At 44.5% G+C, this 144,179-nt stretch overlaps 1 protein-coding gene and 2 non-coding genes across 9 annotated transcripts; 1 reads left to right on the top strand and 2 right to left on the bottom strand.

Annotated features, from left to right (window-relative positions):
* Positions 1–4,481: 4,481 nt before the first annotated feature.
* On the bottom strand, positions 4,482–4,594 carry LOC133257915 (U5 spliceosomal RNA). The gene has a single exon (XR_009739763.1). It is a non-coding gene; the product is annotated as a U5 spliceosomal RNA (small nuclear RNA).
* Positions 4,595–25,734: 21,140 nt separating this feature from the next.
* Positions 25,735–25,838, top strand: LOC133257856 (U6 spliceosomal RNA). Its single transcript, XR_009739718.1, has one exon. It is a non-coding gene; the product is annotated as a U6 spliceosomal RNA (small nuclear RNA).
* A 30,410-nt stretch (positions 25,839–56,248) lies between these two features.
* GAPVD1 (GTPase activating protein and VPS9 domains 1) lies at positions 56,249–131,380 on the bottom strand. Of its 7 annotated transcripts, none has more exons than XM_061433501.1 (26): positions 131,203–131,380; positions 99,718–99,935; positions 97,618–98,461; positions 95,802–95,888; positions 94,716–94,850; positions 94,377–94,566; positions 91,724–91,884; positions 91,135–91,264; positions 89,909–90,034; positions 87,992–88,165; positions 85,878–86,018; positions 84,406–84,540; positions 83,807–83,926; positions 79,859–79,936; positions 79,357–79,730; positions 77,622–77,709; positions 76,551–76,631; positions 73,089–73,211; positions 71,683–71,812; positions 69,565–69,674; positions 67,635–67,794; positions 65,848–66,050; positions 65,128–65,341; positions 63,101–63,173; positions 61,723–61,920; positions 56,249–60,447 (listed from the first exon to the last, which is right to left on the bottom strand). In XM_061433501.1, exons 2-26 carry the CDS (start codon positions 99,900–99,902, stop codon positions 60,307–60,309), a joined length of 4,401 nt encoding a protein of 1,466 aa, XP_061289485.1. In that variant the 5' UTR covers positions 99,903–99,935; positions 131,203–131,380; the 3' UTR covers positions 56,249–60,306. The 7 variants fall into 7 exon arrangements, with proteins under 7 accessions (XP_061289485.1, XP_061289488.1, XP_061289486.1 ...); XM_061433504.1 differs by having other exon boundaries at positions 91,198–91,264; positions 131,203–131,379; XM_061433502.1 differs by having other exon boundaries at positions 65,848–66,035; positions 131,203–131,378.
* Positions 131,381–144,179: the final 12,799 nt, after the last annotated feature.

Raw genomic sequence — 144,179 nt, 5'->3', positions numbered from 1 at the left:
GAGGCCCAAGGGATCCCTCTCCAAGCAGCCACCAATGAGTTGGCTTCCTGGTGCGGAGTGAGTTCCCCGACTCTGAGGAAGGTAAGTGCTCAACCTTCAGTCAGGAAGTGTCCGCTAGTGCCTACCTGTGCCAAGCCCAGCTCCGGCCAGAAGGTACAGAAATGAGCTGACCCAGAGCCTCCCTTTGGGAACTTGTGGACAGCAGGGCCAAGAGAGTCCCTGGAGCGTGGGTGACCAGAAGTGGAACAAGAGTGGAGGCAGACACCTCCTTCCCCTCATAGAGCCCTTTGCAGCTGGGGGCTGGGAACACTCCTGGATCCGGTGGATCCAACTGGAAGATGGCAAGCTGGTGGATGCCGGGGGAGGTCAGATTCTGAGGTAAGAAACCCCAAGAGGAAGAAATCAAGCAAGTGGAAGGAGAGCAGCCAGAGAGTCCAACCCCATCCATGTGGATCAGCGTGATTGAGAAAGGGCTCCTCGGCTCCCTGTGGGCTTAGGAGTCCTCGCTGCTGGGGCACCTTGAGGCCCGGGGACTCAGTGTGCACAAAGACCTCTGCCAAATGGCCGTGTTGATCATTACCCAATAAATCCTCCCTGTACTGTGGAAGGTAGGGCTCCTGAGGGCTTCTGCCCAGATCACTGTTCTCTCCCATCCGTGTTAGGAAAGGAAGCCTTTGTCTCTGGGGAGGGTCTAATCTGTGCCCCTCCCTAGGATGCTGTGAGGGGCTCTTGGGAACAGGACCGACGTCCTAGGCTCTCACAGAGCAGTGCTAAGATGACACTCGCCTCCCATAAGACCAGCCTTTCATCAGCGTGCGTGTCAGCAGCAGACAGACCTTCGGCCAATGCCTGCGTCACCCTGATCACCCGCAACTCCGCTGTCCCATGTCTGGACCTCACTCTCTGCCCCAAGAAGGGCATCCTCCAGGTCAACTCCAGACTGTTCCAGGCTTTGGAACCTCAGAAGGAGGGACTTCTTATCCCCATGTATATACACAGGACAGGACAGGGGTCTGGTTGGCCTGACGGCAGCCACATATTTATCCTTTGGCCAATCCCTGTGGCCGGGGGCGGGCCGCTGTGAATGGCAGCGCTCCCAGGACACGGGGATCGGGGCTGGACCCCAGTCACCAGAGCAGAGGAAGTGGGGCAGGTAGAGTCCATGGATCTCTTCAGCAGTTGCCGTGTACCAACCACTGTGCTAAATACCTACTCAAACAGTATTCTCAAAATTCCCCTGAAGCAGAAGCTCATGGCATCCTTCCACAGTAACAAGACCTAAAGGCTAAAGAGGCTTTGCCCCGTGAGGAGGACCCACTTCTGACTCCAACCCCAGTGCTCCCCCTCGTGGGCCACCTCCTTCACATGGGCACGAGGGAGGCGAGGCTTCCCTCCAACCACAGCGTCTCTGGGGAATGGTGGGCTGTGTGAGGGTGTGTGTGTGTGGTGTGAGTGTGTGTGCAGTGCACATGGTGTGTAAGGCGTGTGTGTGTGGTGCAAGTGAGTGTGGTGTGTGTAACACATGGTGTATGGTGTGTGTGGTGTGAGTGTCTGATGTGAGTGTGTGGGGTGAGTGTGGTGTGAGTGTGTGTGGTGTGTATAACAGGCAGTGAATCATGTGAGTGTGTGTGTGGTGTGGTATGACTGTGTGGTGTGTGTGGTGTTTGTGTATGGCGTGTGTGGCACGAGTTTCTGGTATGTGTGTGTGATATGAGTGTGTGTGGTGTACAAGGTGTGTGTGGTATGTGTGGTGTGTACGTGTGTGAGGGAGCGTTTACTCCATGAGCCGCCTGCCCCTGCCCATCCCTGCTCCCCCCGGGTAGAGCACGCGTCCTCACACACCTGTGCTCGGGGCACAGCGAGCCTGGCGGCGTCTGCTCTCGAAGGAGGCCGTGAGGGTCTCTAAGCAGCCCCTTCCCTACCGCCGAACAGCTGGCCACCATCTTGGCACACATTCGCCTGTCACATCTGATTTGCAAAGTCGTGTCTGTAACAGACCCACAGGAGCGTCCAGTTGGGGCTTTTTCAGGTCAAGGAATATTTTACAGAGTCTCTAGTTCTTCAGAGGAAAAAAAAAAGTGTGAACAGCCCTCCTTCTCCATTGCCAGATTGACACTCTTAGCGGTGGAATGGTCCTCCCAGCCACCCTGGGCTAAAGCCTTGAGAATCACCTGAGGTTCTGGCATGATCCCATTTTACAGATGAGGAAATCGAGGCTCAGAGGAGTCCTGTCATTTCCCCAAGGTCACATAGTGACTAAGAGCAGAGCCAGGATTTGAACAGGGCCCCTTTGGCCCCTCAAGCCACAGCTCATCGCCATCATGTCCACAGCCTCCCTGCAGATTCCTGAGCTGAGCTGTCCTTGCTGGTGTGACTCCAGGACCTCCTCCTCCAGGAAGCTTGCCTGAGCTGTCATGGTCCTCCTCGGCCCTTCGAGCTTTTACCACTGACTACAGTCTCTGTTTTCCAGAGCATTCTGGGAGGGGCCCACCAGAGCTGAGCACTTTGATCCCTTGAAGGCATCAACTTGGCCAAGGTGCTTCCACTGCCTGGAGCAGAAGCCCAGGAGGATGCAGGCTAAGCAGGTTCTTTTCCTGCAGGAACCCCCAGAGCCCTCAATGGGTACCATGTACCATGCGCCAGGAAGGACTGACATATGCAGTGTTTCCTAAACACCATTTTTTTTTTTTTTTGCCAGAGCCACATATGGGTCACTCAGAACTTAGAGTGACCATGCTGTTTCAGGCAGCTCAAGGTAAGCAGGGTCAGGTGCAGCCTGAGAGCAGACCAACTCTGCCACCTCTTAGCTGTGTGGCCTTAGGCAAGTTGCTTTACCTCTCTGAGCCTGTTACTCTCTACACTTCCACGTGGCTCATCAGGGCCACTCCATCTTCATCCAGGCAGCCATCATCACCATCATCCAGCAAAAGCCTCTTCCCAGGCCTCTCTCGCTCCCGTCTGTCTCTCATTCCCAGGTGTGATCTCTGGGCCTGGAGGACTGAGTTTGCCTTGCTCTGCACTCACAGTAACTCCAGCACCAGAGCAAGCCTGGCACAAAATAATGTTTGTTTAATGGATGGAAGAATGAGTATTCCTACATGAGTGCTTTGAATTTAATACGAGGCAGGCATGGCCCGGCACAGCAGCCCACAGCCACGCCCCTCTCTGACCCCCATCCCTATCCTTCTACAGTTCAGTCTGCTCTGAACCTTAAAGGAAGTCCAAGTCTCATTCAGCAAACATTTATTCAATTTGAATAATTATATCCTGTTGGGAGTTGGCAGATGGCAAAAGATGACTGGGAGAAACTCTTTGTCTTCTCGTATAAAAAACAGCCTCTCTCTCTCTAGAGGAGACGAGAAGCTCCAAGCCTGGGCTCTGCGCCCCCAGGCTTCATGGGCTCCTTGCCTCTACACTACACCACCGTGGCAGGATCATAGCACCTGTGCCCATTGCACTGATGAGGAGAGTAAGACTCAGAGTTCTCAGTAAGTCGCCAAGGTCATACAGCTAGGGGGAAGTGGGGCAAAAAATTTGACCAGGTTTCATCTGATCCCAATCCTGCAATCTCAACCCTTCATAGTTCTTGACTGAGAGGCATGTGACACTGTAAATAATGCCATTCTGTCCTAGGTTGCCTAGCTCTGCTTCACTCCCTATTTTTGTGTGACACTAAGCCAGTCATTTCACCTTGATGAGCCTCAGTTTCCCCATCTGTAAAATGGGGCTAATAATCCCTCCTCTACAGAGTCATGACAATTACATGAGCTAGTAGATGGGAGCAAGATGTCAGAGGTAGAGCCAACTTTGTGACTGTGTATGGTCAGAGGGGCAGAAACAGCTGGGAAGTGTTTGCCTCAAAGATGAAGCTCTTGGCTGAGCCTGAGGAATCAGTGCCAGTGCAGTGGCCAGCATATAACAGGTGATCGATAAACTTTGATGGAATGAATGACTACCTTCTGCTGGTGCTGCCAACTGTCCTGGAACATGGACAGAGGCACAGAGCTTGAACAAGGGTTCCCTTGGCTAGACACTTAGAATACAGGGGATGCAATGGAGCAGGACAGCCAAGACCCATTCTCCAGCCTAGGCCAGGACAGCCTAGACCCATCTTCCAGCTTCATGGGCTCTGCGTGGGCACATGAGCCTCGGTACACATGGCCAAGACAAGTGCCACACAATCAAGATGGCTGCCTCAACACTCAAGATGGCCACCACACCTGAAAAGATGGCTGCCACACAGCTGCCACAGCTGCCCCAAAAACCAGTGTCCACGGGGTACCAAGAGCCCCACTGTGACTGGATTCAAAACAAAAAAAGCATTAAGTGTTAAATTGTGACCAGACTCCAAATAGAGTGAGTCAAAACTCAGGCAGGGCAGCCTAAACTCTCTCAGGAATAAGAATCCAGTCAGCGCATCCCTGTGCCCCTGAGAATGCTGGGTAATTACTTTTTCCCTTTTGTCTGTTTTCTTTTCGCAGAACCACCAAGAAGCAGCCTCAAAAATCAGTTAAAGCTTCCAAAGTGCTTCTTTCCCCAGAAATCTTTTATAAAAGGTGAAAGATTTACAAGACCTGAAGAGCAAACCAAGCAGGATAATTGTTTTTGGAATGACCCCAATATTTTCACCCTGGCGACCCCGGCTGGGCATCTTGCCCCGTATTTATGGTTCCTGGTCCTCTGCGCACCACCGAGTGACCTTTCTGAGCCCCCTCTGTGAGCCCCCAGTCCCTTATCGGGCCTGTAACTCACCCTGACGCTATCTCTCGGGAGGGCCTTCTGCACTTTAATTTAACTCCCCTCATCGTTATTTCCCGGACTTCAAGGTTTTCTCTTTCGAATTGCCCTTCCTGGGACAAGCATAATCTGTTTGCCATCAAGCCCAATAAATATGTTTGTGCGGGAGATGGAACCGTTTGGGGAGAGTGCTCAGGCCCGGGAAGCCGCCTCCGGCTCTCAGCCCCTTCTGGGCAGCGATGGCTGGCATGTGTGTCCTTGAGCCTTGGTCCTGGCGGGAGCCACTGCCTCAATTCTGAGGCCGAGTGGCTGGCTGTAACAAATAAAGATATAAGACACCTGGTTAAATTGGAATTTCAGATAAACAATGAATTTTTTTAGTATAAGTATGCCCCCATTCAATATATGTTTTAAAAAAATTGTTCATTGTGTATCTGAAATTCCAATTTAACTGGGCATCTGGGTTTTATCTGGTATCAGCTTCTGGGGGCCATCTCTCTCACTCCCCCGAATGTAGATGAATACACTGGAGACTTTTATTTACCAGTGTTGCCATAACAAAGTACCAGAGACTGGGTGGCTTAAACAAAAGAAATTGTTTTTCTCATACTTCTGGGGGCTGGAAGTGCAAGATCCAGGTAGCCAAGCAGGGCTGGTTTCTTACAGTCTCTCTCCTTGGCTTGCAGATGGCCCCCTTCTCCCTGAGTTCTTACACGGTCCTCCCTCTGTGAGTGTCCTAATATCCCCTGCTGAAACAGTCCTGTTGGGTCAGAGCCCACCCTAGTGACCTCACTGTAACTTAATTACCTCTTCGAAGACCCTGCCTGCAAATACAGTCACATTCTAAGGTACAAGGGTTGGGCCTTCAACACATGAATTTTGTGGGGACACATTTCAGTCCACCACGAAGGGCGTTTAACTCCCTCCCACCAGAAAGCTCCGGAGTCTGGGCTTACTTCAGGGCAGCCCTGGAAGCCAAGAACCTTGCCTGTCCATCCACCGTAGGTTCTGCAGAGCCTGCAGGGCCCTGGCTCAGAGCAGGCCCAGCACGAAATCTGTCAGGGTCCTGTCAGATTCACCCCCACTCTCTCCCGACCTCACCATCCTGGCAATACTGAGGGGTGCCCCCACGACCCTGCAAGCAGGCACCGTCAGTCAAGGAGTGCGGAGCAGGGATGAGGCACAGGAGCACAAAGGCAACTTGAAATTATTGAAATTATCCAGCCCTAAAGTGTTCTTGCCTGGAGAATCCCAGGGACAGGGGAGCCTGGTGGGCTGCCATCTATGGGGTCGCACAGAGTCGGACACGACTGAAGCGACTTAGCAGCAGCAGCAGCAAAGTTGTTCAAACCTGCCTACCCTGGTGTTTTGATACTGTATCACAGCCATGAAAGATATTACCTTTGGGGATAGCTTTGGGGGAACGGTATCCCAGACTCTTCATACTATTTCCCAATTTCCTGTAAGTCTATGAACAGTGAATAGTGCGACCCCATAGCCCAAGAATTGAACCAGGGTCTCCTGCGTTGCAGGCAGATTCTTTACCAGCTGAGCTATCAGGGAAGCCCCTGTAAGTCTACAATTAATGTCAAAAATTTTTTTTTCATTTAGAAAAATTTTAAATGAGAAATGTGTTGAAGAAATCAGAGCCAAATCTATGTTTGCCTGTGTGCGAGCCAAGTCACTTTGGTCGTGTACAATTCTTTGTGACCCTTTGGACAATAACCCTCCAGGCTTCTCTGTCCATAGGATTCTTCAGGCAAGAATACTGGAGCGGCTTGCCATGTCTTCCTCCAAGGGATCTTCCTAACCTAGCGATCGAACCCGCTTCTCTGATGTCTGCTGCACTGAGGCAGGTTCTTTACCACCAGCATCACCTGGAAAGCCAATTCTATGTTTACATGAAGTTTATTAAACCCCAGTGAGAACAGAAAACATTCTAATGATCCAGGTTGAACTATGAAAATATGATAGATACAATTTATAAACTCAAAGAACTTGAGTGGGAAAGTTAATACATAATAAGTGGGCCGTCTCTGGGGTCACACAGAGTTGGACATGACTGAAGTGACTTCGCAGCAGCAGCAGCAGCAGCAGTGTAAAAGAGGCAACACCAAAACAAAATAGGAAAAATGCATAAATATTGGCTAATTAATGGATACATAATAAAAAATAATTTAGTAAATAAGAAATAGATAATTGGATAAAGCAATCACCTCGTATCTTAATGCTGGCTGATTTTCTCTCCTAACCCCAAGACTGACAGATTTTCTTTGCCTTTATCCAGTCATGTCTCTCTTTGATGTGAAGGTTTATTTTTACTTATTTTTAGAATAGCCCATTAGCTTCTAATATTTCTAAATATTATTAAATTAGTGTCGGCTTCTGTACTAGATAATCCACATGAAATAAAAAAACAAGTGGAAAAAAGAATGGAACTACGCCTTAGAGAAAATGATACAAGAGCAGGAAAGTTTAATCAGGCAGTGTGATGAGACAAAGGCTTACCCCAGGAGGAGCGGCTGCCACACAGGAGGGCCTGTCTGTCTGTCTCTTCACCTTCTTATTCTCAGAGCCTGGCACAGAGAAGGCATGCAGTAAATATTTGTGGAGTGACTGACTGACTGAGTGACGTCTTGGTTGGTCGTCTGCTCTTGGCTTCCCTGGCTGATGAGCCCCCACAAGCTGGGCCCCTGAGGCCTGGTCTCCAGAAGCAAAGTACAGCCGTTCCACTCCCACCAAGGCCCTGCCTGTGTCCTGTAGCCAGGGGCAGCCACCCCAGTCCCTTCCCCAGTGCCCTGGCACCTGAGCAACCACCTCTCTGGGTCCCTGGCTGCAGCAAAGGGAGGTTGCCCAGGGCAGAGAGCCAGCCCGTGCCTGCCCAGGAGGCCCGGCCCAGCTGTTTAGGGAGGCCACGGGCCTGTAAAGACACAGTGCTTCCGCGAGGTTCTCCTGATACAATAAAAGATTATCAGCTAAATAAAACAAGGAGTGACTGGGGCCACTATGCCCTGTTGGATTGAAATCGTGTGAGCAAAGTGGTTTTCTCTGAGAGATTTATTTCCTGCACTGGCTTCAGGCAGCCAGCCCAGCCGGAAAGAACAGGGTTGGTCTCCCTCCATTGGGGTTGGTGGGGAGGACACGCGTTTTTATTTAATCTTCCAATGAGCTGGAACAGTGAAGACAGCGTGAATGGACATTAATTCTGAAACAAATTATTAAAGTGCGATCTGGGATTCCGGGAAAGCCATCTACCCCCTGCCTGTCTGCCACTTCCCCTCACCCAGGCCATAAAATCCCTCCCCTCCACTCAAACCCCAACACAGGGTTTCCCATCCAGAGAAGACAGGCCTGGAAGTGACCTGAGCCCAGGGCCAGTGGAGTATCGGCCTGGCGGGATGGCCTCTGCCCTCCAGCTGACACCATCTTCCTGCTGGGCCTTGGCCCCCCAGAGGGACTCCCTACATTTTGTTCCCTCATTACCTGTATCTGTGATCAAGGATGCCCCAGGCAGAGATAGCCACCACCTCCTTCTCATGGGCTCAACCTTCATCGGCCTCCACCAGCTCTGGCCCCCTTCCTCCCACCCAGCCCAGCCCCGGCCAGCAAGGACCTCACTACCATCCTAAACTGTCTGGCATTCCACACTCCACTGCTGGGCACTGCCCAGGCCCTGCTCATCTGAGAGGAAAGTGATCTGGAATTCAAGGAGGGAGCCAGAAAGCATGAGCTGGGCGATCCAAGGCCTCTGGGTGGGTCATGGACACAGAAAATGTCAAGCCCAGCATCCCCTGGTGGCCAGTCTGGGAGAAGGGAGGCAGCCAGTACTGAGTAACCTCTGTGGAGAGGGTACACCAGGCACAGGGTGGTAGACCAAGGGGCATCTCAAGTCAGTTGAGTGCTGGAGGAGTTCAGAGGGGCTTCCAGAGACAAGACCCCTGACCTGGGCATGGAAGGAGGAGGAGGGGTATAGCACCCAGACCCAGAGGAAGCAAAACTTCAGAAGGTCTGGAGGTAGAAAGAACATCTACTGCTGCATTCAAGACCTATTACAGTAATGATAATCACGATGGTTAAAATGCACGGAGCACTTCCTGTCTGCTGTGTCACATGCTTTACACGTGTTCTCAGATTCTAATCTTTCCAACAACCCTACAAGGATGCTATTGTTGTTTAGTCACTAAGTCTTCCCTGGTGGCTCAGTGGTAAAGAATCTGCCTGCCAAGCAGGAGAGGCAGGTTTCACCTGTGGGTCAGGAAGATCCCCGGGAGAAGGAAATGGCAACCAGTATTCTTGCCTGGGAAATCCCATGGACAGAGAAGCCTGGTGGGCTACAGTCCATGGGGTTGCAAAAGAGTCAGATATGACTTACCGACAAACAACAGGGAGGTAGGAACTACCAATATTCCCATTTTACAGATGAGGAGACTGAGGCTCAGAGAGGCCAGCTGCCCAAAATAGTATGTGGGAGAATTTGAACCTAGGTCTCTCTGACTCCAGAGACAAGGCCCTACCACACCCTGCCTCCCCTGGACCCCATGCAGGCTCCCCCCACTGGTCTATGTTGGGGTGGGCAGGGCAGCATGCAGATCAGCAGGCTTTGAAGCCATGCCTGCACCAGCAAGTCAGAGCATGGTCAAACCCACTTGGCCTGGTCTTCCCTCTTTCCTTCATCCCTTCCTGACTCTAACAACAGAGCCTGTGTCCGTGGGTGACAGGGGTTGGGTGGGAGTGAGAGATCCCGGCCAGGTAAGTTCTCCTGCCTGAACCCATCAGAGCCATGTGCATAGACATACCTGCCCAAGACTCACCTTTTTTAATGATCACAAACACATTTTATCATTATTACTATTTTAGTTTTAATATATTTTTCAATTTTTTGGCCACAAGCAGCATACAGGATCTTAGTGCCCCAATCAAGGCTCAAACCCATGCCCCCTGCAGTGGAAGCTGCAGTGGAAGCCTCCAAGGAAGTCCCAGTAATCAGAAATCTCTTGAGGCCCACATAGCCACGTATCATACCCTACCTATCCAAGGTAGACAGGCCGCTCTGGGCCCCTGATTCCCAGAGCCTTGCATGGATCAGGGCCGAAGGTTCAGAGGGCTCCTTCAGGCCAGGCTGGGGGCCCCACCTTCTGTTCCTCCCAGCAGCAACGCCTCCATCCACTCAGCTGTACAAAGCTGGAAGGGCCTTCCCGCCTCCCGTCCATCACCCCATAACCAATCCATCAGCAAGTGTCTGCGTTATGCTGTGCTTATTTGCTTGGTCGTGTCCGACTCTTTGCGACCCCGTGGACTGTAGCCTGCCAGGCTCCTCTGTCCGTGGGATTCTCCAGGCAAGAATACTGGAGTGGATTGCCATGCCCTACTCCAGGGGATCTTCAACACCCCAACACAAAGCACACCCCCAGTCGGTCCACTTCTCCCTGCTCCACCACCTCCTCCCTGGGCCCAGCACCCCATCTCCCACCCTTCCATGACTCCCAACCACACCCTCCTCAGCAACATCTGATGGGTGTCAGCGATGGGATCGCAGACAGAAACGTTATGTGTGTGGAAAATAGATCATTCTCTTGTTCTCTGATGATGGGAAAAGGAGTACATTTTCTATCAGCCTAGACAACAAAAACGATGGAAACCAAGCATTCAGTAAGGATTTAGTTAACAATGACCCTTTAATCATGTCACCTCTCTCCAGCTAATGTCCTGCACACCCCTCTGCCCAAGCTGGTTTGCTCAGGTCAAATTTGCTCACTCAAGACTTAAATGTCTTCCTCCCTTTATCCAGGATGGGATGGGGAGTCTTTCTTGATCACTGCAATTATTTTGAAAATGCTGTCTCTTTATCCTCTGGGTCCCTCTCCGGGATCTCAGCCCCCAGGGACCAGGTGCTCCATCCTCCCTTCCGCATCGGGTCAGAGCTTCTGGGAGGGGTAGCTGGACCCACAAGCAGCCCCCATGGGTGATGACAGCCCCGCCCCAAAGATTCCGGTCCTTCCACACTTATGGGAACAAAGCCTTGAGGGATGAGGGAAGAGGGGCAGCTAGTCTGGAGGGGAGACTTGGCAAGCCAGAGATTCCTGGAGGGCTGGGTTAAGAGGCTGGGATGACTTCCTTGCACAGACACTGATAATAATAATAATAGAAGCCTGCCATACACGGGTCTGGTCCTTTCCGGTGCTGGGCCCTGTGCTAACACTGCGTGCCCACACCTCCCCGCTGAGGTGGATAATTGTGTTATTTTCCTGTAGAGTGGGAAGCTGAGATGCAGAGAGAGTGGGCACACAGCTAGCAGAGTCCTGATTCAAATCCCAAAGCCTGGCCCCTCACCACTGTGCTCCAGGCCTGGCGCTCAGCAGTTGGGAGAAGCCAGCACATAAGGATGGGGAGGAGGCCAGTGAGAGGGAAGTGGAGGGGCAGGCTGGGCCCTGAAGGTGGGCCCGGGACCAAGTCAGGACTCGGTCCAAGAGCACCAGGAATTCACGTTTGGGCTTTAAACCGGAGAGGTTCATGGTCCTGTTTGGGTTTGGGTTTAAAGGCTGCTTGACTGTCCTGTGTCAAGTGGATAAGAGAGAAAGAGACTGAGGCTGTGGGGGCAGGAAGGGGAGGGGAGAGAGAGGAGTGAGAGAGAGAAGGCGGAGGAGGGAGAAATGAACAGATCTCACGGATGCCACCACTGTAGTCACTGGAGGAGCTGGTGACCCGAGCTGGCAGGGGCTCTGGGTGTCTAAGGCTCAGAGCCCCCCTGCAGCTACTGCAGCACCCCACTTTACCCCCACCCCCCCACCACCAGTGTCCCCAGTCCAGCCCAGCAACTATTCAGCCTCCTCCTTCTTTCCTGCTGGATCCTCCAAGGGTCCTTGTCCCCCCTGACTCCAGGGAAACTGTCCAGAGTCCCTCAGGGAGAAGCTGCAGAGATGGGGACCCTGAGGTCTGTCTGATTCCCGACCTCAGCTCTTGCACCTGCTCCGTGTGGCTGCTGCCAAGAATGAACCAACCTGCACACAAAGCAGCCCCTCTTGTATTTCTGAACTGCTCAGGACTTGCCCAATAGCAGAAATAGTGAAAATGCAAGCCTTCTAAAGTCAGTAACAGGTTCAAAAGCCAAGGCAAGGATAAGTGGTGACAATTCCTACAGCCTGTCCTGCGGGAAAGCCTCCGGCCAGGAGTGGGGTCCTGCGCCCGTATATGAACCAGTCACAGTGCCAGGACGGGGAACGTGATGTGCTGGGCCTGGAGGGCACCTTCTTCCTTGTACTCAGTGGTGGGTGCTGGGTTTGCCACCACTGGGAAGGGGGAAATAGTGTGGGACCTCAAAATCAAGTTACTACAAAGCCTGTTTCACGAACATCTCAGAGAGGTTAAGCAACCCGTCAAATCAACCAGCTTCCCCTTCCATTGCTCTGAACCTGTGTTCTGAATCCCCACCTGCAGGGGTGGGGCAGGTTTTGGAGTAGGGACAGGGTACATTGGTGGCCCCTGTGAGAGAAAATCCAGATTTCCTTTTTTCTGGCTCTAAGGTCCTGCGAGGCGACCCCACTTCCCGTTTCCCCCTCTGACCACATCCCTCCTACATGCGCTGCCAACCTTTAAGTCCTACCAGCTCTTCTGGACTGCAATGACCTGGCGGGGGCGGGGCCTCAGTCCTCTCTAAATCTCCTCTCCAAATCTCCTCTCCCTTCCCTCACCTTTCCCAGGGCAGAGCCTGGCTCAGGACAAGTGCTTCTGAAAGGTTCTGTGTGGATTCTCAAACGTTCTGTGTGAATGAGCTGGAAAGGACCTATAGATAGTCCCTGGGCTCAAAACCTCCAGACACACAGCTCACCACCTCCAAGGCCCCCTGCTGTTGCTGGTTTCAATTCCAGTTCCTCCCAAATCAAGTCTCCCTGTCAAGTCTCCAAGTCAAGACTCCCTGGCAAGTCAATTCCACTCCCTCCCAAGGCTCAGGTCCCCACCAGGGCATGCCTGGGGTGAGCCTTCTCCCTGGGACCTGGAGTGATCGAATCCCTAGAGATCAAGAGCTTTCTCCACCCAAGATTCATGGGTCAAGAGGATACCGGAACACACACACATACACAGCTCCATTTCTTCCAGGAGGAGAGGAAACTCCCATTCAGGTCTTCTCTTTGGGGAAGGAGGCCAGGGAACCTGGAGATGGGAAGGGGAAAGGGAGGAAGAGATCTCCTCCTTCATCTGCCTGCCCTTGAGACCGTCTCCCAGGCCTGCAGATTCCGGCCTGGGACCCCCACCCCTGCTCACCCCCTCCCGGCCTGTGGGGAGGAGGGGCGCCAACAAAGGAAGGGTCCCCAGCCCGCCAGGACCCGGCGCACCCGGCCCGCCACAGCAGGTCTCCCCAAGGACACACACGCTGGACGCGTTCCCGCCCGCGGCCGCTGTCACACGCGGTGGATCCGCAAGGGCTCACACACACACACACCCCGGACCCCGCGCACACCCGCTGCCACGCGGAGCCGGACACACGCGGCGGGAAGGCCTTGCGGGGGCCACGGTGCACCGGGTGGGTCGACGATCGGATGCCCGCGCGTCCGTCTGGGCCTGGGCCTCGTTCGGCGGGGGCGCGACCCCAAGCGCCCCAAACACCCGCGGGGGTCCCGGCTGCCCGACGGCAGCGAGGCGGGACGCTCGGCCTCGGGAGCTGCCGAGACTTCCGCCCCGGCCCCGCGCCGCCCCTCTCCGCCGGGCTGCGGCAGCCGCCAGGGAGGCCCAACCGCGGCCTCGTGGCGCCCCCTGCGGTCGGCACTACGCGGGCTCGGGCCGGGCGCCCGGGGGCGTCGGGGTGGGTGGTGGCTTCTCCTCTCCCCGGCTCCCCTGTGGCCGCAGACACTCTGTCGGAGCGGCCGCGTGGAAGGGCCGGCGGCTGCCGCCGGGCCAGAGCCCCGCGGCGGCTGCCTGCCCGGCCCGTCCGGCTCGCACCCCAACCCGGCCACGCGCGGGGGCTGCCTCCTCCTTTGACAGAGCGGGTGACCGAGGCGGTGCGCACAGCCGGGACGCGGGGAGACCTGGCTGGGACCTTGACTCTGGGGCATGTGAATGGGGGTCTCCGAACCCGGCCGGCCACCTCTGGGTCGTATTGGTCTCATCCTGGCACTGCCTGCCTCTGCCCGCCCCAGCTCTCCTCTGAGCCCACCCACCCACACCCTGCCCATCTGTCCAGGAACTGCCGGCACCCACTTAACACTCTCCTGGAGTCTTAAAATTAAAAAAAATCACATGCGTGTGCGTGCCATGTCGCTTCAGTTGTGTCCGATTCTTTGCAACGCCATGGACTGGAGTGTGTTGCCTTGCTCTCCTCCAGGGGATCTTCCCCACCCAGGGATCAAACCTGCATCCCATGTCTCCTGCATTGGCAGGTGGGTTCTTTACTACTAGCTTTCTGGAGTCTTAAAACAAAAATCACACCAGGAAAAAACACCTTAGGAGCCCCAACCTCAGGGTCCACCTTGGGGCCAGGAAAGCCATGAGAGCCCCTTAGCTTTGGCCTGGTCTCTGTGAGTCAGTCTGGTTGTCTAACTACACTGAGATCCTTTAGGACCCCCTCTGCCCCCTTCTGTGCCAGCAGGGAGGTGGCACCCAGATTTTTGCACTCATGACACATGTTCTGGGCCAGGCCCTGTGCACCTGTCCTGCGATCCTCACTGCAAATCGACCCTCTGGGGTGGTATTATTGTTACTGCATCCTACAGATGAGATCGAGGCCCATGGGGTGGGAGGCTTGCCTGAGCTCACACATAGCAGATGAGTGGCAGAGCTGAGATTGCAGCCCTGATTCAAGACTCACTTCAGAGCTCTACAAGCCCCGTCTCCCGTTACCATGTGGAACCCATGCCAGGCACCACCAGTGGCTCTTTGATGTGACCCACCCTGACATGGAGAGTGGCCACCCCATCACACCCACCACAAGAGTCACAATCACACTGGTAAGGCTCCAGACCAAGCCTGGCCCTCAGAGTCCCTAAGAGTCAGATGCCTCCAGACTGGCCCTCCCATTTTACACATGGGCACACTGAGTCCACAGAGACACAGGGTCTTGCTCAGGATCACACAGAGCAGCTGTGGTCTAGGCTGCTCAATACCCCAGGCAAGAAAAGAGCTCAGGTCCCAGGCTCTGACCCATCTGTGCTTCAGGGCCGCAGTCCTCATTGTAAGATCAACAGTTTAGCTGGAGTTCTGTCTGGAGGGAGGGATGAAGAGCAGGAGACAGACACTAACACAAAACAAGGACAAACCCAGAGATCAGAGCTGAGATGAGGGCTTGGCTGGGGTTTGGGGAAGCTCAAAGGAGAGACTGGACATGGGAGGGGTCAGTCAGGAAAGGATTCCCAAAAAAAGTGACGTCAAGTGGGCTTTAAAAGGATGCATAAGGGTTTGCCAATGGAAAAATGCAGGCAGGGATATTTCAGGAGAAGACGTGGGGCTCAGGGGCCTGTTCCATCTGGGCCTTGGTAGTGAAGAGTAGGGGACTGGGTACTAGACAGTCCTGGGTTGGAGTCCCAGCCCCGCTGTGTGACTTAACCTTTCTGAGCCTCCATTTCCTAGGCTATAAAATGAGAGTGGGGATGATCTTCTCAGTAACGAGGCAGTTGCCGGGTGATCAAGGGGCACGGCACACAGGAAGACAGGGACTAGAGACGATTGTAGGGAGCAGTTGGGGACTGGAGGAAAGAAAGACATGGCTGAGGCGGTCATCTGTCTTCTGAGGACAGACATGTGAGGGACCTTGAATGTCAAGCTAAGGAGCTTGGCTTCGTTCCAAAGGCAGTGGGGAGACATGGAAGGGCTTTGAGTCAAGGAGTTACAACAGTGATTTGTGTTTCAGAGGATGCCCACCCGGAGGTGCTAGGGTGTCCTTGAAGCAGGACAGGGATGAGGCTCCTGATCGCTAAGCCCACCCATGTCCTGGCACCTGGGATCCCTCCAGCCCGCCGCCTTCTCCCTCCCTCAGCTCTACAAGGCTAAGAAGTTGCCCTGCCCCAATTCCAAGGCTGGTCCAGGGCCGAGGAGGCAGGCGGCCTGCAGCCCCTACCCTCACTGCCCTGTGGTCCCAGACACCCCTCCCCAGGAACCCACAGCCTCTGTGACCAGTTCTCTGCTTTCCTCGAGCTGCCCTCCCCTCTACACACACACACACAGAGACACACTCCACAGTCCCCATTACAGAGAAAGGACGGGCAGCACCGCCATAATTTCTATTTCCTTCTAAATAGATGCTCCCGGACCTGCTCCCACAAAACCAATTAAAGCACCTGCCGAGGACGGGGCTTTGTCAGCAAATTATTTCCAGGCTTCGAGACTCGGGAATAAATCTCAGAAGGATGAAGTGAATGGAATGAGTAGGGGAGCTAGAGATAGGGGGGCTGAGCAGGCGGGGGGAGGAGGGTCACTTTGGGTCCAAGCAACTGCAGGTGGAGTCTTCATTTCTGCCACCAGACCCTCAGCCCAGGTCCCAGTACTGGCTCCCTTTACAGTCCTACCAAAGAAGCGGCCTCTAAAGAGTCGGACATCCTGGCTCCAAGTCAGGAATTCCCCTGGAAAATTGCCTGGAAACAACTTCCAGAACCACGGGGTGGGTGGCATGGCTATCTTTATGTCCTTGTCCCCTCACTGCACCCCTTGGCTGTTTCCCCACCATAAAGGAAATGGTACCATAGCCTCGGTGGGGAAACAGTATGTCTGGGCTCCTAACTTGTCTGTGGGGACCTCAGACAAGTCCTTCTCTGATCTGAGCCTTTGTGTTTCTATCTGCAAAGTAGGGGTGGATGGAAGTTCAGCCAGCCCTCCAGCTTCAACTCTTCAGGTGCCCATGAAGCTTCAGAAGGCCTCCTGGTTCAGGCCCAGCTGGCCTTCTGGGATGCCTGTGGACTCTCTCTTTGGGCAGGCAAAGGCCAGGGAGCAAGTAGAGTTCCATCCAATGCAGTCATCATGGCCCCCATCAGCTCTCAGACTGGCAGCGGGGAGCGAGGGGCTGAGTGAGCCCCTGGTGGGCCCACATCCAGCGCTTAGCAGTACACCCTGCCCATAGTGTGGCCTCAATAAATGTGGCCATTCTTACTGTTACTATAGCAACACTTGCCTCTCTAGACTACCAGGTCCTTCAGCTCCAGGTCACATTCCCATCACTCCACCAACACCGACCTTGGTCCAATCAACAGTAAGGACTTGCAGGACTGAGACCTCGAGGTGGGTATCATCAGAACTACCATCTTACCAGAGGAGACAAAGCCTCAGAGAGGTTAAGCCACATGCTCAGAGTTACACAGCTTGCCCAGCAGGACATGATGCCAAAATGGGGCCCAAGCTAATTCCCCAGATAAATCTGAGTTGGGAATCTGAGTTGAATGCACAAAAGGGATCAGACCTGAGAGGTGGAGATGCCAGGCACCAGAGCTACAAGCTTACCAGGAGCCTCCCAACCATCCCAGATTAGAGGCCATTCATAAGGGCTACAAATTAATTAATTAATTCAGAAAAGAATGCCCTGGAGGTCCTGTGGTCAGGACTCTATGCTTCCACTGCAGGGCACCCGGGTTCCATCCCTGGTTGCCGAATTAAAAAATAATAATTAAGGGCTGCAGACTACCTGCCTTCACAGAAGTTAGCTCCACAGAAGTTAGGGTGCCCACCCGTCATCCCAGCACCTGGCCTGGGGCACCTGAGGAGCCCTGGAATCTGGCCTTATACTTCCATAGGCCACAAGGGACCCACTCAGGCCACAGATTGCTGGCAATAATAACAAAACATTAACAAAACAATAATTATAGGTGGTACCCGTCCTCTGGACCTTTGAATTAGTTGAAGGAACCCTGACAATACCCCCGGCATAGGGACTGAGATTACAGGTAAGAAAACTGAGGCCTGTGAGAAGTCACATGTCTGGGGTCACTCTGCTAACAGCAGGAGCACAGTTTTCCTGGCCCCTATCATCAATGCCTGAGTGGGCAGCGGCCCATGGGCTCCCAGGAGCATTTTTCCTCTAATAGTTACACGTTTCACTTCATATGTGTCAGGAAAAAAATAGAACCAGCCCTTCAAGCCCAAATAGTTTATGGATATGAAAAATGGACATATTTTTTGAAACAAGAAAAATCCCAAGTCAATGAGAACAGGTGGTACTTGTCCTGGGCAAAGGTGGATCAGTAACTGAAACACAGCATCCACATCCCTCCTCTGCATCCGCACAGCTCGCTGAGGCCCCAGAGGAGGAGGAGATGCAGAGCTGAATAGGCTTATCCGGGTGACTGCGCTCCAGGCTACGGGCAGCACTTTGACCACTGTGCAGTCACGCCACCGTTGCTGCCTGAGGTGTGTTCGTGCTGCCTCTTCGGGGATCTGACCTTTAAACTTGACTTCTCTCCCGTAATGAGGAGAGATCTGGGCTCAGAGAGGCTCATGCCCAGGGGCTCTGAGCTCCTAAGTTGAGGCCTGAGATTCCAGGACCAGTCTCTGTGCCGTCCAGGGGCTGAGAGAGGATGGATTTGCCTGAGGGAGTTTTCCAGGCCTGAAGGGCCAATCCAGATCCTCAGGATCTTGCCCAGGATTTGTTTCTTGTTGCTTGTCTTTAATGACTTTTCTTTCTAACTATACGTGCATTCTAAGTTGCTTCAGTCGTGCCCAACTCTTTGTGACCCTATGGACTGTAGCCCACCAGGCTCCTCTGTCCATGGGGTTTTCCTGGCAAGAATACTGGAATGGCTTGCCATTTCCTCCTGCAGGGGATCTTCCCAACCTAGGGATCGAACCCACATCTCTTGTGTCTCCTGCACTGACAGGCAGGTTGTTTACCATTAGCGCCGTCTGGGAAGCCTTCATTGTAACTAACGAGGTGACTGAACACAGCAGCTCAATAGTAAGAGCTCAAAGAGCTTCTGAGCATTGTGACAAGCTGTATGACTTTGGGGTGTGTTACTTAACTTCTCTGAGCATCAGCTTCCTCATTTGCAAAGTGAGGATCCTAATATCTCCCTCAGAGGGGCATTTTGAGAGTAAAATGAGGTCATGTGCTTCCGTCAGCATTCAACCATGAAAACAGTACTTCAACAGGTGGAATTTGATACAGGCAATTAACTGCACAGGTAACCGAAATACTGAGACGCCAATAGAAATGGGACAGAGACCCAGAGATCACTGAAGCAGACAGCCACCTTGCCACTGTGTGGGCAGCACAAAAGGAGGAGATGGGGTTCACAAGGGGCCATGGGGGTGGAGCTGCAGAGACAGCATGGTCCCTATCAGAGGCTGCCAGGGCAGGACGACAGGGTGAGAAATACCCTGGCTTCTCCCTTCTCCTGCTCTCCTGTCTCCCCCAGGGCCTCCCACTGGCCATTTGAGGGGCCTGGGAAGCTCAGTTGCAGGGCAGGGCAGAGCTTTGCAACACCAGGCAGGGCGGGAATAACCAGGCATGGGTCTGAAACATTTGCACAGGCCCGGGGCCGCACAGTATGCAGTGTCCTGCCCAGTCAGTAAATGACTGTGATCTCTAAGGTGTTCACTATATTAGGACTATTTTGGTTCCAACAGAAATCCATTCAAGCCAGATTCAACAGGACAAAAACGGAATTTAACAGAACACTACAGTGAAATCTCCTAAAACCCAAGGGCAGGACCAGGAGAAGGCCTGGCAGGATTGTCAGGTGTCCCCAGAGCATCCCTGCTGTCTCCTGCTTCTCTTTGCGAGGGCTGCTCCGTACTCCTCGTGGCACACAGGTTCCTTAGTCCACTGGGCAGAGGATGGCCAGAAACAGTTACCAGATTCAGACAGCCCTGGGATTCCTTAGTCTCTTTTCCAAATTCCTGGGGCAGCCATTCTGATTGGCCCAGCTTGAGTACCTGTGTTCTCCTGATCCAATCAGCTGTGGCCAAAGGGGTGGAGTCACAGGTCGGGAGCACAGACCCTCCTACCAAACTGTGTAGGAATTACAGAGAGCCTTAAAATGCAATGTATTGTTTTATTTTCGGATTCTTCTATTTCGGTGTCCCTACTCTTATGTTTAGGGCTTCTCTTGTGGCTCAGCTGGTAAAGAATCCGCCTGCAATGCGGGAGACCTGGGTTCGATCCCTGGCTTGGAAAGATCCCCTGGAGAAGGGAAAGGCTACCCGCTCCAGTATTCTGGCCTGGAGAATTCCGTATAGTCCATGGGGTCGCAAAAAGTCGGACATGACCGAGTGACTTTCACTTTACTTTTATGTTTAACATAAATAATGCTGCAGCCCCACCCCCACATTTCCTGCGGATGAATTCTTAAGGGTGACTCAGCTAATACCGAGAAGGCCCTTTACTGCCCCCTTCGCATAAATGCGCAGCAGCTGGTGGGACGTCTTTAAATGATTGTTCTTTAGGGTTTCAGAAGCAAAAGACAACCAGGCCCCACTGCAGGCCATCCCCTCCGAGGTTTTATTTGGCTTTCTTACATATTTGTTTAATTAATTATTATTTGATTATCGGATTAATTATTATTCCAGACTCCAGTAATCCATAATGCAAAATCATACAGATGCTGGACTTAATTAAATGGACTTTTTACCTCATTTGGGAGAAAAAGAGTTTATTTAACAAGAAAAGAAGGTAAAGCGGTTCAAGGCAGCCAGTTGGGACGATGTTTTTTCTTTCCAGTTTTTATTATGAGCTTTCAAAACAGGAAAGCTGAAAGGACTGCACACTGAACTCTTGCATGCCCTCCAGCAAGATTCAACAACGATTCATACTTTTCCCACTTATCTCTGTTTCTCTCTCTGGGTCTCTGTCTCTATCTCCCTCATTCTCACTCTCTATATATATATATATGTACACACATATATATTATATATATATCATATATTATAAATTATACATATTAAAATATATAGCATTTATATATAAATATATTTATATGTGCTGAATTGCTTCAGTTGTGTACAACTCTTTGCGACCCTGTGGATTGTAGCCCTCTTTGACTGTGTGGATCACAATAAACTGTGAAAAATTCTGAAAGAGATGGAGACCACCTGACCTGCCTCTTGAGAAATTTGTATGCAGGTCAGGAAGCAACAGTTAGAACTGGACACGGAACAACAGACTGGTTCCAAATAGGAAAAGAAGTACGTCAAGGCTGTATATTGTCACCCTGCTTATTTAACTTATATGCAGAGTACATCATGAGAAATGATGGGCTGGAAGAAGCACAAGCTGGAATCAAGATTGCTGGGAGAAATATCAATAACCTCAGCTATGCAGATGACACCACCCTTATGGCAGAAAGTGAAAAGAAACTAAAAAGCCCCTTGATGAAGGTGAAAGAGGAGAGTGAAAAAGTTGACTTAAAGCTCAACATTCAGAAAACTAAGATCATGGCATCCAGTCCCATCACTTCATGGGATATAGATGGGGAAACAGTGTCAGACTTTATTTTGGGGGGCTCCAAAATCACTGCAGATGGTGACTGCAGCCATGAAATTAAAAGACGCTTACTTCTTGTAAGGAAAGTTATGACCAACCTAGATAGCATATTGAAAAGCAGAGACATTACTTTGCCAACAAAGGTCTGTCTAGTCAAGGCTATGGTTTTTCCTGTGGTCATGTATGGATGTGAGAGTTGGACTGTGAAGAAGGCTGAGCGCTGAAGAATTGATGCTTTTGAACTGTGGTGTTGGAGAAGACTCTTGAGAGTCCCTTGGACTGCAAGGAGATCCAACCAGTCCATTATGAAGGAGATCAGACCTGGGATTTCTTTGGAAGGAATGATGCTAAAGCTGTAACTCCAGTACTTTGGCCACCTCATGCGAAGAGTTGACTCATTGGAAAAGACTCTGATGCTGGGAGGGATTGGGGGCAGGAGGAGAAGGGGACGACAGAGGATGAGATGGCTGGATGGCATCACTGACTTGATGGACGTGAGTCTGAGTGAACTCCGGGAGATGGTGATGGACAGGGAGGCCTGGTGTGCTGCGATTCATGGGGTCGCAAAGAGTCCGACACAACTGAGCGACTGAGCTGACTGAACTGAACTGAGGCTCCTCTGTCCATGGGATTCTCCAGACAAGACTGGGGTGGGTTGCCATTTCCTCCAGCAGGGGATCTTCCTGACCCAAGGATTGAACCCAAGTCTCTTATGTCTCCTGCACTGGCATGGCAAGTGGGTTCTTTACCACTAGCACCACCTGAGAGAAAAAAAGAGTGTATATATAATATATGTAAATTACTTTCCTGGGCCATTTGCGAGCGAGGGACAGATATCATGACGTTTCACCCACAAATTTCTTTTCATCTCCTAAGAATAAGGACATTCTTCTACGTAACTACAATGCTATTATTATGCCAAGAAAATTAACAATGATTCCATAGTTCCATTAAACATTTCAGAAGGACTAATTCAAATTTCAGGGAGACTAATTGCCATTGATAAGCAATTTCAAGAAATAAAAGTACCCGACATAATGTCTGGCACACATAGGAACTTAGTAAATGTCAGCATCCCCTGCCCCCACCCTCTGCCCCCCACACACACGAATTTCCATCACCACCATTTTTAAAACCACTGAGTAACTACAAGCAGCATGGTTCAATGTGATGCGACATCAGAAGAGCATGATCAGACCACCGGAGCCCCAGATGGGGCTCCCCCAACTCTTCCCCGCAGACACTGAAAGCAAGAGGAAAATTGCTGGAGACAAAAGACAGAGTCACAGGGTGCTGAACTTGGCCTCACCAGCCTCGTAGTAATGGCGCCAGGGAGGGGATCGGTGCCAGCCAGTGCTGCTCAGCCACGACGTGGCAGACAGAGCTGGGCTCCTGGCCGGGGTCCCTCCACTTACCAAGGCAAGAGCGGGGTTTTTTTTTTTAATTGTTTTCAAAACAGATTTCATGTGGTCCCAAAATGAGACCATGATTGTAAATTAAAGTGTAATTAGCCTTTACGCTTTTATATTCATTAACTCTTCTCTGTTAATGATGCTAGGCTGGAGCAGAAGCCCTGCATTACGAAACCACATCCAGGAAATAAAATAGTGATTTAGATAATGGCCACAATGCATTGCTACTTACACATAATTAAACAAATGCTCCATTTAAACTTGGAAACATGACTGAATGTTGATTAACCCTCGCCCAGCAATTCTGCTCGGAACTGGGGAAGGGGAGGCACCGTGAGCTCGTCCGTAACAAAGTGTCTGGACCAGTCACGTGTGCCCACTACACTGCCAGCCATGCCCACCAGCCCCACCTGTGCCGGCTGGGTGGCTACAGGTCTCATGCCAAGGACTGTGGCCGTGGATGGAGGTGACCGTGAAAGTTATCCCGGGACCACTTAAGAAACCACAACACTAAGTGAAACAAGCCAGACACAAAAAGACAAATATTGTATGATTCCAAATTTATAGAAACAGAAAGGAGAAAGGTGACCACCCAGGGGCAGAGGCTAGTGCTTAATGGATACAGCATTTCAGCTTGGGGTGGTGAAAGATGTTGAAAGATTCTGGAGATGGATGGTGGTGATGGTTACATAACAATGTGCACACACTTAATGCCACTTAACTGTATCCTTTAGAATGGTTAAATAGTAAATTTCATGTATAATCTACCACAATTTTTTAAAGCTTATTTAAAGCATTAGGAAAAAAGGGAAAAGTCACCACACCCCAACTCTACTGCCCACAAATATGAAAAGTCTGAATCTCACCTTCTCAGAGATCAATTCACATGGTTCATCACGACTCTGATAAGACCTGACTCAAAGTTAGGAAAATGGAAATATTTTTAGGTTTTAAAAATTATAATGAAGTATTGCTTAACATATAAGCAATAATTCAGACATATAATTCAATAACATATAATTCAGACATGTATTGACTAAAAAGTAAAGTTTCTGATTCTCAAACCCACTCCCAAAAAAGAAGCACCCAATAATTTTTATGTTTGTCCTTTTTCTACATGTAGCTTTTCCACATAATGTGTTGCTCTGCTGGGTCCCCCAGAAGCAGACCCTGGGACAAGAAAGGGAGGGCAGGTGGGGGATGTGGGGGGTGATCCCAGGAGAAATAAGTAGGCAATAAGACAAGGAAAGAGAAGACTAAAAAGTGCATGACCCTATCTATTATTTATTGCTGCTAACAAGTTACTCCAAAATCTAGTCACTTCAAACAATCACCATTACTTGACTGTTGATTCCTGTGGGTCGGGAATGCAGACAGTAGGGAAGAATTGCCCCTACGCCACCAGGGTCTGAGGCCTCAAATGGAAAAGTTCAAGGCTGGGGCTGGAGTCATCATGAAGGACGCCTGCTCACACATCTGATCATTGATGCCGGTTCTCTTTGGGGGACCTAGCTGGGTGGGGAGCTGGAACACCCCAGGTAGCCTCTCCAGGTGGCCTGGGTTCCTGAAACATAGTGGCCAGGTTCTAAGAGCAACCACCATGCAAGTGAGAGAGAGAAAAGGGTGGGGGGCAGCGAGAGACAGAGAGAATGAAAGGCAGAAACCAGACTGTTAGGACCAGTCTTAGGAGTCACACTGTATCACCTCCACCACCTGTGATGAAGGTCTGCCCAGGCTCAAGCAGGCAGGAACGTCAATGACGCATTATAACAAGAACATGCTGTTGTTTATTCTCTAAGTCGTGTCTGACTATGTTCAACCCCATGGACTGTAGCTCCTCTGTCCGTGCGATTCTCCAGGCAAGAATACTGCAATGGATTGCCATGCCCTCTTCCAGGGGATCCTTCCAACCAAGGGATCGAACCCACATTTTTATGTCTCCTGCATTGGGAAGCAGGGGTTCTTTACCACTAGTGCCACCTGGGAAGCCCAACGAGAGCATGTGGGAAATACGATCTGCCATGGCCAGGCTAAGTACATTTGCAGGCAACTGGTGCTTGATTCCAGTAGGGACCTCTGGGAGGTAGCCTGTCACTCTAATACTTATGGGGTGGTCACTATGGGTCAGGCTTCCCAGGTGGCTCAGTGGTAAAGAATCTGCCTATCAATCCCTGGGTGGGGAAGATCCCCTGGAGAAGGAACTGGCAACCCGCTCCAGTATTCTTACCTGGGAAATGCCATGGACAGAGGAACCTGGCATGCTACACTCCATGGGGTCGCAGAGAGTCAGACACAACTTAGCAACTAAGCCACACCACCATGGGTCAGGACTGTGCTGAATGCACACACATTCTGTCATTTGCTGTGCAGTGGCTGCTGCCACTGCCCCATAATAAAGATAAGGCAACTGAGGCTTAGAGAACGCCAGGCAGAGACAGCCCATCCATCCACCAACTCCCATCTCTCCTGCTTCCCATACACACGGCTAGAGCACGTCTCCCGGTGTCCTCACGGTTTGGTGTGACCGTATGACTAAGCCGTCTGCAATGAAATATGGGCCAAAGTAAGGGGTACCCCGTCCTGGCCAGGGCCGTAGGTTGTCCCCCATGCGCCTGTGCGCTCTTTCTCCCATCTGGCCAGAATCAACATGCAGCCTTGGAAAAGCACCTGTTGAAGATGTCAGACTTTTTCTCAGTGTGGTTCCCTGAACCGCCTCCTGGAAGAGACCCCCCCCCCCGCCCCATCATTTATCTCATCCCCCTTCAGCCTGTGTTAAGCAACAAACAAACCTCTGTTGTGTTTGCCCATTACATGCTCGGGTCTGTTTGTCACCACAGCGCAATCTAGTCTAACACAGGTGTGTAGTATGAGATGGAATCCTCTAAAACTGCCATGACAACTTTGTAAATCAACAATGGTCAAATGTTAGTAATTCCAGATAATCAACCTCACACACGCAGTTCTTTTCACTTGTTCACTCCTGCATAGTGTTCCACTTATTATTTAACCACTTATTTAACCACTCCCCCTTTGATGAACAGCTGTGTTTTTTCCAGGTATTGTCTTTACAAACAACACTGCAAGGACCATTCTTAAATATTTATCATTATGAGTTTTATGAAGCTGTCCATCAGACAGATTCCACAAAGTAGGACTGCTGAGCAGGTGCTGCACATTAAAAACTTTTATTTGTGTGTGCCCACTTTGGTAGCATAGATACTAAAACTGGAACAATACAGAGATTAGCATGGTCCCTGCGCGAGGAGGACACAAAAATTTGAGAAGCATTGCATATTTTTATCCTGTAATAAACCATGATAAAAGAATATGAAAAAGAATATATATGTATAATATATATTGTATAACTGAATACCTTTACTGTACATCAGAAACTAATACAGCATTGTAAATCCACTATGTTCAATAAAAAAATAAATCTTGGGACTTCCCTGGTAGTTTAATGGTTAAGACTCCAAGCTTCCGCTTTGGGGGCACAGGTTTGATCCCTGGTTTGGGAACTAAGATCCCACATGCCACACAGAGCAGTCAAAAAATAAATAAATAAAATATCTTTAAAAAATAAAATAATAGTCATGTGGCAGTTTAAATAAATAAATCTTAATGGATAACAAGGACCTACTGTATAGCACAGGGAACTCTGCTCGGTATTATGCAACAACCTAAATGGGAAAAGGATTTGAAAAAGGAAAGATACATGTATATGTATAACTCAATCACTTTGCTGTGGGCCTGAAACTATCGCAACATTGTTAACCAACTGTACTCCAATATAAAATAAAAAGTTTAAAACATAATAATATAGGACTTACTATGTGCTAGGCAGTGTTCTATGGTCTTGACAAATAGTACTTAATCCTTACCACAACCCTGTGAGGTAGATACTATTATTATCCCACTTTATGGATGGAGAAACAGGCCAAGAAAGCTAACTTGCTCAAGGTCATGCCCCTGGTACGCGGTGGAGCTGGGATTGGAGCCCAGGCACTGGGCTCTGAGCGGCTATTCAGAAGCACTAAGTCGTCTGCATGTGAGAGTGAGGCCCGCCCTGGAGAGGCCCCTCGGACTACAATGTGGCACCTGGGCCCGCCCAGAAGCCTGCACTCGTCCCTCTAAGGAAACGTGAGCAAACAGCAGCAGGGTCGCTGCCGCCGTGAGCACTGGGCCTGCCCTGGGGAAAGGGCTGCACAGAAGTTTTTTTTTTTAATTGCTTAATCATGTCTGACTCTTTCTTTGCAACCCCACGGACTGTAGCCCACTCTCTGTCCATGGGATTCTCCAGGCAAGAATACTGGAGTGGGTTGCCATTCACTTCTCCAGGGGATCGTCCAATTGAACCTGGGTCTCCTGCACTGTAGACAGACTCTTGACCATCTGAGTCACCAGAGAAGCCCCGCATGTGCTTAATAGAAGACAGCTAATAACCTCAGATATGCGGATGACACCACCCTTATGGCAGAAAGCGAAGAAGAATAAAGAGCCTCTTGATAAAAGTGAAAGAGGAGAGTGAAAAAACTGGCTTAAAACTCAACATTCAGAAAACTAAGATCATGGCATCTGGTCCCATCACTTCATGGCAAATAGATGGGGAAACAGTGGAAACAGTGGCTGACTTTATTTTGGGGGGCTCCAAAATCACTGCAGATGGTGACTGCAGCCATGAAATTAAAAGATGCTTACTCCTTGGAAGAAAAGTTATGACCAAACTAGACAGCAAAAAAAATGTGAGGTTTGGACTATAAAGAAAGCTGGGCACTGAGGAATTGATGTTTTTGAACTGTGGTGTTGGAGAAGACTCTTGAGAGTCCCTTGGACTGCAAGGAGATCAAACCAGTCCATCCTAAAGGAAATCAGTCCTGAATATTCATTGGAAGGACTGATGCTGAAGCTGAAGTTCCAATATTTTGGCCTCCTGATGCAAAGAACTGACTCTTTAGAAAAAACCCTGATGCTGGGTAAGATTGAAGGCGGGAGGAGAAGGGGATGACAGAGGATGAGATGGTTGGATGGCATCACCGACTCTATGGACAGGAGTTTGAGTAAACTCCGAGAGCTGATCATAGACAGGGAGGCCTGGCGTGCTGCAGCCCATGGGGTCACAAAGAGTTGGACACGACTGAGCGACTGCACTGAACTGAATTGAAATCTGAGTAACTCGCAGGAGTCCTCTCCCTGATTTTCTTTATTCTCACTCAGACTCCTGGCTTTATTTGTTTATCGGTCCCTGGAATTAGACCAAGCTGAGCATAGTCAGTAGCTTTGTGCCCTTCTCTGAGCCTTTGTTCTTTTGTCTAAAAAGTGGAGATAAAAAAAGTGGGGATAATAACAGAACTTACCTTAAAGTTTTCAAAAGTAACACAAGAACAAACTAAGTGAAACACCACAATTTCAGCCACTCACTCAAGGATTTCTAGAGCCCCTACTGTGTGCCCTGCAGAGCTGTGGGTCCCTCTACCCCACAGAGAAAAGCTCCCCACACCCCCACCGAGTCCAGCCAAGATAACAAGTTGCCCCAGGAGTCCAGCTCAGGCTGCTGAGCAGGGTTCCGTGGTGAACAGTGATGATCAGGGAGGCCTCTAATGTAACAAACATGATGACTAGTAAGTTGGGGAGTTCGAGGGGATCCCTGGTCCAGGCTGGGACAGGAGAGGCTGCTCTGAGGAGGCAGTATCTAAGGGGTGAGGAGTGTTCTGGGTGGGGGGCAGGGCAGCCTGTGGGAAGATCCAGAGGTGAGAGGATGACTTTGGACTTATCTTAAGGAGGCTGCATCATATCCCAAGGGCAATGGGAAGCCATGGAGGGATTTAGAGGTTTCCCTCTGGCCCCCTTGTAGAGCGTGGACCAGAGAGGCTGAGCTCGGAGACAGGAGTGAACTCAGGAACTAGGTTTCTGTTTGTGTCTCCTGTTTATACCATGAAGATTAATCTTAACATGAACAAGACCATCCTCTTTAACAGCAGAAGTCATCCGAGTGGCTTCACTGGTGGTCTGTGTGAATAAGACTCTGTGCTTGTGATGCAGGGGGTGCTGGTTTGATCCCTGGTCAGGAAACTAAGACCCCACATGCCACATGGCCAAGAGAAAAATGTTAATAAATAATTTTTAATAACTCAAAAAAAATTATCAGGAATCATTCTAGAAATCAAAACCTAGAAACAGCCTGAAGTGAGGGCAAAATAAAAACCTCACTCTCTCAGATGTGTGCCCTGGGTTCGCGTCTGCACAAGCCTTTTCCTCCCTCTGGAAGGCACACCTAACTCCACCTGTTTCAGTCCTCCCTGCTCAGCACCCCCTACAGGAAGTCCTCCAGGATTCACTGGCTGGCGGGGCCTCACTGCCTCTGAGCTCCCTGCTGGGTCTCTTCCTGGGTTCGTTCAAGGGTACTGGACACATTCACCCATGTGTGTTCTGGTCACTCACAGGTTAGCTCATCTCCACCTCCCTCCACCTCCAGCCTCTCCCCAGAGTCATGCAGAGTATAAGCGCTCAGTACCGACGGCCGCAGCTAGCCTCCTCCCTGTCTGATTTTTTCTCCCAGCTTTCCTAGAACCCAGCAACTATCATTCATTCATTCGTTTATTCACTCACCCATTTGCGAACGTATATTGAGCGCCGCTCTGTTCCAAGCTTGTGCCAAGTGCTGGTCTGACCGTGATGAGTCGGGAGACTCAGCCCAGCATCTCAGAGCTCACAGTCTGCTGGGGGAGGCGGGGCAGGCATCGGGCAGGTGTGGGAGGTGCTGGGACTGGGAAGCCTGGCCTGGGAGAAGGAGACAGGGGAGATGCAGGGATGGAGTGCGCTGATGGTGCTAACGGACGTTTCTCAGGATGCCTTCCTGTATGGTGTCTGTACATGAGGCCAGAAAGCAGAGGTGAAGCAGTGATCTTTACTCTCTCAAGGTCACAGTCGTCAGATGTGGAGACGGGCAGACCCAGAGTCCCGAGGGGTCCCGCTTGTCCTCACTCCCCTCATCTCTGTGTCTAGTTCCGTGTCCTGCCTGCTGGCCCTGCTGACCATCAGCAGCCCCCTGCCCACCTCCAGAGGCTCAGCCAGGAACCCCCAGAGGCCACAACTCCCAACAGGCTCTGGACGTGCCCAGCTTCTCAGATTGCCTGTGGAGGCTCTTTCTCTGACCCTCCAGTTCCCGCTCTGAACCTTCATCTGCCTAGCTCCTCCCACTGTCATGTCAAACCTAATCCCCATGATAAATCCATATCCCATAATACTCACAGAGCTCAGCCTCCGGACCTAGTGCTGCCTGATACAGTGATTAGCGATGGTGATACTTCCAGTGGAGCAGAACTGTAAGGAGGGGAGGCTGGCATCAATGCTCTAATCTGTCAATTTAGGGGCATTTTAAGGACCTGGCTTCTGGGGTAAAGGGGTCATTGGTGGTCCATGGCATGCAATGTGAAGTCGACACTTAAGTGATCACCTTTTGACCGTTGGGGTGATGACCTACAGAAGGCTCTGGGTGACCAAGCAGCTGCTGGCATAGAGCGTACCTGGAAATAAAGAGCATCAGGACCACGGGGCTGCTCCTCTGCTTCTAAGTGCACCAGAAAACTTAGAGGGAAAAGATGAGCTCAAGGGCTTCAATTCCCAAAGTCTGCGTAAAGAGCCAGAGGTTCTCTTTGTGCCTAGAGAAGCTCTAGTGGCCAAGGGATAATGCTTCTCAGACTTAAGACCCAGCAAGTTTCAGGGTATCAGGAACACAGTGTGACCCATGAGGAGGCGTGTGTGTGTGTGTGTGTGTGTGTGTGTGCTCACTGGCTCAGTTGTGTCTGACTCTTTGTGAGCTCATAACTGGAGCCTGTCAGGCTCCTCTCTGTCCATGGGATTTCCCAGGCAAAAATACCGGAGTGGGTTGCCATTTCCTCCTTCAGGGGATCTTCCTGACCTAGGGATCAAACTTGCCTCTTCTGTGACTCCTGCACTGGCAGACGGATTCTTTACCACTGCGCCACCTGGGCAGCCCGGAGAAGGCATAGTACACACCAAAGAGCTGCAAGATGTCTCCAATGTATATGAGCAGGGAAATGTGTCTGGGAATGGACACTAAGTAGCGCATTATAATGAAAGGAGTATCACGTGTTGAAGTGGGTGGATGCATTAATCATAGATCCTGCATTCCTCCTGTTAGCTCAAACAGCTGGGGATGGCTCTAAAACAGTGGTCCTCAACATTTTTGGACCAGGGACGGGTTTCATGGAAGACCATTTTTCCATGGACTGGGGGTGGGGATGGTTTCAGGATGATTCCAGGGCATGACATTTATTGTGCACTTCGTTTCTATTATTATTATGTTGTGATATATAGTGAAACAATGATATAACTCACCATAATGCAGAATCAGTGGAAGCCCTGAGCTTGTTTTCTGTAACCAGACGATCCCATCTGGGGGTGCTGAGGGACCAATGGGGAGTGGCTGTAACATGGCCTGGGGCTTGCTCTAAAGGGTTGCTCGGTTGATTCATCGAAGGCTGGTCCCAAGGCAGCCTACACTGAGTGAAGCTGAGAGGCCAGGATTCCTTTAGTAGAGTGTAGAAGGAAGGGTCCAGAAGATTCCAGAGATTGCTCAAATGCTGAGTGGACTTTTTTTTTTTTTACTGTGCCATTTGACTTACAGGATTCCCCACCAGGGATTGAACCCAGACCCTCGGCAGTAACAGTGCACCACCAGGGAATTCTCGGCACTAATCACTGCACCACCAGGGAATTCTCTGAATGAATTTATTTAATTTCTGCTCACCCACCTCACCACCTCACCATTGTTCTCCAGTTGTGGAGGGTGGAATGCAGGGGAATGGAATTATTAGTGATCGACTGATTGATCAACCAATTATGGTGCTCCCAAGACCAAAGTAAGTGGGCAGCCTAATAAAATCTTGATTTGCTGAAGCAGGAAAGTTCTAGGTCTGCTGAACAGAAGTCTGAACTAAAACAGTATAACAGAGAATGTGAGTCAGTGCCCACCCACGCTAGGACCAGGCATTTCATGGACACAGAGCCCCTTGAATGAAAGAGGAGGCTGGAGTCACTTGAGGAAGGACCCTACACAGCCAAGACTATTTACTATACATTCTCCTCCCAGTGTTCCCCTATGGGACCTGAGGCCTGAGTGACTGAGTGGGCTGGAGAAGGCGAAGTGCCAGCTATTTTAGAGATTACTGGATGCTGGTTCTGAGTTGACACTAGTTCCAGGAGACCCACCATGGTCCCGTCAGAGTAAGGGCTTCTGGAGGTATTGTGGACATCTTTTCTGAGTAACAAACCACAGACATTGTCTTATGCCCTATTATCTCATGGGTGAGGAGTTCAGGCAGGCCTCAGTGGGCATTCTCCTCCTTTGGGTGTCAGCTGAGATCACTCAGCGGCACTCAGCTGGCAATGGGATCTTCTGGAGAGTCTGAGATAATATCTCACATACTCAGTGCTTTGGCTGCCATGGCTGGTGGGCAGGACTCAGCTGGGACTGTTGATGAGGCTTGGCGTGGTGGTCTCAGAGCGGTCGTGATTCTTACTCAGGGACTCTGGGTTCCATGAGCAACAGAACAAAGTCAGCAAACAAAGTGAGAGGTCCATGGCTCAGAGGCCTAGCCTTCAAGGTCCCATAGCAGCATTCCTTTATACTTTATTGGTCAAAGGAGCCACGAGCCCCCCCAGGTTCAAGAGGAAGGGACACAGTCTGCACGTCTTGATGGGAGTAATGTTAAGAATGTATGACCGTGTTTTTGTATTGAGTTTGCATTTCTTGTTTCTTTATTTTTTAACAATTTTTATTGGAGTATAGTTGTACAATGTGTTAGTTTCAGGTGTACAGCAAAGTGAATCAGTTACACACACACATATACCCACCCTTTTTCAGATTCTCTTCCCACGTAGGTCATTACAGAGTATTAAGCAGAGGCCCCTGTGCTTTACAGCACTTCCTTATTAGTTACCCATTTGATATACAGTAGCGTGCATACGTCGACCCCAATCTCCCAATTCATCCCTCCCACCGTTCCCACTTGGTAACCCTGTTTATTTTCTACATCTGTGAATCTATTTCTGTTTTGTAAACAAGTTTGTTTGTACCATTCTTTTGGATTCCATACATAAGTGATATCACATGCTATATCTCTGGGTATGGTCATAATTTTAAAATACTCTTGGGTAACCAGGAGAGTTGGGTAACTAGGAGAGTCTTGTTCACATCCAGCTCATTTGGACCCAGTGGATCCCTGCACACAGCTCAGGGATCCTTCCCAGTTCTGAAAGCAGCTGGGAGGAAAGGTGCATTATGGGAGAAAGGCCAGATGGAAGCCCCTCCCAATCGGGTAAACCAGGAGCAGAGCACATTCCTGTTGGTGCCTCCATCGAGGACACCACATCGCAAGGGGCTGTCTGTTCCTGTCACGTCCCCTTTCAGCTCACCTCCTGGGTCCGCACAGAAGACCTTGGAGAATGGCAGTGGACGATCATCAGCTCCATCACGTGGTGATTCCCACTGCAGCTATTGTTCTGACACCATTTCTTGGCTGGAGCTCACCATCAGTACATCTTGTACCTCTTCTTTTTCAAAAAATGTTTTTTATTTATTTGGCTGGGCCAGGTCTTAGCTGCAGCACCTGGGATCATCAGTCTTCAATGAGACATGCAGGATCTTTAGTTGCAGCGTATGAACTCTTAGTTGCAGCATGTGGGATCTAGTTCTCTGACCAGGGATCGAACCTGGGGCCACCTGCATTGGGAGCTCAGAGTCTTAGCCACTGGACCACCAGGGAAGTCCCTCTTAGCAGCAGTTGTTCACGTCCAGTGGGTGGGGCCAGTAATATACCTTCAGCTCTCCAGCCCTCTTCCATAGTCCAGACCACAGGAACCTTGACTGGCGTTTCTTCCCTCAACCATCACAATAGAGCTCATGCTATGACACCACTCCACAAGGAGACCAGAGCACCCTGGTCGCAGACAGATTACAGAGCACACACTACCGTCATAGAAGGAGCAGCACTTCGTGCTTCTTGGCATAAACTTCTCCTGAGTATAGATTTGCTTTCCCAGCCCCAAATGCTCTGCTAAAACCACCACCCATGGACTTACAGAATGCCTCATCCACCAACATGGTATTCCACAAAGCTTTGCTTCAACCAGGACATTCACTTTGTAGCAAATCAAGCCTAGCAATTGGCCCATGGGATTCCCTGATCCATGTGGAATTCCCTATCCTGCTAAAGCAGCTGGCTTTGGAGAAGGGTGGGATGGGGCCTTCCCTGATGGTCCAGAGGCTAGGACTCCGAGCTCCCAATGCCAGGTGGGTTGGAAGGATGGCATTCAGTCCCTGGTCAGGGAACCAGATCCCATAAGCCACAACTAAAGGTCCTGAATGCTGCAACTAAAGACCCCACATGCCACAACTAAAACCCAGCACAGCCAAATAAATAAATATTAAAAAAAAAAAAGTGGGATGATCTTCTGGAGACACTGTTTTTGACACTGGGCATGCGTGCTAAGTCACTTCAGTCATGTCTGACTCTTTGCGACCCCATGGACTATAGCCTGCCAGGCTTCTCTATGGAGTGTTCCAGGCAAGAATACTGGAGTGGGTTGCCATTTCCTCCTCCAGGGGATCTTCCCAACCCAGAGGTTGAACCCGTATCTCTTATGTCTCCTGCACTGGCAGGTGAGTTCTTTCCTGCTAGTGCCACCTGAGAAGCCTGAAAAATAAATTTTCACTTTTTGGCCTCATGGCATGTGGGCTCTGAGTTCCCCAACCGGAAATTGAACCCATGCCCCCTGCATTGAAAGCACTGAGTCTTAGCCACTGGGCCACTGGGGAAGGCACCAGTGTGGGGCAACACCTCACAGGCTGGGTCAGGATCCTCCAGGGTGCAGGCTGTGATCTGAGTCAGCATTCAGCACACGGGCCGTCTCTCTCACAGTCAGGATTCACGAGTGTAGGAGTCAACGCTGGATAGAAGAGGGAGTAGCTCTTCTCACCATTTCCTCTCGTGGCCCACTAGCAAAGTGTTTGTTTCCCATCCCTGCAATTTTGAATTCCCAAAGGAGAAACATTCACACTGGCGGACATAACAATAGTTCCACTAAATCGATGCTCCCTTCTGGCTATTTTGGGCTCGTTATGCTGCCAAATCAACAGCCAAAAGAGGGTGATTGGCCCTATCTGGGGAAATAGGGCTGCTAGATACATAATGGGGGACTTCCCTGGTGGTTCAATTGTTAAGACTCTGTGCTTCCATAGCAGGGGGTGCGGGTTGGATCCCCGGTCGGGGAACTAAGATTCTGCATGCCGCATGGTACAGCCAGATACACGCATATACATATATACATATTAATACGATGGGAGTGAGGAGGGATATACCCACTCCAGTATTCTTGCCTGGAGAATCCCCACGGACAGAGGTGCCTGACAGGTTGCAGTCCATGGGTCGAAAGAGAGTCGGACAGGACCGAGTGACTAAGCACACAGCGCAAGGAGGGATGTAGCTGGAATGGAAATTACAGCTCAGTATGGGCAGGAACACTGACACATCTTCAGGAGGAAAGGCCTGGCTCCCCCCACCAGTTAGGAACCGCAACCAGCTGGGTGCCTGATGCAGGCAGAGAGAATGTGGAACGGGTGACGGAAGAGGAATTAATGCCAACTGCAGCCCTGAGGCTTCTTGCAGAAACAAGGGCTGCAGGAGCCACTGGTACGTTCCCCTTGTCCACCTATGAGCGTGTTGTTTTTGTTGTTCAGTAGCTCAGTTTCATCTGACTCTTTTGCAACCCTATGTCTGTAGCCTGCCAGGTTCCTCTTGTCCATAGGATTTCCCAGGCAAGAATACTGGAGTAGGTTGTCATTTCCTTCTCCAGGGCATCTTCCTGACCTGGGGATTGAACCTGAGCCTCCTGCATTAGCAGGCAGGTTCTTTACTGCTGAGCCACCAAGGAAAACCACCCGTGAGTGTACTGCGTAGGTAATCGATTCTTTTCCTTTTCCCTTTTCTTCCTCTCTCATTGCCCCTCAAGTAACAGAGTGCACTAATAGCAGTTACACTTTCGTCAGTGCTCAAGTTCTAGGGTATCAAAGGGCAAGTGTGACACAGCTGGGAGAGGAGTTAACAGCCCCTGAGATGGATGGAAGGGACTTTGTGTGCCTTGTGGGTACACGGCTGCAGAGCCAGAGAGGTGGGAGCTACATGCAGACTTCTGGGCACCTCCTTCACAGTCAGAGGCTGGATGGCCGGCCTGACCTTCCTCCCCAGGTTGGCTGGTTGTGATTCTTGCTCTGATCCCCCAGTTCCTCCCTCAATCATTACTGTCCCAGCTCCTTCCACGACCCCATCAGACCTCATCCTAAACTACCCACCACCATCCCACAGGACCTGGTGGCTCCAGATGGACACTGATTGGCACAGGGGGTACCTGTGCAAGGGCTTGGAGGTGACTGTGCAGGGGGAGTTCTATGGGTCCTGGAGTGGGGGGGGCGGGCAGCAGGGAGTCACTCTGGGAGGGGCTGCAGACAGGAGGGTCTTGGTTCCCCCAGGCCTTGAAACCCACGCCAGTCAGCACATGCTACCAGAGGGAACGGACGAGACATGGCCTCTCACTGGCACAAAGCCCCCCAGCCCTACGGACCCAGGCCTGTCGTTCCTCTCTGTGTGGCCTTGGGACGGGCCTTGCCTGTCTCTGTGTCTGTTTCCCCAATTATACACATGGTGGGAGACTCATCTACGAAAGCTTTGCCAGCTTCCAGACTTGCTGAGTCTCTTACAGGAAGTACTGGTTTGGGAGAACAGTGCTGTTTTTAGTCGCTCAGTCGTGTCCAACTCTTTTGAGACCCCGTGGACTGCAGTCCACCAGGCTTCTCTGTCCATGGGGCTTCTCCAGGCAAGAATACTGGAGTGGGTTGCCATTTCCTTCTCCAATTCATGAAAGTGAAAAGTGAGAGTGAAGTCGCTCAGTCGTGTCCAACTCTTCTCGACCCCATGGACTGCAGCCTACCAGGCTCCTCCGTCCATGGGATTTTCCAGGCAAGAGTACTGGAGTGGGGTGCCATCACCTTCTCCAATACCATACGCTAGGTGGCTTAAAATCTAAATATACTGTCTCATAGTTTCAGGGGCCAAAAGCTTGAGGTCAAGGTGTCAGCAGGGTTGGTTCCTTTCCAGGGTTGTAAGGGAGAATCCATTCCTCACTTACAGTGGTTTGGGGACAACCTTTGTGTCCCTTGGCTCGTGAAAGCACCACCGCAATCTCTGTCTCCATCTTCACAGGCCATTTCCCTGTACACTCTCTGAGTCCAAATTTCTCCTTTTAATTGGATTCTAGGACTTACCGGGTGGCTCAGATGGTAAAGAATCCGCCTACAATTCAGAAGACCTGAGTTCCATCCCTGGGTTGGAAAGATCCCCTGGAAGAGGGCATGGCAACCCACGCCAGTATTCTTGCCTGGAGAATCCCCATGGACAGAGGAGTCTGGAGGACTACAGTCCATGGAGTTACAAAGAGTGGGACAACTGAGCGACTAAGGATACCACACAGCATTAGATACTAGTCCCCACCAGGTGGCGCTAGTGGTAATAACTCACCTGCCAATGCAGGAGATAGAAAAGACATGGGTTGGATCCCTGCCTGAGTCAGGAACATTCCCTGGAGAGGAGAATGGCAACCCACTCCAGTGTTCTTGCCTGGAGAATCCCAGGGACCGGGGAGCCTGGTGGGCTGCCGTCTATGGGGTCGCACAGAGTCGGACACGACTGAAGCGACTTAACAGCAGCAACAGCCACAGGAAGGACTTCCTTATTTGAAGACAGGCTCTTTAGAGAGAGAATCAGGTTTTTAACTTTACAGAGACAAGGTTTTTGTTTGGTTGGCTTTTGGGGTTTTTCTTTTGCTGCACGAAGCATGTGGGATCCTAGTTCCCCTATCAGGAACAGAACCCAGGGCCCTGCACTGGAAGTGCAGGGTCCCAACCTCTGGACCTCCAGGGAAGCCCCCAAGGCAATAAAATATTTGAACTTGGGGTGATGTCCCATCACTCTGTGACTCTGGGGTGAGGCATAGATGAGGGTTGGGGTTTGCGTTGATGGGTAATGTGAGCCAGACTCCTTATTGATGAGTCAGGGATAAGGGGTCTCCAGCACTGGGGCACCCAGGTGTTGCTCATCCCTGACTCCCCTGCTCTGGCCCCTTAGATCATCCAAAATCCCGCAAGACCAGGCTTCCTTGGGGAAGAGTGGTCACAGCCGCAGGGCCTCAGGCCTGGTCCCGCCCTTCTTGAAGCTGCCCCAGGGGCTCAACCTGTCCCAGCCCAGCATCTCCCAACCCCTACCCACCCCACACTTACTTCTCCCTCCCACACACAAAAAGTGTTTTAACTTAATTACTACTGAAAGATCTTGTCTCCCGATGAAGTCACGTTCTGAGGTCCCAGGGGTTAGCACTTCCACATGTGGATTTGGTAAGGGGACAGGATTCAACTTTAACAGTGACTGAGGTTCGGATTTGCTAACCTGACCCTGCTCTGCTCCAAATCTCCCCAGGATGGTTCTCTTACTAAACTCATAGGACGCTGGTCTAACTTCCTTCAGGAGGCAGAGGGCCAGGTTGCCCTGCCTGGATGGAGTACAGTGAGCAGCCACGGGCACCCCCAGGGGGCCTGACAGACCAGCACAGCAACTTCTAGGCAAAGCGGACTCCTCTTCACCCAGCTCTGCCCTTGCCAGTGGCCTGGCCCTGTGGGCACCTCACATATCCCCCCATTTGCCCCTCACAACCACCTGCAAGTTAGGGATAAACTATTCCCATTTTACAGATGAGAAAACTGAGGAGGGAATTCACCTCCCTATGGTGTCCCAGCTGATAAATGTCAACACCAGCCAACCTGGCCTCTGAGCCTGAACTCTCACACTCAGCCACACAAGTGGCTCCGTCCCCCTCCTGTGGATCTGCTGGCATGGAGTTGATCTCGGGTGGCCTCGGTCTGCAGTGACTTACAGCAGGATTTCAGTTCCTGACCAGAGATGGAAGTCAGGCCGTGGCAGTGAGAGCGCTGAGTCATTGCCCCCGGACCACCAGGGACTGGTGTCCAGCGACAAGTCCCTGGCCCATCAGCTTTGCAGAAATAAGTTCCACAGAGAGACAGAAATTAGTGAAACAAGTATAGTGTTTATTTAGAGGAAAAGGAGTACGTGTGAATAGGCACACACGAGCAGACTCAGCCAGCCAGGCCCCACAGTAGTTTGAATCACTCATATGGGCCATTTCTTCTGGGTTTCCTTTGGCCAATCGTCCTGTTTCTCCTGGTTCTGAGTCCGTATTAGATTTTTCTCAGGGTCCTCCCTGTGTGTGTACATGCATCTCTTAGTCAAGATGGATTCCAGGAAAGAATCCAGGAGGTTGACATCACTCCATTTTTGACCCCCAGGGAGCTTTTCTGCCCATGTACGGTGGGAAAGGTCTCCACCTCGAGAACAGGAAATATGTGGTCTCCATCTTTTCTCTGGGCAGGGCTCAGCTTCTCCTATTATCCTCCTGCTATTATCTTCATCTTGGAGTATCTGTCCACAGGGACAAACTGCAGCTGTTTAGCCGGGGGTCCATCTATCTCCTGCCTCAGGGTGGTGAGCAAGGTGGAGGGAAGCGGAGGCCCAGTGACTACAGCCCTGGCCACCACCTCCAGGCAGGGCCCAGCTGCCAGAGGTACCTGGCAAGGAGCTGGACCCGGGCCGGAACTGCCTCTCCAGCCCTAGTGGGCTGGTCTTCCCATCCAAGCTCAGGCTTGCTACTATACAGTGGAGACCGCAGTTCCCAATGGCTCAGGGGAGTCTCCAGCGAGAGCCACCAGGACAGCCCTATGTCCCAACAGGGCACGTGCTCCGTGTTGTCCCCTTCTGGGCCCAGGGGAGCCTGGCACACTGAAGGCACCGACAAACACACAACACCAGACTTGTGGTTTCCAGAAAGGTGAATAATTAGTCAAAACCCTCAAACTCTGGGTGTGGGATAGAAACACATCCTGGGCGCAGACCCTTAGACCTCACCTGCCATCAGGTGAGCGGCAGGGTCACCAAGATCCAGCTCCTGCCTGTAAAACAACAATGAATGCTCCTCCCCCAGCCAGGCTAACGAGGCGCAGCTAGAGGAGGGGCAAGGCCATGGAAGTTGCAGAGCCAAGTACAGTGGGCAGACCGGAAGCTGAGAGTGGAACAGACACGGAGAAAACTCCTGTGGCAAATCAAGCCCAACCCTTAAAACACAGAAACGCTGAAGGAATGTTAAGCAACCCAATTAAAAAATGGGCGAAAGATTTGAATAGACACTTCATCAAAGAAGATATGCATGCAATAAGAACATGAAATTGATGCTCAGTATTATTAGTGCAGAGGAACTCAAAAGCCTCTTGATGAAAGTGAAAGTGGAGAGTGAAAAAGTTGGCTTAAAGCTCAACATTCAGAAAATGAAGATCATGGCATCTGGTCCCATCACTTCATGGGAAATAGATAGGGAAACAGTGGAAACAGTGTCAGACTTTATTTTTCTGGGCTCCAAAATCACTGTAGATGGTGACTGCAGCCATGAAATTAAAAGACGCTTACTCCTTGGAAGGAAAGTTATGACTGACCTAGATAGCATATTTAAAAGCAGAGACATTACTTTGCCAACAAAGGTTCGTCTGGTCAAGGCTATGGTTTTTCCAGTGGTCATGTATGGATGTGAGAGTTGGACTGTGAGGAAAGCTGAGCACCGAAGAATTGATGCTTTTGAACTGCGGTGTTGGAGAAGACTCTTGAGAGTCCCTTGGACTGCAAGGAGATCCAACCAGTCCATTCCGAAGGAGATCAGCCCTGGGATTTCTTTGGAAGGAATGATGCTAAAGCTGAAACTCGAGTACTTTGGCCACCTCATGCGAAGAGTTGACTCTCTGATGCTGGGAGGGATTGGGGGCAGGAGGAGAAGGGGATGACAGCATGAGATGGCTGATGGCATCACTGACTCGATGGACGTGAGTCTGAGTGAACTCCGGGAGTTGGTGATGGACAGGGAGGCCTGGTGTGCTGTGATTCATGGGGTTGCAAAGAGTCGGACACGACTGAGTGATTGAACTGAACTGAACTATTAGTGGAGCCAGTAATGCTAGAGGGATGTGAGGGTGGCCATAACAACATGACCCAAACTCAACTCAACTCCCAGTCAGAATGACTGAAATCCCAGAAGAAAGGCCTTGCAAAAGAGGAAATGTGTCTGTTTCCAGATTAAATACCATTTACCAGATCAACAGCAATGGTGGAAAGCAGGAGACAATGGAATAAACTCTCAAAATTATCTGGGGATGTGACTTCCTACCTAGAATATCACACCCAGCCAAACCATCAATCACACAAGTGCATGGTGTAAAGCCATTTTCAGAATCACAAGATCTCTATTATACTGCATGGAAAACATACTCCAGAGGCGTTAAAGAGTTGGGGAAGAATTAACAATTGGGACATTAAAAAAACTAATCAAACGAAAACATGAGGATCCAAAAAGCTACCAGAGAAAGGAAATGTGATCAAAATTTCTTACAAGGCCCAGATGTGAACAAGACTTACATAGATGCTGAGTCCTGATTTAATATTTTTATATACCTACACTGTGAGCAAGGAAAAGAGAAAGGTGAGGGCAGATGAGTAAGAGAATTAAATTTTCATGTTCCATTGCAGGAAACGAGTAGAAAATGTCTGAAGCTGTTGGAATGAGAAATAGTGGTACAAACGAATTATTGACAAATATTAATTAAGTGCCTGTAAATTATTTAAGATCTTCCCTTGTAGCTCATTTGGAGCAATTGCCTTTGGGAAAAGGGACTCGGGAAGGAGGCAGGAAGGGGTCAAGGGACAGCTGGCTTTTGTTAGGAGCTGTTAGTACTATTTGACTTTTTTTTTTTAACTATGTGCTTATATACTTTGGGAGAAGGGGGATTGAAATAATTAAAATACAATGAAGAAAATGATGAGGTTGCACTGATTGGTCTCAGAAAGACTTTCCAGTTCTGCCAATCTGTGGTTCTACAACTGCCATGGAAAACGAGACCGTGAGGGCCATCAGATCTGGGCCAGCCCTTGACCTCAACATCTGAGAATCCACTCACAAATTCTGCCAATTGTACTAGTATTTGACTAATATTATCATTAATATTTTAATTACATGGATATATTTCAGAAGGTGTTATGGGTTAAAGTGTGTCCCCTAAGAAGGTATATAAATAAGGCTGAGCACCAAAGAACTGATGCTTTCAAACTGTGGTGTTAGAGAAGACTCTTGCGAGTCCCTTGAACAGCAAGAAGATCAAAGCAATCAATCCAGAAGGATATCAACCCTGAATATTCATTGGAAGAACTGATGCTGAAGATGAAGCTTCAATACTTTGGCCACCTAATGTGAAGAGCTGACTCTTTGGGAAAGACCCTGATGCTGGGAAAGATTGAGGGCAGGAGGAGAAGGGGACGACAGAGAATGAGATGGTTGGATGGCATCACTGACTCAATGGACATGAGTTTGAGCAAAATCCAGAAGACACTGGAGGACAGAGAAAGCTGGCATGCTGCAATCCATGGGGTCGCAAAGAGTTGGACACAACTTAGCAACTGAACAACAGCAAGATACCCTGAAATCCTCTCAGCACTTGTGAATGTGGCATTTTTGGAAACAGTCTTTGCAGATGCAATCAAGTTAAGATGAGGTCATTAGTGTGGAACCTAATCCAATACGACTGATGTCCTTATAAGAAAAAGAGACACACAGAGAGAAGAAAGCCATGTGACAAGTGAGGCAGAGGCCAGAGTGATGAAGTTACAAGCACCACCAGAAGCTGAGAGGCCAGGAAGCATTGACCCAGAGTCTCAGAGGGAGTATGGCCCTGCTAACACCTTGATTTCAGACTTGCGTACTCCAGAACAATGGAACATGCTGAAGCTGAAACTCCGATACTTTGGCCACCTGATGCAAAGAGCCCACTCATTGGGAAAGAGCCTGATGCTTTGGGAAAGGAAAGATTGAAGGCAAGAGGAGCAGGGGGTGGCAGAGGATGAGTCACCAACTCAATGGACATGAATTTGAGCAAACTCCGGCAGATAGTGGAGGACAGAGGAACCCAGCATGCCGTAGCCCGTGGAATTGCAAAAAGTCGGACACGACTTAGCAACTGAACAACGACAATCTTCCAGAACTGTGAGAGGATACCCTTCTGTTGTTTTAAGCCCCCCAGTTTGTGGTACTTACTGATGGGAGCCTTAGGGAACTAATGCAGAAGAAACCAGAATATTAGCAGGAATTTGCCATTAAATCTAAGATCACTGTAGAAAGACTGCATTTTTACTGCAGTGCTTATAATGTCTGGCACCACAGATCTTGTTCCTGGAAGTGGCTCAGTTTCCTGCCTTCTAGGCCATGCCTGGCTTTGGGATACCTAGGAACTGGGCTCACAAATGTGCCATTTCTCCAGACACTGTGCCACTGACAGGCTTGAATGTGCTCATTCTTTTCTTTTAAAAAAAATATATATACGTGCATATATATTTTTTATGTATTTCTTTCTCTTTGGCTGTGCTGGGTCTTTGCTGAGTTTCAGCAAAGACCCTGCTTTCTCTAGTTTGGGCAAGCAGGGGCTATCCTGCAGTCACGGGCTTCTCATTAGGGTGGCTTCTCTCATGGATCAAGGGCTCTAGGGCACACAATCTTCAGGAGTTGCAGCTCATGGGCTCAGTAGTTGCAGTTCGAGCGTTCTAGTAGTGCACAGGCTCAAGAGTTGTGCTTCACGGGCTCAATTGCTCTGCAGCATGTTGGACCCTCCCAGACCAGGGATGGAACCCATGGAACCCATGTCTCCTGCACTGGCAGGTGGATTCTTTACCACTGAGCCACTAGGGAAGCCCTCTTTTTTTTTTAAATTAATTTATTTGCAGCCTGTGGGATCAAACACAGGTTCCCTGCATTGGGAGCACAGAATTTTAGCCACTGGACCATAAGGGAAGTCCCCAAAGAGTTCTTTCTGCTCAAGAACTCCTGCAGCTCAAGAGCTCTGCTCAAAGTGGGGCTCCCGCAGCTCTCAGCCCTGCTCTCTAAGTAGAAGGGCAAGATAAAGGTCAAGAGGGAGGCACTTTTGCAGCCCAAGCAACTGCACACGACCATAGGTTCAGTTCAGTTCAGTCACTCAGTCGTGTCTGACTCTTTGTGACCCCATGGACTGCAGCACACCAGGCCTCCCTGTCCATCACCAGCTCCCAGAGTTTACTCAAACTCATATCCATTGAGTCAGTGATGCCATCCAACCATCTCATCCTCTGTCATCCCCTTCTCCTCCCACCTTCAATCTTTCCCAGCATCAGGGTCTTTTCCAAAGAGTCAGTTCTTCACATCAGATGGCCGAAGGATTGGAGTTTCAGCTTCAGCATTAGTCCTTCCAATGAACATTCAGGACTGATTTCCTTTAGGATGAAGTGTTGGATCTCCTTGCAGTCCAAGGGACTCTCAAGAGTCTTCTCCAACACCATAGTTCAAAAGCACCAATTCTTCAGTGCTCAACTTTCTTTATGGTCCAGCTCTCACATCCATACATGACTACTGGTAGACTCTCCCTTTATAAAATATATATATATATATTATTTTTTGGCTGTGCCATGTGGCATGTGGGGTCTCAGCTCCCCAACCAGAGATCAAACCCATGCCCCTCACAGTAACAGCACAGAATCTTAACCACTGGACCACCAGAGAAATCCCATAGGTAGGCTGTCCCTTGAAGAGGTTCTCTTCTCTGTCCCTCCCCCGCCTCCCCCCAGTGTCTTCTGGCCCCTATGCCTCTGATTCAGTGAAATGAGCTCATCTGTCTGGAAGGCAGGCTTACAGAGAGTTCCAGAGCAAGGGATGGTCTGGAAGGGGGTGCAGGCCAATAGGAAAATGGAGCCTGAGGTCATGAGTAGACTCTCTGGAACTTGGCCTGTGTGTGCGTGTGTGTGCATTTGCGTGTGTGTCCTATGTGCACGTATGTGAGTGGTTATGTACGTGAGCGTGCATGCACATGTGATTAAGCACATGTCTGTGTGCATGTGCATCCATGCGCCTTGTCTGAGTGTGTATCAGGCTGGAGCAGAGAAGCTCTGTAAATCAACCTAGGCCCACCCCAGATGGCTTTCCACTGCCAAACTTTTGGCCCAGGAAGTTCATTTAAACATTCTTCCACCTCCTTTCTTTCCCTCCATCACTATTGATCATGAAGATCCCACCCTCCAGGTCCTCCTTTTGGAAAGTCTTTTTCTGCCTGGTGCTCACCAGCTCGTGACCAACTTCCAGGTAGAGTAAAGGATTAAATGGAAGGCACAATAAGAAGTGAAACAATTAGAATTTCTGCCTCATTATCATGGTAATCTTATCAGTCGGATAATGAGGTATTAATGGAGATTTAATGTGCATCTCATAACAGAATCCCTTGGAGAAAACACACAGGGAAATTGCTGTAAATCCACTTAATGATGGAGAAGTCCCAAAACACCATATTCCAAAGGATGAAAAATGCAGGATGCAAATGAGAAAGAATCAAGGTCAATAACACCACGGGGACAGGCCTAATGGCAGATTTGGAGATATATGTAATAAAAATTGCATGTTGCTTTTAAACCTCACCCTCTGTTGTTTTCAAATGTGCATTCCTCGTAATGAAACACAGACGTGCAGCCAGAATGATTTGTATGTTTTAGAAACCATAGGGGGGATGGAAACGCGTCTTGCAACCCATCAGTTCCCCTGTGGGGAGCCACGGGAGAAACGGGGTGCTTCACCAAGAGGCCTCGAGAGGAGGGCAGAGGGAGAGCCCCTTGCTTAGCGGAGGGGAAGCAGCCTGCCTGAGTTCAAGGTCATTTGGGAAACACTAACGGAGAGAGCCACATTTATTCATACTTCCACTCCTTCATTCAATCAGCATTTGTCGGGCGCCTGCTGCGTGGCTGACCACAAGCAGCTCAGAAAGCTGAAGGACACAACAGATACAGGCTGAAAATAAAAGCTCTAGTTTGAAGAGCACCTACTAAGAGCCAGGTATTACTGAAATGCCTGATACAAGGATGATCTCATTAATCCCAACAGCAACACCGGAACGGAGGAACTTAATTAAGAGCCCCATTTTCCTGATGAGACACTGAAGTTCAGAGATATTAAGTAAGTTGTCTCCAGTTGCTCATGGCCTGAACTTCACCGCTACTATCTGAGGTTGAACCCTAGGAAAATGATGATACTGGACTGTTGGGGATCCACAGAAAGACTATTTTCATATGGTTCAGGCTAACAGTTTACTTTCTGCCTAGGGACCCTTTCTGGATGTGGATGCCTCTAACAGAGGCAGGAGGGAGGGACAGAAACGTGACCTGAGTTGAGAGTGACAGAATTCAAGGAGCCTCACAAGGGACCGGTGCCCTCCTTTCTTAGCCCCTGATAGCCTGTGTTCCCATACCAGCCCTAGGGGCTCAAGCCGTGGATGCTGAGTAAGTGGAAAGGAAGCCCTGAAACACTCATCCTGCAAATTAAAAGCAGTTTGTGGATTAAAAAACACTAAGCAAATGTTGGCTATTTGGTTCTTATAATTTATTGATGATAATAAATAACTCTTGGGCTTTCCACACGTTTGCAAGCATTGAAGGTAAAGTTAGCTCAATTTTTCATTTTAGGGAACTTGGAAAAGCAGAGTTTCATGGGACTTTGAGGGCAAACTGACGGTCCCTGTTTTAGTCCTAAAAAGCCCACATCCTGGGAACATCCTGGGCAAACTGAGACTGTCAGCCGCATCATCCCAGAGGGACACTGGGATGCCCGGGGTCGTGGACAGGAAACACCAGGCCAGTTCCACCCAGCGCTGGGCAAGCAGTCCCTATGTGCCAGGCTCTGTGCTGGGTCCCCATGGTAGCAGCAGATGCAGATTTGCCTTGTTCAGGGCTGTCTGGGGGACCCTGGGGCCTGCGTCTTAATGGCAGCCCAGAATGTAGGGGGTACAGAAGGAATCTTCACCATCCAGTTTCTGACTGGGGCCTAGAAGAGCCGCTGAACACCCATCCCAACAGCCAGAGGATCACAAACCCATTATACAGATGAAGAAACTGAGTCCTTGGTGCTGGTGCTGGCACTTGCTCAGAGTCACAAGCAGTCTGTGAGTGCATAATAGCTGAAGGAGGATGACAAGACCCCACTTGAGGGTAGAAATGGCCTCCAGAGAACAGGTCCGTCTGAGCTAGGACATAAAGGCGGATGGATATTAGGCAACATTTCTGGAGTCTTGCAGCTGTGTTTCGTTTAATCACAGACTGCAAATTGAATGAAGTGAAGACAGTGTTGCCTCTTTGAATTTCCCCCAGGCCCTGTTTAATGAATAAATAGGCATGATTTGTAATTAGCTGATCCGTTGTGCCAACGCTGCGAGAACACCTGAAGCGCGTTAAACATGCCCCCTGCAATCTGGCCGACAGTATTAATACGCCCGGCAAACCTTCCCTCCTGGTCCACGGTGCATGTCACCCAATGATCACACGCATTGCTTTGAAGTGGACGTACTGAGGGAAAAAAAGGGGATTTTTTCAGCCTGGAAAGATGAAGACACAGGGTCCTCATGAGCCCTGCCTCCCCATGTGGAATTTTGGAAGCTACAAGTTCAATTTGTTGCCACCCGCAAGTGCTAGACAACCCACAAAGTCATCTCACCTCCGCACTCTCAGCCAGCCTTTCAGAACCCCACGGCTACTCTTAGGAAACCCTTCTGGGCAGGACCCCCTGGTCGAGGGGTCCACGGCTGGGCCGGGATCCTCAGCCGTGCGGGCTGCGTTTCTTTGTGCAAGCTGGCATCTGTTTGCAGGGGCCGTCTGATACCCACCCGCAGCCGCTGAGTCCACAGATTCCTGCCAAACTAACGGGCATCCTGTATCATTTATCCTCTAATTGGGGCTGCTTATCACGAGTTTTGCCTGCTTTCCGTGCTAACCATGTGGCTGGTGCTGAAATTCCGAATCCTAACATTTCCCTGCACGGAGCTGGTAGGAGGGCCCCCGGCCCAGGTAGCGTCTTGATTGCCGCCACATTTTCCAGCAAAGGGGTTTCCATTCATCTTCATCATGGGCTCAATCTGTGCGCCGAAAGGAGGCGGCTGCCCCTGTGGGTCCTCTCCACCCAGTCACCTGGAGGCTCGCTCTCATCTGTTCCTCCGCGTTCACAGGCGCATTTATATTCCGCCCGCCCTGCTGCTTTCTCAGGGCCTGCGAGGGATCTCCCGCCACGAAGCCCTCTCCCTCTGGGCCCTGCGTGGGAGTCCAGGTGCCAGCCTATTGCAACCAAGGAGGAAGAGAAGGTCACCCCTTCCTCTGAAAGAAGTGAATCAGGAGGCAGAGACTGACTATCCTTGCCTCGACCATGAACACTAGGAAGTGGACCTGGGCCTCATGGGGATGGGTGCGGAAGTGGGCATTTCCCTGCTCCCCAGACTGCCCACTGGGTACCAGGCTCCGTGCTGGGCCCTGAGGATGCCATGAGCATCCAGCCCTGCCCTCAAAGGGCTCACACGCACAAAGGGAAGTGCACACCAGGAGCAGGATAATAATGCACTGTCAGGGGCCCCGTCCTCTACAGTTCGCAAAGCTCTCTCCACGCCTGCTTGATATGATTCTCCCATAATCCTATGGGGCTGATATGTTGCAGAGAAGCAGACAGGGTCCCCTAGTAGCTAAAAATAAGGACTCAGGGGATTTCCCTGATGGTCCAGTGGCTAAGACTCCACACTCCCAATGCAGGGGACCCAGGTTCCATCCCTAGTCAGGGAACTAAATCCTACATGAGCGTGCATATTAAGTCGTTTCCAAGTTTGCCACCCCACAGACTGTTGCCCACCAGGCTCCCCTATCCATGTCCATGGGATTTTCAGGCAAGAATACTGGAGTGGGTTGCCATTTTCTCCTCCAGGGAATCTTCCCAACCCAGAATCAAACCCACATCTCCTACATTGGTATGGGTGCTAGTCGGAGGGATTCTTTACCTCTGAGCCACCTGGGAATCCCAGATCTCACCTGTGGCAACTGGAAAAGATCCCTCATGCCTCAACTAAAGATGCCCATGCCACAACGAAGATAGAAGATCTCACATGCCCCAACTAAGAACCAGCACAGCCAAATAAATAAAAATAAATATATATTTTTAAAGATTAATATATTAAAAAAAATAAGGATTTGTGAATCCTCCAGACCTGGATCAGATCCTGGCTCTGCCATTGATTTTCTGGGTGGCTTTAGATGAGCCACTTCACCTCTCTGAGCCTCAAATTCCTCACCTGTAACATGGGGCTCATAATGCTGCCCGGCTCACAGGTGAGGGTTCTGTGAGATACTGTAAAGCACACAGCTCTGTGCTCAGCACCAAAAAATGAACTCAAGGCATTCCTGTGGCCAATAATACTTCCACCCTTGGCAGCACCTCGCTGGACAGTGGGGCACACGACACCTGCGGCTCTCAGCCCTATGTCCGGCAGCATGCTGCAGCCTGACAAAGCTGGGCTCCAGTTCTGCTGTGGTTACTCAGGGCTGCTGCCTCATCTGCAAAATGGGAATAATAACCTGGTCATTGTGTGCTAGTCACTCAGTTGGGTCCAACTCTTTGCGACCCCATGAGGCTCTTTTGTCCATGGAATTCTCCAGGCAAGCATTCTGGAGTGGGTTGCCATTCCCTTCTCCAGGGAATCTTCCTGAGCCAAGGATCACCTGCATTGCAGGCAGATTCTTTACTGTCTAAGCCACCAGGTCACTAGCTTGCTATATAATGCTAATTTGCCCCAATAAGGGGTGGGCCAAGAGGAACCCAGTATATTCGTGTGTCTAGCTCAGGGGACACAAGTGAGTTTGGGGGTCTGCCTGGAGCTGTCCTAGAAAAGAGTTCAGTGAAAGGGTGGGTGCAAGGGGGCTGGTTGCGGCTTCTGAGTCCGAGAGCCTCTGGCCTCCTCCAGAGGAGCCTGAGGGGGGCCTTCGTTCCGCAGCCTTTGCCGCCGCGGGTCTGTACCCGTCCTTGGCCACAAGATGTCGCCCAAGCAACAGCAAAGCAGGGGCCTGGGCTAAACCGGCCAGTTCAGAGTCGACTCGGCGAACAGCGAGGTCCAGCCGCAGCCCTCTCCCACCGCCCCGCAGCTCTGGGACGCCTCAGGGGAGGAACTCCTGCTGCCTTGGGTTCAAATCCCAGGATTTCCTACCCAACACGATACTGCTGCCCCCAGAGAACACCGGTTTGTAGACCCCACCTAAAGTAATAAATAAATAGAGATAATAATTACTCCTACTCCTTCACGGTGTAGGATTAACCCGTGCCTGAGGAACAAGCAGGACCTGGAGGCGGTGCAAACAGACGACCACGTGGCCCGATTCGGGGCTGCAGCCGGGCGGCACTCCGCAGGGCACCGGAGACCCTCCATCCCCGCCCCGTGCCTCACGGGGGTGCGGAGCAGACACCGGACAGGCAACAGTGTGGCACGTCCTCGGACCCCGGGGCGGCCCCAGACGGCCCAGCAGGGCCCACACTTCTGCGTGGCGGCCACCTGGCACCGGGATCTGGGCCGCCAAGCGAGGGAGGCAGGGTGAGACCCCCGGGCTCGGCTCCCCGGAAGCAGCTTGGGCCCCGAGCGCAGCCCCGGGCGCTGGAAGAGCCGTCGAGGGCCGGCTGGAGCTGGAGAACCGCGTGCGTCCTGGACGGCCAGCCTGACCTCCCAAACTCTCCGCCGGCCGTCCGCCCGCCCGCCCTGGACTTGGCGCGGCTGTGCCGGCGCTTCGCTGGGTGGGGGGGGGCTCCTTATCCGACCCTCCATCAGCTCGAAGGACCACCTCGGTGAACCGGCCTCTCCCGCTGGGGATGCGCGGTCCCAGCAGGGTGAACCGGGGGCGGGCCTAGACACAGGCGCGCGCAGCGGGACGGGGCCGCCGGGAGCCTGTGCTCACCTCCGTCTCCCAGGTAGAGGTCCGGGGCTTGGGGCGCAGTGTCTTCCCCGAGAACAAGGAAAGCTTTCGGCCCCGGACCACGTGAAGGTGGGGGAGAGAGAGCCCCTGTCCCTGCACAGACTGAATCTGGGAGGAAAAAAGTGGAATCCCCGCACCCAGGGGCTACTGTCTGACTACCTACCCTCCTCCCCGGCCCCCGACACTTGGGGACACCTGCCAGCTGGTGATCGGACAGTCCCTAAGGAGAGCTCAGGTTCCAGAGAGATCACTACTTCGTAGAGAAGTGTAGGGGGATGAGCCTCCTAGGAGAGGGAGGGAAGGATGGGGACATCTGGGGAGTTGCCCGCCCAGAAGAGCTGCAGAGCCTGCTTAGGGAGAGCACTGAAACCAGAGGGCCCTGCAAAGGCGGAGGCTTGGGGGCAGGTGTTGACTGGAAAAAAGTGCACAATCTGAGGGTTGTGAGTTGTTTTATTTGGGGTCAAATGAGGACTATAGCTTGAGAGATAGCATTTCAGATGGCTCTGAGAAACTGCTTCAAAGAGGGTGGGGTGGGGGGAGGGCAGTATGTGATTTTATGCAGGGCAAGTACATGCAATCAGGCACATAATTTTTGCAGAACGTTTCTGCTAGCCACAAGGAGCAGAGGTCACCGTGAAGGAGAGGAGATGCAAGAATTGGGCTCATAAAATCATCTCCTGAAATTATCTGTCTGAAGACTCGTTCCGCCAGTTTTTCACAGAGCTCAGAGGGCCTCATTCCTCCTGATCTCCACCCTGAACTCCCTTCAGGGGGGTGTTGAAGGTCAGCAGCTGCAGTGGTTCATAATCTGATCCTTGCAGAGGTAGAGGGCCAGTGCCAATTTGTGGGTACTGCAGGTAAAGCATGATTTACTTTGAGGGGCAGGAGTGGAGCTAGACGGAAAAAAGGGACAGAGGCATGAGGATGAAAATGCGGGTTGGAAGCAAAATAGAAAATGTTCTGGAGAGAAGAGAAATTTGATCAGACTTGACTGACTCTAGGAGAAAGGGGGGAAGGGAGGCATGGAAATCCACCAGTTGTGATCATGAAGATGAAAAAAAAAGCACATTAGAGCTGTTTCCTAAGGAGACTCTTCAGGGGGTGTGAGTGATCCAGGGATTGGGGCAGTGAGGAATAGGAGAGGTGGGTGGACTAGAGCACTAAAGATTGAAATAGCCAAATGCAGAGAAGAACTGACAACTAAAAAGTCACTCGCCATCTGCTTTTAGGAGGGTTAGGTCATAGCCACTGCAGCTGCTGACCTTCAACACCCCCTGAAAGGAGTTCAGGGTGGAGATCAGGAATGAGGCACTCTTTCGTCTGGAAAAACTGGCAGAGAGATATTTTCAGGAGAAAATGTCTTGAACCCAATATCTTGCATCTTCTCACATCTAGAAAAATCACTAAAATCATTCATGGAGACACCTTCTCATGACTAGCAGAAACCTTTTAGTGAGATGTATGCTTCACTGCATGCACCACCTTCACCAAAATCACGTATGTATCAGCCTTCCCCTTCCTCCAGAGCAGGTCCTCAAAGCTGCTTGAGAACCATTTCCTCAGTAAGTCCCCAAATAAACTTGGACTCACAGCTCTTACGCTGCACTTTTTTTCCAGTCAACAGTATAAAGGGAAGTTTCAGAAGTTGTGTCAGTATTATTCATGACCACAGCAGCACAAGCTTAAGTGCACAAGGGAAGCTTTTAGTTAAAAACAGGTGGAGTGGTTTTTGTGTTCATAGGTCGTTCCGGTGTTCCTGGGATGTCATGATGCAGAACCAATGCTGCCCCTCGGCTCTGCTGGCTGATGTCAGAGAAAAGTGCTTCTCTAGGATTACCCAGCCTGTACCTGGTCACCCACAATACATCAGTCCTGGTTCAAGTTCATTAAACCAGATTAGAAAGAAGCTGGATGCCTAAACTGGTGTTCACTGGCTGGAGCCTCAAGTCCCTCCTTGAATCAGCTCAGTGGGCAGCCTCTTCCATCAGGGCTTCCAAACACCCATGGTCCATGCTGGCAACCTCCGCAGTGTCACTGCACTCTACTACATCCCTCGGTTAAATGCTGGCACAGGAGAACTATTTCAAGACCATATAAATACACACACACACGTATACACATACACATGTATATACACACACATACTTATATACACCCACATATGTATATACACACATGCCTGCCTGCCTGCTAAGTTGCTTCAGTCACATCCGACTTTGCAACCCCCTGTAGTCCACCGGGCTCCTCCTCTGTCCATGGGATTCTCCAGGCAAGAATACTGGAGTGGGTTGCTGTACCCTCCTCCAGGGGATCTTCCTGACCCAAGGATCAAACCCTCATCTTCTGCGGCTCCTGCACTGCAGGAGCGGGTCCTTTACCACTGAGCCGCTGGGGAAGCCCCATATACACATACATATATGCATATATATACATATTTGTATATCCATGTATAAGTCTGGGTATACATATATATTCACCAAGACTGGATGTCCAGGACCACTGAGGTAGTAGAGCCCAACTCAGGAAAAACCCTTCTAAGAGGTTTTCATTGGCCTTAGAATTGATTAGTGGCAGGTCTAAAACAAGAACCATTTTCAGGCTCCTGGACCTGACATTACAACCACATACCACTTGAAACCAGTGGCTTTCCAGGAAGTAGCAAGAATGATCTGGATGATCCCACTGGTGTGGCCCAGCTTTGCTGTGGAGGAGGTGTTTCGGGGCATCACTGTGACACTGTGCTGTGGGATGATGGCCTTAGCACCTCCCCTGCCTGTCATTTGTGACTTTCTTATGCACCTGCCTCTCTCTGTCTCCCCCCACCCCACCAGGCTGGCTCACTCCCAGACTGCTACCCCTAAGCTGCTGCAGAAAGAAAGTAAAAGTCGCTCAGTCACGTCCAACTCTGTGACCCCATGGGCTATACAGTCCATAGAATTCTCCAGGCCAGAATACTGAAGTAGGTAGCCTTTCCCTTCTCCAGGGGATCTTTCCAACCCAGGGATCGAACTTGGGTCTCCTGCATTGCAGGCAGATTCTTTACCAACTGAGCTATCAGGTAAGCCCAAGCTACAGCAGACACAGCCTCAACTGTCACCATCACAGCCACAAGAGAAGGAAAAGAATGTTGTTACTGATCAAAAAGTGAGAGAGAGAGAGGAAGGGGCTGGAACTCACGTATCGACTGAGAGGATCAGAAATAGGAGGGGAAGTGACTGCTTACAGGTTCTCTCACTTTCAGCAGAGGGCAGGCCGGGAAAAAAATCCAGTTGGGGGAAAAAATCCAGTTGGAAGCTGGGGCTGCTAGAAACAATGCTGTTACTTAACACGGGACAGCAAAGGCAACAGAAACCAAACAGCCATTTTAAAAGCTAAAACAATGAGGAAGGAAGATTAGATGATACGTTTTCACTTAGAAATTCGAACACCGTGATTATCAAATGTTTAGCAATTTGAGGTTTGAGAAAGAAACCTTTTATATAACCAGAAAATTATCAGAAAACATTTGGATTTAAGCAAAATTTTAAAAAAAGAAAAAACTATCCTTAAAGGATATCAGCTTGGCTACTAGGTCCTTTATCCCTTTTTTTTTTTTTTTTGGCCATGCTGTGCAGCATGAAGGATCTTAGTTCCTTCATCAGGGACTGGACCTATGCCCCCAGCAGTGGAAGCGCAGAATCTTAACCACTGGACCACCAGGGAAGTCCCTGCCAGGCCCCGTATCCTTTAAAAGGGGCTCTACCCACCTTGGGGATGTGGAGCCAAAACTTGAGGAATTGAACACCTTTAACAGATCACACATTTTTTAGCATCAGAGAAGGGGAGTTTGCTAGGCATGCAGATTTTTTCTCTGTTCTTCCCCCAAAATTGATTCAACGTGCCCTGTGAGGAATAATGAATCAGCAGTTTATCGTCCCAGGTGGACAGTGCACGTGGTCCTCCAGCTCATTCTCTGTGAAATGCTGACTCATGGTGCTGCTCTAAGTCCCACAAAAATAAGTCACCTGGAGTTCTTGTTTAAAGATTCCTGTCCCATCCCCTATGCACGCTGATTTATCAGCAAGAGCACCAGGTGATTCTTAACAGTGAGGTTTGAAAACAATGTTTTACAGAACTGCCTAGGGCACTTAAAAATGGACCTGTTTTGAGTACCACCCCCAGATTGTGGGCTCCCCTGGTGGTTCAGATGGTAAAGAATCTGCCTCCAATGCAGAAGACCTGGGTTTGCTCCTTGGGTCAGGCAGATCCCCTGGAGAAGGACATGGCTACCCACTCCAGTATTCTTGCCTAGAGAATTCCATGGACAGAGGAGCCTAGTGGGTTACAGTCCACGGGGTCACAAAGTGTCAGACACAACTGAGCAACTAACATTTTCATTTTCCCAAAGATTGGTTTATTTGGTCAGTGAGTCAGATCAGACAGATATCTTGACTACATTCACTAGGAATTACTGATAAGAAACATCAGCAGTTATGTATATTAACCAACAGTCTTGGTGACAAAAGTTTTGTCAAAACTGCAAATTAGTAGGGCTAAGGAGAGTTGAAGTAAAATGGTCCATGTTTAAAAATCACACTGGATACTCTTTTTTACAGGAGCATAAAATTTAATGATTTGGGCCAGCAATATGCTGAAATCCTAGTTAACAGAAATGAGATTACCATGGTTTTCATGTTCACTGTCCACAACAGGTTCAATGACAGAATTGAGAGCTTTTTCCATTTTAGCACAAAATGTGGAAGATGCTTCCTGGATCCTCATAACCAGATTTTCCTGCCTCTCTGATCAATGTTTTTCCCCCCTCAAGATGCTTCCTGGATCCTCATAACCAGATTTTCCTGCCTCTCTGATCAATGTTTTTCCCCCCTCAAGTCTTTGTACTGTATTTTGGTAGCCTAAGAAGATGGAATAGGGTTCTTCTGGAATGAAATGACTGACTCGAAAGCTCTTCAATGAATACTTAAATCTCTAGGTAGAGACGCATTTACAGCTAAGAGGAGCTTCTGACCTGATTTCACTTTCCAGGATCGTGACATATTTTACAGGCAGCACTGCAGGGAGGCCTAGCTAAACATCACTAGCTCTGCATCCTCAGGGAAAAGCCACAGAGCCGCTTACTTAGAGAGGGCTGAGCAGGCACAAATATAACAAGAGTCCAGGTGACATAGGGAATTCCAAATTGGCAAGAAAAGTTGAATTCTATTTTCAGTTCTAGGAAAGTCATAGCATTAATTTTAATAATGAACAGACTGAGTGAAAACTGAATCCTAATCCAGTTTTTAAATGTTTCCTACCAAGTTAAGTGCAATCAATATGAACAAAGTGCTTTTCCATCAGCAAGTAGAATGAGCTGGCCTCTGCAACAAGGGCTCCTTGGCTAATAGAAACTTCCCTCAACTGAGAGGACTAATCAAGGCTCCCGTGAATACCATGATTAGGACTTCTGCGCTCATAACTAAGGCTGATGAATAGCTAACCAAATACAGGGTTCAGACAGGAACCGTGTTAAAGGAGTGAATGTGCACCATCTCATTAGCAACTGCTGGATGATTCCAATTCCTTCCTGTACTGTAGTTAACAAGTAGATGTTCAGATGAAAAGGACGAGTGTGAATTCATGGAGAACCTTAGTTACATCTGAGAAGTCAGAGAAGTTTTCAGAAATGCTTCCAAATACAAAAGAGATGATGGAAACATAAAACCCAATGAATTCAACTGCTCTCCCTTTTTAATCAATTTTACACAATGATATTGTACATGAGTAATCACATTAGGAGACAGGATGGGTTTCCTGTACATATACAAGATGGTGCAAGCTCATTCACTGAGGCTTATAGGTTTTTATCAGTTTCAAGAGGAGAGGCAGTACAAAGCTTTTTCACACAGGTGAAACACAAGACGACGGAAGACAAGACAGAACATTAACTCAGCAGAGGTGAATTCTTAAGGCGTGTGGCTCCTGCCCAGAGTCTGCCACGAACCAGGTGTAGAGGACTTTCTCTCCCGGGGATTTTACCTTTGATGAGCACAGGCCTGTGGGACATGCAGCTTTGTGGTGATGCCACAGCTCAACCACACCAACCTTGACACTGAAGCAAAGCGTATCTTCCTTTCTCCAAGTATTCTCAAGGGTAATAAAGCAATTCCTGGTCACCCTACTCCTTGGGTAACCCACATTCTAAAATATATGATTATTAATCTGGCAACATTCTCAAGTGTTTTGGCAAAGTACCTCAAACATCTCATCACTGTGCATCTACTCAACTAAAAATTCTTTGAGCTTCAAGATCTTTTCTGACTTCCCCCCTAAAGTTGGCAATTACATATAGAATAAACTTACTAGTTAAAAGAACTAAACAGAGGGCAGACTTTTCCTTACGAAATAAAGCAGGAATGGGAAGGGAGGAGAAAGTCTAGGACACACATCAACGGAGGAAGCTAAGTCCACTAACGACTCTATCACTTCGACACAACCCACTAACAATTCTGAGCAAGTGTGTTCCTACTTTCCTTTTTCACACCCAATCTCATCAGACACAGGAACTGTTAAATCTTCACGATGTTGATCTTCACTTGGCCACGGAATTCCCACGGCAGGCAATGGGGAACAGTGCCGACCGGCATGCACAGTCAGGTACAGCTCTTGTGGCCAAAATTAGACCTTGTCACTGACTGGGACGGGTTTTAGTTCTCTCGCTTACGTACCTCAGGAACATGTACGTTGAAAGTCTACATTAAACAAAGGCTTCCAGGACACAACAGGGAGAGAAAAACCCATGCATCTCATCCACATCTATTTTCCATCCTTCACAAAGCCCAACCCTCTTACAGTGATTTCATATCTGTATAAAATGGCTTTTATAAACAGGTTTTTAAAAAGAAAAAGGAGAAATCAGTTAACTGTGGCTGAGATTTGACCTAGAGAAAGAAAACAAAATGTTTACTCGATTTAAAAAGTAACACTTTTACAAATAAAAGATAATCTTCAATCTGTAATTCTATTACTTAACCATCTCTGGAAGCAGAGTATTAATACAAAATAGGAACTGATTTTTTTCGTGAGATAATTCCACAGAATTTCAGTGAACATTTAACATTTTCTTTGTAAATTCCATGTAATAATCAGTGGCTACTGAAGGTTTCCTATGTGTGATTTTGTATTTTTGCACACTCCTTCATATGACCTATGTCCTGGGAGGATCTGTGGTACGAAACAGCTGAAGGACAACTATTCCTTTCCTGAAAGAGTACAATCGGATTACTCCCTATCTCACGCCCACCGCTGCCACACACACAGGTGTTGTGTAGTCACTGAATTGTGTCTGACTCTACGTGACCCAATGGACTGTAGTCGGTCAGCCTCCTCTGTCCATGGGATTTCCCCGGCAAGAATACAGGGGCGGGTTGCCATGACCTTCTCCTGACCCAGAGATCGAACCTGAGTTTCCTGTATTGGCACGCAGAGGCTTTACTGCTGACCCACCTGAGAAGCCCATGCAGACAGCTACCAATTCCTAAACTCAGAACTCAACACTACTAAACCCTGTTATGACAAAACTACCGGTGACAGTTAACACTGAAATAGTCCTTACTCCTGACCGGCTTCCCGAAGAAAACAGCTTAACCTTAAACAGCTGGGCTGTGCGCTTCTCTGCTGGCACCTGAGTCAAGACACAAGCACCCACCTCCATCTTGGACGTAACTGTGATGCCAAGTCTCTGAGGTCCTCCTCTCACAACTGCCTCAAGCCCTGCAGAGCCCTACCTCCTGCCTCTAGGAGATACAAACTCACCACCTTCTCCACAGAAAAGAGCCCCATGCAGTGTCCACATCTTCATATTTATTTCCATAGTAACAACATGGAAGTGAGTTAGGAACCACCACGGGGGTGAAAAACTGCATTGACTTCTGAGTTAAATCCCCAAACAATAAATTTCAACTATTTCAAGACTTCTGTTGACTTAACATTTATTGAATCAAATGCTGAACTGCCCCCCTCTGCCTTAGAAATCATGTTAAGACAGTTTGTCTTGTAAAGTATCTACGGTGGGATCTGACTTCTAAGACCTAAATGAGCTTGACCGTTACAGTCCATGAAGCATGACTGTACATAGATTTCTTGATCTAACGTTCAAGAGGACATTTTTCAGTACTACTTTAATTTTGATCTGCCCCTAAAAGGCAGAAACCTCATCTCAGAATCCTCTGCAACTTATCTCAGTATTTTAGAGTAAAGGAATGAGAAGAGGTCAAGGCATAAAGAAAACCCAGCTTCTTTAGGCACAGTGGAGCACAGAGCTCCTGGAGAGACAGCCTCTGTCCTTATCTGCTCAAGGCTGTTGGTCACAGTTCCCTTAAACATGCCTGGAAATGCTGCCAGCAACAAGAGACTCAAAGGAGGGGACCAGTTTTCATAAAAGAAGTTAACACGTTTAGGAAACACACAGAGCGAAACCAGTCGGCGACGGCCTACGGGTAAGACTTGTGCTCGGAGCTTTGGTGGGCCGCCTTGGCCTGTTTCTCAGACACCAAAACCCATTCCTGATGAATCAGCAACACACGATCAAACCGAAATACAGAAAAACATACTTTTGTTCAGAAGAGGGAAACAAAGGCACAGAAACCCGCCAAAACAGATTTTTCCCCCCCGTAAGAATAGTATGGTTGATTAAAATAGTTTATCACTAGTAAAACTTGTATCACTAAAGCAGACAATACAAATTAGTTTTTTAAAAAAATGACATTCACTGAATTCCTGGTCTGTGCATTCAATGTGAATCATCATTTCAAAAATATATTACAGTTAAAGGTTTGTAAGGAGTTCTGGCTGGGGTTTCTACACTATATTTAGCATTTCAGATGAGAAGTACCACAAGGGTGGGTTAGGTATCTACTGTCCCTTTGTATGCCTCGTATGGTGATTAAACAAACAGTCTATCTCCTACTGCAGGCTCAAAGACGTCCAGGGTGAGAAGGTCTAAGTGATATATTCAATAAGTTCTATACCCCTCATCAAAGGCAGCCCTGTGCATCAAATTCCATACCTAGAAAGTTCAATAAACTGTTACACTTTAATAAATACTTCTGCGTATTTGTTCGCCTTCTGCTTTTAAGCTCAGCTTAAATGTTGTCAAGGAAACCATTTCACAAGAGGGTACATGACAACCTACCATCAGCAATATTCCTTGTTTATTAGAATCTGAAGATGTCCATATTACATCAAATATAAATATATATCATATTTACATTTCCTTCTTAGCTTTTCAATTTAGGTGAGTGTATTTATAGATAATGCCACTAATGTCACCACTATTTTAATCCTCAGTGCAACTGGTATTTTCCTTCTGTTAGATGCTTCCAAGATTAGACAGCATCTTAAAAGAAGTGTACTGTTCTTTTTTTTTTTTTAATGAAAAGAAAGAATGAGTATCCATAAACAGAGATCTAGGAATTTTCTAGATTTGGGTTTTTTTTTTTTTGTATTTCAAAATACCTGAAAAATGTGGTCCCTTTTTGCAGTACTATTCTCTATGTGGGGACAAGAAATTAATGAAATATGCAACTCAGAAAGGAAAAGAACCCAAAGAAAAGAGAACCTGCTTGTTAGCTCATTAATCTGTTTAGTAAAGATCTGTTTTAAAAGGTCTGAACACTGTACAATATTATACAAAAACAATCTTCAGCCTTCAAAGCAGCTGGTACGTCTTCTGAGAGATCTGTGTGCCCTGCCCACAGTCCGCTGCCTTGCTGGGCCTTTGTCTCGGTCACTTTCGGTCATCGATAGTCTTAATGAATTCCACGGCCGCCGTGAACTGCATCCACCAATAGGACTCCTCTCCAGACAGACAGCTGGCATAAAAGCTACTGATGTACTGAACAGTGGACAGCAAACAGGGTGGATTTGCCTAGAGAAGTGAAAAACAAAGTCAACTACTCAGCCGGAAAAATCATTTATGGTAACATCTTTCAAATGTTTTCCTGTGAAAAAGAGATACCAGTCCTTTTCAAAATAATCCCCCAAATCCTTTTTGGAACTAATTTGTAAACCCAAGTTACTGTGAGGAGCAACAGTGTATTGGAAAGAAGACTCAGGTTCTAATCCTAGCTCGACTATCTAGAGCTTTCTAGCGTAACAAAGCACTTGACCTCACGGGTCCTTAGAGGGGCTGCACTAATCCCAGTGGCTTTACTCAACATCCCAGGATTCCAGATAAGGAAGGAAATGCTGCAGACAAATTGAGTTATATCTGTTTAGTAAGTAAGGATAGAGCAGAGAAAGAAAAAAAACTAAAAAAAAAGAGTAGGCCCTCTGCTGCAGGAGGCAGCACAGAAACTCCTGCTTTTCACCTCCAGGCTCAGGTGTGTTAAATCAGGAGGGCAAGCTAAGGCCTGCTCCTTAAAAGGGGCTTAGACTGGCTTTGCATAGAGACTAAACACATCACCTGCGGAAGGGAGCTGAGCTACGGGCAATAGGAGGAGTGAAGCAGGCTCATCGCACACTGATTCAGAGTCAGGGTTCTGACTCTGAGCTAAGAGTTCAGGCTGCAGAAATACCGCAACATTAAGAATTAGTAAGCTATATGTCAAATACACTTTAGACATCACCAGAGGGCTGAGCTGACTGGAACACATACTGGCTGGCTGTTGTGCACCCAAACTGCAGGGTCCCCACCTCCAAACCAAAATGTTCAAAATAAACCATTTGAATGGTGACACTTTAAAGTCAAAAAAGGACAAGAGGTGTCAGTGCTTTTAAAAACAATATGGTACAATTAATAAAATGTGAGGTCAAAAGAGGAGAAAGATGACAGGAAAATGTAGTAGTTTATGTGATAACCACTATGAAGAATTCAACATGAAAGAAGATGGTAAAAACATGACCAGAGAACCTGCCCTCATTCATTCATTCAGTAATTACCTACTGAGCTCCAAGCAAGACCTTCAGGCACTGCTTTAAAAAGCTGAAAATGTTCATCTAGGAATCTAGCTCTTCCTTTTCTTTGGAAAACCCTAACTTCAGAACAGAACATAACTTGACGTTAACTACTTTCTTCCTGGGTATCACAGAGCTGGAAACTTGTAAAAGAGTCAAAGTCTGTTAACACCTGGCGACCCTCTGCACAACCCCCCGAATCAGGATGGCAAAGAAACTCTTCTCATGGGTGGTAGCGAGGACCTACCTTGATCAACACAAACACTAGCACAGGGACGAAGTCATCTGCCCCTGGGACGGAGTCCTCGTTGGCCAGGCTCAGGAGGTTCATGATCGTGGAGCACATTCTCAGGATGCACTGCACTTTGTCCCGGGGCGTCTTGTAAGCACTTATTGTCCTGATTTCTGACTGTGCCGAGGGCCACGGTGCCTCCTTAAGATAAACCTAAGCAAGACCACACACAGACTGTCATGCAGGTGGGAAGCAGTGACCAGAGCAACCTCCACGTCAGGAGGCGGATGGGTGAAGCCGCTGCCTTTTCCCTTTTTCAGAAAAACCAAATTGCAATTCCTCCCCATCCTCCCACTTCAGGATTGAAGCCTAACTTTTAAGCTTTTAAATTATTTGCTTTGCATTTTAAAATAAAACCACCCAGAGAAATGCCCTGGCCGTTGAGTAGTTAGGACTCTGAGCTCTCACTGCCAGGGCCCCAGGTTCCATCCCCGGTCACTGGGGAACTAAGATCCCCAAGCTGCATGATGCGGCCCCAAAGGAAAAACAAACAAACACACAAACCCACCCCGAAATATAGTAATAGAGGCATTTGATAACACAGAACCTAGAATTCATAAATTTAAAACAATTATCTTTCTTAAAAGAGCTAGAATGGGACTTATCTATGTATTGCAGCTGATTCCAAAAGCACCGACAAGCTACTTTTACAATAGCTTAAAAATTAGTATGTACCTGTGTTGCAGCAGCTCTAGAAATCAAGGACAATTAAAAATTTTATGCCAATTAATATCCAGATTCTAATGAAACAACCAGAAAACTCATATACCTAAAACTTTCCTGTTTCCTGATTTTGTAAGAGGTGTAAGACAGGTAAAAATGTACTATTAGGAACTAAAAGGTAATTCTGAGGTCACATTCAGATTCAGTTCCCTCTTCTGGACAGGAGTTTCCACACTCTCTTTGAAGTTCCACCAGATCCTTTCATATGGGACATTCCTGCAGAATGTTCTGGAAAGAACACTGGCTATTGAGTGGTTAGGACTCCAAGGCTCTATATGATAATAAAAGCATCAGTGGAGTGTGTGGTTGCCGCAGGAGGAGTGAGCTGTGAGCAGGAAGCCCTGCCTACAGGGGGTGGTGTCAGGGCGGGGGCTCCCCCAGGCTGGCCCTCCCTCCACTCACCTCTCACTATAAGGTCCCTTCTCAAGCTAGGGAATTTTAATCCACGGAAAGACCTTTGAGAATTTTATTGGCTGAAGGACATCCAGTGCAAGTGGTTTCTTTATAACTTACTATATTCTGCTTCCCTGAAAAATTGGTAACATGTACATAGCACACCAAGACACTTTTAATTGAATAATACCATCCATACTGTATAAACTGTTATTACCTCTGGTATCTGCAGAGCTCTGTGATTTGCAGTCACTACTTTAGACAATCTCTGAATATGTTCATGAAGAACCCTGAAAATGCCCCGAAACATATATGTAAATATATAATTCAGAAAAGAAGGTATGCAGGTAGTCATAATCGGTTTCCTCAAAACACATTTAAACCATTTTAGACTCACTTCCAGATACAGATTACCATTACAGTTGAGACTCTCTCTTAGCTATAAGTATTCTGTCTTGGTCAAAAACTCTCACATTTAGGATCTGCTTAGAAAGGCTCAGGGAGCCAAGGGGATGCAGGGGGAAGAGTGGGAACCCCTCCTTTCTGGACCAGGGAAGTGTCCACAGGAGAAGTGAGGGGACTCCTTAGCCTAGAAGCTACCTGGACAAGCTAACTGGTGAACAGGCTAAGAAGAAGTGGAGGGGTCAAAGGCCAGAAACTGGACAGCACAGACGCTTTGATGGAGAAGGGATGCTGAGGACGCTCACCTCTCATTTCAGAGATGACAATGATTAGGCCTAAAAGGTGAAGGATTTCCCTAAGGCCACACAGTGGTGAGCAGCTGAGGCTACGCCCAGTCTCCTGCCTTCGAGTGTCCTTTCCAGAACACAGTGCTAACTCTCTATAAACCTGCAAAGATGACACGGAGGGGACAGAGGCATACTCGGCTTCAAAGGTGCTCTCTGCAGTAAGCAGTTTGAATGTTCCCATTCCTCATCCCACCCTGGAAGCCAAAAACTGGGGCTCTGGAGAAAAAACAGAACCCAGTTGGCAAATTGCATACAGAAACTTGGGGAGGGGTAAAAAGCCCGAGTCTAGGAACAAGTGAGGGAGGCAGGTGGGAACGATCCTAACCCACTCAAAGGAAAGTGAGCTCTCTCGAATATACAAGAGAGATCTTAAATTTCCATGAAAAAAAAGAATCTTACAGAAACCACCAGTGTCCCACCCTGAGGTCCTATTACATGGGCCCCTCAGGGCCGCTGGCACAGTGAGTCACTGTCACTGCTCGGGGCACACGGTGGCCATTGAGCAACACACTCGGGGACAGAAACCGGGTCATAAAATGCAGAAGAGGAAAAAATTAAAATGCTGAGTCTCACTACCCCCAAATAACCACTGTTACCCTTCTAGATTGTTTTTTTCAAGATCAGTATTTTTAGGATTGTTTTTAAAAATAGGCTTTACTGAGATTTAATTCATATGCCATATACTTTTTGATATTTTGATATTCAAATACATATCATTCCCAATAAATAAAAAGAACATATCAGAAGTCACACACTGTGCTTGATGCCCCAGTGGAGAGATGAATGAAGCGTTGTGTTCCTGGACTCAAGGAAGGAACCATCCGGTGGAGGACAGAGGCGTTCATCAAACAATCACACAAACCAGTGATCCGGAACAGAGGGCGGTTCTGCCCCCAAGGGGCACTTGGCAGTGTCTGGAGACAGCGTGGTTCTCACAGCTGGTAGGGTACTACCGGCCAAGGCCAGCCATGACGCCACACGTCCCACAAGGCACAGGACAGCCTCCCACAGTAAAGAATCATCTGGCCCGAAATGTCAGCCATGCCAGCTTGAGAAACCATGACTCAAGTGTAAAACTGCAATGGTGGCAAGTGCTAAAGAAAGGTACCCAGGCCTGAGGCAGCCCTGCCCTGCCAGGGCATCTCACCCAGGCAGACAGGCTAGGAAGGGTTTCCCCCGAGGAAGTGAGGTCTGAGTCCTGATCTGAAGGGTAAGAGTAGGTAGAAGAAAGAAGGGAAGAATAGCTGCGGCAGAGTAAACAGCAGTGCCTTCCACAGCGGCCAGCCCAGTGTACACGACCCTCCAACCCAACTCCCAGCATCTCTGAGAACACAGCGCTTTCCTTCTTTCCGGTCTGGTAACTCTGAGAGATGCAAAAAGGAAACACGTATCTTTTCCTTTACTACTCAGATACCACGTCTCATGAATAGCTTGTCTAAACTATGGGGCTGGCTGGGATAGCCCTACTTAGTCCATCACAGGCAGGAGCACTCACTGGTCACGGAGTATGTCCCCGTCCTGATTCGGGTAGAAGGCAAGTTTGAAGATCCGGTTCATCACACTTCTCTCAATGGCCAGCTGAGCGTCCTGAAGCTGTTCCTCACTCGCGTTCTGCCATATGACGTCCTGGGCCATCGCGCCGTACAGGAACTGCAGAAAATCTTCCACTTGGGCGGTTTTATCATCAGCGGCTGTGAGTTTCTGAAAGTCTCCAATGCAAAATAATATGCTTTAAAATAGAGTATTTGAACGATTTTAAATAGGAAATTATTAGAAAGTAGTTAAAAATAGAAAACTATTAGAATCATAATCTACTACTGTGCCGCTATCATGCTCTCAAAGCCGGAAGTATCTGGGCATGGTTTCATTTGGGGAGAAAATACATCCAAATCATTAAAAACAGGGGAAAGGCAAGACACATGCAGAAGTTTAAGAACAAGAGGTTTGTTACAAAATGATATGCTTTGTTTAAAAAAAAATAAGAAAAATTGGGTGCATCCAAAACTTTGTTAATTTTGCCAACTTTTTAATAAACCATAGATATTCAACCAGGATAAACACGACATTTATTGGTTGAACATCAAGGTTTAATTACTAAGAAATAACTGGGAATTTAAGGAACTGCTCTTAGACAGGTAGGTACTTAAAAAGTAGCAAAAGAAAACTTCTCAAATCTTCCCACTAACATACGGCTTCACCGAGGGTCTCTGGTTACCTTGAATGAATTCCCTGATCTTCTTCTCTTTGCTCTCAAGCAGCAGCCTCACACAGACGGTGGTGAAGTATCGATTGGCCACCTCTTTGTCCCGAAGAACCCTCTGCAGTAGCCTTTCCAGGTGAGCCTGCGTGGTCTGCAGTCCTTGTCGACAGCGAGTGAGGTAAGCAATGTAGGGGGCCCGCTTCCTGAAAGGAAAGACACTGCAGGACGCCAGACACACACAGCGCACACCTTCCTTGGAGATGAAGAGTCCTGACTTTTCTCCAAAGGAAAAGAACTACCCCAAAGACTCTGGTTTTACAGATGAGCCTATCGGGCTGCAGACAACCATCCTGAGAACTGACTATTTTGCCAGGTCAAGAAACAGAGTCAGGACTTCCCTAGCGGTCCAGTAGTTACAAGTCCTCCTGCCAAAGCAGGGAACATGGGCTCGATCCCCAGTGCGGGAAGGTGTCACATGCCGAGGGGCAACTAAACCTGCGTGCCACAGCTACTGAGCCTGAGCTCTAGAGCCCGTGTGCTGCAACTCCTGAAGCCGGCACACCCTAGAGCCTGTGCTCTGCAACAAGAGAAGCCGCAGTGAGGAGCCCACACACCACATTAGAGAAAGCCCTCACACAGCAATGAAGACCCAGTGCAGCCAAAAATTATGCAAGGGTAGAACGTACACTACAGAGAACAGACCCAACATTTTATAACGACTTTAACTGAAGTATAATGTTTAAAAAGCGCATCACTACGTTGTACACCTGAAACTAATTTAACACTGTAAATCAACTGTATTTCAATTAAAAAAAAAAGAAAGAAACAGAACCATTTACTGGTCCGAACACTCAGCTCCCTAACTCCCTAAACACTATCAAATCTCTTCCCATCACTGGTCTGTTCTGCACTGGAGCACAGTCTCCATGCTGGTAGAACCTCGTACTTGACAGGAAGTTGACTGCTACAAAAGACTAAAATAACAACAAAATACAGGCTGATATATCACAAGATCACTAAATATACCACCAATTATCTGCTTATAGTCTAAACGCAACAATCACTAGAGCACCCATTCCCTAAGCCTCTTTACTTCCTAAGCTTCTCAACTTAAATGTCAGCAGTGACAGGCAACAGGCAAATGGTAACAATTCCTAGGACTCCTCCTGCTTCCCTGGTCCGTGGAAGCAGTCTTTTCTATCACCACTAAAAGAGGGAAATGACATCCTAGTTATCCTGGCCCCACCTTCACCAAAGATGCTTTTGGGCAAAGCTGAAGTCAACTGTACTCTGTTACTAAGATCTGAGTGAGTGAGTGAGTGAAAGGCGCTCAGTCGTGTCTGACTCTTTGTGACCCCATGGACTATACAGTCCATGGAATTCTCCAGGCCAGAATACTGGAGTGGGTAGCCTTTCCCTTCTCCAAGGGATCTTCCCAACCCAGGGATCAAATTGCACCGCAGGCAGATTCTTTACCAGCTGAGCCACAAGAAGCCCAAGAATACTGGAGTGGGTAGCCTATCCCTTCTCCAGCAGACCTTCCCCACCCAGGAATTGAACTGAGGTCTCCTGTGTTGCAGGCAGATTCTTTACCAACTGAGCTATCAGAGAAGCCCTAGTAAGAGCTCCTCGCTTACAACTACACTTCCAGACTAAATATCCACATACGTTGCTTGGAAATCTACATCCAGGAAAGCCCAGCACTTTGCAGTGAGCCTAGATTCATTTCTGAAATAAGGGCTGAGAAGAAAATACTTGGAGCTGAAAACAGTTATACAAGTGAAACAGGCTGGGGATGTTACCTGTAGTCCTCGGCGATGGACGCCAGCAGCTTCCTACAGGTCCGGTTATCAAAGCGGCACACACAACGCATTGTTTCCTGAAGCTGAGCCATTAAGTTCTTATCTTGTAAGTTAATTGCTTCAGCTATTTGCACTTTTAAGAAGCAGACAATTTCATTGTCTAAATAAAAAAACATCAGAATTCTGTTACTGTTGAGAAGTTCCACAAGCTTTATATAAGCTGAAGGTCATCCCTCAGCCTGTGGGAAGTCAGTTATGTCTGTATCAGTAAAACTAAGCAGAACCAATCAGAGAACATTTTCACAAACCACGAGTAATCCAAGTGCCCTTCACTTCAGTTCAATTCAGTTCAGTCGCTCAGTTGTGTCCGACTCTTTGCGACCCCATGAATCGCAGCACACCAGGCCTCCCTGTCCATCACCAACTCCCGGAGTTCACTCAGACTCACGTCCATCGAGTCAGTGATGCCATCCAGCTATCTCATCCTCCGTCGTCCCCTTCTCCTCCTGCCCCCAATCCCTCCCAGCATCAGAGTCTTTTCCAGTGAGTCAACTCTTCCCATGAGGTGGCCAAAGTACTGGAGTTTCAGCTTTAGTATCATTCCTTCCAAAGAAATCCCAGGGCTGATCTCCTTCGGAATGGACTGGTTGGATCTCCTTGCAGTCCAAGGGACTCTCGAGAGTCTTCTCCAACACCACAGTTCAAAAGCATCAATTCTTCAGTGCTCAGCCTTCTTCACAGTCCAACTCTCACATCCATACATGACCATAGGAAAAACCATAGCCTTGACTAGATGAACCTTTGTTGGCAAAGTAATATCTCTGCTTTTGAATATGCTATCTAGGTTGGTCATAACTTTCCTTCCAAGAAGTAAGCGTCTTTTAATTTCATGGCTGCAGTCACCATCTGCAGTGATTTTGGAGCCCCCAAAAATAAAGTCTGACACTGTTTCCCCATCTATTTCCCATGAAGTAATGGGACCGGATGCCATGATCTTCATTTTCTGAATGTTGAGTTTTAAGCCAACTTTTTCACTCTCCACTTTCACTTTCATCATGAGGCATTTTAGTTCCTCTTCACTTTCTGCCATAAGGGTGGTGTCATCTGCATAGCTGAGGTTATTGATATTTCCCCAGCAATCTTGATTCCAGCTTGTGTTTCTTCCAGTCCAGCGTTTCTCATGATGTACTCTGCATAGAAGTTAAATAAGCAGGGTGACAATATACAGCCTTGATGTACTCCTTTTCTTATTTGGAACCAGTCTGTTGTTCCATGTCCAGTTCTAATTGTTGCTTCCTGACCTGCATATAGGTTTCTCAAGCGGCAGATCAGGTGGTCTGGTATTCCCATCTCTTTCAGAATTTTCCACAGTTTCTTGTGATCCACACAGTCAAAGGCTTTGGCATAGTCAATAAAGCAGAAATAGATGTTTTTCTGGAACTCTCTTGCTTTTTCCATGATCCAGCGGATGTTGTCAATTTGATCTCTGGTTCCTCTGCCTTTTCTAAAACCAGCTTGAACATCAGGAAGTTCACAGTTCACGTATTGCTGAAGCCTGGCTTGGAGAATTTTGAGCATGACTTTACTAGCGTGTGAGGTGAGTGCAAGTGTGCGGTAGTTTGAGCATTCTTTGGCATTGCCTTTCTTTGGGATTGGAATGAAAACTGACCTTTTCCAGTCCTGTGGCCACTGCTGAGTTTTCCAAATTTGCTGGCATATTGACTGCAGCACTTTCACCGCATCATCTTTCAGGATTTGAAAGAGCTCAACTGGAATTCCATCACCAAGTGCCCTTAACTGATGCTAATATAAATGTGTTACATTGAACTGCATGGAACTGCTGTATAGTTTAAACACAGTTGAATACTGGCAGTTTCACATGGTTCCTATAAAGCATAGGGAAAAAATAAACTCTCATGTAGCAACCTACCTTCTGGGTCTGTATGGTCTGGTAAACCGTTTCTTGTTGAGTGGGTTAGCACTGGGAAAGCCACAGAATCCGCAGAGCAAAGAGCGAGCCTCAGCTTCTTTTTTGCATCTCTAAAAAACAGATGAAAATACAGTAATTTCTTTGTCCAGATATGGTCACATTCTATAAACTATTATCTTATTTACTATACAAATTAATGGGCTTCCCAGGTGGTGCTCGTGGTAAAGAACCTGCCTGCCAATGCAGGAGACATAAGAAGCATTTGATCCCTGGGTCGGGAAGATTCCCTGGAGGAGGTCATGGCAACCCACTCTAGTATTCTTGCCTGTAGAATCCCACGGACAGAGGAGCCTGGTGGGCTTTGGTCTAGAGGGTTGCAAAGAGTCAAATACGACTGAAGCAACTTAGCACACACGCACATACACAAATTAATAGGCTAGCTCAGGACTCAAATGTTTCAAATGGTCATAAATAAAAGATAATTTTTAACTTACTAACACCTTGCTTAAGGAGTGGGCTTTCTGGTTACCTGAGAAGCAAGGTTGTAAAGGTGGCTCTGAGCAAGGACCATTTGGTAAAGTCACTAGAATCAAACAAATCCTTTCTGACGTTCCAACATCCACTGAATTCTATGCTAAACGTGATGACAAGTCAGAGAGCCAGATTTTGCCCAAGCTGGGAAGGAATCCACAGAAGTCATCAGGACCATCTCAGCACTCAAACTAAGGAAGCCTTCCACCACATTTCTCAAGAAATGTTGATCCTGCCAGAAGACAAGCTTGTGACAAGAAGACCTTTCTGTTGCCCTGTTGATCAAAACTTTGTATTGAACCAAAACCCGCTCAACTTCTGACCACTGAACCTCCTGCTACCACCTGGCAGAGCACCCTTCAGCAAGACATCACCCTCCTCAGCAACGCAGTCCTTCATGCTGGGAGGGTCTTGGAGGGCAGGGATCAGAGCTTCTTCAGAATGGCTGAGGCTGCCTCCCAATAAAAGGAGTCAAAACACCTCTGAGAGCAAGCCAGAGTTTGCTCCTATTGCAGGATTATCACTTGTCCACCTCACCTGACTGGTTCTGAGACCCACCTTAATGGTTTGCTTCCTCGAAAATGAGTAACTTACGAATCGGCTCAATCAACTGTAATATTTGCCTACTTTGTAAAGACTCCGAAATATAAAGCAGTGACATCATGGCTGGAAAATAAAAATTGTCTCCCACTACACCCCATGCCGTTTTACCATAGGAAAGAAGTATAAAGCTCCATAATATTTAATGATAAAATGATATGTACAGCACAGGGAATATAGTCATTATTTTATGATAACTCTAAATGGAGTATAATCTTTTAAAATTGTGAATCACTATGTTGTACCCCTGAAACTTAAACAATATTATAAACCAACGATACCTCAATAAAAGTAAATAAAATGATATGCTATTAAGAGTTTACTTAAATTAAGTGGGGGAGGAAGTAAACATGAAACAATACTGGCCACGTATGAGTAACAGATCTGGGGAACGGGTACATCACTGTACTTTCCCGTTTTGTACAAGCTAGAAAGTTTCCAAAATAAAAAGTTTAAAAAGCTAGAAAGACAGACAGAAACGGAGAGATGGACAGATAATTAATGCTTTAAAACTGATAATCCGGGGGCTTCCCTGGAGGCTCAGTAGGAAAGAATCTGCCTGCCAATGCAGGAGACAGGAGTTCAATCCTTGATCCGGGAAGATCCCACATGCCTTGGAGCAACTAAGCCCGTGCACAACTGTTCAGGCTCCTAAAGTCATTTTCTCAAACTGTGTTAGAAATCGAGGGAATGAGGAAGATGATAAACTGGGAGGGCTCCAGTAGGCTTACTGGGGAAGTGGGTTACTCAACAATATGTGGTCCCTGTGAGCCCATGAGGTTTGCTTGGCTTTTTCATTCTCTGAATTAAAGCCTTTGTATATGACATCCACAAGGCGAGCAAAGTCTTCTCAGTGCACAGCGTTTCGTTCTTACCTCCTTGCTCTACATGTTTATTAAGGGACTCAAAGAAACACCTGACTTGAAGTGACTGCAACGGTGATGACAAATTCAAACCCAAAGATTCTAAGTCGTATACAAGAAATACCTGTAAGAGAAGGCTGAATCCTGAGGGTGAGCCGCTTGGCTCGCAGAATCTGGGAGATCGTCAGCGGAGATGTTCTGCAGGGTTTCGTCACGAGGAGAGTCGTGTGCGCTTTCACCGTCACCCATGACTTCTAAACAAATCCCACCCCCCGCAAAAAGGATAAGCAAGTTAATCCGGAATATTCTAGTACTGGTAGGTATTCAGAGCAACTCAACGATAAATTAAGCTGTGCCTTCTGAAAAGAGTTCTTTGAGAGAGAAAGGGAAAAAAAAAAAAGAAACTTCAAACATATAAATAAACTGCCTGCAACGATAATATATCAAGAGAGCAATTGAGAATAATTTTACTTCTTATCCAATTATAATCCAAAACAATGAAAACCTTTATTAACTTAATAAAGATAATACTCTGTAACCACAATCACTGAACCACAGAACTAAAAGGGGGTCTCAGAAATCATTTTATATAACACCCTCGTTTTTCAGACGTGGAATCCTGCCCAGTCAGGAAGGAGCTGGCTGTGACCCTCTCGGCCAGGCCACACTGAGACCCCTCATCCTCACTCCAAGGGACATCCCCCCAATCCTCCCCACCTGAGAATGAGCTGGGGACAAACTCACAAATGCAGCCAGCACAGACCTATGGTGCCCCCACAGTTATTTTTATGTTTCTAATTTATCCATTTAGATAATACATGCATGTATACAATCAAAAGAAATGATAAGTTCCTTAGTGTAATAAAGATACTGTGCCTATGTGGAAAAAAAATCTCTATTCTTAGGAGATCATTTCAAATACTTCAGGAAAAAAATACATATAGAAAATGTGGCAAAACATTAACAACTGGTAAGTCTAGGCAGATGGAATATAACAGACCTTCACTGTACTATTCCAACTTTTTTGTTATTTTAAAACTTAAAAAGAGTAGGTGGTTTTCTCAGGCTCCTGTGAGTCCCCCTTGAGCCAACTCATGTTCAGTTTGTCAGAGACTCTTCCAGAGACGCTCTAATATTAATCTTGGGGATTATACCATGGTTTTTTGACAACTGTTTACGGGAGCTACTAAAGGGCTACTTGGAAGAATGGATACGTGTATACGTATGGCTACGTGTGTACGTACGGCTACGTGTGTATGTATGGATATGCGTGTGTACGTATGGCTACGTGTGTGTGTATGGATACGCGTGTGTATGTATGGCTACGTGTGTACGTATGGATACGTGTGTACGTATGGATACGTGTGTATGTGGCTGGGTTGCTCTGCTGTGCACCTGAAACTACACTGTCAATTGACTAACTCCAATGTAAAAGAAAAAGTTAAAAAAGAAAGAGGCTACTTTCAGTTCAGACCACTTTCATGGCAGTGACATAAAAGTTCCTATTCCGTTCTTTATCAGGATGGTCACCTGCACTTTCGTAGTTTGCCAGAGCTCCCTCACTGGGGCTGGTGCGTTTGATGGCATTCCTGTATTTGTCCAGAATATCCTCAGCGACCTGAGCCTGTGCACTGAGTCTCGGGCTGGGATCATCTGCGGGAGGGAAAGGAGAGGAGGAGAATTAGTGCCCCTTGGTTTGCATCCACTCTGATGTTAGTACGACACCAGTAGCATAATCCCAAAGGCGGATTAGGAGGTAAGACTTTAAAAGAGCACATATCTCAGTGTTATAAGAGGCACCATGCAGCTGCCTACTCATCCCAGGTCTAGGTCTGAGAGCCTTGCCAAGGCATGAAATCGGGATGAATAGCTCCACTTTCTCATCATCGTCAGATTTCTGCATGACATTGTCAAACAGTTCAGTGCAGACTGAATGGATGATGGGATCCTACAGTGTTTACACTCAAATCACTGTTATTAGCAATGCATGCTAACAGAACTTCCAACAAGGCGTTTTTATACTCAGGCTTCATTTATTCAGACATCTCTATGCTGAAGGAGAAAAAAAACGTATTCAGACTTAAAACTTAACCCTTTTAAATACTTTTAAAATGCCTTCCTCCACTTTTCCTTCATGAATTTTTCTCTCTACACCGTATTTAAAACCTTCAGGTAATTTATATTCTATCTCACTGAATCTCACCATGACAGTTACAGGTGCTGGACTAGAGAGCACTTTTGTGCATGCAGTGGCGTCAGAGGCACTCCCAGAGAATCTAGACATTCTGGGAGAGTGCTTGAATTGTACCTGGCGTACACAGAGAAAAGGTTTACCACCATCACAGGTACTGACAGGCCCACTATCCTGTCAGCAAAATAAGCACATCAGTTATGTTTTCCTGGAGTCAGTTGGCAATGTCACTAATTAACAGTTAACAAAGCAAAGAAGCGCTACAGATCTATGGGACAAAACATAGTTCCAAGGTGAGATGTGAATTCCTGAGACAGATCTAGGCCAAGCAGGTAATATCCACACTCCGGTAGAATCCCATTTTTTAAAAAAGTCTTAAAACATATATTTTTAAAAAATCACTAGAATGTATATATTCCTATGTGTTAACTGCAGCTAGTGTGAATAGCAGCTGACACTTACTGAGCTTAGCACGTGCCAGGAACTGTGCTGAACAATAACCCTACAAGGGAGGCACCATTACCACCCCTATTTTCAAGAAAAGGAAATCTAAGTAGAAAGAGGTTAAGTGGCATGCTCACAGGCTCTTCTTCTCTTTCTACAAAAAACAATATTTAGTGTTTGTGTCTCTGTAAAATTGTGGTAAAACTGTAGGGAGAAACAACTGCCAAAATAATTTAATTTCTGCTATAATAATTTCAATGCATGGTAAGAAAGTCCTAAAAAAACATGATCTTCAAAATGAAAACTTACAAAACCTTTATTGTTACAAAATCTTCTTTCTGCTATTGGTTTTGAGTGCTGTTGAAAGCTCTGAAAAAAGGCTAAACATAGTGAAAGCAATAATGTTGCATATAACCTTTATTTCTATAATGCCATTTAAAAAAAATTTATCTGAGGACAATAAACAACAAGAACAAATAACTAAAACATACAAAAAATGCTATATGTACAAGGGGATGAGTGTTCCAACTTAAGTAGTTTTTCATAGTAAAAAAAAAAAATTGCGTATGATTAAATATCCAAAAGCAAGAAAATGGTTTACATTGCCATAAAATCATGATAGATGATCCAAGAGCCAATAATGATTAAAAAACCACCTATGTCTAGGAGAAACTGGGAGAGGGTTTATGAAATAACGTGTGGTAAAAGGATACAACTCTGATTTAATCATGAAAAGCCGTGTCTAGGTATGGAAAGATTCAGAGAGAATATGAAAAAAAGAAAAGGTGGCGAGATGATGGACAGGCTGTTAAGAAATTCATAACATTTCAGAAAATTGATTTAATGATACTTTTCCGTGAGTCATTAATTAAGAGTGTGTAAAATTTCTGCACCAGTCGGGCAGCTAAACTGCTTGAATCAAACACAAACAAAATGGAATATTTTATGGGAAAAACTTAGTCAACTTAGCTTCTCCTTTAGGCACCAAGAACTAATAAAAATGTATTGCCTAAAGACACGAATAAAAAATAATTTAAAACTTCTCCAAAGTTACTAATTCAAACATTTTGAAAACCTGAGATTTCTTCATTGAGTATTCCACTCTGTAAATGGTGGTGGTGTTCTAAAACGAGGAGCATGGTAAGAAAACACGGAAATCTTGCCCAAACTATGCCTTTCCAATTCTTCTCAATCAGACTAAGTGCCAAGATTCATGTGTGATTTGACTTAACACCCACAACCCTTAGCACAGTGCCTGGCATGAGTCAGATGTTCAACAAGTGTTTGCTGGTTGAATGAGGCCTGACTGCTCTCAGCAGGAAACCTGGCCTGAAAGCACAGCTACTGCTGATAAAAGCCCTTTATTCCAGGAAAGTCATTTCATTAAATAAACAGGAAGGGACGCCGGGACATAGAACCGTCTACATGTATTTCAGAGCTAGACATGATGGGGCTATGTGGTGAAATGGGATTCTACCTGTACTATGCTGAGCTCTTTGAGGAGGATGTTCTTTTGAAACTTATCCCATTTTTAAATAAAAACCTTCTTTTTACCTGAGTAGGATAACATAATTTAAAAATCAACACAAGAAAAAGAGAGACGAGGAATTAATTTCCCTCCAGACGCTCTGCAGTCACTGGAGACAGTACACAGCTATCAAACTCATGGTTGGCTTGTCAATACTACCTCTCATACTTTTTCCTTTCAGGGTGTTCATTCATAATATGCCAAAAAGAAGCTGCAAAAATACAAATGCTGCATGAGGTAAGAACCCAACCCCTAGTTATATATTCCTTGGGTCAGATAACAATGTTAAAATGATTCAAGCTGTAAAAAAACTGGTCAAGTTTACAAATCTACTGATGTTGTTTGAACACTTCTCGGGGAAAAAAGGAAATGATTAGGTAAAACAGAATTTCAGTGATCCTGAATAATCAAGAACTATAGACGGAAATAAACTGAGACTTCTACAATCAACGTTAAAGGAAACTACCGTCAGTGATCCAAAGATACGGCATGCACAGCGCTGAAACCGTCACCACACTTTCCTCAAAGGCGTGGGAGGTCGTCATCCCACTAAGATGTCGGGTGCTAGGGCAGGCCCAGAGGCTCAGGGTCAGGGGCCTCATCATAAATGCAAGTTATGACAATGAGGATGATGATGGTGGTGGCGGTCTGCAGGAAGAGCACACTGTGGCCGCCAACTGGAAACCACAGAGCTATGAGAACATACTCCCCACTGTACACACACAGACACACTCGTCTAAAAAGGCAACGCTTATGGCACCCAAGAGAAAGTGTTATGAAATATGTGCTCTGGGAATGAAGGAGCCAGGAAGTCCATGAGTCTACAAACCTGTGAGTGTTGAGAATCTGTCAGGCCCCAGATCATCTTTGTCTTTTTCTTGTTTTTCTTTCTTTCTAAATGGTATAGGAGCTGGAAATTAAATAAAGTCAGTAGTGTGACATATAACATACTGCACTACTCGGCAGACAGCAGTCATTCTGGAGTTAACTGGTGTGCCAACATTTCTAAGTGGAAGGAAGGTGAAAAGTTTAAAAGCTAAGAAATCCCGAGTGTCCACTGATTATCATTCTTAACATAGCATTGAAGGTTCTTAAAGAAGTTTTCAGAATCTGCTTTGAGGTCATCTGCCACAGGAAGAAGGATTTAACAGGAATCTACTGGCACTGAATCAAAACCACTGCCTCTTAACCTCTGCTCAAAAAAACACAACACGTTCAAAGCTCTGAGCCTCATTCTCTCCTCCTCTAGTGGGCCTGAGTCTGGCGTGAGAGCAGTGCTCCTCAGCTCCTGAGCACCACAGTGCCGAGAAGCGGCCTTCGGAAGCAGCCCCTCCCTTTAGTCCTGGATAATCTCTCCTTCCTAGAAGAGATGCTTTTGCCAACTCAGATTTCAATACCTATTGGAATGATGCCAGGCTATTCACACAAAAAAAGCAAACAATGTACACAACTGCCTTCCAGAATAAACACTAATATTCAGGGTATTATCATTCTCAATGATTATAAACATAAGAAGCTTAAGTTTATTCCAAGAATGTAAAGAATGAATTTTCAATGTTTATTAATAGCATCCCTTTTTCCTGCAGTAATTATTAGCAATACATATGTCAAAAGTCCTACATGTTTAACTTCAATGGAATATAATATTTAAACAACTGTGGCCTGCCTGACTTTCATTTATGAAACCATTGCCACTTCCTGCAAAGAACAGGAACTATCACTTCTAAAGCTGTACCTTAGCATTCACCTGAGTGAAAGCATTTTCTATAACCTCAAAACAGCATGAAACTCAGGCCCCACAAGAACCTCCCAGAGGAGTTGAAATTTTAGCTCTCTGAAAGAGATTTGGGGGCTTTGCTTCTTGTTGCTATTATTGCATTCTGATATCTTATAAAATTACCTTTGGGCATGGCAGAAACAAAACGTTTTCTCCACCAAGGTCTGTTCCTGTCTGATTTCTCATCATCGCTATCTTTGCGTTCTTCAGTCTGTAGAAAAAGTTTGATGTTTTATTTGTAGTTGGACAGCAGGATAAATTACTATGAAAAGGATTTTAGTTAGTCTGTAAAATACAAAAACCACTCATTTGTCTTCAAAGCAAAACTGTTCTTATTGTGGTACAGGCAGCTTCTGGAACATAGACGTATACCTTTCAAGCACTAGACTGATTGATTACTTGAGGGCAGGCATTATCTCACTACTGTCAGTAAGCCAAAAGGGTAATAGAGTCCAGCATAGAGTAGGCACTCAATAAATACTCATGAGGGATGACTAAATGCAATGCAGATAAAATCTAGAGATTTGGAGAGAGGTAGCAGTAGTATTAATAATAAAACTAAGTATGTACTGTGTGCCAAACACTGAATGAAAAACATGTATTACCTCATTTAAACTTCACAGTGGCCTTGTGGGTGCTAAGTGGCTTCAGTCGTGTCTGACTCTTTGCAACCCCACGGACTATAGCCTGCAAGGCTCCTCTGTCCATGGGATTCTCCAGGCAAGAATCCTGGAATGGGTTGCCATACGCTCCTCCAGGGTATCTTCCTGACCCAGGGATCAAACCTGGGTCTCCTGCATTGCAGGCACATTCTTTACTGTCTGAGCTACCAGGGCAGCAAAAGGGCTTAACAATAATATTTATAGTCTCAGGAAATAAATATTATTACTAAGCCCTCTTTATAGATGAGAAATATGAGGCTAAAAAAGGTTATCTCCCCAGGTTCCCCAAAGTTATACAGACTGGATGTGGCACAGCTGCTCAAAGCTAGATGTGACCAGTTGCAAAGTTGCTGCTTTGACCATCAATTATGAGTTATCATTAAGACTACATGTCAAAAGGCAGAGACTATAATTCCTTTACTAATCTATGATATGACCTTAGACAAATCATTTTATTTTTGTTTTCTCATCTACAAAATTGGAACTAAAAATACCTTCTCTGAGGGCATCCATGTGAATGGGATATCAGAACCTAAGAAGGGAAATGAGGGCACCCAGGGAGGGTTCAGTGGTGGGGGTGGGATATTCATTACATGAGGGAGACTCATCAATTAAGTACCTACATGAAGAATCATGAAAGCAGGCTTCTCACTGCTGGAGAAGGGAATTGCAAACACAGAATGAGAGACATGAATTCTGCTGTTCTTGAACTGGAAATGTTTCTCTACATAGAAAGATAGAGAAATATGCACTGGAGCATCGGGTTGGCACCTAAGTTTCACAAGGCTGGGGGAGGGAGGCTCTTTGTGTCTCATTCCAACTTTTTTTAGTAACCCTGTGAGTGCTGAAAAATTAAAAATAATAACTTATTGGAAAAAGAAAAAAAGCAGTTGCTCTATCCATCTCTGAAGGAAACCGTGAGGTTTAAATGAGATACAAAATCACTTGTAGAAAAGTTAAAAGTATCATAAAAATGCAAGATACTACAAAACCAAAGTAGAGGGATTTTTTTAATGGGTTAAGGTGCTGGACATACCAGACTGACAAACCACCTTTAGACATGACTACTGTCCCTCCTTCACCCTAGATTTATATATTCCGCATTAATTTCAGGTATCAAGAGAACTAGGCAGATGGAACACTAACTGTAGCTGACCATAACGAGCAAGCTCTTCTGCATGGCCTGTGTCCCGTACCTCTCCTCTTGAGGAGTCCTTACTCGGGGATGAAGATGAAGAGTGAGGCGCAGCCACCAAAGAAGTAGCACCAATGGCTGCGGCTGGAGGGAGTTCTCGCTCTTCATTCCCTGGGCGTCGGTTCCAGCTGGGGTCGCTCATCGGGCGCCGGACAGAAGACACGACGTCGGAGCTCCTGCTGCGAACTAATCTCTCGGGGTACGAGTGCCTTTGCTTAAACGCCTCCATCTCAGCTGGAGTCAGGATATGGGAACCGAAGGTAGGCAACCTGGCCTCGTTTCCTCCCACAGCTCCTTCCAGGATCGGGGGGTCTGGGGGTGGGTGCGACGGCCGGGCATAGTGAACCTTCGGCCTTACCACAGCAGAAGCTCCCCCTGCAACACAGGAAAAACATTCTCAGCTGAGACACAACTGGTCCCAAAAGGCATGAACAAAGGGGTTGTAGTTCTGCTCTTCTGGCCGTGATAGAACAGGAGCCAGAAAGTTCACCCGACTACTTTACCTTCGTGCGAAGACAATGGATCAAACATGGCAAGCAGAGACTCTGACTGAGACGGAGGAGAGGTCAGCTGGTGGGCACCTGAAAGACACGGGCAGACGGTGTGACCAACTCAGGAGTCATGACTCAGAGGCAGTCTCCACGCAGCGAAAAAGGCTCTCTCTTCCACAGGTTTCCTTTTTGACCAATCAGAACTTGAGGGGCATACCAGAAAAAACAGTCTAATAAATAGTATATTCTGATTACGTCAAATTCACTTTAGGTTTTTATCTACATACATGGATTTTAATTATGTTTAAGTGGTCTAGTATCCATATGCCTATTACTTTTAATGGCCAAATTATATTGTGGTTATTGCAAAGAGCAGAGTCAGAAGATGAAAATCATCAAAACTTTCAGAATGTTTTAAGTTTCCTGAGTCCACTTTGCCTTCACCTATAAAAACAAAGACAATGCTACCTACAGAAGGAGCATAAATTAAAAGTTCTAAAACTTGAAATTCACTATTGTTCTCAGCAACAGAGAACTCATAACAAAAGTGAGTCAAGCTACATTATACCACAAAACAAACTTGAACCTCTAAAATACGTTATTTTAAAGCTACAGAGTAAAAGATGATTCCTCTGAGCATGAGTGCTCAGTCGCTCAGTCATGTCCGACTCTTTGCGACCCCATGGACTGTAGCCCACCAGGCTCCTCTGTCCATGGAATTTTCCAGGCAAGAATACTGGGACAGGTTGCCATTTCCTAGTCTAGAGGATCTCCCCAACCCAGGGATTGAACCCATGTCTCTTGCATATCCTGCATTGGCAGGCAGATTCTTGACGCCTGTGCCACCTAGGAAGCCCCCTCTAAGCATATGTCTAAACAATCAAAATGAGAGACTATTAAAACACATAAGTATGCAGAGACTAAAACTCACAAATATATGAAAGAAACTGTTGCTCTAAACTTTCTAGTCTGAGTTCTTTTTTGATAATGAATGATAGTATGATTTTTCCATTTGATTTTCCTTTTGTTCTGTCTTATAATTACTTTCCTTTCTAAAAACTACAGAAATAGTTTATCATTAGGAAAGATAGCTTAGAATTATCAGTTTTCAAGATTTTGGTCTTAGGTCATGTAAAACATGCTTAATTTCTTTAAATTATTTTTTTATATTTTGGCTGCACCACACAGCACATGGTATCTTAGTTCTCCACCCAGGTTCCAACCCACATACCTGACAGTGGAAGTGTGGCGTCTCAACCACTGGGCTGCCAGGAAAGTCCCTTACAATTTCTTAACCCTAAAACCTTACTTATATGTAAGGTTATATATAATACTATAACTAATATAAGATATATTATAAGATATATAATAAGATATATCTTATATATCTCATATAAGGTTGGTTATATCTAATATAGTTAACCATACTAGCAATTAAAACTGAAAAGAATATATAAATAAAACATTTAAACTTTTGATAAATTTTATATTAAAATGTTACATATATTAATTCAATTGAATACACTCATTAAATGGTAACACAAATAACCTTTTTAGGTGAAAAGTAACTATATTTTCCAAAATAAAAAGCCAGAAGAGTGACACGTTTACATTTCTGCAAATTCCTTCATAGAACACAGCTAAATTCTCATATCTGCTTCTGCTTTCCATCTGTTGCACTGTGCTGTTGTGGTTGACGTATATAAGGAAAAGCTGATCACACAAAGATATGCAAGTAGAAAGGAGATAATATTTTAACAGCCTTTTCAGGAAACTGTGGATATTACTCTTCAAATACTATACCAAACCTTGGCAGTAGTAACTATTTTTTAAAGGTTAGCTACAATTTGGAAGCTGAAACCAGACCAACGAACTTTTTTGTACTGTTACATTAAAATTCAAGTGGTCTGTCTTGCACTTTGAAGGAATCTTTTACCCAAGCATGATTTTGTTACATCATGTGTTGGTCATCTGGAAAATACTGGTTCAACTAGATAAATGCAGATCTTCCAAATGTTGACACCATTCATCATATAATATCCAGAAAAAATGACACTCTCAGTATCACCACCAATCTCACCAGAAAAGTTTTTAAATAGCAGTAATCTGTCATGCTCATGGAGGTAGACACAAAGCTTTCAAAAATTCTGATTTCTATCTGAAAGCCTGAATTTTATCACTGGCAACAAACTCTACCCTGTAAGTTGTTTTCCTTGAAATAACAGGCTCATTTTGTTAATTTTCAAGAAATGTCTGCCAAATACCCAAGTACCAATAACTACAGCTTATCATTCTTTCAAGTAAAAATGATGTTTCATGAAAAAACAAACAATGAAAAAAGAAAAAAAAAGCTACTTCAGCTCATAACTCAATCATATAAGCTTTTCCTTAGACATGCCATCATATTTCAGAATGCAGCAAAAATCCATTAGGGATATTTCCTGTGTCTTCAGAATATTAGACAGATGTGTACTCAAGGGTTGAGATATAAAATTAAATAATTTTTACTGCTTTATCAAACACATTCATAAGTAAAACTTTTATTTTTTTTAACTCTGAGAAAAGAATACAGTGACTGGTAGCCTGGTCCTGCTGTCCTGCTTTGTCCTAAAGGCCTCGGCAAATTTACCCATCTTTCCTTGTGTACTATCAGTGCAACGTCAGTATGGTACAAAGGACAATAACCTTTTATTATACGAAACCAGTTTTGACCTCATACCTCCCCAACCCCTTGAGAGGTCATAAGGGCCCTCAGTGGACCATGGACATGACACTCTGAAAACTGCTGGTTTAGAACAGTGGTTCTCAACTGGGGCTTACTGTACCACCGAAGTGATCATTTGGCAATGATTTTTGGTTGTTCCCCGATAGCTCAGTTGGTAAAGAAGCTGCCTGCAATGCAGGCAATCCCAGTTCAATTCCTGGGTTAGGAAGATCTGCTGGAGAAAGGATAGGCTACCTACCCACTCCAGTATTCTTGGGTTTCCCTTGTGGATCAGCTGGTAAAGAATCCGCTTGAAATGTGGGAGACCTGGGTTCAATCCCTGGGTTGGGAAGATGCCCTGGAGAAGGGAAAGGCTACCAACTCCAGTATTCTAGCCTGGAGAATTCCATGACTGTATAGTCCATAGGGTCACAAAGAGTCAGACACGACTGAGCAACTTTTACTTTTGGTTGTCACGACTGCACAAGAAGGGGATGGTACGCTTCCAACAGAGGCCAGAGATGCTGCTAAACATGCTACAATGCACAGGACAGGCCCCACAGCAAAGAATCACCTGGCTCAAAATGCCATAGTGTTGAGGTAAGAAACCTTGGTTTAGAATAAACAAAAATGTAAAAATAAAAGTACTTCAAAACCCAGTACCCAAATCCTATAAAGCAATTATCCTTCAATTAAAAAACAAATTAAAAAAAAAACCCATTACACAGTATATAAAATCACTACTTACTAGCACTCTGGTACTTCTTCCCAGTGCTTTCTTTAGGATAGGTTTGTGTTTTTTTTACATTTTATTATCTTATATATAAAATGCTTTAAGATAAAATTTCCAAGTGATATTATGTTCTAGGTATTTCTCCAAATTATTTCATATTCTTTAAAGTATTTAAAAAACAGCTGTGTAAGTTCTAATAAGTGGTTACTTCAAAATTCACTTAGCCATTCTATTTTTCAGTTCTTAGGTTGTTTTAAGTTTTCTGCCAATATAAATATTATGAAGAATATCTTGGTGCCTAAGACTTTCTCCATACATCAACTGTTTCCTTACGACTGATTCCTACAATGGATTAACTGAATGAAATTTAGTCTGTGAACCTTATTTTAAGGCCTTATACACATAATGCCCCAAAGATGTATAACAATTGATATCACCATCAGCAATGTGTTAAGGTTGACAGTTTCAGTCATGGATGTGATCATTTCTATTAATAAAAGTCATTCTCATTTCCCCTTCTTACCATGGGTGACTTCATCCATGTCTGGACTAGTGACAGAATCTTTACCCCCAAAATCAGAGCTGCACTCAGATCTCAGATCTTCAATCTTATTGGGAATATCCTCAGAGGTTGCACTTATGCCTTCAGAAAAAAAAATATATATATATGGTAAAAAAATTAACAGCAAGAACAACAAAATAACCACACAAAAAGTATATGAAGTTTGGAGAAATGTATATAGTCTCACATTCTTTTGTGTCCCAGTTCTTTACAAGGGAGTTGTTTGGTATTATATCCTTTCTCGTACTATTGCTTAAATATATTTACTTTGATTTGTACAACATAATCAGAATTACCACACGACAGCTAAATACAGTAGCAGAGGCTACCAAGAACAGATAGTTATAGAGGGAACACACACAGACTGTCTATCAACCACTCTGACAAGTTCTATAAAGGCACATAGTAACTTCTCACAGATGTCAGATCCGGAAGAAATAACTGTTTCCTGGGAGTTACTCAGATCTTAAACAAAATATATATCTTTGCTATTGACTTTATAAAGGGGGAAGTGGGAACACACCTTCAAGTCCTTATGCCTTAAAACAAGACAGACATACCCGACACAACACTGAGGCCTGGTGTGCTGGGGCGGGAACTGACCTCCCTGACATCCGTATCATCAGATGTGCTACCCAGTCCAGAACAGCTCTCCAGTTCCTGCAGTCGCTCTTCCTGCTTTAGATCTGGGGCCTCTAAGCAGAAGAAGTGAGGTACCACATTAGTGATTCTGCTAGCACATCACAGTTTCAGCTTTTGTGACCCAGATGAAGAAAGCTACTGGGGCATGAACAGACTCAGTGCAAACAGACTTCCAAGTCTGGGCCAGTTAGCAAAGCCAGTTAGATCAAGTGTTAAAGAAGTCAAGGTTGTGGTTTTTATCCCGATACAGGCCAGTTCACTGTGAACAGATGAAAACTCTGCTTCCAGATCACTAATGTCAGAGTATTTTTTCTTCTGGTTAAGTAAACTAAAGAATACAGGCGAGCCTGCCATTAAATCAACCACTTTCTAAAAAAATAACTCCAATGGTGGCTCAGATGGTAAAGCACATGTCTGCAATGCAGGAGACCCGCGTTCGATCCCTGGGTTGGGAAGATCCCCTGGAGAAAGAAATGGCAGTCCACTCCAGTAGTCTTGCCTGGAAAACCCATGGACAGAGGAGCCTGGTAGGCTACAGTCCATGGGGTCATTAAGAGTCGGACACGACTGAGCGACTTCACTTTCACTTTCCTGGATGCTTGGCAGTGAGCTAATCCTACCGTCTCCTTATGGACAGGTCAGCATGTCTGAATGTGGTAAGGTTAAAAAACACATATCAAAATCACTTCATATTTTTGAGCCAAGCAGATGAAACAGAATGTAATTCAGATACCCAGTTGCTTATATTTGCATCCTGGTAGTTGATACTTAGTTGAAGCCAAGGATTTAAATTCATAAGCAGAAAAAAAGCAGAAATGCAATACATAAGAGAAAGTACAAAATACACCTAGCAGGCTACAGTCCATGGGGCTGCAAGAGTTGGACAGGACTGAGCAACTAAACCACCGCCACGTTTATAATAACCCTGCACAAAAGAATTCTTGGGATTCCAGAGTCTCAATTTCAATGCATTTCAAAAATACATTCAGTATCTTTGGGTTAAATTCTCCAAATCTAAACATGCTTATTACCAGGTATTCAACCACTCAAGGTTCAAGCTGTGCTGCTATTCTTCTCTTGCAGTAAGTTAGTAAGAGACATTGAACTCAATGTCCCACATAGAATCCTGATGAGTTACTAACAATTGCTTTCAAGATAAATGAACCAAGTCAGAAAGCACCTGTTATCAGCCTCTGCCATCCAACTACATTTTTTCTTGATGGATGCAAAACATCCTAAACTAATTTATCATTTGAAGTTTTTAGCAATGTTATTGCCTCATACTTGTCAAACGTATATCTGACAAAAGGTATACATAATATAGAAATTAGGATGCCTTACATTAAAAACTTCTGTGCAAATCAAAAGCAAACAATGACAGCATACTAACCTGAGTCACTTGGCAATACCTCTACACTCCAAGCTTCGCTTGTTGTCTCTGATATGGTGGAACCAGTGCAGGGGTCAAGAAGCACTGACCCCGAACCTGGCAGGCACAGTAAACTGCCTAACATGTTCTCTGCTGCTGCACCTGCATAACCAACGGGGAGCAAAGGGTTAACAAAGATCCTCAGGGAAAGAGCAGTGATGAAGGAAAAAGGGCAAACACGAAGCTAACAACATCTCTCTACTCACAAGAAAAAGGCCAAGGTAAGAGTAATTTCAATCAATAAAACCACTAAAAACACACATTTCCCACTTGGGTCACAACAGCACGAATGCCTTTTCATCAGTTTCCTACTATTCACCTTGGTCTCCACTGAGAAAACACAGTTCATTAGGTCAAGTCATTGCAACGAGCTTTCACTCTTGTTTTTCAGCAAATTTTGTGTGTCCTCAGCACTTCTCTAATAATTATAGTCCTTCAGGGATTAAAAACACTCAGAGACATTTAACCACAGAAAGTTATACTGGCCAAACGTTTTTTTCTGGCACATTAACCACATATTCAGAGCAATAAAGTATATTTGCAGGAAAATACACATCTCCTTTGTAGCATTCACTCAACTGCAAATACAACTTATTGCCCAAATACAGTTCACCTATAGGAAAAATATCACTTTGACATCTGGAACAAAATAATGCAAAACCAATTGGGAAATCTATTTATACGTCTTAAAAATACAAACAGAAAGATTAAACATTGTTGTACATCTGTGTTAAAAATAGTCAAGTTCAGAACACTCCACTACTTCTGATTAAACCTAATAAACTTCTCACTTTGACATCTGGAACAAAATAATGCAAAACCAATTGGGAAATCTATTTAAACGTCTTAAAAATACAAACAGAAAGATTAAACATTGTTGTACATCTGTGTTAAAAATAGTCAAGTTCAGAACGCTCCACTACTTCTGATTAAACCTAATAAACTTCTATTTCAGTAGATGAAGAACTTTTGGGAAAAGGTTACTGGCAAAAGTTACCTTTTAAAGATATGTCACAGTTACCAAGGGGAAAAGATGGGGGGCAGGGATGGATAAGTTAAGAGTTTGAGATTGGCATATGCACACTACCATATATGGAATATATGGTCATTAGGGACCTATCATATAGCACAGGGAACTCTGCTCAATGTTCTGTAATAATCTCCATGGGAAAAGAATCTAGAAAAGAGTAGACAGATGTGTATGTGTAACTGAATCACAACTAACAAAACACTGTAAATCAACTATACCCTGATGTAAAATTTAAAACTTTTTAAATGAAAGATATGTCATGAAATAATCACAAATAAAATAATGTCTGGAACATGCCTAAACATAATCACATAATCAGGAGAGGGGATGAAAAGGTGGGAGAAGAGATGAAACAACTGGCCAGGTGTGTATGTGTACTGTTGCATCTGGGTGACGGGTAATGGTGCTCAGTGTACTGTTCTCTCCTGTATTTGTTTGAAATGGTCCATGATTTAAAAAGAAAATAAAGATGGTGATTACAAGACTGTGTGACTCTTTCAGAAGGGACAGAACACTATCCTTAAAAAGGTAACTTTTAACATATGGAAACTGTATCTCGATAAACCTGATACTAGAAAAACAGAAAAAGAGAAAACTGTTCCTTCCTTGGAGCAGAATTAAACCTTCCAGAAGTGAATTCAGGTTTTAGAGAATCTCAATATATTACTCTGAAAGGCTTTACGGCTATAACCCATAAGAATTTTCATTTTAAGGCAAAGTGTTTAGTTTCAAAAGAATATGCTAATCATAGACTAAGAACATATCCTAGGCTCTGTAAACAAGAATTGACAAGAAGATAATTCAAAAGATTGGTTCTTCTTTTTTGTATGGGGAAGAACCCTTAAATGCAGACAGAGAAAACACTACCTATATTTCAATAAAGAGAAAAAAAAAAATACACAAATGCCTTGTCACATACAATTATCTCAGTTTTCCAGTTATTAACATACACACCATGTTAGAGCACGGAAGCTCCCTCCCATGAGGGGTGGGTGGATACGAATAACCGAACAGCAATCTTCCAGAGACATTCACCAGCAGTTACCTGCGATTTCTTGCAAGCGATCTTCATCAATGTTAGGGTCAAAATCACTTCCCAAGACATCCGTACTCCACGTCTCACTCACTGTTTCTGATATATCCCTGTCATCCGTCAGTCCCATCATGTCACGGATTTCAAACTTCCGGAGCTTATCATCAAGATTATCCTGCGTGGTAGCTAGCAAAAGCAAAATTAAGCACTTTAAAACTCACAGCATAGCTACCATTTTTAAAATCAACTTTAAAGAACTTTATGTGTTTGAACTCCAAGTTATGTATTTGAACACGAACATTCAGCACACAGTACCAAAACACGGAATTATTCCCTCATGGATGTACTCTTTCCCTCTCTGAACCAAGCTCAACATATGTCCTCCCCCTTCTGGTCAGTTACTGTCTCCATGTCCTCAGTAGTGTGACACTGTTCAAGAATTGGGATATATGCCCCCTTCTTCGAATTTGGACAGGCCTGGTAACTTGCTCTGTCTGAAAGGATAAAGAGGAAGTGAGCCAGTTGCGAGGTTAGGCTTCAAGAGATCTCACAAGCATCTGCTCTCTCTCATCCTTGCTTCTGCCCCGAGGACAAGCTGAAACCAGCTTTTTAGGGGAGCAGGAACCACACGAACAAAGGAAAGGTCATCCTAGACTAGCCAGCTCCCCACTGACCAATAGACGCCCAGCTAAAATTAGCAGAGCTCCCTACTTTGACTACAAGTGATCCAAGATGCATGAGGGTCCAGATTCGATCAGGGAACTGCATCCCACAAGCTGTAACTAAGGGTCCTTCGTGCTGCAACCAAGACCTGGCATAGCCAAATAAATATTTTTTACAAAGAATACCAGAATCACCTAAAAGGTTTGTTAAAGAAGTGATATTCTTTCAACTTCCATCTTAATATTATTTTAGGTTTCTGCTTTTTGCAGAAAATTTAATCCTAAATAACACAGTGACAAACTGATTCAGTAAAACTCAGCCTTACTTTTATTCAACCCACATGTAACCTGACTGGCAACCCTCTTTTCCCTTCTAAAAAGAGATTAAACCATGATTTCTAGAAATGAGACATGGGAAATGCCTTTTCTTTTTTTTTCCTTTTTTCCTAACTCCTCAGGTGATTTTTACACCCACTGAAGTCATTGCCTCAAATCCAGTTGAGGGCAATAAACATTCCCATAAAATCCACCAGTGATCTTTTTCTACAAGGACAACAGGGATCCATCTGCTTTTCATCCTAACCTCACATTATCACCCTACTTGACAGTTCCTGAGAGAGTACTATGGTTTCCCAGCTTGCTTATACTATTAATATTACTTTACCTAGAGTATCTCTAGTTTCAGCCAATGCCAATGCCAGCCAGGCTTCAAGGCTAGTATTTTCTCCCTATAAGCTTTTCCCTACACTTTAAACCACATGTATTTCTTACCCAGAACTGCCAATGCACTTTTATGATAATTTTAATCATTTGCCTACCATTTTCTGCCTATTCTAAGTTCCTTGAGCCCTCAGAATTTATCTTAGCACCGCTTAAAATTGTAATACTACAGAACTGAAATACCAAGTATCACACAATTCAAGCAATTCATTTTAGTTCTTCTATGTAATTTAAGCCTAAATAATCCACTTAGCAACTAAACACTTTTTTTTTTCTGACTCCACCATGCAGCTTACAGGATCTGAGTTCCCCGACCAGGGATTAAAGCAGGCCATCACAGTGAAAGTGCCAAGTCCTAACGGCTGGGCTGCCAGGGAATTCCCAACCAAACACATTTTTAAGAAATGTAGGAACTATGAATAAATGCCAGTTTAATGGTCATTATATAATCAACTGAACACAGCCAACTCACAGGAAAACAGATTGCTTATTCTGTGACCAGGTAAATTCTCTGCTACTTGAGCAACTGAATTCAACCTCACTTTACCTTGCTCATGCTCTAACAGCTGTAGAGCTTCAACTCCATTACTCCCAGAAGGTCCTGCTCCAAGCTCTGATACAGATTCCCCCTCCAGGTCTAGTGAGGACACTGAATTAGAACGATTTGAAGGACCTAGAGAGACGTTTATACTGTGAGTGAACTTTACAAGACAGTCATGAGCTGCCATGTACTGTTTCATGCCTTGATAAGAAAATAAAAGACTGATTAAAGTGCTTTTAGTGCTGTTACACCCTAAAAATAAACACACCCTTTAGCCAGAAATTCTGCTTTTAGACATTTATCCAAAGGAACTAATCAAACTCCATCTAAGGTTGCTTGTTGCAGGACTTCTTATAATGTCTAAAAAGTGGAAACAATCTACTTGTGTAGTCACAGAAGAAAGTTTAAATATATTATGAGAAATGCTCATTTGAAGTTAAAGAAAGTAGCCATTAAAAACTATGTTATTTAAGAATGTTCAATTACAAAGGGAAATGTTATTGTTACACTGTTAAACCAAAAAAGCTGCAAAACAGCATAAGCCTAATTTTGCTGTAAATAAACCAAAATGTTAACTGTTATTAATAGAAAGATAAGGTTACAGATGGTTCAATTTTTTCCCTTCATTTCATTCTCTAGAATGAATGTACATTACTTACATTTTTAAAAGTGAGGGGGGAAAAAGGAAAAGTTATTACTGTTTATGTTATCCTAAAATGTTAATCAACTTGAAACTCTTCCATTAATAAAGCTTGTCCTTGCACATGGAATTACATATTCTCACTTTACAATCTTGCCTTTTTATTTCCTTTTTAATTCCTATCCTATTTCCATTGTATCTTTCCGCTTCATTAAAAGGTTAAAAGTATACACAATGTCCTGAAATATTATGAGTCCATTTTTTCCATTTACACATGCATTAATCCCTCTAAAGGAGCTCTATAAGCTTTGGTATATTTTAATACTAGTGAAATAAAACTCGGTATTATTCAAGTCTCAATAAAGACATACATCTTCTCTACTTTATATGACCAAAGGTCTCTTGCCATCTTAATTTTATTCAGAGAAATCATCTTTACAGCCAACTGTTCGAGATCATTAGAGGAAAACTTCATTACTCTCCTTGGTGAGAGGCACAGATGGCATAATTATAATTTATAAGGCTCCTTTAAAGAACAGAAAACAAAATATTACTTGAATCACACAACTCCTTGAATGAAGTAACCCTTCACCTTCAGATATTCCTTCCAGATTATCACTGCACAGGGAGAAGCGCAAGGTTTTATCAGGTTTACCGTGGAGTTTGTTTTCATCAACAGGGACGTCTCCTTGTCCTCCATCCGAAAGCTGCATGTTGAGGACCTGAAAAATAAAACGCCATTAGTTTATCACAATGGAAAGATTGCTGATAAGAAAAACAAACCATGGCAAATGCATATTTAATTTCTTCTTAACATTAAATAATCGTTTTTTAACTAAAAACCCATTTACAGGGTCTAAGTGCCCCTGGGATGAAAGTATATCAAGAAGAACTGAAGAACTGAACCTATGCCTTTCCATGACCCCACTGATGTCAGTGACTCAACAGGCAATCAGCTGCCAATGGGCAGTTCAGGGCTGCAGGAATCCGAGGCTTCAGGGTCAGCGGTCTGTCCCTGATGGTTCAGAGGTTAAGACTCCCAGCTTCCATTGCAGCGGGAGTGGGTTCAATCTCAGGTTGGAGAACCAAAATCCCTCATGCTACACAGCATAGCCAAGAAAAAAAAAATCTAAATTTCTTAAGGTTAATAGCTATAAGTGTGTGTAACAATACAATCATACCTCATTTTCTGACATCATCCCTGGAGTAAGCTGGGGACCTGTTCCTAAGGAAATGACCAACACCTCTTCCGGCTGCACCTCCTGGATGGTTTCTTGAGCTGATCCTTCATGGTCCATATGCAAGTCCATTAGCACATTAGTGCGACTTCTGCTCCGAGTTGCTAACAAAACAATTTCAAGTATGATCATTTACAGAAAAAACAAAATGAAGAAAATGGCACATTAATACAAAAATATATTTTCTATTAATGTAGAACACTTGCACATGCACAAAAAAAGACTGGTGAGAATGTGAATAAGAAGAAAATATATATGTCCTCCCAGGTACTCATCTAGTGACTGACACAAACTCTCCTTCAAAACTGATCCACAGAAACAATGATCCATGTTCACCTGACAGGGAGTGACAGATTACACCTGCAGAACAGCAAACACGCCTCCATCACTTTAAGACTTGGGGGTGACAAGAAAAGCATTATTTTATTCTTTTACCTTTTCAAGATATCTTCAACTACTTCTACAACATAATGACTTAACTGCCACAGGTCTCCCATACTCATAACTACACTCACAAGCATTAGAAAATTTCGTATGGAAATCTGATAGCCATACAAAGTTACACGCATTAATTAGGCAACTGTTAATAAAACAGAATCAAAACATTGTTTTTTCTGAACTGTATTAACCTCTTTTCAAAGATACAGAAGAGTTCTCTGAATACAGAGTTTCCTTTCTGCTTTATGGGAACAGTCTGAACTAACAAAGGATCTAATTATTTTGTGGTGCTTTTTCCCCTGTCTATAAGTAAATAAGTAATAGCTTTAGAAAGTATTCCATCCTACAGATCTTGTAAGAACTTTGGAAACTGAAAGATTTAGATGGTTTGTGACAAATTCTCTATGAGTTTCAGTCCTCTGTGATAAGCTTCAGTTTTCTTTCAGAGGCCATTACAATTCGATACAACTAGAATACTAAATAGATACTCTTTCTGTACAAAATAAAAAACACAGACAAAGCCAAAACACTCAATAATAACAAAAGCCTTTCACCTTCAGTTTGAGTGAAAGCTGACCTACTTGAAGACAGAAATATAAACAATCATGTTCTCTCCACAATGCTGTAGATCACTTCATCAATCACTCGAACTTTCAAAAACTCAAAGTACACACCAACTTCCACAAGTCTAAAACAGGTTTCACTCACACCTTTCTTCGCTGACTCTGTCTTCTCTCGAATTGTAAGCTTAAATTCAGCTTTATGAACAACTACATGAAATCTTACGGAATAAACTTTACAATTTGTAAAAATGCAAGTAATCAAAGTTCATGTAGCAATTTACATAAAGCAAAAGCAACATGCACATGGAGCACGATTTCATAAACTATTTCTTAAATAAAAGTTGTGTAAGAAGAGGAACAGCCTATTACCCACCAAACGGGGTTACTAGAGTAATATGAGCAGTAAGACTGGTGGCTGAGGAATCCCAGGCAGTGATGGCTGCTAACTGTTGTCCTGGGTTGCGAAGGCATTAAACAGAAAGAAAATCGACCCTCTGAATAACGGACATATCTCTTACAATAGGAAGTAAGTTCAACGACCAGGTCACACAACTGTACAAAATCACAACGGGCAAACATTTGAAGTTTACTTTCCATGATACTTTTCCTTTTATATAATGACACTTCTGAATGACAAGAAATGAAAGAACTAATGTACACGAGTGAATCATGGAAGAAAAAAAAATCTCTGGTTTACCAAACACCACTTGTTTCTTAATGCTAAAAAAAAAAACCCCGCAAATAAGACTATAATACTGAATGTCAAGTTTTACTTTTTTCTTTCTCTAGTTCTGAAAATTGACATTTTGGGATGACGAAAGCCAAAGACTTGAAGAATATGATGCCACATTCCTACTGATGTGTATGCTCAGTTATGTCTGATTCTTTGTGACCCCGTGGACTGTAGCCCACCAGGTTCCTCTGTCTGTGGAATTTTCCAGGCAAGGATACTGGAGTGGGTTACCATTTTCTACTCCAGGGGATCTTCCTGACCCAGGGATTGAATCCATGTCTCCTGTGTCTCCTGCATTACAGGTGGATTCTTTACCACTAAGCCATCTGGGAAGCCCAGTTCTTAATATGCTTGACAAAATAAAATGAAAGTTTTGCCTTATTTCATAAAATAGCAAAGATTTTAACTCAGTCATAAAAGATTGACTATTACTAATAATGAAAAATAGTAACTATATATTTTCAACTTTACCAATAGAAAACTTCTAAAATAATATTATTTTATTATATTATTTAGAACTTTATGGAAAGAAGAGGTCTACCTAATTCAAATAATGACCACTTAGAGCAAATCACATTTTCAAAATTGTCCAAGACACTGAAATATAAGTATACTGTAAGGGCCATGATTCCAATCAATTATGAAAAGTATGTCTAGATAAAGCTAAAGCCTACTGATGAACTTTAACTAATCTGGTGCAATATTTTTTTAATGTTAAAACCTGAATTACTCCCAGTAAAAATGAAGAGAAGAGCTTCTCCAAATTACTGAAAACTATACCCCCAATCACTAAGCAATAGCCTAGCCTAATAAAGAAACATTCAATTTAAAGGAAAGCCTCAATATGAGAAATTCTCTTTACCTATAGGCAACCGATTCTTTTTATTTGCTGGAGTGGCTGCTGGAGACAGCTGAGGAGTACTGTAGGGGGTCATTTCCAGACTGCTGCTTTTTCCCGGCTTTGCCTGCGGTAGATTTGCCAGTAAGTTGTCAAGAGCCATTCTGTCTTCTCTCAGTTGATCTCCAGACATCACACTCTTCATAAAATTCACCTGGCAAAAGTAAAAAGGACATTAGCTTGTGAGATCAATTTTTCAAACAGTGTATATTTCTCACACAATGTATTCATCCATGGGTCTGCCCACGTTTAGATAAATGACTTTTGAGGAAAAAAAATTCTATTACAGAATAAAGCCATTACCAGAGTAATAAGCTGACTGTAGGTTATATAAACCACAGTTCTGCTCAACCCTTCCAGGAGATTAACGGAGGACATTGGCGGGGTCTCCACTGCACGGCCTCCAATCACAACATCAAGGAAAGCAGCAACACAGCTCTGTTCAAACAGGAGAAAAAAACCACTGTGAAACACTCTCCCTTTAAAGTAAGGGAACAGATGGGGACACATGTACACCCGTGGCGGACTCATGTCAATGTATGGCAAAACCAACACAACACTGTAATTAGCCTCCAATTAAAATAAATAAATTTAAAACAATAAAGTAAGGGAACAAAATTTCTGATTAAGACAAAGAAGCACGTAGAAAGCTTTTCTTCTTGAAAATTATATTAAACCCAATATTTGAAAAAAATTAAACTCTATAAATTGATATAAAATAATCAACAAGATAGTCTGGTATGTGAAATAAACATGAGGCACACAGTACACACAGTCCTACCACTTGTAATTAGGAAAACATATTCCTAAAAATATATTAGGAATATACACATAGACTTCTTGAAGGACGCACAGAAGATTGGTAATATAAAGAACCTTTAGAAGAGGAAATGAAGGTTAGAGATCAGAGGTGGAAGGGAAACTTCACTACATAACCTTTGAATTTTAATCTAGGTTGAATGTACAGCCTACTAAAAATATGATAAATTTTTATTTAGTTAAATCAACTGAACAATGCCACGTTAACTTATGAAATCCATTTAAAATTATCAATCATTGCTGATTCATATATTCATAGACTTAATTTTGTAACAATTTTTAAAAATCGAACTTTAAAAAATAATCTTAACAGCTGTTTGGCTCTCATTACAATGGCATCGCCTCAACATTTCAGCAAGTGAGCATTAGTAATCTTTGATGACATCTTCCTTTAAATGCTACTGATCCAACATTGTATCCTCTACAGCCAAACCAAGCATAATTAAAAAGAATATTTAATTTATACATCACTGAGAGATAAGATTTAATAAAGAGAACAGTTAGGTTCACTAATATTTTAGCAGAACTTTCCATACAGAGTCCTTCACATGACATAGGATCCACTCTTACTTTGTCAAATTTTCCAAGGCTGCTCTTTGTCCGGGGATCTCCCTCTTCAGAGCCAGTCATTGCTAATTGCTGCAAAAGGCGGCCAACCTGCAACCCAGAACAGAGGTGGGAAGACGCAGGCTGGAGAGACAGTCCCCACTGTGAAAGCATCTCCATTCTACTCTAAAAATCTGTTTCATAAGAATATTCACATCACCTAACCAAGCATACAAAATGGGATCCCCAATAAAATATGCATCTTGACTCTGTCAGCTTTTACTATATTTTAAGGACTTCTGTTTTTTACATTTTTATTTATTTATTTATTTTTGGCTAGACTGCGTCTTCATTGCCGCACAGGCTTTTTCTCTAGTTGCAATGAGCCGAGGCTTCTCTTGAGTTGCAGTGCGGTGGCTTCTCTGGAGGCAGAGCACAGGCTCTAGAGTGCAAGGGCTCAGTAGTTGAGGTGCACGCATCCAGCTGCTTCCCAGCAAGTGGGATCTTCCCAGACCAGGGATCAAACCCGTGTCTCCTACACTGGCAGGCAGATTCTTTACCACTGAGCCACCAGGGAAGCCCACTGTATTTTATTATGTTTATACTGAGCTATAATGAATAAGTAGAAAATTTTGCTTTGTCTTTAATGCATATTATATCGACAATAGGAAATGAAGGTACATGACCTTTGTTTCTGCTGCTGTACTTACCGTATCTTTAAAAACTTAATTTGTAAAAGCTGACAAACTATCTCAAGTTATTATTAAGTACTTTTTTCTATAGTTCATAAAGTACTCAAGGTAAAACATTTTTTCTAGACTTGAAAGCAAATAATTCCTACAGAACATAAGCTGTTTTGAAAGTAAATATTAACTCTCAGAGCCGGATCCTTACTGCAAAAAGTGAACTGTTAATCTACTCTCTAAAGATATTTTGCTGAAAGTTATCATATAGCATCATCTTCAAATCTGGGACAATCCCTCTTTTTACTCATTTTGAAAGCATGTGATTCTATCTCTACTGGAATGACAAAAATAAAACTATAATGATGTTATCGTAAGAATAAATTTAGTGTTTCAGAGATGACAAAGAAATTCTAATTTTATTTTAGGGATGTCTATGTAATTTCTAAACACCCCAAAATGACAGAACTAATCATGAAAAAAAAGCTTATCATTAAAAAAATAATCATCCAAAGATAAGATATATGGTATTCCAAATAAACTCTATCTTCTTCACAGTATTTCTGGGAATAACATATAATTAAAAGAATCCCTTAAGAAATAAAAACATGATTTCAGTAGTTTAGATGATTAGGGGGGAAAAAAGTGCTAACATAGACCCAAAAATCTTCTTTTGAAAACGTTTAGGTCCAGAAGAGTTTCAGATTTCAAAATCTGGAGATTTTAGAAAGGCTGGTAACATACATACGTAACATGCCCAGTATTTAGGGTGGCATCCTATAATCAGATACATTAACATTCCCGCAGCAAAACACAAATACTCATTAACACGAAATGGACTATAAACAGCCTCTTGTTAGTTCAGGATAGGTTTTGCTACCAAAGGAAGTATAAAAGACCACCTCAGTTTTTAACCATTCTGAATTGTGAAATCATGGGAAAGGGATGGTGGCCTTGTTCTAGAAAATGGAATCATCTAAATATTTAAAGTGTGTGAGGACTCCATTTAAAAATGAACACAAAACTTAAGAAGCAAATATTTGGGACACTTTGGGGAAAAGAATGTTAAGAATATACGAACAATGTCATCATACTTTCCGTTCCCACCCCAATGCCCAATCAACTGGTTTCACACTGAATGCCCAGGAAAAGCATACCTGCATCAGGTTAAATCTCGCCACCTCATTAATGGGAGCGTCGGAGATTATTCCATACTGTTCTGGATTGACGACTGCAGGACAAATGAAGCAGGCCAACAGGAGGTCAGTGCACATGGCCCTGACCTCCCCAACTTCCAGTCTGTCTACACAGGAGAGAGTTTTGTACATCTGTGACACAATCCACCTCAGACTATGTGGGAAGCAGTAAGTGTTCTGTTTGAGATAACCAATAAATTTGTTCACCAAGGCCACAAGTTTGGCCTCATTGGAATCCACCATCTCTTGAACCTTCTGCCTAAACCTGTCTGAGCCTTTCTCTCCAAAGAGTTTTTCCTGTTGAGCTGGGGAGAACCTCTCAATCAGCTTGTTTGGGTCTGTCTCCAGGTGATCTTCGTCTTCAACAAGCAGTTGCATGATCGGCTCATGTAAAGTAGCTGTGAGGAAAAGTTTGGCAGAAAACAGTCCTTCAGAAAAAAGTTTAAATAAGATGCTGAAGGCACAGGTTCCTCTCCTCAAAAGTCTTCTGGGGTTGTCACTTTCTTTAAGTTCAAATTCAATCAAGTATCTCAACACCTGAAGGAGGTAGCTTTCATCTTCTTGCATAATGCAGTTGCCATAGAGAGAGGTAAAAACTGTGTAAATGACACTCTGTGTGTTCTCCTGATTAAGTTTCTCTCCAGCAACCAAGGAGGAGGCAATAAGACGAGGATTTTCCCTTAGTCGACTCAAGAATTCTCCATAAGCAGTCTCCTGAAATCCCAGTTGCTTATACCCATCAACAAACTGTGTGTCTTCCAAAATCTTAGCATGTTGGCAACATTCAGCAGGGGAAGCTTCAGCACTAAAAAAAAAAGAGCAAACAAGCAAAATAATAAAATTAACAACAATAATAATATAACACATATACTATACTGAAGCATGGAAACGTGAGTTGGTTACAGTCTCACCAATGAGATCACTAGGAATTGCTAAAATCTTTTAGACCACCAGCACCTGAATATGTAAAGAAAGTCAAAACCAAAAAGTACAAAGGAGAACAGATTTCTCATATTAAATCAGGTTCCATGAAAAATATTGAGAAATAACCGTTATTCTGATTTCTATCATTGAAGATTGTTGTTGTTGTTCAGTCGCTCAGTCATGTCCAACTCTTTGCGACCCCCATGGACTACGGCATGTCAGGCTTCCCTGTCCTTCACCATCTCCCAGAGTTTGCTCAAACTCATGTCCACTGAGTCAGTGATGCCATCCAACCGTCTCATCTTCTGTCGTCCCCTTCTCCTCCTGCCTTCTATCTTTCCCAGCACCAGGGTCTTTTCCAATGAGTCAGCTCTTTGCATCAGTATTGGAGCTTCAGCTTCAGAATCAGTCCTTCCAATGAATATTCAGGGTTGATTTCCTTTAGGAGTGAAGATTAGTCCTGCATTTTTTTGAATTTCATATTTATGAAATCATAGAGTATGTACTCTTTTATGTCTGTCTTCTTTTCTAGACAGTATACCACAGCGTCAGTATTTCTAAACTTAAAAACCGCTTCTTGAGGGACTTCCCTGGTGGTCCAGTGGTTAAGAATCCACACTTCCACTGCAGGGGGCATGAGTGCAATCCCTGGTTGGGGAACTAAGATCCCACATGCCCTGTGGTGCAGCCAAAAAAAAAAAAAAATTGCTTCTTGGAACAATAGAATAATGAAGTATTAACACAGTGAAAAATGAGGTTTCTAAAACTGCAAAGTAGATACACAATAGCAAAACATGAAAATGTATATTTTAAATAATATTAGGAGAAAAGTAGGAAACAAGATAACTTACTCTCTATACAAATAAAATGTCATATAATGCCAATGTACAAAATTAAACGCTGTGGTATAAAATATTAATGCTGAAGTTGTAATTCTCTACAACAGTGCTTAGGTCAATACATTAATTAATAAACAAAATAAGCAAAGACTCACCATTGGGATGCTGATTTAAGTTATCTTAAACGATGCACTTTGTTAGAAATATATGTGTTTATTTGCAGTTAGCAGTTATGTAACTGCCATAAGCAGAATTATAGCGGTTTATAAAATTTCTGAACTCAAAACCTTTTCTTTACCTGGTGATGATAAGCCGATCCAAATTAATTCTCTGCTGCTTAGCAATCCATGCTGTACGATACAACTTTTCGGCTGTCTTAAGTACATCTGCATTAAGCCTCTGAATGAGCTGTTTCTCAGAGTTCACGTATAAGCGTTCCTGCTTGAGGTGATGGGCCAGAGTATGAATATCTAGCTTCACCATCTTCAAACGTGGAGAAGGTACAAAGGCTGATCACTAAGAGTAAAAAAGAAAAAAAAATTATTTTTATTTTCGGGTCTCTCTGCTCAAATGTCTATTGAGAAAGCTCTTCTAAAACAACTCATTCTGAAACAGAGAAAATCACTTCTTACTCCCTCTTCTGACCTTTTATTAAGCATTTGCCCCTACTCAGCATATATTACATGCATGTTCAAGATGCTTAGAGTGGGGCTTCCCCACTGAAAGGCAAGGACTGCCAAGACCAAGGCTTGTCTGCTTTGTCGACTTACAGCTGTAATTTCGGGGCTAAGGAGAGGGCTTGGCTCACGCCAGGAGGTAAAGAAGTATGTGCCACAGGAATGAATGAAATCACACAATTCTTGTTCATCTAGTAGCTAAACAAACTGATAAAAATAGCACACATATTTTAGAGCATTATTATTTAAGCTATACCCTTGAAGTTAGAATGCCTGCCAGACCACAAATGTTTTATATCAGCAGTAGAAGCGTTTGTGGCCCAGATAGCAGAATACAACGTTGTGTCCAGACAGCAGTCATTAAGTTAGAAAAATGCTCCTCATTAAGAATTAAACATTAGTGGTGGGGAAGAGAAGGACTGGGAGTTCGGGATCAGCAGATGCAAACTGTTACATACAAGATGAATAAACAAGGTCCCACTGTATAGCACAGGGAACGATATTCAATGCCCTGCGATAAACCGTAATGGGAAAGAATACTTATATCTGAGTTACTTCACAACACTGTACATCAATGCGGAATTTACACTTGAATATGTTGAATTTACATTTAAATCAATGTTGAATCTATACCTGAATAAAAAATTTTTTAAAGAATTAAACATTAAGATTGTATACTTAAAAGCTGCTATGAGAGTAAAGCTTTAAATGATCTCATCATAATAACAAGAAAATGGTAATTACATGAGGTGAAGGATGCATTAACTAACTTCACTGTGGCAAACTTTTGCAATATATGTGTACCAAATCGTTATTATATAACTTAAACTTACACAATGCTATGTCAATTATACTTCAATAAAGTTGTGGGGACAACTGTCCCCCTCCAAATAAAAACAAATTTAAAGGAAAGAAATATATTAAAAATCTTTTTTAAAATGTCCCAACCAAACAAATTCATAATGGATTTATTTGGAATTGATAAACTATAATTTGCAGTGAATTCAGCTTTGGAAAGAGGAACGTAGCCCACAGAACTCTCAATATGTTTACAGACCCAATGAAAATATGTTTATATATATGAAATAAGTATTTTTGTGCTAAGACTTAAAAAAATACCAAGAATTAAACATTATGAGAGTCAATGGAAATATATTTAAAGACACTTTTAAATTTAAAAAATGAAACAGATTCAACAATTTTTAAAATAAGTTTGATTTCAGAAATTTTTAACCTTTATTTTAATGAACTACTGATTTCTAGGGAAGTTTCTGGTATTATCATCTAACCTGAATTTAACTGCTTTCAAAAAAACACTTTCTTGTACTTTATCAATTACCTAGCAAACTATTTCGGAGAAGGAAACGGCACCCCACTCCACTGCTCTTGTCTGGAAAATCCCATGGACGGAGGAGCCTGGTGGGCTGCAGTCCATGGGGTCACTGAGGGTCGGACACGACTGAGCGACTTCACTTTCACTTTTCACTTTCATGCATTGGAGAAGGAAATGGCAACCCACTCCAGTGTTCTTGCCTGGGGAATCCCAGGGACGGGGGAGCCTGGTGGGCTGCCGTCTATGGGGTCGCACAGAGTCAGACACGACTGAAGTGACTTAGCAGCAGCGGCGGCAAACTAATTCAAGTCTCCTGTATTAAGTCCCTCAGACTGCTTTCCTCTCAAAGATTTTAAATATGTCTACTTCACCAAGATGATTCGTTATTAAGTCACAAAAACATCCATGTACATTCAAAAAAACTGGTGCCAAACATATATAATCTTATTAACTCAGTCTAAAGAAAACATACATGACTTTGTAATCTTCCATGACGGAATTCTGGAGAAGGCAATGGCACCCCACTCCAGTTCTCTTGCCTGGAAAATCCCATGGATGGAGGAGCCTGGTGGGCTGCAGTCCATGGGGTCACTGAGGGTCGGACACGACTGAGCAACTTCACTTTCACTTTTCACTTTCATGCATTGGAGAAGGAAATGGCAACCCACTCCAGTGTTCTTGCCTGGAGAAACCCAGGGATCGGGGAGCCTGGTGGGCTGCCGTCTATGGGGTCGCACAGAGTCGGACACGACTGAAGCGACTTATAAGTAGTAGTTGTAGTATGAGGGAATTCTAACATCCTCTAGGGGGCTCTAAATCCACAGACTAAGAACAGAATCACTGAACAAATGGTTGTAATTATGAGAAGTATTATAGTTAATGAAAATAAAACTGAAATGGGCTCTTAAAGATATCTATGTTTCATTAATAGTTCTGTTACCTTGGGTACATAATGCATATTCTCTAAACTTCAGGCTTTTTTCTCCTAAAACGTGGACACAATACCTATATTTATTTTGTGCCTGGCATGAGCAACACATTAGGTACAAGGGATACAAAAAAAAAAAGATAAAACCTAGTCCTCAAGGACTTTCTAATTTAATAGAACCCCCATTCTATTAGACATGCAAGTTAGTGGCTGCCCCAAAATATGGATTATACGCTGAAGGCTGTACAACGTAGAGCAGGGACAAAAGAGAAGGAGTGATGGACAAGTTAGGTACCCGAGTCTGGTCTTCAAAGACAAGTATTTGGGCGGGGAGGCAGGGGTGGGATAAGAATTTGCCAGACAAAAAGAGGATTTCCTCAAGATCAATGCAAAGAAATAGAGGAAAACAACAGAATGGGAAAGACTAGAGCTCTCTTCAAGAAAATTAGAGATACCAAGGGAACATTTCATGCAAGGATGGGCTCGATAAAGGACAGAAATGGTATGGACCTAACAGAAGCAGAAGATATTAAGAAGAGGTGGCAGGAATACACAGAAGAACTGTACAAAAAAGATCCTCACGACCCAGAAAACCACGATGGTGTGATCACTCATCTAGGGCCAGAGATTCTGGAATGTGAAGTTAAGTGGGCCTTAGAAAGCATCACTACAAACAAAGCTAGTAGAGGCGATGGAATTCCAGTTGAGCTCTTTCAAATCCTGAAAGATGATGCTGTGAAAGTGCTGCACTCAATATGCCAGCAAATTTGGAAAACTCAGCAGTGGCCACAGGACTGGAAAAGGTCAGTTTTCATTCCAATCCCAAAGAAAGGCAATGCCAAAGAATGCTCAAACTACCACACAATTGCACTCATCTCACACACTAGTACAGTAATGCTCAAAATTCTCCAAGGCAGGCTTCAGCAATACGTGAACTGTGAACTTCCTGATGTTCAAGCTGGTTTTAGAAAAGGCAGAGGAACCAGAGATCAAATTGCCAACATCCCCTAGATCATGGAAAAAGCAAGAGAGTTCCAGAAAAACATCTATTTCTGCTTTATTGACTATGCCAAAGCCTTTGACTGTGTGGATCACAAGAAACTGTGGAAAATTGTGAAAGAGATGGGAATACCAGACCACCTGATCTGCCTCTTGAGAAATCTGTATGAAGGTCAGGAAGCAACAGTTCAAATGGACATGGAACAACAGACTGGTTCCAAATAGGAAAAGGAGGACTTCAAGGCTGTATACTGTCACCCTGCTTATTTAACTTATATGCCGAGTACATCATGAGAAACGCTGGGCTGGAAGAAGCAAAAGCTGGAATCAAGATTGCCGGGAGAAATATCAATAACCTCAGCTATGCAGATGACACCACCCTTATGGCAGAAAGTGAAGAGGTACTAAAAAGCCTCTTGATGAAAGTGAAAGTGGAGAGTGAAAAAGCTGGCTTAAAGCTCCACATTCAGAAAAAGAAGATCATGGCATCTGGTCCCATCACTTCATGGGAAATAGATGGGGAAACAGTGGAAACAGTCTCAGACTTTATTTTTTGGGGCTCCAAAATCACTGTAGATGGTGACTGCAGCCATGAAATTAAAAGACGCTTACTCCTTGGAAGGAAAGTTATGACCAAACTAGATAGCATATTCAAAAGCAGAGACATTACTTTGCCAACAAAGGTCTGTCTAATCAAGGCTATGGTTTTTCCTGTGGTCATGTATGGATGTGAGAGTTGGACTGTGAAGAAGGCTGAGCACCGAAGAATTCATGCTTTTGAACTGTAGTGTTGGAGAAGACTCTTGAGAGTCCCTTGGACTGCAAGGAGATCCAACCAGTTCATTGTAAAGGAGATCAGCCCTGGGATTTCTTTGGAAGGAATGATACTAAAGCTGAAACTCCAGTAACTTTAGCCACCTCATGCGAAGAGATGACTCACTGGAAAAGACTCTGATGCTGGGAGGGATTGGGGGCAGGAGGAGAAGGGGATGACAGCATGAGATGGCTGATGGCATCACTGACTCGATGGACGTGAGTCTGAGTGAACTCCGGGAGTTGGTGATGGACAGGGAGGCCTGGCGTGCTGTGATTCATGGGGTCGCGAAGAGTCGGACAAGACTGAGTGACTGAACTGAACTGAACTGACTTCCAGATACACAGAGCCAATCAAGCAAAAGCACAGAGGTGTGTGATATTCAGAGAACTACACATGACTTCCTACAGTTTGGGGACATGTGTGTTTGTGTGTGTTAAGAGTGAGGCTGGATGCAGAGGACTCAGTGTATACTGAGATAAGGCTACAGACAGACTGCACACAGAACCCAGTGTTAAGAAATTGGACTGTTAAAAAAAAAAGAAAAGACAAAGAAACTGGACTGTAGGAGATGGGGAAAGAGTTTAAATGGATTAACATAATTAAATTTATATTTGAGAACATAAACTCTGGCAGTAAGGAGAAAGAGGAGGAGATAGGGATGGAACTAGATGAAGAAACACTACAAACTTGATAGGCAAGAAATACTGCAGTGGCAGTGGAAAGAATCGGACAGATGTGACAGACACTGGAGGCAGAAAATCCCTGCCTGCTGACACTTGTACATGGAGATGGCGAGGCAGGTGTTTCCAACTCCGGTGACAAGGGCTGGCTGTGGCGGTATACACCAGAATTGAGTATTATGTCAGAAAACCACTTTATAAACTGAAAATTGTGCCTGGTGTGGTTCTAAGAACTTTACACACTTCATCCTCACAACATCCCTCTGAGATAGGAACTTTGCAGCAAAGCGAATTAAGGCTCAGGGACGTTAAGTAACTTGCATCAGGCCAAGTGGGTGAGAGGTGACACAGCCAGTACATTTTACTATTTCCCTGATCTCTACAAGAATGGCTCAGAAAAGTCCTGTGGTTACACAGGAGAACACTGTATTTTTCAGAGATGCACGCTCAGGTATGTAGAAGTGAAGTGTCAGGATATCTGGAACTCACTTGTACATGGTCAAAAAAAAATTAAAAGATTTGTAAAACACTGCAAAATATAAACACTGTTGAATGAATCTGGTTGGTGGGTATACGGTGATCAATGTACTACTCTTCAACAGTTTCTTTATGTTAGAAGTTTTTCATAATAAAATGATAGAGGAAAATATTTTGGCGATTCTCAAACTGTACCTTTCTTGCTGCCTTAATACAACTTAACAAAATATCTTATCAACTATTGTTGGAACCTAGCCAGGCCCCCTAATCTCAAGGAGCTCACAGTCCAATTAGAACTGAAATTCTGTTCAAGATAGGACGCATAAAATGTTTCCAACGACATAGCAAAATGTGAACGAATCTATGCAATTTAGAAACCAAAACCTTCAAGCAAACCCTCACTTAAAAAAATTAACACATGTCCGCAACTGAGACCCAGCATGGCCAAATAAATAAATATTTAAAAATAAAAAATCACATGAAGGTAATGCTTCAAATATCTGAACAAGAACTCACCTTCTAAACCCTTCGATAACCCAAAATGTCTTCAAAGACATTTCTGTGAACATATTTTAAATAAATCCAGAACACTAGGTAAACTTGCTAAGCATTTTCTTTCAAGTTCATCAGACTATATGACCTACTATTACCCACCCTTACTGCTATCATGTACTACAGTCTCTCTCCTTCCCCTACAACACTCAAACTCCAATGACTGTTTGACCCCACCAAGAATTTCAAGCCATTAAGCCTATTTTATATATATATATATATATATATTTTTTTATAACTAACCTTCAGCCTCCTCCTGTCCCTGTTTCCCTCCTTACCCAACTAGCATAAACCCCATAGTCAGTCATTATGATCACTTGCCGAATGCACTCTCAACTTGCTCCGTGCACGCATGCTAAGTTCTTTAGTCGTGTCCGACTCTTTGTGACCCTATGGACTGTAGCCTGCCAGGCTCCTCTGTCCATGGGATTCTCCAGGCAAAAATACTGGAGTGGATTGTGCTCCTCCAGGGGATCTTCCCGACCCAGGGATCAAACCTGCATCTAGTACATCTCCCTGCACTGGCAGGCAGGTTCTTTATCACTAGCGCTGCCTGGGAAGCCCGCAATTTGCCCTCACTTGACTAACCCTCAATTCCAGTTGAATCTAATGCTCTCCCAACTCCTACTTTATACCTGTGAATGAGAAAACCGACATACACAACCATGCTAGCATCACTTCAAACTCACGATCACAAACCCTACACGGGCCCTCACTGACGCATGGCACACGCACTGGTACTCCCCCAAGTCCCTCCACCACTCCCCAATCCCCCAGGCAATGAATCCATACCATCCTCTCTCCTCAGATCTCCAACTTCTTCCCCTCTCCTTATTCTCAGCCCCTTGCCTCCTACTTCACTGAGAAAACCGAAGCATCGGAAGCGATTTTCCACAGGCTCCCTGCTTCGGTCTTTGCTCTCGGCCTATTCTCAACACAGTGAGCCTAAGTGAAAGCCTGTGAAAGCCTAAGTCAAATAACATCATTGTACTTAAAATCCGCCAAAAGCTTCTTTTCTTGGCTCTCCGTGGTCTACCTCTATTCCCCTTTGGCTCTCTGACTTCACCTCCTATTACCAGACCACACAACTTCCCGTCCAAACTGGGACACTACTGGGAATGAAAGCAGACACTATTAATAATTTCATCAAGACACACAAAGAAGGACATCAGATCACTCTCCTATCAACCCCCACATTCATTCTGTTTCAGCCCGATTCTCAAACCTGCCGGGCATACTTCCACTCCAGTATCTTTGCACCTGCTTCCCACCCGGGTCTCTTACTTCCTTTGGGTCTTAGAGTCACCTTCAGTGAAGTCTTTCTCGTCCACCCTACCTAAATTCCAACCCTCACTCAGTCACATGCTCATTTTATGTCTCCCTGATTTCATTTTTCTTGTTCAGTTCACTCACTCAGTCGTGTCCAACGCTTTGCAAACCCCATGGACTGGAGCACACCAGACTTCCCTGATCATCACCAACTCCTGGAGCTTGCTCAAACTCACGTCTCTTGAATTGGTGATGCCATCCAATCATCTCAACCTCTGCTGTCCCCTACCCCTCCTGCCTTCAATCTTTCCCAGCATCAGGGTCTTTTCCAATGAGACAGTTCTTCGCATCAGGTGGCCAAAGTACTGGAGCTTCAGCTTCAGCATCAGTCCTCCCAATGAATATTCAGGACTGATCTCAGGATTGACTTGTTAGCACTGGTTACTATACATTTCACTTATCTACCTTATGTATTCACCATCTCCCCAAGAAAATATACACTCCCTAAGAGGAGGGATTTATGCCCAATTTGTTTCCAGTTCTGTTCACACTGACTAGAATCCATCACATCATGCACATCAGTACACATCTGCTAATGAATATATGAATGAAAAAGGCATTTCAGTAACATATTCATGTTAGAAACCTCGTAAGCAGAGGTAGAAATAACATAGGAAGAACAAGCATGTAGTCTCTGATGGACAGGAAAAGAGGAGAGGTAAATACTATGAAAAGCATCAATACATGTTAACTACAATAAGCACACTGTACTGAAAACATTAAAAATACTACACGCTCAAAATTAACATTTATTCCTTACTTTTAGAGTATTATTTGTCTATACAAACCCTCGTATGCCTCTTCATTTTTATTTTCAACTCACCTTCATCCTATTTGCTCCTTTACATTTTCAAGGCCTAGCTCAATGAAATCTTCCTTCCCAACCATACAGTTTGCCCCACTGATAAATTCTAACTTTGAACTCCTAAAGCAGTGCTTATTCATACCATTACATTGGAACTGTTATTTTTTGTTTTCATCTTTAATGTCTATTTTCCTTCCAGCAAGAATGAAGGGTCCCCTTAAAGGATGAGAATTCTCTCTTAGACCTATGTATGTCCAGCCCCCAATACCACAGCCGAACACAGAAGTTCTCATACAGGTTTGCTAACGGCATTATCACAAGCTGCTCTGACAAAAAGAACTTAAGTAAAAATCAAAGAATTTTTAAATTAACTTTAGGTATATCTCACAGTAACAAACTGGGTTTTTTTCCCCTGAAAGCTGCAAGCATTTTCAAAGTTGCTACTGCTAAGTCGCTTCAGTCGTGTCCGACTCTGCGACCCCATGGAGTGCAGCCTACCAGGCTTCTCCGTCCATGGGATTCTCCAGGCAAGAACACTGGAGTGGGCTGCCATTTCCTTCTCAAAGTTAGATAATTTCTTTTTGGAGGGGTCAATAATTAAACTTTGAAAATCTATATTAACCTCAGTTCCACTTAACCACATTTTCTACAAAAATAAAATCAATTATACCTATGCGTCGCACAAGGCAATGGCACCTCACTCCAGTTCTCTTGCCTGGAAAATTCCATGGACGGAGGAGCCTAGTGGGCTGCAGCCCATGGCGTCGCTAAGAGTCGGACACCACTGAGCGACTTCACTTTCACTTTTCACTTTCATGCATTGGAGAAGGAAATGGCAACCCACTCCAGTGTTCTTGCCTGGAGAAACCCAGGGATCGGGGAGCCTGGTGGGCTGCCGTCTATGGGGTCGCACAGAGTCGGACACGACTGAAGCGACTTATAAGTAGTAGTTGTAGTATGAGGGAATTCTAACATCCTCTAGGGGGCTCTAAATCCACAGACTAAGAACAGAATCACTGAACAAATGGTTGTAATTATGAGAAGTATTATAGTTAATGAAAATAAAACTGAAATGGGCTCTTAAAGATATCTATGTTTCATTAATAGTTCTGTTACCTTGGGTACATAATGCATATTCTCTAAACTTCAGGCTTTTTTCTCCTAAAACGTGGACACAATACCTATATTTATTTTGTGCCTGGCATGAGCAACACATTAGGTACAAGGGATACAAAAAAAAAAAAGATAAAACCTAGTCCTCAAGGACTTTCTAATTTAATAGAACCCCCATTCTATTAGACATGCAAGTTAGTGGCTGCCCCAAAATATGGATTATACGCTGAAGGCTGTACAACGTAGAGCAGGGACAAAAGAGAAGGAGTGATGGACAAGTTAGGTACCCGAGTCTGGTCTTCAAAGACAAGTATTTGGGCGGGGAGGCAGGGGTGGGATAAGAATTTGCCAGACAAAAAGAGGATTTCCTCAAGATCAATGCAAAGAAATAGAGGAAAACAACAGAATGGGAAAGACTAGAGCTCTCTTCAAGAAAATTAGAGATACCAAGGGAACATTTCATGCAAGGATGGGCTCGATAAAGGACAGAAATGGTATGGACCTAACAGAAACAGAACATATTAAAAAGAGATGGCAAGAATACACAGAACTGTACAAAAAAGATCCTCACGACCCAGAAAACCACGATGGTGTGATCACTCACCTATGGCCAGAGATCCTGGAATGTGAAGTCAAGTGGGCCTTAGAAAGCATCACTACAAACAAAGCTAGTGGAGGTGATGGAATTCCAGTTGAGCTCTTTCAAATCCTGAAAGATGATGCTGTGAAAGTGCTGCACTCAATATGCCAGCAAATTTGGAAAACTCAGCAGTGGCCACAGGACTGGAAAAGGTCAGTTTTCATTCCAATCCCAAAGAAAGGCAATGCCAAAGAATGCTCAAACTACCGCACAATTGCACTCACCTCACACGCTAGTAAAGTAATGTTCAAAATTCTCCAAGCCAGGCTTTAGCAATACGTGAACTGTGAATTTCCTGATGTTCAAGCTGGTTTTAAAAAGGCAGAGGAACCAGAGATCAAATTGCCAACATTCGCTGGATCATGGAAAAAGCAAGAGAGTTCCAGAAAAGCATCTATTTCTGCTTTATTGACTATGCCAAAGCCTTTGACTCTGTGGATCACAATAAAGTGTCGAAAATTCTGAAAGAAATGGAATACCAGACCACCTGACCTGCCTCTTAAGAAATCTGTATGCAGGTCAGGAAGCAACAGTTCGAACTGGACATGGAACAACAGACTGGTTCCAATAGGAAAAGGAGTCCGTCAAGGCTGTATACTGTCACCCTGCTTATTTAACTTATATGCAGAGTACATCATGAGAAATGGTAGACGGGGAGAAACATAAGCTGGAATCAAGATTGCCGGGAGAAATATCAATAACCTCAGATATGCAGATGACACCACCCTTATGGCAGAAAGTGAAGAGGAACTAAAAAGCCTCTTGATGAAAGTGAAAGTGGAGAGTGAAAAAGTTGGCTTAAAGCTCCACATTCAGAAAACGAAGATCATGGCATCTGGTCCCATCTCTTCATGGGAAATAGATGGGGAAACGGTGGAAACAGTGTCAGACTTTATTTTGGGGGGCTCCAAAATCACTGAAGATGGTGACTGCAGCCATGAAATTAAAAGACGCTTACTCCTTGGAAGGAAAGTTATGACCAACCTAGATAACGTATTGAAAAGCAGAGACAGTACGTTGCCAACAAAGGTCCGTCTACTCAGGGCTATGGTTTTTCCAGTGGTCATGTATGGATGTGAGAGTTGGACTGTGAAGAAGGCTGAGTGCCAAAGAACTGATGGTTTTGAACTGTGGTGCTGGAGAAGACTCTTGAGAGTCCCTTGGACTGCAAGGAGATCCAACCAGTCCATTGTGAAGGAGATCAGCCCTGGGATTTCTTTGGAGGGAATGATGCTGAAGCTGAAACTCGAGTACTTTGGCCACCTCATGCAAAGAGTTGACTCATTGGAAAAGACCCTGATGCTCGGCGGGATTGGGGGCAGGAGGAGAAGGGGACGACAGAGGATGAGATGGCTGGATGGCATCACTGACTCGATGGACGTGAGTCTGAGTGAACTCCGGGAGTTGGTGATGGACAGGGAGGCCTGGCGTGCTGCGATTCATGAGGTTGCGAAGAGTTGGACACGACTGAGTGACTGAACTGAACTGAACTGACTTCCAGATACACAGAGCCAATCAAGCAAAAGCACAGAGGTGTGTGATATTCAGAGAACTACACATGACTTCCTACAGTTTGGGGACATGTGTGTTTGTGTGTGTTAAGAGTGAGGCTGGATGCAGAGGACTCAATGTATAATGAGATAAGGCTACAGACAGACTGCACACAGAACCCAGTGTTAAGAAATTGGACTGTTAAAAAAAAAAGAAAAGACAAAGAAACTGGACTGTAGGAGATGGGGAAAGAGTTTAAATGGATTAACATAATTAAATTTATATTTGAGAACATAAACTCTGGCAGTAAGGAGAAAGAGGAGGAGATAGGGATGGAACTAGATGAAGAAACACTACAAACTTGATAGGCAAGAAATACTGCAGTGGCAGTGGAAAGAATCGGACAGATGTGACAGACACTGGAGGCAGAAAATCCCAGCTTGCTGACACTTGTACATGGCGATGGCGAGGCAGGTGTTTCCAACTCCGGTGACAAGGGCTGGCTGTGGCGGTATACACCAGAATTGAGTATTATGTCAGAAAACCACTTTATAAACTGAAAATTGTGCCTGGTGTGGTTCTAAGAACTTCACACACTTCATCCTCACAACATCCCTCTGAGATAGGAACTTTGCAGCAAAGCGAATTAAGGCTCAGGGACGTTAAGTAACTTGCATCAGGCCAAGTGGGTGAGAGGTGACACAGCCAGTACATTTTACTATTTCCCTGATCTCTACAAGAATGGCTCAGAAAAGTCCTGTGGTTACACAGGAGAACACTGTATTTTTCAGAGATGCACGCTCAGGTATGTAGAAGTGAAGTGTCAGGATATCTGGAACTCACTTGTACATGGTCAAAAAAAAATTAAAAGATTTGTAAAACACTGCAAAATATAAACACTGTTGAATGAATCTGGTTGGTGGGTATACGGTGATCAATGTACTACTCTTCAACAGTTTCTTTATGTTAGAAGTTTTTCATAATAAAATGATAGAGGAAAATATTTTGGCGATTCTCAAACTGTACCTTTCTTGCTGCCTTAATACAACTTAACAAAATATCTTATCAACTATTGTTGGAACCTAGCCAGGCCCCCTAATCTCAAGGAGCTCACAGTCCAATTAGAACTGAAATTCTGTTCAAGATAGGACGCATAAAATGTTTCCAACGACATAGCAAAATGTGAACGAATCTATGCAATTTAGAAACCAAAACCTTCAAGCAAACCCTCACTTAAAAAAATTAACACATGTCCGCAACTGAGACCCAGCATGGCCAAATAAATAAATATTTAAAAATAAAAAATCACATGAAGGTAATGCTTCAAATATCTGAACAAGAACTCACCTTCTAAACCCTTCGATAACCCAAAATGTCTTCAAAGACATTTCTGTGAACATATTTTAAATAAATCCAGAACACTAGGTAAACTTGCTAAGCATTTTCTTTCAAGTTCATCAGACTATATGACCTACTATTACCCACCCTTACTGCTATCATGTACTACAGTCTCTCTCCTTCCCCTACAACACTCAAACTCCAATGACTGTTTGACCCCACCAAGAATTTCAAGCCATTAAGCCTATTTTATATATATATATATATATTTTTTTTTTTTATAACTAACCTTCAGCCTCCTCCTGTCCCTGTTTCCCTCCTTACCCAACTAGCATAAACCCCATAGTCAGTCATTATGATCACTTGCCGAATGCACTCTCAACTTGCTCCGTGCACGCATGCTAAGTTCTTTAGTCGTGTCCGACTCTTTGTGACCCTATGGACTGTAGCCTGCCAGGCTCCTCTGTCCATGGGATTCTCCAGGCAAAAATACTGGAGTGGATTGTGCTCCTCCAGGGGATCTTCCCGACCCAGGGATCGAACCTGCATCTAGTACATCTCCCTGCACTGGCAGGCAGGTTCTTTATCACTAGCGCTGCCTGGGAAGCCCGCAATTTGCCCTCACTTGACTAACCCTCAATTCCAGTTGAATCTAATGCTCTCCCAACTCCTACTTTATACCTGTGAATGAGAAAACCGACATACACAACCATGCTAGCATCACTTCAAACTCACGATCACAAACCCTACACGGGCCCTCACTGACGCATGGCACACGCACTGGTACTCCCCCAAGTCCCTCCACCACTCCCCAATCCCCCAGGCAATGAATCCATACCATCCTCTCTCCTCAGATCTCCAACTTCTTCCCCTCTCCTTATTCTCAGCCCCTTGCCTCCTACTTCACTGAGAAAACCGAAGCATCGGAAGCGATTTTCCACAGGCTCCCTGCTTCGGTCTTTGCTCTCGGCCTATTCTCAACACAGTGAGCCTAAGTGAAAGCCTGTGAAAGCCTAAGTCAAATAACATCATTGTACTTAAAATCCGCCAAAAGCTTCTTTTCTTGGCTCTCCGTGGTCTACCTCTATTCCCCTTTGGCTCTCTGACTTCACCTCCTATTACCAGACCACACAACTTCCCGTCCAAACTGGGACACTACTGGGAATGAAAGCAGACACTATTAATAATTTCATCAAGACACACAAAGAAGGACATCAGATCACTCTCCTATCAACCCCCACATTCATTCTGTTTCAGCCCGATTCTCAAACCTGCCGGGCATACTTCCACTCCAGTATCTTTGCACCTGCTTCCCACCCGGGTCTCTTACTTCCTTTGGGTCTTAGAGTCACCTTCAGTGAAGTCTTTCTCGTCCACCCTACCTAAATTCCAACCCTCACTCAGTCACATGCTCATTTTATGTCTCCCTGATTTCATTTTTCTTGTTCAGTTCACTCACTCAGTCGTGTCCAACGCTTTGCAAACCCCATGGACTGGAGCACACCAGACTTCCCTGATCATCACCAACTCCTGGAGCTTGCTCAAACTCACGTCTCTTGAATTGGTGATGCCATCCAATCATCTCAACCTCTGCTGTCCCCTACCCCTCCTGCCTTCAATCTTTCCCAGCATCAGGGTCTTTTCCAATGAGACAGTTCTTCGCATCAGGTGGCCAAAGTACTGGAGCTTCAGCTTCAGCATCAGTCCTCCCAATGAATATTCAGGACTGATCTCAGGATTGACTTGTTAGCACTGGTTACTATACATTTCACTTATCTACCTTATGTATTCACCATCTCCCCAAGAAAATATACACTCCCTAAGAGGAGGGATTTATGCCCAATTTGTTTCCAGTTCTGTTCACACTGACTAGAATCCATCACATCATGCACATCAGTACACATCTGCTAATGAATATATGAATGAAAAAGGCATTTCAGTAACATATTCATGTTAGAAACCTCGTAAGCAGAGGTAGAAATAACATAGGAAGAACAAGCATGTAGTCTCTGATGGACAGGAAAAGAGGAGAGGTAAATACTATGAAAAGCATCAATACATGTTAACTACAATAAGCACACTGTACTGAAAACATTAAAAATACTACACGCTCAAAATTAACATTTATTCCTTACTTTTAGAGTATTATTTGTCTATACAAACCCTCGTATGCCTCTTCATTTTTATTTTCAACTCACCTTCATCCTATTTGCTCCTTTACATTTTCAAGGCCTAGCTCAATGAAATCTTCCTTCCCAACCATACAGTTTGCCCCACTGATAAATTCCAACTTTGAACTCCTAAAGCAGTGCTTATTCATACCATTACATTGGAACTGTTATTTTTTGTTTTCATCTTTAATGTCTATTTTCCTTCCAGCAAGAATGAAGGGTCCCCTCAAAGGATGAGAATTCTCTCTTAGACCTATGTATGCCCAGCCCCCAATACCACAGCCGAACACAGAAGTTCTCATACAGTTTTGCTAACTGCATTATCACAAGTCGCTCTGAGAAAAAGAACGTAAGTAAAAATCAAAGAATTTTTAAATTAACTTTAGGTATATCTCACAGTAACAAACTGGTTTTTTCCCCCTGAAAGCTGCAAGCATTTTCAAAGTTAGATAATCTCTTTTTGGAGGGGTCAATAACTGAACTTTGAAAATCTATATTAACCTCAGTTCCATTTACCCACATTTTCTACAAAAATAAAGTCAATTATACCTATGCATCAGAGAAGGCAATGGCACCCCACTTCAATACTCTTGCCTGGAAATCCCATGGATGGAGGGCCTGGTAGGCTGCAGTCCATGGGGTCGCGAAGAGTTGGACACGACTGAGCAACTTCACTCTCACTTTTCACTTTCTTACATTGGAGAAGGAAATGACAACCCACTCCAGTGTTCTTGCCTGGAGAATCCCAGGGACGGGGAGCCTGGTGGGCTGCCGTCTATGGGGTCACACAGAGTCGGACACGACTGAAGCCACTTAGTAGCAGCAGCAGCAGCATACCTGTGCGTGTTAAGTCAGATTTTAACCTTTTCAACTCATGTTAGGAAGACTTACCACTGAGAGCCCAGAGGGAGATTTTAGTTGGAAGAATGAAGCACACTGGGCTTTTGTATCGTTCCTACAATTGTGTAGAGGAGAGGCTGCCAAACTACAGCCTGTGGGTCAAATTCAACCAGTTGCCTACTTGTACAAATAAAGTTTTACCAGAACACAGCCATGCACATTCGTTTATATATTATCATTGGCTGTTCTCAGGCTACAACAGCAGAGCTGAATAGTTGCCAGAGTCACCAGAGTCCATATGCCACAAAGCCTAAAACGTTCACTATCTGGCCTAAAAAGCCTGTCAACTCCTGATAAGCACGCATACCTACTCTAACACAGAGCATGGGGAAGGAAGCACAACCAGATAAAGTGAAATGCGTGGATTAGAAAATGCATTCAAAGTTCCACGGAGGAAACGCGTATCACACATGTCAGCAACTATGCCTGAACTCCCGTGACTCAAGGACTCAAAAGTAGGGGGAAATCATTTCAAATGTTTTATGGAATGAGAATCATGTCTGATTATTTCGCTGATGAAAATTTCTAATCAGAAGCATCCCAAGTTAATGATATGCAGCTAAGAGTTTTAAACTTGTAAGTAACAGCGAGAGTTTATCTAATCATCTCTCTCTTGTTCAGTTGTTCGGCTCTTTGAGATCCCATGGACTGTAGCACGCCAGGCTTCAGGAATTTAATAAACTCAAGATCAACTCTATAAGTCAGTAACACAAAAACACTCACTACTTTATCATTTTTTATAGAAATTATTTCATACAAGACAACAGAAAGGATATTAAAAAAAAAAAAAAAAAAAAACTACAGTAAGAAAATCTGAGGGATTTAAGACTGGGCTCTGCCTTCTACTGGCACCGTGATCTGTAGCTAGTGATTTCAGCTAAGTTTCTGCTTCCCCATCTTCAAAACTGGGATAATGCTCTTACCTCTTACCTACTTCATATGCTCAATAGTATAGTTCACATGAGAAGACTGTGAAGTATAAATAATCTGTGATGTAGGACATCACTATTCTTATCAATTAAGAGGTAGGGCAGGGAATTTCCTGGTGGTCCAGTGGTTAGGACTCTGTACTTCCACTGCCAAGGGCCTAGGTCCAATCCCTGGTCAATGAGGTAAAATCCCACAGGCCACGTGGCACAGCTTGTGGGATCTTAGTTCCTCCACAAAAAAGAGGCAAAGTAATTTTTATCATTTCGCTAGGACACAATGAGACATACTCCATGTCCTTCACATGACAGAGGCGACCAAAATGAACCTTTCCATGAAAGTAAGCGTGAAATATCAAACATTTTGCGTTAGGAGGTTTCTGTGTTTTGTTTCTGATCACAGTGAACTGAAAGAAAAAATATTCTTACCTTTTTAGTTAAAAGGTAAGACAGACTACTTGCTAACATGATGAAACCTATACTAATAAAGGCTTATTAAAGGTGAACTAGCTTCAAGCAAAGAGCATTTTTAGTAACATAATATGCCACACATAGGTATGGCTTTGAATTTTGAGAATAAAGCATGTTTTGCAAACAAATAATTTGGTTAATTAAAATGATCCAATCAAAAATTACAGAGATAATAACAACTAAATGTAACATATCCTGAATGAGATCCTGGAACAGAAAAAGGAATCAGGTAAAGACTAAAGAAATCTGAATAAAGTATGAACTTTAATTAATAATAATTATCAATACTGGTTCACTAATTATAGCAAATGTGCCATATCAACAGGAACTTGATACTGGGTGTATGGCAACTCCTTGTACCGTCATCTAGGTTTTTCTGTAAATTAAACTGTTCTAAAAAGTAAAGTCTTTTAATTTTTTGTTGTATAAATAACATAATTCTAAATCTAAGCATACAATTTAGCAACTTCTCTCAGTAAGAAAAAGTATACGAATTTGAGAACTGCACATGAACACTGTAATTTATCATCAACTGATGTCAAAGAACCCACTAACATCTGGTAACATACTGCACTGTTTAAACTATCATTCTAAGAATATTTTTTCTTTCAGTTCACTGTGATCGGAAACAAAACACAGAAATCTCCTAACGCAAAAGTTCCACAGGTGTATTAACATTTTGCACTAATTCCTAGTCAAAAGAAGCAAGGCAAATCAGCCAGAATTGTTTAGGAAAAGTCAGTTTTCATATTAATTTCCACTTAATAGCAAAATTTTTAAAAAGCCATTATAAGTAGTAGTGGTTGAGCTTGAAGAGAAGAGTTTTGGCTGGTGGTAGTAAAGTGTACGTGTGCCTAGGAAACAAAAACAATAATAACCACTGGGCCTTTCAGGATTGTCATTCAGTTCAGTTCAGTTGCTCAGTCGTGTCCGACTCTTCGAGACCCCATGAATCGCAGCACGCCAGGCCTCCCTGTCCATCACCAACTCCTGGAGTTCACTCAGACTCACGTCCATCGAGTCAGTGATGCCATCCAGCCATCTCATCCTCTATCATCCCCTTCTCCTCCTGCCCCCAATCCGTCCCAACATGAAAGTCTTTTCCAAGGAGTCAACTCTTCCCATGAGGTGGCCAAAGTACTGGAGTTTCAGCTTTAGCATCATTCCCTCCAAAGAAATCCCAGGGCTGAGCTCCTTCAGAATGGACTGGTTGGATCTCCTTGCAGTCCAAGGGACTCTCAAGAGTCTTCTCCAACACCACAGTTCAAAAGCATCAATTCTTCGGCACTCAGCCTTCTTCACAGTCCAATTCTCACATCCATTCATGACCATGGGAAAGACCATAGCCTTGACTAGACGGACCTTTGTTGGCAAAGTAATGTCTCCGCTTTTGAATACGCTTTCTAGGTTGGTTATAACTTTCCTTCCAAGGAGTAAGTGTCTTTTAATTTCATGGCTGCAGTCACCATCTGCAGTGATTTTGGAGCCCCCAAAAATAAAGTCTGACACTGTTTCCACTGTTTCCCCATCTATTTCCCATGAAGTGATGGGACCAGATGCCATGATCTTCGTTTTCTGAATGTGGAGCTTTAAGCCAACTTTTTCACTCTCCACTTTCACTTTCATCAAGAGGCTTTTTAGTTCCTCTTCACTTTCTGCCATAAGGGTGGTGTCAGCTGCATATCTGAGGTTATTGATATTTCTCCCGGCAATCTTGATTCCAGCTTGTGTTTCTGGAATGTGAAGTCAAGTGGGCCTTAGAAAGCATCACTATGAACAAAGCTAGTGGAGGTGATGGAATTCCAGTTGAGCTCTTTCAAATCCTGAAAGATGATGCTGTGAAAGTGCTGCACTCAATATGCCAGCAAATTTGGAAAACTCAGTAGTGGCCACAGGACTAGAAAAGGTCAGTTTTCATTCCAATCCCAAAGAAAGGCAATGCCAAAGAATGCTTAAACTACCACACAATTGCACTCATCTCACACGCTAGTAAAGTAATGCTCAAAATTCTCCAAGCCAGGCTCAGCAATACATGAACCGTGAACTTTCTGATGTTCAAACTGGTTTTAAAAAGGCAGAGGAACCAGAGATCAAATTGCCAATATCCTCCGGATCATGGAAAGGGCAAGAGAGTTCCAGAAAAACATCTATTTCTGCTTTATTGACTATGCCAAAGCCTTTGACTGTGTGGATCACAAGAAACTGTGGAAAATTGTGAAAGAGATGGAAATACCAGACCAGCTGACCTGCCTCTTGAGAAATCTGTATGCAGGTTAGGAAGCAACAGTTCGAACTGGACATGGAACAACAGACTGGTTCCAAATAGGAAAAGGAGTCTGTCAAGGCTGTATATTGTCACCCTGCTTATTTAACTTCTATGCAGAGTACATCATGAGAAACGCTGGACTGGAAGAAACACAAACTGGAATCAAGATTGCCGGGAGGACTGTCATTGCTAGGGACCAACTAGGTACTTTATATGGAAATTTGCATTTCATCTGTGTAACATTCCTGAAAGGTATTCGTACCCACCTTTTACTGATGAAGAAATTAAATATTCTGCCCAAGGTCAAATCAGTAACTAGCAAAGCTAAGACTAGAATCCAAGTGTACCTGGCTTACACAGATTTTAACCACCATGCCATGTGCCTCCCAAAAATGAGTGCTTTAATTCACCGTCAAGGTCGCTTCTTCTACTCACCCCACTCTTCCAACTATTAATATGTCAGTCAGTAGCTGGACAACTCCCCTCTTCTTCGAAAGTTTCAAACTGTCTGACAAAGTTAAGTTTAGTTGGACTTCAGGACTAAATAACCTAAATCCTACTAAACAAATGGTATATGAAAGTTTTGAAACAGTTACTAGGGACTAATCTAGATTCAGTTCAGTCACTCAGTCGTGTCCGACTCTTTTGCAACCCCGTGAACTGCAGCACGTCAGGCCTCCCTGTCCATCACCAACTGCCGGAGTCTACCGAAACCCATGTCCATTGAGTTGGTGATGCCATCCAACCATCTCATCCTCTGTCATCCCCTTCTCCTGCCCTCAATCTTTCCCAGCATCAGGGTCTTTTCAAATGAGTCAGCTCTTCGTATCAGGTGGTCAGTCCTTCCAATGAACATCCAGGGCTGATGTGCTTTAGGATGGACTGGTTGGATCTTCTTGCAGTCCAAGGGACTCTCAAGAGTCTTCTCCAACACCACAGTTCAAAAGCATCAATTCTTCCTTAAGTGGCACCAGAACATCTTGGTCACTTCACTCTCTTTCTCTAGAAGCTAACTGGGATTTCCTGTGGGCAAGTGACCTCAGAGAGTAATCAATATTGTCAAAGTGAGCTATGCTCTGAGTGTATCTTCTGCCTTCTTCCAATGTGAGAGAACAGAAAATCAAAATGGCCCTTTATTGGGAAAGGTTAGGAAAATTCAAGATTATCATCTTCCTCCAGTCAACCCTTCAGACTATGAAGAGTCTCATCATCTGAGTAGTCTCATTCCTGGACTCTCCTCCCTACTGCAGGAGAGACATAGGAGACATGGGTTCAATCCCTTGAGTCGGGAAGATCCCCTGACGGAGGAAATGGTAACCTGCTCCAGTTTCCTTGCCTGAAAAAAATCCCATGGACAGAAGAGCCTGGCAGGCTATAGTCAACAGGGTCGCAAAGAGTCGGACACAGCTGAGCATCCACATGCACACACGTACATATGCACACACACGAAGCCTATATCCTCCCTATCTTTAAGTGAACTCAAATTTCTCCTTTGAGGCCCAGCCCCCAAATCTCTTCCCACTGCTAAGTGCTGGGGGAACTGCCTCTAACAAATAGGGTACGTCCTTCCTCCCTTATGACACTGAGTGGGAAAGTTACTCCATCTTAAAGTCTCTTTCAGTTCTCCTATTCACATCATGGAGAGAACCTAAGCAAGGCCCCAGTTTGTCTTCAACATTTCCCTAACACTTGCTGTGCTGTGCTTAGTCTCTCAGTGGTGTCTGACTCTTTGTGACCCCATGGACTGTAGCCTGTCAGACTCCTCTGTCCATGGGGATTCTCCGGGCAAGAATACTGGACAGGGTTGCCATGCCCTCCTCCAGGGGATCTTCCCAACCCAGGGATCAAACCCAGGTCTCCTGCATTGCAGGCAGATTCTTTACCAGCTGAGCTACCAGGGAAGCCCAACACCTGCTAATCTCTCCCTTCAATTAAAGGACAGCAGATCTCAAACTCAGTACTCTTCTACAAACAGCAGTAAGCAAAGTTTTATAACACTGCCGTGTTTTTATTATATTTAACTTGGTTTCTATTTAGGGCAAGAGATAGTAGCCTCTCATTATGGTAAGAACATAAAGCTTCTTTAAAAATATTTTTAAGGGGTCCCCAAAAAAGACATTTCAAATAAACAACAGTAAAGCAGTGTGCAGATTCAGGAAAAGTTCTGATGTTACTCGAGAATCAAGCATGGTAAACAGTTATATACTACTGCCTAGACCTTGACAGAACTGTCAGTTACTTTTTTTGTTCACTATATACGTACATTTCATCATAATATTCATGTACTATTTATACTAATGTGAAAAGGCAAAAAAATGACCGTCATTTTTAATGACCTACTGCAATGTTAGCTGTATAGGATTTTAAATACCCACCACTTTTCAGGGATGTATCCAACCCATACCAGAGATGGGTGTTCACTGCAAATTTTTTTTTTTAATAAATATAATCATGTTGAATTACAATGATTTGTCTGCATGTGTTTCCCTTTGCAAGATTTACCTCTTTCGATGCAGGAATAGTTTCTTACTCATTTTATGTTTCTTTAAATTACATACTCTAAACATCATCAGGTATTAAAAATAATGAGCTCAGCTCTTTCCAAAAAACGGACAGACAAGGACAGTAAGGCTTTATTTAACACACTCGTTTCACTCACCCAGTCAACAAATGTTTACTAAACACCTATGAAGTGCAAGGCGCTGATGAACATGACAGGTTAAGGTCTGCTCTTGAGGGACCCGCATTCTCACAGGGATACATGACATTCTGATGACAATTTTGAGTCACTGTCAGAGACTGGATTTCTACACGCCCTCTGTTTAGAATCCTCTGCCTACTCCTCTTAGTGGCCAATTAAGTCCCACTCAGGCAGCGGGGCCCAGCCCAAACTGAGAAGCCTTTACCAGCCTCTTGAGTCAGACATTTTCTCATAGACTATTTGCAACAGAACGTTGTTTTCTCAACAAAACTTCAAGTGCCCTGAAACAGGGACACAGTCATCTTGGTATCTCCATTACTTGGCAGAGGAACTGGTGTTTAGCAGGTACTGAATCAACATATAAATTTATAAATAATTAATAAACAAGCGACTGAATGATGAAGAGCAATGCTCCAGTTAGGAATCAGCCAAGCTGCTGCTAACTCAGTTCCAAAATGATTAAAGAACAGCAACCAAATTTAAGTTGGAGATACCTATTAACTTCCCAATGAGTATGTCTGAAATAACTATTAAGGTACCAAAAAAAAGGACATTTCTTCACAATGAAGAAACGTATATCATGAGGGAAAAATATGGAAACGACTGATACTTTCTAATATCTTTGGTTGACATTTTTGAAACAAAAGTAAAACATTGTTTAAAAAAATAGACTTGGTACCAACTATTCCTGGCACGAGCACAAGGAACTGAAAGACACACAGCTCTGAAGACGTAAGTACCTAATTCAAAGTCAGATAGTACCCAAAATTCAGAGTACAGCACTTTGTGTTATGACACCAAAACTCCAAACCCTACCAAAAGTAAATAAAATCCAAAGGTCAATTTTACCCCCCCCCGAGATCTATTAATTAATTTTCCAGAGCTAAAAAAGAAAAACCATGAAAACAATGAAATCCAATGCATAACAAACAGCTTGTGGATTAAGCTCAAGTTTTATTAGACCACACAACTGACAAAATAAAACACCTGGACAGCTAATATGCATTACTTAGTAAATACTAATGTAGACTCACTATTTTCATTTAAAAATCTTGACTTTTTAAAATCTTACTTGAAATCATTACTAATGGGACAGTTAAACAAGATGAAGCATGAAAGACATTAAGTAAATTATGGTAACGCCTTCCATGGAGTTGCATAGTTGCTAAGTCATGTTCTTTTGTGACCCCTATCAACTGTAGCCTGCCAGGCTCCTCTGTTCACGGGATTTCCCAGGCAAGAATACTGGGATGGGTTGCCATTTCCTTCTCCATGAGATGTTCTTGACTCAGGCATCGAACCTGCATCTCTTCTCCTGCATTGTCAGGCAGATTCTGTACCGCTGAGCCACCAGGGAAGCGGCTTTCCATGTACTACCACATCATTACTAAGAAGGAGGTAGAGGTTCATGGGACGATGCCTATCAGGTTCCACCAAGTGAAAAAAAGCAAACTGCAGGATGATATGCAAGGTAAGATCCCAGAGGCAGTCCAAGGTTAAAAGGCAAATCCCAGAGCAAGACTTCTTGAGCTCAAATCTCGGTTTTGCTGCTCACTAGTTACGCAGCCTTTTGGAGAAGGCAATGGCACCCCACTCCAGTACTCTCGCCTGGAAAATCCCATGGGCGGAGGAGCCTGGTAGGCTGCAGTCCTTGGGGTCACTACGAGTCGGACACAACTGAGCGACTTCACTTTGACTTTTCACTTTCATGCACTGGAGAAGGAAATGGCAACCCACTCCAGTGTTCTTGCCTGGGGAATCCCAGGGACAGGGGAGCCTGGTGGGCTGTCGTCTATGGGGTGGCACAGAGTCGGACACGACTGAAGCGACTTAGCAGCAGCGGTAGCAGTTATGCAGCCTTTGGCTAATTACTTTTCCTTGCCTCAGTTTCTTCATATGCAAATGGATGTAAAATTGAACCTTTGACAGGTATGTTCATAAGGTTTAGAGGGTTTAATGGGTTAACATATGTAAAGCACTTAACAAGAACAAGTGTTAACTATAATTCTGGGGGAAAAAAAATTCCAAATCATATAGCATGTGCATATACAGGTAGGGAAAAAATTTTTCATTTCTGCATTGTTTTTAGTTTTGTTTTTTAAACAAAGAATATTTATTACTTAAGTAATTCAAAAAAAATTTTAAGGAAAACATAATAAAAACTTGGCACTAAAAGCTCCCCTGCTTAAAGATCTGCTAGTACAATTACTTAAACACTCAGGACCAGACAAATTTTGTGAATAATTAAAACTGTGAAATTTTCAAGTCCAACAAAAAGGACACAGTACTTAATTTCTTGGTACATCTGAACAATAACACACTATACACTAATAAGCAGAATTTCAATGGTATTAAAATTATATCCCCTTTTCCTCCAAAGGCAGTAAGTAACACAAAAAATATCCACCTGATCTAGAAATGTATCAGGAACTTCCATGTTATGTAAGCCTTAATTAATTTCATTAGTCCAAAGTTATATACCACCAAATCTAATTTCCTCCTATTCACCAATCTCTAACGACAACTCACTAAGACATACAGAAATCTGTAGATCAAGGCAAACTAGTGAAAAAAATCCTAAAACCCTTAGAACACTCTACAAACCTCTGAGAGAGAGATTTCACCACCCACATGCTTTGAGGAAGCTTTCGTCCCCAGCATAAACTTAAGTTTCTTCCCTAAATACAGTGGGTGCACAAAACTACCAGATAGAAGAGCAGAAAGAGAACTTTGGGCTTCAGCTGCATTTTTGCTGAGCTGTAATACTGGTAAAGCCTGTTTCAAGATCCAAGAGTACACCCTCAAATTTAAGGAAAGCATGTAAACAGCAGACTGACATGTCTGTGTCATCACATTTACCAAAACGGTACTTCATAAAATTACAAACACTATCAAACTTCAAACAGTATTATTATCACTGTGTTCTACCTAAAAGGAACATTCTGGACCACAAAAAAAAAAAAATAAATCTCATTAGTCAAACGGCTTTTCAAAAATAAATGAACCATTAAGATGCCTCCATAGAATTATGGAACTTTTAACTTTAGTTTACATAATGCCTACAAAAAAAGAAGTCAATAAATGTTAGGTATTGTTGTCATTATTGCTATCATGATGTTTTGCAATGATGGAATAAAAACTTTACATGAATTTGAGCAAACTCTGGGAGTTGGTGGAGGACAGAGGAGCCTGGCCTGCTGTAGTCCATGGGGTTGAAAAGAGTCAGACTTAGCAACTGAACAGCAACAAACAGAAACTTAGAGGAAAGCTTACTTAATAAGTTACTTTCCATCAGAATCCACGTTGGCCCACCAGGCCCTTGAATAATTTGATATTAAAAAGCACTTTGTTTTAGAGAAATCAAAGTTAGATTCCTTGAGTTCTAAAGAAGGTAAAGATGAAATAAATTCTGTAAAAAGAACTAATCTATTCTTCCCTAAGCCTTTTGGACACAGAAATCCATATTTGTAAACATTTTGCAATTCTGCCATAAGTGCTATGACTTTCAGACCTAATGTATTTTTGTCAGGTAGTCAGGATTTATAAACAGTGGAAGTAAAATTAAGACATGGGTCAGAGTTCTCCATTAGAAAGTGAAAGGAGACAGTTCAGAGTGGGCTGAAAATAGATGACTTTACCCTAAGTCCTAAAAACTTTTAAAATAGATGTACTTAGATAAAATTTGAATTGCTTGGGAAGATAATTTGATTCTGATCCTGAAAAAAAGGGAATAGGCTAACATCCCTTGATTAAATATTCTGTCTTTTAAATTTCCCAATATTAATCCTTTCAAAGACTCAGAGAAAATAAATTGAAAGTATAAATTAGGAAGAGAAAAAAATAGAACTGAACACGTTTGATGACTAGTCTCCAGCGTGGGTGTACAGGCGTTACATGGGAGCAAGACCAAGCAGGCACCCTTTCAGACAGACATCTTAAATTAATGAGCAGACATCTTGCCTGTTTATACAGTTACAGTCTGCTTAAAGCCTTGTATTGTTTATCATCATTTTATTGAAGTATAGTTGATTACAATATTGTGTTAATGTCAGGTATACAGCAAAGTGACTCAGATATGTGTATCTATCTATCTTTTATCTATTGGCAAAGAATCCACCTGCCAATGCAGGAGACCCAAGACACGAGGGTTTGATCCCTGGGTGGGAAAGATCCCCTGGAGTAGGAAATGGCAATCTGATCCAGTATTTCTGCCTGGAAAATTCCATGGGCAAGAGGAGCTTGGTGGGCTACAGTCCTTGGGGTCATGAAGAGTCAGACACAATTGAGCACACACACAAGTAGATACATACATATAGGAATCTATCTATATATTGATAGATATCTTTTTTAAGATTATTTTCCATTATAGGTTATTATAAGACACTGGTTATAATTCCCTGTGCCATACAGTAAATTCTTGTTGCTTATCTATTTTATGTACAGCAGTCTGTATCTGTCAATCCAATATTCCTAATTTATCCCACCAACCCCCTACCCCCTTTCCCCTTTGATAACCATAGGTTTATTTTCTATGTCTGTGTTTTTGTTTTGAATATAAAGTCATTTGCATTATTTTTAGATTCCACATATAAGTGATATCATATATTTGTCTTTCTCTGACTTACTAAGTACAATATTTTCTAGGTCCACTCAAGTTACTGCAAATGGCAGCATTTCATTCTTTTTTATGTAGTCTTGTCTTTTTTAAATGGTTTACAGAAAAGGTGAATACAAAGATAATTTTGGCTTAATATATACAATTTAATTACACTGTTAGCATTAAGTTATATTTTCCTTTTGGGTATACATACTTAACAAGTATTTAGTTTATCTTCAAACTTAGAAAAGAAAAAAGACATTATAAAGACCCTTAGTAAGTCTGTATTTTCTTAAACATTTGCTCAACCATTTATTTATTAAATATGAGAACTTGAAGTACCAATAGATATTCATCACTTTTTTTGACCTTTGAATTGCAGAGTTCAAAACTGGGTTTCAGCTTAGAAACAGTGAAGAACTTCCCTTCTGAAAATATTTTTACAAAATCGTAACACATACTGAAACATAACCCAAAAAATAAGAAAATATAGGTAAACACAAAGAAGGAAATTTTAATTATCTATAATTTTACAAGCCACAAGTCAAACAATTTGTGTCAAAAGCTTTTTCTGTACACAATACAGAAATTGTTCCTTCACAAATGAAAATATCTTGATTAGGATTTAAGAGTTAAAGCCACAAATAATTCTATGCAAACATATAGAATTTGTGTTCTAGGCAGTTCAAATGTAAAAAATCAAAAACACAGCTAAAATCCTTTCTTACCTAAGAAAACATTAACTACAGAGAAGGAAAGCTGAAGGGGAAATTTTAATTAATCACTTGAGAAGAAATTGTTCAATTATTTTTGGTCTTTCCTAAGCAAGTAAAAAGGATTCCACTTATTTTTTAAAATTTATTTTTAATTGGAGGATAATTGCTTTATAATGTCATGCTGGTTTCTGCTATACAACACTGTAACTCTGCCCTAAGTACACATATATCCCCTCCCTCTTGAACATCCCTTCCATGCCCCCAATCCACCCCAAGGATCCCACTTATATCAGACTTTTTTATTTTAAATTTATCAGACTTTTAACACCTCAAAAAAATCATACTTTATCCTGGAGAATGTGTAACCAACGCCCCAATACACTCACTACTAAAAATAATAATAACAAATAAAAGTGAAACATCTTACAATTGGGAATGTATCTACTTTCCTGCTGCAATTTTCTGCAAATATCAGGGGCAATTTTTCCAAATAAACTAATCTAAACTGAAGCACATTCCATTTAAAGAGTGGCAAATTTTGTATTGTTAGGGGCACCCAACAAAAGTTAATACATATTGTTGCCATTTCCAGAATGCCATTCTCAGGCAGTATCACCTTGTATGGTGCTAAGTGTCACCACTGGAAAATTGCTCACAAACTCACAGTAAAGCCGACTGGGTGAAGTGGGAAGTGACATCACTGTGACAGTGCCCGAGAAGGCACCAGAGAGCAGTGGCTGTTTTAAGGTCAGGGACATGGCATGAAGGTGGAAAAGGGTGAAAGCACGTTGAAAGTTGGAATGCCAAAAGATAACTAGCAATTACTGAGTGAAAGCCATGTTCCTGAAGTTACTTCTGGGGTTAATCCTATATGACAGCTATTTATCACCTCCATTATACAGATGAGGAAATAGCTTTAGAGAAGTCAAATAACTTACTGCCTAATCATCCAGCTATTATGCAGCAGACAAGGAATTCAAGACTAGATCTGTTTGACTCCACACCCCACACTCTTCATTTCCCCAGGCTGCCTCTCTGGTTCTTCAGCATAGAGACTTCAAGTTCCCTGTGAGCAATGTCACTGTGGTGGGCTCTAGGAGGGAGAGATCCATCTGGAGGCAAATGGTCACATACTTTCATGGGGAGCCTAGATTTCTCAGCCTCTGTTCATCCCAAACTGCCTTTATACATAATCTTTTCTTCCAGTTTTCCTGTTACAGACCTAACACGCTGGTTGGATGGATGGATGGATGGGAGTGAGGTGGGGGCGAGCTGTTGATTTAGATGTTTATTTGATTTACAAACTCCTCTGTCCTTGTCTTTGTTCAAGTTGTTCCCTGTACCCAAAGCCTTTCTCCAGTATCCCTGTAGCTAATCACATCTACGACTGAATGTCCAGTTCAAATGACATATCCACACAGCATTCCCCAATCTCCACTCTCCCATTTAGTAGTAGTAGCTCCAATCTAAATTCTCTTCATCTTTTAGGTATAAATATATACAAATATACAAATAATACGATGCCAGATAGGTACACGCTATAAATAAAATAAAGGGGCAGGGGAGAAAGAATGACGAAAGAGGCAGTGTAAGGTCACAGAAAGATCTGGCAAGACCTCCCCAAGGCAGTGATTTTAATACGGTGTGTTTAAGTCAACACAAACTATTTCAGCACCAACATCTATTTCACAAAAGACTCTTCCTCAGCTTTCCATACCCTCCCCTAATCCTTTCTAGAAAAAGTCTGCTGCACTGGTTTTTCATTATAGCTATTATTTTAGAGGGGAAAATATCTCACACAAGATGCTGACAGGTGCTTTACAAACAGGTGCAAACTTCCAGTCACACATATTCTGAAAAAATGTTAAGAGTGATTTGTCAGTGAGAAGTCTGAGGCCAAAAAGAAGCTGAACTACAAGAATTTAAAATGAAATTTCAAGAAAAAGACTTAGTAACTCTTCAACTCTAAGCTGTACTTTACTGTCTGTCATGTATGAAAAGAACGGCAACAGGAAAACAGACTTGAAGAGAGATCCTGCAGTTTTTCTCTTAATGACAGAAAAATTAGTCTGGGGAATTCCCTGGCAGTCAGTACTCTCACCGCCAGGGTCCGAGTTTGATCCCTGGTCACAGAACTAAGATCCCACAATCCTCACGGTGTGGCCCACCACCCCGCATCCCAAAAAAGATAGAAAAATTAGAATATCCTCCCCCCCTTTAAAAGTCACACTACCTACATGACTTAAAGAAAAACAGCACACACTAAAATTTTCTTTCACGGACTTACACAAGAGTTTGGAGGGCTCAATTCCTTTAATCACTTAGAACCAGGAGGTGCCTTTATACAAAAATCTAAGGGCCAAAGTACTCACTTCCCTTTCTTCCTCAGATTATTTTGCTGATTCCTCAGTACCTTGAGTGAAATATCTGTGGTCCATACTATTTTTCAAAACTATTACTCTGATTACAGTCAGATTTTTTTATTTCTCTGAATACAAAAATTCCCTCTTTCATCTACACTATTGTATCTGTTTTGACTTTTTTCTTATCTAATGATCCAAATATTCTTGAAAGCCAAATTACAGATCCCCAAAACTTACTTCTGCTTCAGAAATTCTTAGTCTTTTTGAGCCGTGGGTCTCTTTGGTAGTCTGGTGAAGCCTACGGACCCCCCTTTCAGATTGCTTTTAAATGCATAATTAACTATATGCGACTACAAAAGAAACTAATTATACTGAACTATTAGCAAAAGAATGAAAAAAAAACCCTGATATTGTAATATATGTGCACCTTTATTATCAAATTAAATAACAAGGTCTAACAGTGGGTCTGATAATACCATAATCCAAAGAAATTATAAGCATAAATGATACTTTTTTACTGGAGTGTATCATAAATGATATTTTGAGATACCTGCAACACCTGTAAACATGACACAAAAATACCTATTATTTATATTGGTGACAAAGTCACAGGCATCGCTAACTCTACTGTGGTTTGTTGCTTATATTCGTAAGTGAAGGAAATGACAATACAGTCATCAGATAATAAAGACGCGTTTTGTTCTCATTCTAGTTCAAGGAGCTCCTGAATTCTATCCACCAACTGGTGAATCCCAGGTTTAAAATCCTTTCTAGTTTAAAGCCTCGCTCAAACTGATTTTTAGCACAAATTTAAAAATAAAAACACTGAGTTCTCCTTTGACTAACCTCTCATCTGAACGGACCACCACGCCTTCCTGTTTTTACGCAGATTTACAGACAGAACTACCTGTTTATTTCTCTTCTTTGCTTAGCCAGCACTCGTTTACATTTTGCCAGTCAATGAAAGACGAAGTTGAAGGAAAGGCGACGGAAGCAACCGACAGCTTCATATTTACAGACCTCCAACAGGAAGTGGAAAGATGCCAAGTATGGTGTGTATGTTTCTGGTAGGTGGGCTGCCCCTCCACCCCCAGACCCTTGAGTCCAGCTTGTCAAGAGTCTCCGAACCAAGACATCTTCACCAGCGGCACTCAGAGGACACTGCACCTTCTCGACTCCCATTCTCAGTTCTCCAGCTGCCAGGTCGCTCGCCTCTGGCTCTCCTTTCCCATCCCATCCCCCACGCGTCCCTCCCTCTTGTCCGCCCCAGGCTGCCTGGTCCCCAGCGCGCCGCCTCCTCTCCCCTCTGGACCGAACCGTGTGCCCCCGGCACCACGTTTCCCCTCACTAGAGGGAAAGGCCCAGGGCCCAGGGGTCAGCTGGACCCGGTGGCCCGCCGTCAGGCGCAGGCTGCGGCCCTAGGCCGGAGCAGCACCGCCGCCAGGCAAGGAGCCCGCGCACTGGGCGCGGGGTGATCGGAGACGTGCACTTACCGAGAAGATCATGCGGAGGAAGGCACCGAGGTGTGCGTCGGACCGTCACTCGGCCTCGGAGCCGTCGCTCTCGCCGCGAACTGCCACCGCCGCTGCCCCTGCCGCCGCCACTCGTTAGTTGGCTTCCCTGCGTCCTGCGGCGGCGCTGCCGCCAAGTCATCGCGCTTGCGCAGAGCCGCGGGGACCTCTGGGACTAGTAGTTCGGACCCCCGACCAGCGGCGCCTCTTCCGCTTTTACCCCCCACCCCCCGACCCCGAGTCTGCCGCGGGCTGGAGCCGTCTTCAGCGGCTGGGTTACCGCGAAAGGGCTTCCAGAGACTTGTTCGCCAAAGACTCCCTCTTGCTTTCGCGTAGGGTACCGCTGAATGTTAAAAAATCCTTCTGAGCAAGTATGTGTAAAGTAAAACAATTTATAGCAGTTATGTTTTAGGTGACAAGTGTCACTTGACCAGAACACATCATTCCAAACCCATATAGCTCTCTCTTCTTCCTTTCTGTTAAAAGTGTCACTAATTGCCTTTAATGACATCTGGGTTTTCAGTCTTAAACTTGATTTCCCACTATGTTTATCAAACTTTACTTACTGTAAACTTGACCATACAGTTTTTAGGTCGATTGACAATTTAATACAATTTTTAAAAAATAACAATTCACATATATTCAAATGTCAGGTTAACTGAACACTCCTATAAACCTTAGAATTGGAAGACAGCTTAAAAGTCATTAGTCCAACTTCCTCCGGGCATGAATTCCCTCTTGTACACTCCCACCAGATAGGCGTCCGACTTCTATTTCAACAGTTCAAATTTCAGAGCGCTCACTTACTTAAGTAAGACAGCCTGCTCAACTGTTGGGCAGTGTTTAATGTTAGAAAGTTCTCCTGCTGAACCAAAATCTATTTCCCTTTTACTTCCTTCCACTTCTAGTAGTTATGCTGCTTAGAGCGATATAGAATATTTTCCCCTTGAGTCTTTCAAAAACTTGAACACAATAATTATATCTTCCAACACTAGGCGTCTCCAGACCAAAAAAAAAAAAAGTGATAATTGTCAGTTTTGCAGCAACTTAAATTTGATTCAGCTCCCAGACTGCTTTCCATTTAGTCATTCTCCTTGATGTATTATCTTTAGAAATTGTCAAAATTTGCCTCGGATTTATTGCCTCTTTTTTTTTTTTTTAAATCACAAGAGCATTCTGTGGTAAGCTCACCAGGTATTATTGCTATCATATTGCCATTCAACTGACTCAAGAATTAGATTAGAAATTATTCCACAGCTGTATTATAAAACATTGTCCAAAGCAACCAGAGGCTTCCCTTGTGGCTCAGATGGTAGCTGCTGCTGTTAAGTCGCTTCAGTCATGTCCGACTCTGAGCAACCCCAGGGACGGCAACCCACCAGGCTCTGCTGTCCCTGGGATTCTCCAGGCAAGAACACTGGAGTGGGTTGCCATTTCCTTCTCCAATGCATGAAAGTGAAGTCACTCAGTCGTGTCCAACTCTTTGTGACCCCATGGACTGCAGCCTACCAGGCTCCTCCATCCATGGGATTTTCCAGGCAAGAGTACTGGAGTGGGTTGCCATTGCCTTTTCCATCAGATGGTGGAGTCCGCCTGTAATGCAGGAAACCTGTGTTCAATCCCTGGGTGGAGAGGATCCTCTGGAGGAGGGCATGGCAATCCATTCCAGTATTCTTGCCTGGAGAATCCCATGGACAGAGAAGCTTGGTGGGTGCATAGAGTCAGACATGACTGAGCAACTAACACACACACACACACACACACACACACACACACACACACACACAGCAACCAGTGAATGAAAAAAGCAACAGAATATGGTTTATTATTTAGGGTAAAAGGATAATCACACAGATTAAGGATCATAAATATAAGCTGTTATAAAGTGCATTCAGATTCCTGGTGAAAATATTCATCACGTTGATGGGCCATGACTTTAGGCAGGAAGTAACACTTCAAATTTACTGAATGGTTGGATTTCAAGAAAGAAATGGCATATCACTAAGGAAGAGTCCAGCAAAATGAAATGCATTCACAGTTGGCTCTCACTTAACAATGAGTACAGTGCTATAAATGGGCTGGAGCACACAAGCCAGGTTAAAGGGGAAGGAAATAACCCCCGAAGTTGTGAAAAGTTCTTAAGGGTTGTGAAGAAATTGCAGTGTGTAGTAAGTAAAAAGAATACCGGGATGGTCAGTTAGTCATTCTGAGTCCTCTGTCAATCTATAAATGAAGAACTTGACCTAGATAAGTAGTTCTCAATATTTTCTTCCAGCTAGTACATCCAAGGAACACAACCTGCACATCAGAACAAGGGATCACCGGACTCCCTGGTGGCACAGTGGATAAGAATCCACCTGCAAATGCAGGGCACTCCGGCTCCATCCCTGGTCCAGGAAGATTCCACATGCCACAGAGCAACTAAGCCCCAGAGCCGCGACTACTGAACTGTGCTCTAGAGCCCCGAAAGCCAAAACGACTGAGCTGTGCTCTAGAGCCCTGAGAGCCACAACTCCTGAGCCTGTCTGCAGCCTGTACACCTAGAGCCCAGGCTCCACAACAAAAGAAAGCAGCACAATGAGAAGCCCATGCACAGCAACAAAGAGTAACCCCCACTCACCGCAACTAGCTGTGCAAAGCAGTGAAGACCCACCGCAGCCAAAAAAAAGGAGAAAAGGATCACTGTAACAGTAATTCTTATGGAATATGAAGATTATCCTGAACACTTTTTACACAAAGAAAAGTGAACTCAGGAGGTGAAAAGATGCTCAGAATCAATTAATAGTACACTTTATGGGAAGAGAGGGCTTCCCTGATAGCTCAGTTGGTAAAGAATTTGCCTGCAATGCAGGAGACCCCCAGTTTGATTCCTGGGTCAGGAAGATACCCTGGAGAAGGGATAGGCTACCCAATCCAGCATTCTTGGGCTTCCCTTGTGGCTCAGCTGGTAAAGAATATGCCTGCAATGTGGGAGACCTGGGTCTGATCCCTGGGTTGGGAAGATCCCCTGGAGAAGGGAAAGACTACGGACTCCAGTATCCTGGCCTGGAGAATTCCATGGATTACAGTCCATGGTATTGCAAAGAGTCGGACATGACTGAGCGACTTTCACTTCACTACAAAGGGAGAGAACCCCATTTTGTTCACCACTGTCTCTCTGGAACCTGTCATACTACCTACTTAGAATGTAATACATATTTTCTTTTTTTTTTTTTTTAATGAATGGGATGAATAAACAGTGAGCTGTGGTCAAAGCACTTTTCTTTCCACTACATCACGGAACTTTCCTTGACATACAGAGAAAATGAAATTACTTGTTCATACCCACAGAAATCATGCCAGATCTGGATTAGAGCTCAGTTCTTGAGACTCTCGACCTCATAATCCCCAGACTACTCTGCCACAGAAGCAGAGAGCAGTGACAAACTCAATCTTTTTTAAGTGTTCTCTTTCCTTTTGTTTGTGCACAGCCAGTACTTGGAGGCAAGACAAGAAAGCAGGTGCTACGTCAAGTGATTTGAGGGGCTTTTGGTATTTCCAGACAAAAATATTTTTTCCTCATGTCCATGATAGCTCCCTGAAATGTCATCATTAGTGATAGAAACATTGAATCCTGGATGTTAGAGCTGTATCAGAGATCACCTAGTCCAAAGTTGCATTCATTTGAATTTAGAGGCTGTCCCTCAAGAGATCCTGATTAAAAACTACATGCCCCTGGAAAAAGTAAAATTTACATTATTGTGCATCAATATGTAGGAGAAAAAGCAAGAGAGTTCCAGAAAAACATCTATTTCTGCTTTATTGACTATGCCAAAGCCTTTGACTGTGTGGATCACAATAAACTGTGGAAAATTCTTAAAGAGATGGGAATACCAGACCACCTGACCTGCCTCCTGAGAAATCTGTATGCAGGTCAGGAAGCAATAGTTAGGATTGGACATGGAACAACAGACTGGTTCCAAATAGGAAAAGGAGTACATCAAGGCTGTATATTGTCACCCTGCTTATTTAACAAATGCAGAGTACATCATGAGAAACACTGGGCTGGAAGAAGCACAAGTAGGAATCAAGATTGCCTGGAGAAATATCAATCACCTCAGATATGCAGGTGACACCACCCTTATGGCAGAAAGTGAAGAGGAACTAAAAAGCCTCTTGATGAAAGTGAAAAAGTTGGCTTAAAGCTCAACATTCAGAAAACGAAGATCATGGCATCCAGTCCCATCACTTCATGGGAAATAGATGGGGAAACAGTGGAAACAGTGTCAGACTTTATTTTTGGGGGCTCCAAAATCACTGCAGATGGGGACTGCAGCCATGAAATTAAAAGACGCTTACGCCTTGGAAGGAAAGTTATGACCAACCTAGACAGCATATTCAAAAGCAGAGACATTACGTTGCCAACAAAGGTCCGTGTAGTCAAGGCTATGGTTTTTCCAGTGGTCATGTATGGATGTGAGAGTTGGACTGTGAAGAAAGCTGAGCGCCGAAGAATTGATGCTTTTGAACTGTGGTGTTGGAGAAGACTCTTGAGAGTCCCTTGGACTGCAAGGAGATCCAACCAGTCCATTCTGAAGGAGATCAGCCCTGGGATTTCTTTGGAAGGAATGATGCTAAAGCTGAAACTCCAGTACTTTGGCCACCTCATGCCAAGAGTTGACTCATTGGAAAAGACTCTGATGCTCGACGGGATTGGGGGCAGGAGGAGAAGGGGACGACAGAGTATGAGATGGCTGGATGGCATCACCGACTCGATGGACGTAAGTTTGAGTGAACTCCGGGAGTTGGTGATAGAGAGGGAGGCCTAGTGTGCTGCAATTCATGGGGTCGCAAAGAGTCGGACACGACTGAGTGACTGAACTGAACTGAACTGAACCCACTCCAGTATTCTGGCCTGGAGAAGTCCATGGATTACAGTCCATAGTGTCGCAAAGAGTCAGACATTTTCACTTTCCCACCTTTCCACTTTGGTGACCATAAGTTTGTTTTCTAAGTCTGTGAGTTTCTGTTTTGTAAATAAGCTCATTTGTATCATTTTTTAGAATCTATATATAAGCAATATCACATGATATTTGTCTTTGTATGATTTACTTCACTAAGTATGATAATCCCTAGGCCCATCCACGTTGTGTACCATATATATATTTTATAAGAACAAGAATGAATATATTGCTTGTTGGATTGAAAGTAGACTTTATACAAGAAATGTAGTAAACAGAAAACAACTAAGTTAGCCTTTAGCATTGAATGTTTGCCAGCTGTTTGAGTTTGAATTATGTCAAAGTATAACATTTATATTTTGACTTATGCTAAAAAGCTTTGACCTGCATCCTCTGGTTTTACCCTAATAACAACCAAATGGGATAGATAGGATTGGTGATGTCTCTGTTTTACAGTTTTACACCAACTCCCAGAGTTTACTCAGACTCACATCCATCGAGTCAGTGATGCCATCCAGCCATCTCATCCTCTGTCATCCCCTTCTCCTCCTGCCCCCAATCCCTCCTAGCATCAGAGTCTTTTCCAATGAGTCAACTCTTCGCATGAGGTGGCCAAAGTACTGGAGTTTCACCTTTGGCATCAGTCCTTCCAATGAACACCCAGGGCTGATCTCCTTCAGAATGGACTGGTTGGATCTCCTTGCAGTCCAAGGGACTCCCAAGAGTCTTCCCCAACACCACAGTTCAAAAGCATCAGTTCTTCAGCACTCAGCTTTCTTCACAGTCCAACTCTCACATCCATACATGACCACTGGAAAAACCATAGCCTTGACTAGACGGACCTTTGTTGGCAGTGTAATGTCTCTGCTTTTCAATATGCTATATAGGTTGGTCATGACTTTCTTCCAAGGAGTAAGCATCTTTTAATTTCATGGCTGCAGTCACCATCTACAGTGATTTTGGAGCCCCAAAATATAAAGTCTGACACTGGTTCCACTGTTTCTCCATCTATTTCCCATAAAGTGATGGGACCAGATGCCATGATCATCGTTTTCTGAATGCTGAGTTTTAAGCCAACTTTTTCACTCTCCTCTTTTACCTTCATTAAGAGGCTTTTTAGTTCCTCTTCACTTTCTGCTATAAGGGTGGTGTCAGCTGCATATCTGAGGTTATTGATATTTCTCCCGGCAGTCTTGATTCCAGCTTGTGCTTCTTCCAGCCCAGCGTTTCTCATGATGTACTCTGCATATAAGTTAAACAAGCAGGGTGACAATATACAGCCTTGACGGACTCCTTTTCCTATTTGGAACCAGTCTGTTGTTCCATGTCCAGTTTGAACTGTTGCTTCCTGACCTGCATACAGATTTCTCAGGAGGCAGATCAGGTGGTCTGGTATTCCCATCTCTTTCACAATTTTCCACAGTTTCTTGTGATCCACACAGTCAAAGGCTTTGGCATAGTCAATAAAGCAGAAATAGATGTTTTTCTGGAACTCTCTTGCTTTTTCCAAGATCCAGCGGATGTTGACAATTTGATCTCTGGTTCCTCTCCCTTTTCTAAAACCAGCTTGAACATCAGGAATTTCACAGTTCACGTATTGCTGAAGCCTGGCTTGGAGAATTTTGAGCATTACTTTACTAGCGTGTGAGATGAGTGCAATTGTGAGGTAGTTTGAGCATTCTTTGGCATTGCCTTTCTTTGGGATTGGAATGAAAACTGACCTTTTCCAGTCCTGTGGCCACTGCTGAGTTTTCCAAATTTGCTGGCATATTGAGTGCAGCACTTTCACAGCATCATCTTTCAGGATTTGGAATAGCTCAACTGGAATTCCATCACCTCCACTAGCTTTGTTCGTAGTGATGCTTTCTAAGGCCCACTTGACTTCACATTCCAGGATCTCTGGCCCTAGGTGAGTGATCACACCATCGTGGTTTTCTGGGTCGTGAGGATCTTTTTTGTACAGTTCTGTGTATTCTTGCCACCTCTTCTTAATATCTTCTGTTTCTGTTAGGTCCATACCATTTCTGTCCTTTATCGAGCCCATCTTTGCATGAAATGTTTCCTTGGTATCTCTAATTTTCTTGAAGAGATCTCTAGTCTTTCCCATTCTGTTGTTTTCCTGTATTTCTTTGCACTGATTGCTGAGGAAGGCTTTCTTATCTTCTTGCTATTCTTTGGAACTCTGCAGTGGGTAGCCTTTCCCTTTTCCAAGGGATCTTTCCAACCCGAGGATCAAACCTAGGTCTCCCACACTGCATGCGGATTCCTTACCAGCTGAGCCACAAGGGAAGGCCAAGAGTACTGGAGTGGCTAGCCTATCCCTTTTCCAGTGGATCTTCCTGACCCAGGAATCACACTGAGGTCTCCTGCATGGCAGGTGGATTATTTACCAACTGAACTATCAGGTAAAGGTGGGGGAGAGGGATAAATTAGGAGGTTGGGATTAACAATATATACACTGCTACTGCTGCTGCTAAGTCTTTTCAGTGGTGTCCGACTCTGTGCGACCCCATAGATGGTAGCCCACCAGGCTCCCCCGTCCTGGGATTCTCCAGGCAAGAACACTGGAGTGGGTTGCCATTTCCTTCTCCAATGCATGAAAGTGAAAAGTGAAAGTGAAGTCGCTCAGTTGTGCCCGACTCTTAGCAGCCCCATGGACTGCAGCCTACCAGGCTCCTCCATCCATGGGATTGTCCAGGCAACAGTACTGGAGTGGGGTGCCATTGCCTTCTCCGCCAATATATACACTACTGTATATAAAAAAGATAATCAATAAGGACCTACTGGATAGCATAGGGAACTCTACTCAATACTTTGTAATATAGAAAAGGAATCCAAAAAATAATAGAAGTATGTATAACTAAATCATTTTGCTGTACATCTGAAACTAACAAAACATTGTAAATGAACTATACTCCAATATAAAATGAAAAAATTTATTTTAAAAAAATGAATAAAAAAAAGAAAATTAAAAAATTTAAATGTATACAATATAAAGAGGTCAAAAATTCCTCTTGATTCCCATCCAATTCCATCCAGAGCCGAGCTTGTCAACTCGAGAGGTATCCATCCAGATTTGGCAAATGGTGGGGTGTTTAACACAAATAGAATCACATTGTACATATTGTTCCATGTTCTGTAATACTTTTTCCATGTAATAATAAATCCTGGCATCTTTCCATATAGATACATAAAAATCTACCTCATTGTTTTGAACCTTACACAATATTTCCATAGTATACTCTACCCTAGTTTAGTTTAGCATCTCCTATTGATAGGTCTTTAGGTTGACTCATCACACTTTGAGTAACAAAAAAATACATGTGAATTAACTATATGTTATGTCTTAATGGGAACATTTTTCTAAACCTCTGGAAAATCCAAGAAGACAGGCATGGATGCTGTCCTAATCACAGGTGGCAAAGAGTTCCTTCACAAAACCCTTCTTTGCACGTGTACAGTCCAGTTGCAAGTAGAGAACAAGATTGCAGCCATAGCCTTATTCCATGCTCTGTGCCCTTGCTTGTCCTGCACTGGCCCCCACTGGCAGGTTCAGAAATACAGATATTCAGAGGTCGATTTACTGTGAAGCTGATGTAGCTTTTGATTTAAGGCAATGTATTAATGTATTCACATAGTCATTTAGTTTTGTAACATATGCCAAGGAATTTTAAATTATTGGCTAAATTGAGAACAACAGATAAAAGCCTAAAATTTGAGACTACTGGAAATGATAAAAATGACTCCTGTAGAACAGGATCATAAATCATGCAACTCATACTTCAGGGCAATGAAATCTACTATAAAACTTATTTTTCTACCTTTGCAAGTTATGTGCAGAATGATAGGAGCTATAATGTTAATGCAACATAAAACTTTGGTGCATTATCTGTATTTGAATTTAACTGACGACTAATTACAATGTATGGGCTTCCCCTATGGCTCAGCAGTAAAGAATCCACCGGCAATGCAGGAGACACAGAACACATGGATTTGATTTGATTTCTGAGTTGGAAAGATCCCCTGGAGGAGGAAATGACATCCCACTCCAGTATTCTTGCCTGAAAACTCCCATGGACAGAGGAACCTGGAGGGCTACAGTCCAAAGGGGTGCAGAGTTGGACAGGACTGGGCGACTAAGCAAGCACTCAGTTACAATGCATGAAAAATCTTTAAAAAAATTTTTTTGTTGTTTTTATTTATTTGCCTGTGCCGAGTCTCAGTTGCAGTTGAGATTTTTACTTGTGGCATGTGAACTCCTAGTTATGGCATATAGGATCTTAGTTCCCTGACCCAGGATCAAACCCAGGCCTCCTGCATTGGAAGCATGGAGTCTTAGCCACTGGACTACCAAGGAAGTCCCTTACAGTGTATGAAGTATCTTTAATGTAATCATATCTTATATCTTTCACTGATGACTTGTTTAACTGTCTTGTATTACTCTTAGTTTTAAGTTCTTCAGTTCAGACCAGTCGCTCAGTCATGTCCGACTCTTTGCGACCCCATGAATCGCAGCACGCCAGGCCTCCCTGTCCATCACCAACTCCCGGAGTTCACTCAGACTCACGTCCATTGAGTCAGTGATGCCATCGAGCCATCTCATCCTCTGTCGTCCCCTTCTCCTCCTGCCCCCAATCCCTCCCAGCATCAGAGTCTTTTCCAATGAATCAACTCTCGCATGAGGTGGCCAAAGTACTCGAGTTTCAGCTTCAGCATCATTCCTTCCAAAGAAATCCCAGGGCTGATCTCCTTCAGAATGGACTGGTTGGATCTCCTTGCAGTCCAAGGGACTCCCAAGAGTCTTCCCCAACACCACAGTTCAAAAGCATCAATTCTTCAGCACTCAGCTTTCTTCACAGTCCAACTCTCACATCCATACATGACCACTGGAAAAACCATAGCCTTGACTAGATGGACCTTTGTTGGCAAAGTACTGTCTCTGCTTTTGAATATGTTATCTAGGTTGGTCATAACTTTCCTTCCAAGGAGCAAGCGTCTTTTAATTTCATGGCTGCAGTCACCATCTGCAGTGATTTTGGAGCCCCCAAAAATAAAGTCTGACACTGTTTCCACTGTTTCCCCATCTATTTCCCATGAAGTGATGGGACCAGATGCCATGATCTTAGTTTTCTGAATATTGAGTTTTATGGCAGAAAGTGAAGAGGAACTCAAAAGCCTCTTGATGAAAGTGAAAGTGGAGAGTGAAAAAGTTGACACGACTGAGTGACTGATCTGATCTGAAGCTGACTTTTTCACTCTCCTCTTTCACCTTCATCAAGAGGCTTTTTAGTTCCTCTTCACTTTGTGCCTTAAGGGTGGTGTGATCTGCATATTTGAGGTTATTGATATTTCTCCTGGCAATCTTGATTCCAACTTGTGCTTCTACCAGCCCAGCATTTCTCATGATGTACTCTGCATATAAGTTAAATAAGCAGGGTGACAATATACAGCCTTGACAGACTCCTTTTCCTATTTGGAACCAGTCTGTTGTTCCATGTCCAGTTCAAACTGTTGCTTCCTGACCTGCATACAGGTTTCTCAAGAGGCAGGTCAGGTGGTCTGGTATTGCCATCTCTTTCAGAATTTTCCACACTTTCTTGTGATCCACACAGTCAAAGGCTTTGGCATAGTCAATAAAGCAGAAATAGATGTTTTTCTGGAACTCTCTTGCTTTTTCCAAGATCCAGCGGATGTTGGCAATTTGATCTCTGGTTCCTCTGCCTTTTCTAAAACCAGCTTGAACACCAGGAAGTTCACGGTTCACTTACTGCTGAAGCCTGGCTTGGAGAATTTTGAGCATTACTTTACTAGCGTGTGAGATGAGTGCAATTGTGTGGTAGTTTGAGCATTCTTTGGCATTGCCTTTCTTTGGGATTGGAATGAAAACTGACCTTTTCCAGTCCTGTGGCCACTGCTGAGTTTTCCAAATTTGCTGGCATATTGAGTGCAGCACTTTCACAGCATCATCTTTCAGGATTTGAAAGAGCTCAACTGGAATTCCATCACCTCCACTAGCTTTGTTCGTAGTGATGCTTTTCTAAGGCCCACTTGACTTCACATTCCAGGATGTCTGGCTCTAGGTGAGTGATCACACCATCGTGATCATCTGGGTCATGAAGATCTTTTTTGTACAGTTCTTCTGTGTATTCTTGCCACCTCTTCTTAATATCTTCTGTTTCTATTAGGTCCATATCATTTCTGTCCTTTATCGAGCCCATCTTTGCATGAAATGTTTCCTTGGTATCTCTAATTTTCTTGAAGAGATCTCTAGTCTTTCCCATTCTGTTGTTTTCCTCTATTTCTTTGCATTGATCACTGAGGAAGGCTTTCTTATCTCTTCTTGCTATTCTTTGGAACTCTGCATTCAGATGCTTATATCTTTCCTTTTCTCCTTTGCTTTTTGCTTCTCTTCTTTTCACAGCTATTTGTAAGGCCTCCCCAGACAGCCATTTTGCTTTTTTGCTTTTCTTTTCCATGGGGATGGTCTTGATCCCTGTCTCCTGTACAATGTCACGAACCTCCGTCCATAGTTCATCAGGCACTCTATCAGATCTAGGCCCTTAAATATATTTCTCACTTCCACTGTATAATCATAAGGGATTTGATTTAGGTCATACCTGAATGGTTTAGTGCTTTTCCCTACTTTCTTCAATTTCAGTCTGAATTTGGCAATAAGGAGTTCATGATCTGAGCCACAGTCAGCTCCTGGTCTTGTTTTTGTTGACTGTATAGAGCTTCTCCATCTTTGGCTGCAAAGAATATAATGAACCTGATTTCAGTGTTGACCATCTGGTGATGTCCATGTGAGAGTCTTCTCTTGTGTTGTTGGAAGAGGGTGTTTGCTATGACCAGTGCATTTTCTTGGCAAAACTCTATTAGTCTTTGCCCTGCTTCATTCCGTATTCCAAGGCCAAATTTGCCTGTTACTCCAGGTGCTTCTTGACTTCCTACTTTTGCATTCCAGTCCCCTATAATGAAAAGGACATCTCTTTTGGGTGTTAGTTCTAAAAGGTCTTGTAGGTCTTCACAGAACTGTTCAACTTCAGCTTCTTCAGCGTTACTGGTTGGGGCATAGACTTGGATTACTGTGATAGTGAATGGTTTGCCTTGGAAATGAACAGAGATCATTCTGTCGTTTTTGAGACTGCATCCAAGTACTGCACTTCGGACTCTTTTGTTGACCATGATGGCCACTCCATTTCTTCTGAGGGATTCCTGCCCGCAGTAGTAGATATAATGGTCATCTGAGTTAAATTCACCCATTCCAGTCCATTTTAGTTCACTGATTCCTAGAATGTCTACATTCACTCTTGCCATCTCTTGTTTGACCACTTCCAATTTGCCTTGATTCATGAACCTGACATTCCAGGTTCCTATGCAATATTGCTCTTTACAGCATAGGACCTTGCTTCTATCACCAGTCACATCCACAGCTGGGTATTGTTTTTGCTTTGGCTCCATCCCTTCATTCTTTCTGGAGTTATTTCTCCACTGATCTCCAGTAGCATGTTGGGCCCCTATTGACCTGGGGAGTTCCTCTTTCAGTATCCTATCATTTTGCCTTTTCATACTGTTCATGGGGTTCTCAAGGCAAGAATACTGAAGTGGTTTGCCATTCCCTTCTCCAGTGGACCACATTCTGTCAGATCTCTCCACCATGACCCGCCCATCTTGGGTTGCCCCACGGGCATGGCTTAGTTTCATTGAGTTAGACGAGGCTGTGGTCCTAGTGTGATTAGATTGACTAGTTTTCTGTGAGTATGGTTTCAGTGTGTCTGCCCTCTGATGCCCTCTTGCAACACCTACTGTCTTACTTGGGTTCTCTTACCTTTGGGCGTGGGGTATCTCTTCATGGCTGCTCCAGCAAAGCACAGCCGCTGCTCCTTACCTTGGACGAGGGGTATCTCCTCACCGCCACCCCTTCTGACCTTGAACGTGGAATAGCTCCTCTAAGCCCTCCTGCTTTAAGTTCTTAAAGTTTTCCAAGTTTATTAAGCTCCTGATAGATAAATGGAGATT

This window comes from Bos javanicus, chromosome 11, assembly GCF_032452875.1.
Source record: "Bos javanicus breed banteng chromosome 11, ARS-OSU_banteng_1.0, whole genome shotgun sequence".
NCBI classification, from domain to species: Eukaryota; Metazoa; Chordata; class Mammalia; order Artiodactyla; family Bovidae; genus Bos; species Bos javanicus.
The sequence above is the reverse complement of the archived record's forward strand: the minus strand, read 5'-3'. Positions and strand labels throughout refer to the sequence as shown.

What these genes read in the sequence shown, in the direction of transcription:
- GAPVD1 (XM_061433501.1), bottom strand. Translation starts at nt 99,902, where the DNA reads ATGGTGAAGCTAGATATTCATACTCTGGCCCATCACCTCAAGCAGGAA. An exon ending in AGGCCTCAGTGTTGTGTCGG is followed by an intron (nt 83,927 to 84,405) that starts GTATGTCTGTCT and finishes TTTTTTCTGAAG; the next exon opens with GCATAAGTGCAACCTCTGAG. An exon ending in GAGCTCTGCAGATACCAGAG is followed by an intron (nt 61,921 to 63,100) that starts GTAATAACAGTT and finishes GGTCTTGCTTAG; the next exon opens with GTTTATCTTAAGGAGGCACC.